This window comes from Pagrus major, chromosome 18 (assembly GCF_040436345.1).
Source record: "Pagrus major chromosome 18, Pma_NU_1.0".
Classification (NCBI taxonomy): Eukaryota; Metazoa; Chordata; class Actinopteri; order Spariformes; family Sparidae; genus Pagrus; species Pagrus major.
This window is the reverse complement of record NC_133232.1, coordinates 21974474-22118652: the sequence shown is the minus strand read 5'-3', so window position 1 is coordinate 22118652 and position 144179 is coordinate 21974474. Positions and strand designations below refer to the sequence as shown.

The 144179-nt window shown below is 41.3% G+C and overlaps 6 protein-coding genes across 6 annotated transcripts in view; 1 reads left to right on the top strand and 5 right to left on the bottom strand.

The window, feature by feature from the left end:
- Positions 1–646: 646 nt before the first annotated feature.
- Positions 647–13414, bottom strand: mtnr1c (melatonin receptor 1C). Its single transcript, XM_073487104.1, is given in 2 exon segments — positions 647–1512; positions 13156–13414. Coding segments are annotated over 2 exon segments (1125 nt in total).
- Positions 13415–21529: 8115 nt separating this feature from the next.
- neurl1b (neuralized E3 ubiquitin protein ligase 1B) lies at positions 21530–33072 on the bottom strand. The gene is made up of 6 exons (XM_073487015.1): positions 32897–33072; positions 28068–28312; positions 27660–27993; positions 24441–25181; positions 23465–23590; positions 21530–22423 (listed from the first exon to the last, which is right to left on the bottom strand). Exons 1-6 carry the CDS (start codon positions 32925–32927, stop codon positions 22176–22178), a joined length of 1725 nt encoding a protein of 574 aa, XP_073343116.1. The 5' UTR covers positions 32928–33072; the 3' UTR covers positions 21530–22175.
- A 30134-nt stretch (positions 33073–63206) lies between these two features.
- Positions 63207–66116, bottom strand: dusp1 (dual specificity phosphatase 1). Its single transcript, XM_073487089.1, has 4 exons — positions 65441–66116; positions 65055–65200; positions 64715–64934; positions 63207–64021 (listed from the first exon to the last, which is right to left on the bottom strand). Exons 1-4 carry the CDS (start codon positions 65847–65849, stop codon positions 63666–63668), a joined length of 1131 nt encoding a protein of 376 aa, XP_073343190.1. The 5' UTR covers positions 65850–66116; the 3' UTR covers positions 63207–63665.
- Positions 66117–69741: 3625 nt separating this feature from the next.
- ergic1 (endoplasmic reticulum-golgi intermediate compartment 1) lies at positions 69742–88318 on the top strand. Its single transcript, XM_073487325.1, has 10 exons — positions 69742–69870; positions 76959–77020; positions 79677–79749; positions 80174–80268; positions 82395–82519; positions 83546–83650; positions 83754–83814; positions 84037–84137; positions 84850–84972; positions 86225–88318. Exons 1-10 carry the CDS (start codon positions 69851–69853, stop codon positions 86330–86332), a joined length of 873 nt encoding a protein of 290 aa, XP_073343426.1. The 5' UTR covers positions 69742–69850; the 3' UTR covers positions 86333–88318.
- Positions 88319–89665: 1347 nt separating this feature from the next.
- On the bottom strand, positions 89666–136478 carry flt4 (fms related receptor tyrosine kinase 4). Its single transcript, XM_073487324.1, has 30 exons — positions 136288–136478; positions 119378–119474; positions 116426–116703; positions 114251–114375; positions 113986–114151; positions 111341–111480; positions 111090–111261; positions 109582–109699; positions 109241–109425; positions 108372–108537; positions 105108–105243; positions 104428–104536; positions 102434–102793; positions 101795–101941; positions 100935–101066; positions 100301–100407; positions 98890–99025; positions 98320–98424; positions 97896–98009; positions 97138–97226; positions 96647–96806; positions 96438–96532; positions 94720–94842; positions 94431–94542; positions 94097–94196; positions 93759–93864; positions 93547–93671; positions 92583–92703; positions 92306–92391; positions 89666–90247 (listed from the first exon to the last, which is right to left on the bottom strand). Exons 1-30 carry the CDS (start codon positions 136343–136345, stop codon positions 90028–90030), a joined length of 4188 nt encoding a protein of 1395 aa, XP_073343425.1. The 5' UTR covers positions 136346–136478; the 3' UTR covers positions 89666–90027.
- A 6169-nt stretch (positions 136479–142647) lies between these two features.
- The window catches only part of trim105 (tripartite motif containing 105), a 4354-nt gene continuing 2822 nt past the window's right edge, over positions 142648–144179 (bottom strand). The window contains 4 exon segments of the mRNA XM_073486465.1: positions 142648–142762; positions 142764–142911; positions 143171–143286; positions 143449–143462. Coding sequence (XP_073342566.1) covers positions 142648–142762; positions 142764–142911; positions 143171–143286; positions 143449–143462 — 393 coding nt within the window.

Below are 144179 nucleotides of genomic sequence, written 5' to 3'. Positions count from 1 at the left end.
AAAGCATGTAAAGCTATTCTAGTAGTAACCCAAAATAAAATTATGAACCTGAAAATGAGCAGAATATGTCTCCTAATGCTGCATTTAAGAGCCAAGAGACACAGCCGGAATAGAAAATACATTTATTTAGTTTCCACTATGTTGCAGACATACTCATAATAGATCTGCGCCAATAGGCAGTGAGTCATTCTCGTGCACATGAACTCATGCTGGGATGTGGCTTGAAAAGTGTAGTCTCCCATCCAGACAATAGGCTATACGGTATGTACTGACTCACTGTATTAAAGAATTTAGGAAAGTAATTCTCAATGCCGTCTACGATTCGTGGTCACAATGCTTTTTGGTGAATACTGACGAGTTGTCTGGATGTTTTTTCCCCCTACCTTGTTAACCTGACATAAATAGAGTGTGCCTTGAGGTCGACACAAAACGAGCACAATGTACCTGTCATACAATTGATCATTTTCAGTGTCTGACATGGCTGAATGGACTGTGATGGCGACAGCGTCCTCTCCAAACATGATTACACCTTTACAAGTGGACAATGATACACGTCATGTGAAAAGGCACAGGGTAAATTAAGTCACACACCCGCAATGAGGCTCCAGAGAAAATTCATCTTAAGTTTCCCAGAGACAACATTGGTTTATACATGAATCTCTGCTACATTATTGTTTGTCACAGCCGGCGAAGGCTTACTCTTCAGCCCCTCCGTGGCGCACCTGGACGTCTCCATGAGGAGCAAACGTGGGATGCAAAGAGCAAGAAGGATCGTCTTGTATTCTTTGCGGAAGTTTTGGTTTAGTAGTCCGTATATGATGGCGTTGAGGCAGCTGTTGAAGTACGCCATAAAGTAGCTTGTGACAAATAGCCACTCAGGTATGTTGGGCGCAACTTTCACAGGATTTATAGCTACAGCCAGGCCTATGAGGTTCAGTGGAGCCCAGCATACTGCAAACAACACAAACACCATGAACATAGTCAGGAAGTTCCTCACGTCACTGGGTTTCAGCTTGGTCCCTTGCTCTGGTTTAACCCGATGTTTCACTTGAATCACCAGCACCCATATCCTCATGTAGCAGAAGGACACCACCAGCAGCGGGATCAGAAAGTGAATAACCACCACTGAGATGGTGTAGTAAGAGCTGACCGTCTGAGCAAAGGTGCAGGAGTAGATGCGTGGATCATACTGCAGCGACCCCACGAAGAAGTTGGGCACTGTGGCAATGGCGGTGAGCAGCCAGGTGAGGCCCAGGTAGCAGCAGGTGTTCCTCAGGCTGTACAGGCGGTCGTAGTGGAGGCTGTGGCAGATGTAGCAGTAGCGGTTGATGGCGATGGCTGTGATGTTGAAGATGGAGCCGATGACGCTGAGGCCCATGATGAAGCCGCTGGCCTGGCAGTGCAGGTCCCCCATGATCCAGTCATTGTGAAAGATGGCTGTCAGGACTAGCGGGTACGGGTACAATGCCACCACCAGGTCTGCTACAGACAAGCTCACCACGAAGATGTTCCCTGGGGACACATGGGAGGTTTAGATGACAGACAAAACATGACCCACACTGGTGTATAATTAAAGAATACAGCACTCCTTTTTCACTCGCTCCTCCGGGTTAAATTCCTTAAAATAAACTGGGTCACTGGAGGTAAGACTTCATAAAAGAGCAGCTTCTTTGTGCCCTCTGTGGCTCACTTTGATGAGGCTTTTACCATGTAGCCTACTCTCCACTGCACTGATGTGGTTCCAGGCACATGCTTTTTGATACAGCACTCCCTGTTGTAAAATGATAACATTTTAGCCATGCTAGTGGCGTAGGTCTGTGACACATGGTGTGACAGATCACAACTTGGTTCTGAATATCTCAACGATTGGACGGATAAAGATTTGGTACAGATGTCTCAAATCTTGTGGAAGGGTTAATAGTCTGAGTGCCAAACCAGGTGAATAGGGCAGGTGTTGGACGATAGAGACAAATATGCATTCCTGGATGGAAGCCATTGCCACTGTGGGCACAAAAATAACTAACTTCAAACTTTCTGCATAATCACTGAAAGAGTTGCTGTTTAACTCATCTTCTTGTAGCTTTGTCCATGAACTTATCAGTCACTGGTCGTATGTCGTAACACAGCAAAATTATACTGATCTTCCCATCAGCCTCAGCTATAGAATGTGTTAAGTGCTAATGAGCAAAAGTTAGCATGCTAACATGATATACTAAAATGGTGAGAATTGTAAGTATTAAACCTCAACATGTAACATGTTAGTATTGTCATAGTGAGCATGTCATAGTGAGCATGCTGAAGTTAGCAGTTAGTGAAAAGTTCCACCGTCCTAAAACCGGAAATGGGTTGGCATTTTTGGACTTCTGGTTCCCTTGTCTTGGATTTATGAATTGGTTTTTGGTTAGATGCCTGAAATAAAGTCCGTGGTTAACACAAGCTTAAGATATTTTCACATTTTGTTCTACGAGAAGTCAGTAGATACCACAGAACACAGACACTTATCTACTCACCAGCCGTCTTTAAAGGTGGACTTTAGTTGCAAACTATTGTAACTTTAACTTTACAACTTGTAGGTTGATCAACTTATAGTAAGGTGTGTATAGTAGTCATACGACTATAGTTGAAGTCATACGACCGCAATTTAGTTTGTAGTAGCCTAGCGTTAGCTATTTACATCGGGCGGTTGCATTTACCTTAGCCACAGAGCTTGTTTTTTGCAATCATCCAAAATCCAAAGAAAACTTTCCATAGGCTTTTGCAACGAAACAGTCATTCAATTCTGAATTTCAAGTTGGAATCTTGGACAAGATCCAGCCCGAGTTTGCCGACATAAATACACCTGACATCTCAGCAATATGGAGCTGCACACAGTGATTACCTTTTCATCCCTTCAGTTTGTAGTTGCCATGTTCATTCATTTAATTTTTGCTTTGTGCCGACTACTTCGGGAGTACCAGAGTACTCAGAACTCCCAACTTGCAATGAATCGCAGCACAACTGTAGCCTGGCAGAGCCGTTAGCTGTCTCTTTATTTATTGCAATGTTTTATTTGGCAAGTACATCCCACAAAAGGCTCAAATCAGTCTGTCTGTTTTTGTTTTAAAGCTTCTTTGCCTCCGGGAACAGACATTCAAACACTTAGTTTAAGTGCATAAAAACCAGGATATGGGCGATTTTAATGTCAGATTACATCCAAACAAGTTCCTGTCCTCCTGAGGTCTGAGCTGATGGTAGTGTGACACTGGATCTCCTCAGAAGACATGAATCATAGAAGATGACGTCTGATATTGTTACAGTGCAGCTGTTCTGGGTGGGGGAGAATAAAGCAATAAATCAAACTGTAATGTTGGGTTAGATAAGAAGAGCGATAACAAGAACATAGAGTGGAGTCACTATGCGAGTGAGGCGGTGTTTCGCAAAAGAAGCATTTGCTTCCCATAAGTTTTGAGTAGATGTTGTGCAATGAAGGGTCTATTGTGTGTGTGAGCTACACATTGTAGTAGACAAGATCTGTGTTGAAGTGGAGATTTTGCCCAAATAAACCCAGTGTTTGCTGCCATTAAAGACAGTTTACCCAGCTTTTAGAGAAAAACTCATTATCACAAAATTAGTAGCGAGTGAACTATGCCGTAAAAAAAACGACACAGCAAAACCAAACCAGTCCGAAGGTGTAACCACATACTGCTTGTCATGACCAACATTTAGCCAGACATTACATCACTGGTTGGAATATAAACATTTATGTTTTCTGTAAATAATCTGTGAAGGATTATATATAATGTGCCTCATTTTAACAACCCTTTGTGTCAGACGTTGGGGTGATTCCAGGGTTGATATAACATAAACCACCTTCTGAAGTTCTCGCTCCCTCAGTCAACAGCTGAAACAACAGCGCTGATTGGCAGATGTGATGGGAGTGGATTTAAAACACATGTTGGCCATCAATCCTCCGCGTTCAAAGCTTGTTATAATCCCTGCACCCCGGGGATAACGCGGTTGCACTGTGTTGTTTAGCAACCAGTCTAATTTTAATGTATTCTTCTGAACTTGAATCACTGGATGTGGTAATAAAAGACAATAACAGAAAACATGCAATGTTATAAAACATTGCAAAACTATGTAAATTTGTTCCCAACTTGGGGACTTTCTGATATTTTTCTGATGTTGGTTTCACATTTTTCCATAGGTATACTCATACGGCACGAGTGCTCTCTCCAGCCTGCTGAGATAAAAATAAAATCATTTGTTCCTCATCCTCGAGTCAGCTCAGTGGGCAAATCTGTCAGATTGTATTTGTGACGCTCACAGTCCTCGCTGTACGCATTTGTCATTGTGCAGAGGTTTGATTCCTCGCTGACATCATGCGGCTCAGTGTTATCATGTGCACCGGCTGGACGGGGCACGCTGCAGCCTTATAGCTCTCTCTGGCTGAACCCTCTTTCCCCCTTTTATTGTCAAGAGGATGAGGTAAGTGCTAAAACACAGCTGAGAGGTTTGCTGTGAAGCGGCCAGATGATTGTCTTTTGTTTTGTTGGCATCCACTATTAAAACACTGGATGAGCCATTACCTCTCACTGTTTAATTAACCGACTTGGCCGGCCTGATGCTCATCACACCCAAACTCAAAACACTCAACATGATTTGTTGTTTTAGTGTACAACAAAGACATTCTCACTCCTGGATACCATAATTGTCGTGCCCGCTGACATCTTTGGGAGCTATTATTAACAACGAGTGTGAGTTGGATAGAGCTTAACCTGAATGCTGATTGGTTGCAGGCCATCTGGGAGCGCTGACTTGAGGCCTTTGAGTTCTCCGACACCGCTGGCTCCGTAATTATCTGATCGTACCGAATACTCTCACAGAACTGTCAACTGTCAAGTGAGAAGTTGCTTCAAATTAACTCGTTCTTGCTTTAAAGTAACTCCCGAGAGCTCGGCGACCACCCCACGAGCTCCCCTCTCTCTTTGTCTGTCACACACAGCTGTTTTTTGGCGAATGAAACATAAATCAAAACAATACAGCAGAGACCTCTCCAGCCATGCATGAGTGAAACAAGATATTTGTCATCAGAATCACCCAGCACACACCAGGCTGCAGCATATCAAAAATATATTAGACAGAAACTGCCTCACACCCGCCCCTCCCGGGATATAAACCCACATATGTATTAAAATAGGCTCTGTGTACAATGTGGGCATATTTATGGCAGATTGCTTTATTCCAGCTGAATAGTTGTGAATGTAGGAAATAAAAAAAGGAGTTATGCCGGAGAAAGAGTGGGTACATAATGAAGATGAAAGTACAGGAGGTGAACAAACTAAAAGACAAAACAAAAGGCTGCCAGCTGATTTTCAATCTGACGACTTGCATGGCTGTGTACAAGTGTGACTCTCGAGGGCTTATGTTCTCCTGTCAAACCCACCGTCTGTATCGCATCACTCTCACTGCTCATACAGGAAACGTGATCCACTACGCTTTGATTCACCCGGCTATATTTATACACCTTTGAAGGAAAGAGACAAATTCATTAAAAAAAATGTGTAGGAGGGCTGGCTGTGCTTGAATCGGGCTGAATGTCAGCAGGGCTTAATACTACAAGTGCATATCCAAAATGAGATTACTTTTGATTTACTCAGCATGTTATCATAAATAAGCAAGAATAACCTTTCGGCAAGGGCATTAAAGCGCTGATGAATTAGTGGTGACTACTTCATGAACAAGGGGCCAGAGAATTTTTTCGAAGAAGTTCAACATTAAGCTGACACAAGCTGCCTTTCGGTGATGCAGCCCGCTACGAGGCCCCCCGCCAAAAACATCATCGTCATCATCAAAGGCCATCCACCAATCAGACTGCCTATGTCTGAAGAAATAAGACTCACAGGCCCTGAGAGAAATCAGACGGTCGGGACACAAGCAGCGGCTGGTGTTTCACTCATTAGGCGCAATCCTGGAAACTGCTACAGTAGAAGGCGTGCTTGGATGTAACGTTAACAATCGCCTTATCTAGGTTTGACTTGGTCTGATATTCCCAATCTGATAAACCTCTGCGCTAGTTAGAAAAGCAAATGTCATCTACAAAGTTGTTGTCGGGAAAAGAAGATATGTTTAATGTAGTGTGCTAAGTGATATTCCCCGTGGATCTGTGCTGTCAATTTAAATCGGCTTCTGCTTTGACTCACTTAGTCCTCTGACTCAATTAACCGCCCCTCTGGACACTCCGGTTTTTAGGTTTTATTCATGACTGTGCAGTGACTGAGGGGATGCCGTGCATGATTTAGCAAGATTTCCGAGTCCATTCTCAACCTGAGAGGTGCAAGCTGCGAACACACGCGCGTGCACACACACACACACGCAGAATCAAGCTCATCCTTTCGTTATTTCCCCCATCTGCTCCCCTTCATCGTTTCTGTGTCCCTCTCTCTCTCTATCACGGGTGCTTTTTTTCAGTTTATTTTTAGTATGGTTAACCCCAGTGGGAAACTCTAGTGTTAACACCCCATTGGCAGTCCTATAGTGCCATGCTCCAGCTCCAGCCTCTGAGGAGTCACTGGATAGATCCTAATACTTCTGTACACTTGAGAGAACCTGCGAAAATGGAACACACGCCACCTATTCCCCTCAAATACCTGAAGATATACATCGCTCAAAGGGTGTACCAGCGTCTACCAAATGTGTGCACGTACATGTGTTGTTAGCGGAGGGATATATGGAGGCAGCGTGTGAGGCGAGTGTGTTGAAGTGAAGCAGAGCGGAAAGTCCTGCTGGCTGCTGTGTGTGAGGAGGCAAACCAGCAGTCTAAATAGTGTGTAACAGGGAGAGGGGATGTGAGTCCACATAAATATATGCCTGAGTGCAGTCTTTACCCACTGTTAATCATAAATCCTCAGTATATCACTCACAAGTCCGTTTGGGAAGCCAGAGGATGTTATTGTATTATACCGCACCTATCAGCCCTTCACAAAACAGCCATCTATCAGATTTTTATGGTATACAGATCATCTACAGCTGTTTGCCATTCTTCAGCTGTGTCTGTGCTTCCCTTCCCGAAAACTCTGTCCAATTAAACATTCATACAAAGTGAGCGAAAACTATAAATAGCTTGTTAGGAGCAGAGAGGAGATTGATGGTAGGCTAACAGCAGTAACAATTTCAGTCACTTAAGGACACACCAACCAAAAAAAAACAACCAAACAGAAAAAGACAGCGGAGATGGAGGCCCAAGGCTTCAAGTGGAGTTTCAGGTTCCTACTCTCACACACTGAGCTGCAGTGATCAGATTATTACTCAGTCCAGTCGCCAGAATAAATATTGGTTGAGTACGTTTCTGCAAAACCACAGATTAGTTAAATCTTCAAGTTTCTTTATGTTGGAACTTCACCTTTTCTTAGGTTGAATTTTGTATTTCTGTCTTGCCACAACACTTTGCTTATGCTCTGACTAAGTTTAGGCACAAATTCCACTTGGTTATGTGTAGGAAGACATCATGGTTTTGCATAAAAGTACTGTTTTGTTGCCACAAACATGGCTGGAGATGGCCTGACTTCCCGTCAAAAATGTAAGCCACAAAAACAGCTGAAAATTCTCCAAGGTCTCCTTAAAAATATCCAGTCGTGTCACCTTTACAAATTCCGAAACGCGGACCAAACTGCGGTCCCCAACTTGGCAGCCTTGTCGTTTGTAACTCCACCACCATCCCTTGGTATGAAAGCCAGGCAATAAACATGTAATTTAAACGTGATATGACACGTCCATGCAGAGACCTTTAGAGGGGCAGGTGCTCAAAGTGAAAAAGGGCCATGGAACTAGAGCTGCAACAAAGAAAATTAAATTGCAACTATTTTGATAATTGATTGTTCGCTTGAGTCTTCTTTCAAACAAAAAATGTGAAACATTTGACTGAAATATGATAAATAAGATACACACAAAACTGTGTTAAATGCAAAGGGAACAAATAATGACACAATAATCTGGCAGCTTCAAATCTGACTTCTAGATTTAGCAAAAGCTGTTTGATATTGCATGCTTTTAGAGTATTGAAAATTGTTCGCCCTTTTTTCTCAAATATAATGCTTTCCTCTATTAAAAGACCAATGAGAAGGGTACAGATAGAACAACGCCTTGGAACACAAAAGTTACTTACCAGCCATTTTAATTTTTGATTAATTGTTGAAGTAATTTTTCAAGCAAATCTGTCAAACATTTGCTTGTTCCAGCTTCTTAAATGGGAGGATTAATTGCTTTTTATGACATCTGTGACAGTAAATAAAGAGTCTCTGGGTTTTGGATTGTTGGCTGAACAAAAGAAGCAACTTGATGACATCACTTTGGGTTCTGAGAAATTGCAATGAGCAGTTTTTCACACATTTTTTTTGACAATTTAAGCCTGAATGATTCATTAATGATGACGGATTGGCACATCTGATGCGAGTGGATTAAAAACAGCACATGTTGGCCATCAATCCTCCGTGTTCAAAGCTTGTTATATAATCCCTGCACCCCAGTGATACATGTTGTTTCACAACTAGTCTAAATTTAAATCTATTCCTTTGAACTTCATTTATTGAATGTGGTCATAAATAAAGCAATAAAAACACACAACATGATAAAACATTACAAAAACTTTGTAAATGTGTTTCTAATGTGGGGACTTTTCTGATATTATTTGAATCTTAAATCAGGCTTGGCACAGATATTCAGAGACAGTTGATTAAACAATAACTAACTAATGAACTAACTACGAACAACTAAAGGTAATCATTAGTTGCAGCCCTAACGCAGACCAACACTGGTGAGGCCTCTTGTGTGACTGGACCAGTCAGTCAGTCCAATTAAGTCTGTAATCAGTGCAGTGTCCGTGGTTGACCAGCATGGTGAGGACTTTTGAACAGGCCATTTACTCCTGCACTCTTGTTTGAGACCAGTCGACTGCGACATTTTTGCAAACTGGATAATCAAATTGTTCTTCGGGCTCCTAAACTTCTTGCCAAACTGCATTTGGCTGTTGCACACGGGAACATGTTGGAAGTGTTATGTAATGTATTTGAAATTGTAATTAAAAGCTCATTATTCCAACCGCTCACTGACCTAATCCCGCTGCCCTATTCAAATGTTCTCATTAGCATCATGTTGTGATTACTGAGTTTAGTCTTTTGCCTCGGCAGAAGGCTTTCCTGACTTTACTTTTATGCACGGCCCTGCTGGGTATAATGATGCTTGATCTTCAGGACTTTTAAGTTCAAAGTAGTTCAACATCAAAAATAGTTTTTGTTCGGTTTTTAGCCTCTGGATAGATTTCTGATAACATGTCTCACTGTTCAGATTTGTTTCCGAAAGACCAAACCACGAGTTTGATCCTACAATTAAAACAATATATGATTTATCATTCGTACGACTGGAGATGAAATATGCATTGTTTTCCGAGACTGCATCTTAAGTGGTATACCCTGTAGGGCGTCGTTACATGTCTATTGCTGAGCCTGTCCTGTGACTGGTCTCTTGATTTATTTTAATGTTTTTTTGTCACTTCCGCAGTTTTCCCATGCCAGACAACAAACAGGCTCTTAGTATCAGGATGTTATAAGTTTTTTATTGAAGGAAATGGAAACCAAGATGCGCAATTTGCAACCCAAGATAAGAATGATAATCGCATTTGTTCAGGGAATGTAAGAAAGATGACTAGGATGGGAGGGGGGAGGTGAACCTTAGGTTTTACTATTTAAAAGAGCGAGACCCTCCCTGGAATTATCGATAATTTCTTTCGGGAAAAAAGTGCAACGTTCCCCCAGCTCATATCTCAAAAATAATATAACTGTTAGATTGGTACAAGAGACATTTATGATATTTTAAAGGAGCACTATGTAGTTTTGGAAAATAAATTTGGAAACTCAGAAAGGTGATATTTACAATATCAATGAGGTAATAAGACAAACTCAGAAATATTTATTTTTTCCATAACTGAATAAACAAGCTGTTCTCAGATGAAAATACTGACACTGTTTGAAGCTAGAAAGGTGGCAGGGTCCGCCACATATAAACAAAGTAAAACAGTTTGTTTATTCAGTCACAAAAACGAAGAAAGTTTGTTTATTTAGTTTGTTTACTCATAAAAATCAATCAATTAACTTTTTATTTTTCTTCCCAAAACCTTCATAGTGCACCTTTAAGACTTGTTTTACATTTGCTAAAATCGTTGAAAGGTTTATCTGTCACAACGCAAGAAGAGTGATACTGCACTGACTCAGTACTCGCTGACCCGCCCCGTCTGTCTCCTGTTGGGGCTTCCCGTTGGGTTGTGATGCTGGGGGTTGATTGCTCACCTCTGAGTCTGTCCTCACAGCTCATTGCTTTATAAATGTGTACAAATTATTATAATGGTTAATGTTATATTCTTATATTCTACTGCGTAAGTTGGTTATCATACTATTATTATATTATCTCCATATTACCTTACTATGTTGGTATTATAATGATATTGCTGTTACATCATATAATTATGATCACCAACATGATGTCTCCTTCTTTCTCTCTGACTCCACACACCAACATGTCTAGGGTCACTAAACACAGACACATATCACTGCCTCTCATACACACATCCAAACACACACACACACACGCACACACACACACACACACACACACACACACACACACACACACACACACACACACCCTGCTTGGCCTGGTCTAATCTCTATGTCCGGACTCTAATCGTATCATCACATGTATGGTTGCAGCTGCTTTGTGTTGCTGTCTGTACATTATGTCTGTCTTATTTGTCTTCTGTGTCACTCTGGTTCTGTCAGACTCTTTCACCAATCATAAAAACATTTTCTGACAATAGCCAGCAAAGAGCTTCTGATCATACTGCAACAAATAAACCGAATGAAAGTGGACTTTTTAAAAACAACACGCTACTGGGAAGAATATCTTCAATCAATCAGAACTAAAGTGTCTTCTGTGCCTCCTAAGTCTGATATACACAGGGAGTTTGCTGCTTACATAGGTGTCATTTACACCGGGGACACTTCCTGAAATGACCAATTTTGTCCCCATGACTTTTTAAAAGCATAATTAGATAATAGAAATGTGCTTAAACATAGTTTTCACTAAGAAATGTTGACTAACAAATAAGATTTCATTCATTTTGATGCATCGTAATGCAATTTCATTCTCGCCGTAATTATCAGGGGTGTAACGATACATCGAATTAACGATTATTGATTCAATATCATCGATGCAGAGTGAAAACATCGATCCGTATCATAATCTTTAGTTATTATAGAGCCTCACACACAAGTCTTCACTCTTAAGTCGTGTTTTTATGTGGGTTAGTGGAGTCAATTTAAAGTAACTATTTTCTTTTATTGCCAAAAGCAGAAAAGAAAGGGGTGACTGCTTCTTCTGTAACTTATTGTGTTAAATGGGCAGATAATGTCAGCTCTCTGGATGAAACCAGCTGTAATTCACAGCAGGAAAAAGATGTTTGTTACAGATATTACTCCCAAAGAAAGCAAGTACAATAAGACGGCTTGAAAAGGAAATCCCTCGATATAGTAATGTATTGTGTTGAAACTAGTGGTTTACACTCCTAGTAATTACACTGACCTCGTACTATTGCCTGAAACTGCATATATTAAAGATTGTTTTTTCATCCAAGCCCTTGTGTCTCCACCGCTTTTCAACACAAAGTGACGCCCTTGGCTACTCAACAGTAGCTACTAGTTAATTATGAGGGGGAAAATAAAACCCTGATGGACGAGGCAGGATCATGCCGGGGGCCTTAAAGTCACGAGGTGGCAGAGACAGAGAAGAAAAGAACTGCCTACTTTACATAATGTTTAACATACATTTCAAAATATTCCTTAATATAAAAATCTAAAAGAAGCTCAGGTCAAAAAATGTATTTCAATGTTTATATAGTCAACGTTTGTTTACTTTTCTTTAAAGTATATGACTAACCCATATCGTATGAATACCAAAATATAAACAGTTAAGCTAAAATATTTACTTCACTAAATTAATGAGTTTAAAAGTTAAAAGTATAGAGGTATTTAAATATCAAAATGTGCGTTTCGCGGGGACCAAAAAATACAGTCCGCCCAGAGAAGTCTGTCCATATAATCCGGCCCTGCTGACAGACGCAGGACTGTTGTCCTCTGTGCACATGAAACTTTGAAACAAATTTTTTTGATGTAATCAAAGCAAGCAAGGAAATATAAAATATAAATCCAGGGTGAGAAAAATAAAGACCCAACGGATCAGACTTCCTTCATCCAAAAGAAAACCAGCAACGCAGTCACACATCCCTGCCCCTGTAATGATTCTCCTACAGTCCCTTAGTTCACAAAAATAATTAAGCGAACAATTTACAGACTCATTTTATTTTGCAGTGTGCTGAATAATGTCATGTACGGCCTCAGTGGCCATCTGAGACGACTCCGGGCTACAGAGAGCGAAGAGGAGGGTTGAATGATGATGGCATATTTGCCAGGAAAAAAAAACTGGCATCAGAGTGACCATTATAAATATCTTATTCACCTTCACACCGCCGCCAGGACGCTTGAAATGTAAGACAACAAAATATGAGGTTGTGTTCAACATAAAACCTGACCAAAAGGACACAGGAGCTATACAATAGCGTGTCTCACCTTGGCTGCTCGTGGGACACTAGAGGGGTCCTGCTATAAGGAAGGGATGTGATTTATCTGAGCTGGAGAATCAAGGATAAAGCCAGATGGGGGGAAGAGAGTGTTATTATTTATGAAGAGATATGAAGGCAGACAGGCAAGGCTGTGGTAGCTCCATCATCACACTGTGGCTTGAGGCTCACATGAAATAGCAGGCTGATTGTCAAACACAGAGGTCACACGCTGCATGTTATATTACATAATTTTAGTCATGAATGAAGAGAGCGGGGCGATGTTTCCTTTTGGCTTTGACCTTCTGTGAATAATCAAAGAATATGATTTCTGAAATAATTCAATTATTTTCATGATTTTTTTTTTTTATCGAATTAAAATAAAACTTTCCCCTGCTTTTATTTGAGTGACTGCTTGTCCCTAATCTAGCCACAATTCACATGTTTTTGATCACCACATTTCTATCATCTATTGACATCTACCGACACTTTGTCGCCTGTTTATCTCTCACCTGGATTCCTCAGCTTTTTGTTCCTGTACACGGACAGGATGACGAGGACATTGCCCAGGATGTCTACCACGATGGTGAAGATCAGCACGCTGGCCAGCGCAGTGGACACTCCAGAGGAAGAAGAAGAAGTAGTAGAAGAAGAAGAAGAAGTGGAAGAAGATGCGCTCAGTCCTCCGTCGCTCTCATTCCGGGACAAACAGTTCGACCCGTTCACATCCCTCACCTCTAAATCCATCTCCCCTCAGGGCGCAGTGGCCATGGTGCCACTACTTCAGTGTTCAGAGAGGAAAAATAATGATTACAGACCGGAAAAATTCAAAATGCACCGACTAGAGGGAGTGTTGAACTTTTTGATAGTCCCTCTCCTCCGCCCGTGGAGCAGCAGGAGCAAGGCGCGAACCACGACATGACCACCGGAGCACTAATAGATGTTTGGCGCGCAGGGAAATACAAGAAGTTAATTTTCAAGGTGATGAAGATGCCAGCAGCTCCTGTTTCAGCGCCGTCCTTATGAGTCACCGCGGCTCTTCGTGCGCGCTGCTCCATTCTGCCAAGAGGGCTCGCTCAGGAAGGCATGTGAGCGCTCTCCTGTGCGTAATGGAAATGCGAGGATGCGAAGCTCACTCACACACGAGGCAACCCAGAGAGACCCGCATTGGCTTTTGAGAGGAACTAATAATAAAGGGACTATATTTATGGTCGAGACTCTCTGCGGACATATCAGAGGAGTGTTTAGCTAAGATTATGAGTGGTTTCGAAACTATAAATCTGTCATATTTGCGTCACGACCCTCTTCTCTTCGTACTTGTCTAATTAAACACCAAGCTGAATGTGGAATCACACCAAGAATGTCGGATCTTAATGAAATGATGAGATTTACAACAGAAGCCGTAAACGACTTGCCATGTTTCTTACTGATCTTCATTAAGACTGAGAGCCTCTCTATTCATTGACATGGAAATGGCGCCTTCACGTGTCCAACAGAGACTTTTACAAACAGTGATGTTTGAGAATTATATTTGAAGAAATGGATTGTGAATTGTGCATCACTGCTGTTACATAAAGCACTTCTGAAATAATACACCAATACTGTGTAAAACATGTTGAACTAAAGATTGGCACTCAGTAGAGAGCATACCTCCACCAATCAAGCCTAATCCAGTATAAAAACAATAAATTAAGTTGAAATCTGCTTTTTTTTTGTTTTTTGGATTCACATCAAATTGTGCTCGCTCATAGATACCCGCCACCTACATATGCCAGATTTTTCATCGAGATCCAGCATTATTCCCTGAAAAAGTAACGAAAATGTTGAAAAACGCCCCATCTTGCGATGTTAAAGAAGGTGAGGCAAATTTTCATGGATCTCCACCAAAAGTTGATGGGGTCTATTCTGGGCTGGGACACATCCTCCATCCAAGCTTCGTGGAAATCCTTTCAGTAGTTTTTGTGTATTCCTGCCGACAAACCAACAAACAAACGGACATGGCGACAACATAATGTCCTTGGCGGAGGTAGTAAGTTAAAAGAAAAAAAGTCCTTCATTCTAAATCCTGCCCTTCAGTTTCTGATCATATTCCTGGAATTATCTGTGCACAAAATGATTCTTGATATGATTGATTAATTTAAAGCAACATTATGTAGAAAAATCACTGTCGTTCATAACAATGTTATGTGTTAAAAACTTGTCGGTTGAAGTAAACATGTATGTGACGCTGTGATCCTACCCTCTCACTGAAGTTACATAGTGCAGAAACAAGTGGTAGAGACACCATTTACCCAATTAAAAGGCACTGTACCATCAACATGATTTTGAAGCGGTTATTTTAAGGTTTTAAAAAAGTTACATAATGTTGCTTTTGAGAAAATGAGAAAGAATTCCTGGATCTGTCCCTTTGTCCGCATCCCCACCAAAAGTTAATAGGGTCGATTCTGGGCTGAGGCACATCCTCCATCCAAGTTTCGTGGAAATCTGTTCAGTAGTTTTTGTGTATTCCTGCTGACAAACCAACAAACAAACAAACGGACACGTGTGAAAACATAACCTCCTTGGCGGATGTAATAAGCGAAAAGAATAAAGTCCTTCGTTCTTAAAAAAGGGTGCTTATCAATTGATTGAGCTGTTGCTGAACGTTATGTTGTCAGGGGAGATTGATAGCCTCACTTTGAAGTCATGTTACTGGAATTATGTCTGAAATAGATTGGTTAATCTGCCGTTTTATTTTCACAATTAATCGTTAGTCTGTGAGGAAGCTGGGCTTTCTGGCACGACTTCACTTCCAAGAAGCATAAAGAAGATTAAAAGTCTAAATCAGAATCAGAATCAGAAATACTTTATTATCCCCGAGGCGAAATTGTTTAAAGAGGTCAAAACTCCAGCAACACTTGTAGTATACAGTATGTAATAACTTTATTGTTGTACTAATGCAATATCAAACATGATAGTCCTGTATCAGTCTAAACTTTAAACCACCCATAACTGCTGAACCATAATTTAAACTATAGCCAACCGTTCAGACAACAAAACAGTGCAGATGGAGTCATGATCGCCACTGTGAAAGAATAACAGGTTAATAAAAAGAAAAACAACGTAAAAGTCGAGCAGAAATGAGAAATGGGTTTAGGCGCTGAGCGAGTGGCTCAGAGCGAAGATTTAGTGTGTTTTGGAGGAACAGGCCTCACTGTTAACTGTACAAACACAGATTTATAACTTGATTCACTGATTTGGTTGAAACTGGATCATATTTTATGGAGACAATATTTTCTGTTTTTCCCTCTAAAGTCTTCTGGCGGAGTCTATAAAATGCCAGAAGATGAAGAAACGTCTTCAAATTCTTTCCAAGCCATAGACTCTATCCAATGAGACTGAGCGGTTGCCCAGGTTACCAACTAATACCAAGTATTAGCTGCTCTTTGGTAATTTAATTTGTTACAGATTTGTGCACCGCAGTATAATATCAATGTGTTCTTTATTATTACATAATCTGGTTTCATTATTTTGGTTTATGTTGTGCTCACAGGTACATTTTCCTAAATATAATTATGTTTTTATTTAATTAAATTACAACAAATTAACTGAACAAACAGAAATTCTGATGCAGAGCAAAGTTGGTCACTGTGCAGACTTTAAGTAAGATGACATCTGTGATCTTTGTGATTTGGACCACAAACAGTACAAAACACAAATTAATTCAGTCTACAATTATAGAAGGCCGGAAAATATTACACTTGAGTTGACAGTGGAGGTGACCTGGGAAATGCATTTTACTAAATGAACATAACGTAGCAGAGAGGAGAGGGGGAAAAGAAGACAGAGAACCAGTCTGAGGGCTGATTTTAGTCAGACGTTGACCCGAATTCAAACACACTCACACCCTTTGTTGCATGCTGATGCTCACTACCTTGCGGCTAATGTACTGTAAAGTAATCTGGCTGCTGGGGGCGAAGAAAGACAAACAATCCTGCACTCAAACTCGCGCAAGTAAATGTTTAGGCATGAGGTAATGTTTTAGTTTGTTCACGTTATATTTAGTCTCATTTGCCAGCTTCCTTCCTCACTCTCATGTTGTAGTGACAGGCAACTAAATGAAATTGGATTTGGGTTAGAACAATGTTGGAAACACTGAGGATAATTAATGCACGCAGCTCAACAAAATATATGACTAAGGTCTGGTCGTTCTGGGACAATTTAATGCTGAATTCTTGCGTATTATATCTTCATGTCATCACACAGCTCAGAAAATAAAAGTGTCATTACAGTGACTGTCTGCCGCATGTCTGCATGAAGCCTGCCTGGGATGGGGTTGCTATGGTGATTAATTGGCTTGTTAATCAGCACCCTGCCTGAGCCTCTTGCATGTTGTTTTCACACATAAACAAGATTTCAGACAGAACTGTCAGGAGCCAGTGTGCTGTCATTTTATGCGTTTTATGTTTTCTGTGTTATGTGCTGTCTTCGGCCCTGTTCCCAGTGTTCCCAGTGCTCCCAGTGTTCTTCCCAGCCGATCAGCTCCAACTCTGCTCTGCTGCTTCCCCTACTCATTACCCTCACTTCCTCTGCCTCACTCCATCTGCACCGGATCCCGTCATTAGTTCAGTTTGCATTTAAGTCCAGTTTTGAGTTCAGTCTTTGTTGTGTGTGTTGTGTTTGCCTGGAGCTGCTGTTCTGTTATCCTGTTCCAGTGGTTTATTTTGAAACAAACATTCAACTGATCTGATCAAATAGCACAAAAACATTCATTGTCGTGTGAAATGCTCTTTATTGTTGATACCACAGCTTACAGGGTTTTATGGGTTTTTTTTTTACTTGCCAGTTTACTGTTTGGTTGAGCCTGAGCTGCTCTCTTTAACTTAGCACAAGCAAAAAGACAAAAAACAAAAACATCCTGAATGCTATTTACCCAGCAGCAAACAGATTACAGAAAGCAAACATTATCAAGCATTGAGGACTGAAGACTTGATAGGAGTTACCATAACAGCAGAGTGGATATTGGACTTGTGCATTTAAATGGCAATGAATTTGCAAAAACTGAGTGAACTGCACAGTCAGCGCCTACAAATCTTTATAGTTTTGGGGAGCGAGATCTGACTCTTCCTCTGACGATGAGGTAAAGCATATGTTTTCACATGTGGACTTTAAATAAGCCCAATGACTTTAGCACACATATGAAATCTGTCAGTACATAAAGACATCTGCAGCGGTTCTTTTAGTCGTAAATCTCCGCACATATTGTGATATATTGGAATCTCATTCATGCTACAGAAAGGGCTGAAACTCTAGCAGGATGAAACGGGGGAATTAGACTACTGATGCCTCCTTATTGCAAAATCAAGAACGTGTCTCTTTGAGGCAGAAAAGCTCCAGTAAAGGCTAAATAACATGTGATCGTGATGGACTTTGTGATGTGTCTGGCCTGCAGGAGTTGTTTATTGGATCATAAAATGCTTAAACTGAAGGTCATTTAAAGAGTGAGTAGCAGTTAGCTCGTTTTAGCCTTGACGGATTTTTCATTTTAAACTTTATTTAGTCTAAAACAAGTTTGATTCCTGCTGTTTACAAGAACAGGGAGTGTGTTGATGATGCTGAGCCTTTTCCAAAAAACAGACTGGCATGTCACCTCATTAATTATACATGACTATTTACAAGGAATTATAAAGCGGTGACTTCCTCAAATGATGGAATCTAAATTACACTCTTGACACAACATGTTGTTTAATCAACTTTGTTACGATGAACGTGTTCCTACCTGTCAGTCAGTGAGAGTGAGTCTCGAGTAAACTGATAAAAAGCTGCACAATCACATACGCTGAGAGCTGCAGGGGTACATTTTGCATAACTCAACAAAAAGTTACAAACAAAAGAGCAATGCAGACATAGACAGGCTCGTGATTATAGCAGAGTCCAGTCCAGTCACACTACCAGTGAATGTTACACCCTCGTCGTAAGAGTTGCTAAGTGTAATCTACTTTTTGTGAGTGGTGCCATGTTGTCCCTCAGGGCGTCACACAAACATGAAGCCTTGGCACTCTGCACACTCTGCGACTCGGTCAAACAGGATCTAAGAGCAAAACCCTGTGGGGCAAATATAAACGTTTCTTCTTTTTTTTTTTTACCTGTTCTCTGGCAGCGTTTTGCATCTTCCAAGGCTTACACAGGTGTTTACTGTCTGCACAGGATGAGAACATCTTTGCTCGAGGCAAAACCAACAAATCCAGTGTTTCCACTAACAGTGCCCAGCTTTTACAGAGTGTGATGATAAGCTGATCATTTGAATCAGGTGTGTTAGAGCAGGGAAACATCTGAAACATGCAGGACGATGGGCCCCCAGGAGCAGAGGTGAAAAACACTGGTTTGGGACTATTATTCCCAAATTCACAACATTTAAAAGACAGAAGTTTTCCTCAGTGTGACACATTAGCAAGCATTGAAGATATCAGTGAAACAAAGTTTTACCCATCCACCAACCTGACAACCATGGCCATGCACTGGAAGATCATGGTGCTGTTTCTGGATACTACAGGCACCAATGATTTATGGTTTTGCTGATCTTTTCTCAGAACTTGACTACTTGGGGGCAGCAGATACTGTGCCTGCAGAGGTGCGGGTCAAAAAATAAAAACAATTCTTTCAATATGCACCGTCTGCACCGGAGTCTACTGTCTCCAGGAAATATCCATGCGCTTGCACTCTAGAGTCTTGAGAAAAAGGATCTCACCTTTTCCCATCTACTCTGCTTTCAAAGTGCCAGTAATATGAATGGAAGTGTTACAACCTTTTCCCTCAGGGTTGTCATAGCTGTGTGAGTCCGCTGCTGAGACCGTTCAGTTCTAAAAACCCACATACTCGACCTGACTCGACCCGGCCTCTGCTGATACCAGCTTTTTGTATGCACGCACCCTTGACACTTATGCCGAACTGCAACCTGGTTTCCATAAAACGCTGAGGAGACTCCTCAGAGAGTTTCAGGGCTCGCCAGATTTGTTCACGTGGCGGAGTCAGACCGTTAACTCTGTGCCTGTTCAGATTCCAGGTTAAAAAAAACACACAATATTTTTCTCTGTTGTGATGGTCGCTGTGTCAGCTCAGGCAATTATAGAGCTATAAATTCTTGCCCTGATTTGGTAACTGCACGTTGTTCCGTGACCAATCATAGCGTGCCGTCTTTTACAACATCTGTAATGTCCCCAGGAGGTGCTGGGGTCAATTTCCAGGAACAAGAATGTTGTCAATGGCTGTCTTGTGTTTTTAAAAGCCTCAGGAATTATTATCATTACTTTTTTTGTTTTTTTACCTTATTTTTATATTATTCTATTTTTATCTATCATTCAGTCAGTTTTCTCTCTGCGTGTGACTCTTGAGATGCTGTAACAAGTCAGTCTTATCTTAGACAGTGAGCTTTCACCTTTCCCTTTGTTCCTGCCGCCCTACGTCTGTCTTTACGTACATAACCAAACAATGAAATCTTTTGTTTCATCAATTCAGAGGGTTTGGGTATAGATTCAGACACCTAGTATTACATGTTCTCAGACATGGTATGTGCTGTCTTTCACGATTTCGTTGGATGCTATTTATTATTTTTTGTCACAAGAGCTAACAGTTCAACTTAGTGTCCTATGAAGAATGGCTAAAAGTTAGTTAGTTTAAACAGCAAACAGGCAGCATTAGCATCATGTTTTCTGGTCACCAAAAGTGTTTAAATGCAGCTCCGTTGGGTCTCCACCAACTTCTGAGGAAAACATCTGTCTCTTTATAAATGATAATTAGGGACGTTTCAGCCAAAAGGTGGTGGGAACAAACATTCAAAACAAACTTAAGCCCTGACATACGGACTAACAAGTTCGCAAAAAACAACAAGAAACAAAATCCTTCTCAGTGGAGGCGAAGACACATTAACATCCCATTGAGGTCATCCACCTGATAAATGTTAGCACGTACTTACCTTTCACCCTCTGCAGCCTCATTACAACCGCTGTGTCATATCAGGAAAATGGTAAGTGTAATCAATTACATTAAAAACAGCTGTGTATCATTGAGGTGAGCTTGTTCCAGCGTCCTCATATTGTAAACAGCGGCTCATTGTCATGGCTTTGTGGGACACTAAGGAAAATTGTATTTATATGTATAAAATATAAAACAAATGGATATTAGGTCCATTAAGTAGATGTTCTGTAGCTTTTATCATATCACATGATCTTCATCAGATGAGCTAAATTAATCCAAAACAAAAAAATTATGAAAATATTGCAGACTAACACAAACTACAGCACCTTTTATGCGAAGATTATTGTGTCACTAACAGATTTTTTTTTAAAAATGTCATAAATAAAAACAGCTGAATCATATTTTATGAGGTGGTAGAGCGCTCGAGGAATGTCTTTATATTATCAAACTCAATAAAAACGCAGGGGCTGTCCAAGAACAAGGGTTTATAAAATGTTTGCTTGATCTTTGTCCACCATTTTGCACCCTGTTTTAATCTAATCACGTACTTTTGTTCCTGCTCCACACATGAGTGCCTGAAATTTGTTTTCTCCTCTCAAAGAATTTAAGTGTGATCAGCACTGCTTAATTATTTCACTAAAAAGATTGTCTCTACACTCAAAGGAGGTGTTACATTTACTGATTACAGTGACACATACAACTGATATCAGCCTTTTTTTCTTAAAATCCTGATTTAAAAAACAATAAATTTAACATTGGTGCATATTTTTAGATACACAACGTAAACCTGATTACTTGTTATTAGAAGATCAGGAGTGTGAGTGTGAGGAGGAAAACTTTTTTTATTTTGATTTCATAAAGTGAACCTTCAGAGTTGAAAGCTGAATCAGTCTTATTATGAGACCACACACATTTTAATCACACTTAGTCCACTTTTATTAATCTCTCAATGTGCAAAAACAGAATCTTCATCTCTTTCTTTCCGAACATACAAAAAAAACACTTTTCATTAAGCACGCCACCAAACACACTTACCGTACTTACATTTACTTCTTTCCACTTATCACTACACCTTTGTGTGTGTGCCTTTTCACCACAAGCCTTCAGTACTGTACAGTGAAAATATGGCTAGGATTGTTAGCATAATTACTTGGACACACAATGTGACGAATCTAAGGCACTAGAAGTCATAGACTACGGTCCGCATATTCTGCTGAAGCACACTTAAATCTAGGACGACGAGGGTAAAGACAAAATATTCACAACAGGCTTTTCTGCTCAGCAAATACATGTGACATAAGAGACATCACATGGAAATACAAAACGGGAGCACATGATTAATCTCTTGTCTTAGCCAAAATATAGGAGCACATGTATGCAGTCTTTGTATTAAGATCATCACAGTTCTGCGTATAAAGAGCCTTGTCTTGATTTACCCATATAAAATGTAAATATAGGCACAATTATGTCCGGTTTTGGCTAATCTCCAGTCAAGATCCGTGTCCAACCAAGCCTGAGAAGGGGACACAGGTGGCATCCAGCAGTGGAAGTCACAGCACCTGTTTAAACATCTGGACCATCACGGCCGATATGTTTTGATAACATCTTTGATGGGCCTCCTGCATATCGGACAGCACGCGTTGATCTGTCTCTTCAGCTTCAGGCCGCAGTCGTTGCACAGACACATGTGTCCGCAGGTGTAGATGACAGTGTCCACCTCCTGGTCGAAGCAAATGGTGCATTCTCCGTTTTTTCCAGCAGGGGGCAGCTCCGAGGCGGTGAGAGTGGGAGAGACGGGAGGACTGAGGGGGGAGCTGGGAGCCGTCACTGGAGGAAAGAGGAGAAGACGTGTGAGGGTTCGGGGCATGGATGCACACACATGGATTACTAACCCTCTCAGATCCTCAATACTGATGTTTTATTTTTCTATATTTATTCGTTGTTTGTGATTAGAAGTGTAATATAATCAGGCTGCATTAGTTATTTTCACAACATCTAAAACATCCGAAAACCATCAAAAATGCACAAAACTATTTCTAAGAGCCCAAAGTGATGTCATTAAATGTCTTGTTTTGTTCAACCCACAGTCCCAAATCTAAAAATATTTAATTTGCTAAAATTTAAAAGTGAATAAACATTAAAAAATGTTGGGGTCGGGCTGTAGCTAATCAATTCAGCCGATTAATAAGATCATTATATTCTTGATTGATCTGTCAATTAGTTTTTTAATTGATCGATTTGTTGTTTGCTCTAGAACGTCAGGGTCAGAAAATGGGGGGAAATGTCAATTAGAGTGTCCCAAAGCCCAATATATTGTCCTGTCATATATTACCGTCATAGAGGAGAAAAGAAACCATAAAATATTCAAATTTAATTTCCAAAATAAGACAATTTTGACTTTTTTAAAATCAAATTATTATCAAAAAAATCCCTCAAAGCGATCAAATGATTATCAGAATTTAAATGAATAATAAATTATTTGAAAGGTCCAATTTGTAAGAAACGTTGATTTTGAGTCTCATTCCAAGTTCGTCAAAAACTGACGGTGTGGGATGGAGGTTGACCTGACTACAGTCCCTAAGCGTCAGTATTTGACAAGTTGGGAATGAGACTCAAAGATACTTTCTTAAAAATAGGACCTTTAATAGTTGACAGCTAATTGATTAGTTGCTGCTGCTTTTCATGGAGGTCTTTAACAATGTATAAATGTCATGTAAGAAAAGGAAACAACATTTTTTTCCCATGACTACAGCGCTGTGCGGCAGCATTGCCACACCTCTTAACCATACAAGTCTTCCTGCTGTGACCTTGTGAGGGTTTCTACATGCACTGTAGCATCAGACATGCTGTCAACATGCGGTAACCTACCCAGAGATGATTCAGATGCAGAGGAGGATCTGTTGACACTGAAGGCCAGGTCTGAGTCACTGTCATCTGGACTGCTGCTCTGAGAAGTGCTGGGGGATGTGGAGGGAGGACTGGACTGCAGTGTTCCTGTCACACAGAGATAAATACACATGCACAAACCCAGATAATTAGACTTCATGTAGAGCCTTTTCAGGTGGCATTCAGAGAACAAGTATAACTTAGTTGGTATCTTTTCCATACAATATCCTTGAACTGTTTGAGTGTACACTGAACGGCCCTACGCAGTCAGATTAGATGTGCATATTTGTATCACTTGATTTTCTTTGAGTTTTTTCTCTTTGAGCATAATATTGTTGGATCAGAAACAGTTGCATAAGGGGTCTGAGCTGATGGGAGTTTATGTGGGAGTAGTGGGACCAGGACAGATAGGTCACAGCTCTAAACTGAACAGACACATGCAGACATAAACTACTCAGCAGCATTCCTGTAGTCTGGGAAAAAAAATACATTGCAATGGCTGCCTAGACTCAATAACAAACTGATGGTAATTGAAGAGTACGTGATTTTGGGGCATGTATCAGTTTGATGGTTTGGGAAATACGCTTGTTTACATTCTTGCAGAGAGCTAAATGAGAAGCTTGTTATCACTCCCTTCTCTTCCATTAAATATGAAGCCAGTTAGCTTAGCTTAGCACAAGACTGGAAACAGCCATGTGACAAAATGGATATTTTAAGCCAAAACTTGATGTTCTGCTAAACATTGCCATGTGGTTAGCTGAGCTAACTAGCTATCAGCAGCTATTGTTAGCAGCAGTTAACGGTTAACTTTGATATACCGCCTTGAATTCGAATTCGAAAGGTGGCCATTTCTTACATATTGCACCTTTAACCAACCATCCCTTGAGAATATCATTGACTTCATAAGACTTCATAATAATGTTTTGGTGATATCGCCTCTGTGTCACACTTAGCTTACCCAGTATCCTGAGTCTGTTGACAGCTCCATGCAGGGTGAAAAAGGCCCACAGGACCTGAGAGGAATCCACACAGAGCAGCCGACCACGTCCCACTCCGTTCACCCCGTGGTGCACCTCTCCGCTGGGCAGCAGACTGAAGCTGAGCACGTCTCCAGAGCAAGGCATGGGGAAGCCCCGGTGGACCACCCAATACTCTTTCCGGTCCAGGAGAACCTCTGGGTCAGCCGGCAAGTCCCCGGCTTGTAGACTAGCTGGATCACAGGATGTTAAACCAAACAGCAGCGCCCCAAAGTAGGGCAGGCCCAGGTGGCCGACCTCCACGTACAAAGTCTCACCCACATGCAACGGCCGGTCACTGAACACCAGAGTCCGACTACTGTCCAGAAAGTGGATGCAGGCGGCTGAGCGGTCTGCGGAGAGACTTACATCAGAGCCACGGATCGGGTGAAAGTGCAAGTCATTGTCCAGTGGGGAAGGAAGGCCCCGGACCACCCTGGGGACGCTGAATCCAGTGGAGGCAGATGAGGATGGAGTGGAGGAGGAAGAGGTGGAGGAGCAGCAGGGGATGAGCTGTGTGTAGTTATTGAGCTGGAGGTTGGCCATCTTGGCAGCAGCGGCCTGGTTGTTCTCCAGTTGATTGTTGCTGTAATTGGCCGAGTCGTGGCTACTCTGGGGCAGATAGGCACTCAGACGGGCCGCACTCAGGCAGCTGGATCCCACGCTCTCAGCAAATGTGCTTTCTGTGGCGGAGAATATAGACAAACAATTACATGATTTGGACATAGTATCATATGATCTGTCTCAAGTCAGCTCAGGTCAAATCCTTTGTTCATGCTCATTTTTTTCTTTTTCTGGAGTCTTTTTCTTCTATGATGATGCTCAGCACTGAGGGCTGAAATGCTATCCGCATGAGTTACTGCAGCCTCTGCGTGCTTTTGTTCATATGGGCCCATTATGAGGCTGCGATTCATTTTATTATTGATTAATCTGCTGATTATTTTCTCAGTTTATTGATGTTCAGCTCAATAACCTAAAGCTTAAAGTGATGTCTTTAAAGGGGCTCTTTGTAACAATTTGTAGCAATTTACGTGTATTAATCTTTTTTATCGGCCGTACTGTAAAGTGAGCGTAACAAAATGAGACCTTCCCGTCTTGTCCCAGTTGCCTATACAAGCTTGTGGACGAGTTGTTGTTTAATGCAGCTGGACTGTGGATTTCTCTGTGAAGGACTTGGGTCGGACTTTCAGTGATGTCCAAAGGATGTGAATTTATGCACGTTCCGCTCCGCTAACAGAGAGCAACAGTATCTAGCGTTAGTTTAGAAATGGAGTCCACTAACATAAACTAATGACCGGATTCCAGCACAACACAGAAGATCCACCGAGCCCCTTTAAATGTTTTGTCTTATCCAACAAACAGTCCCAACCCCAAAGACATTCAGTTTACTGTCATGGATGACTAACAGAACTCACAAATATTTGGCATTTTCGCTTGAAAAAGTTTTAAACAATTGATGATTAATCATAGTGGTCGCCACTTAATTTTCTTTTGATCAATGAATTGATTAATTGACTAAGTGTTGCAGCTCTGGCACGTTGGAATCTGTAATAAATTATTTCAATTTTGCACGCAAGACAATAATAAGAAAAATGTTGTCTCTTGAAATGGCATGACATTTCTAGAGATTGTTGCACATATTTTGATTAAATACATATTTACTGTTTATCCACTATTATTGTGATATTAATACTTTTTTTCCTCTTGTGACTGACAGCAAGCTGATTATTAATACAAGATAAAACATGTCTTTCACACAGTAAGCCACTTTTCGCTGTCAAGGTAGAGGATAATACATGACACTCTTTGTAACCACAAGGAGAGTTAGAATAACTGTGCGTTCATGTGGTGTTGAAATAATCGTGAAAAACACCCCGGTGAAGTCGGAAAAGCATGTGACGCTGACATATGGCGGACGAAAGTAAACATTGGGTTGATGGTTGATGAAGTCATGTTTTGCATATCAAGTTTTGGCTCACATGTAATCTGTAATATGCTATTTTAAGTTTTTACCGTTAAACGCTCTAAGCGATAAAATGCAACTTTCTTTTGGCGTCCATGGTGCTCCCACATTCCAACTTCACATACATGACAACATCCCGAATTCAGAAGAACGACTGCCCTACTAGGGACATGGGACCATCTGAGGAGCATCGTGAATGCAGCATAGCCATATATGCTGAGATCCCTTTGTATGCTTCTCTTGCTCTGATGTTTGTTGTGGAGTGAAGTAAACCTTTGAGTGCAAATAAGCAGTTTATTTACCCGCAGTTTATTTAACAGTCACCAGTATATTTACCCCCTATTTCGCTTCCATTCCTCATGAACGTGAGCTCTCTGAACTGCCACGCTTCGTGCACAGTGTTCGTAGTAGAGTTGAATTGCTCGATGTATGAGGGGCTGATATAAACAAGTCTGGCGTTCGTGGCCCCCCTTTGACTTATGATACATTCCTTTATTACTATTTCTAGTGATGCTGGAGCAGTTGAGTGCACTGGCCCCTCACCAAAGCTCCTGGGATCTGCCGCATTGACCAAACATGGCCATAGCTCCTGTCAGACTGAAGATAAACACACCCAGTGAGTACGAGAGGGAACCACTGGGGAGAGCGTGATGGAGGAGGGAGAAAGTGACAAAGCGCGAGAAAGTGACAGTAACAGAGCCTTAAAGGAGAGGCAGGGAGAGCGGTTAGGGATGAATTGAGACCTGTGCTCCAGATCCTGTTTATCTCGGTATGTTATGGTTCTGGTTTTCTAGACACTGGCAGATAGTGGATCATTGAGTCATTGAGCCGGCCCAGACACTTCTACCTACTCCTCCCACTACACTGGCCTCCGCTGCTGTAGAGCTTCATTGCACAGCTGCTCTCTGAACTCTCAGGAAGCTGCTTAAATTAGCTGTGAATGTGTTGACATTATAAAAATAAGTTGGTGAGGTTTCGGGGATGTCAAAGCCATGGTCAAAATTCACGGTCTCCAGTCAGGAAATAGCCATTACTTTATACTTTATTGGATGTATATGTATTCTGGACTGTGTGCAGACTCGTGACCAGCCAGTTGTGAAATGTGTTCCTCTCACTTCCCTTTTGAATATGAGTCAGCTTCTGCTTGCCTCTCTTGGCTGTAATCATAAAAAAAAAAACAATGTAATAAAATGCTTACCAAGCATTGTGACCTCCTGAGTGATGCCATAGATATCTATGATGGCCCAGAGTGGACAGCCGATGCTGAGCCCACAGTGGAAGAGGATTGGCTCTCCATCATTGATGCTGTAGAAAACTCTTCCATGGCGGTCGGCCCAGAATGACAACACGTTGTCCTTCAGGGCCAGCCTCTCGGGTAGAGCTTTGGCCCAGTAGCCAGGCCGTGTCACCAGGTCTGGGCAGGCGTACTTGGGGATGTCTGTGGTGAGCAGTTCGCTGGGGTCCAAACTGGTGAAACCGAAGCGTAGAGCTCCACTCCAGCCAGTGTGCACACCACTCAGGCGTAGGCGCACCTGAAGAAAAGGCATGAATTAAATCTTTGTATCTTTTAGATGTCTAGCTGTTAAAAAGAGAGTTGAAAACAAACCTTCTCGTAGAGGTGGACAGGCCTGTGGCTGAACGTGATGCCGTTACAGAAGCTGTTCTTGCGTGTGGCGCGGCGAAGCTGCCCATCCAGTCTGATGTTCTTGCCTTTGGCGTGGGGGTGAAAGCGGGGTGACTCCACGTTGATGCTGACCGGTGGGGCGGACGTTCTTCTCTCCACACCTGCCCCATTGTTAGGTAGGGTGTAGTACTGCCTGTTGGCCACAGGGCGTGGTTGCAGAGTCGCATCTGTGGACAGAAGAATATCAGACGGACTTCGGTGATTTAGCCTGATCGAACAGTGTGGTATGAGAACAGCAGGGATGCCTTTGTGTGAGGTCAAAACAGTAATGTTAGTGACACCAGCTGTTGGAAAAAGAGGCGTACATATCAGCACACAATAACTTGTCTGCAAGCGGTCCGTGGCAGTTGGTTTAGAGGGCAGAGGCCAGTTATGTAAAGGAGCCCACAGTCTCACACACTTCCTTTCCCACACTGACACTCTGAAGCCTCTCTGCTCCTCTCAACAAGTACATTAAATATACTCTTTTAGCATGTAACCCACATTTACAGTATAAAAAGGCAAACTGTCCCAAATCAGTCTCCCTGCCACATCCGTATGGGACGTTTATATCACAGAAATAAAACGAGGTATATTTAGACAACACCCCTGTGCATATATCACTGAGAAACATAAAAAGGACATCTGGCTAATGTAAAATCAACACATTTGAGCAGTGCTAATATTAGTTGCATCACGGGGAGAGAGAAAACACAACAAAAACGATATAAAAAAAATCCACAGAAAGCCGACAACAGACGCGATAAGTCTTCCTCTTATTTATGGGCTACACACCCTTGGCCTACAGCATAAACAAACCCTGAATAGCCCCTTTCATTCCTCCACAGTTATCTTCAGAAGTGGAGAATGAATCACACAGTGCCGCCTAGTCAGTAAAGAAGTATCCAAATAAAAGGATTAATTTTTGATCTCATCTCCACAGGAGTCAATGTCCTACTTGGGAATGTATTCATGATTATCAAACAACAAATTAGCAAGGATAAGAAACTGAAATTGTTTGGGTTTAATGGTGAATAAAATGAAAGCTGCTGTATAAAAGTGTTTATGGTATAGACTGGCTGAGATCCAATATTCAAAGGGAGGTGGTGTGTCTACTCTCCTCCAGGGCCACAGAGTGATTATATTTCTGTTTAATTCACTGTGAGCTGGTGTAAAGACAATAACTCAGTGAAATGTTCCACAGTACATTTCCTAAATGAGACATTATCACTGATTATATTCTAAACTGTGAAGCAGCAGCAAGAACATCTGTAACATCTCAAATGATGTGCGGGTGCCCCCTTTTCAATTCAGGAATTTAGCTTATGAGGTATTAAAATATACTTTGGTCGGAGTTTATTTAGAAAAACATGTTGAGGGTTAGCCTATAGGTCTGAGGCTCAACCGCCTCGCTGACAGAGCGATGCTCCGGGACTCTACAATGAAGACTGATATAGACACTAGCCATTATTAGATGAAAGGCATAGCACAACAGGTCATACGGAGACAGCGTACTGTCAGTGTTAGCCCCAGTTCGTGCCTCTCGTGTATTAACATTACATTCGAGCCACAGAGCGAAGCATTTGGTTTCATGAAAAGTAAATGCCCAGCAATCACTGAAAATCCCAGAGAGTCATTTATTAATACTTACCTCCTTGAAAAATCTCATAACCATCTGGATCAAAAACATTTGAACCTGCAGCACGAAGAAGAAAGATTTTCAAACTGTTTCCCAACTTTCAGCTTGGGAAACCGTTTTCTAATCCTGATAAGGATGGTAAATTTTGCTTATGTATACAATGTGAACCAAACTTAAATATACCCTGTGCAGATTTTCGCTTCTAGCGGCACTATGGGGGCAGTTTTTATATGAGTGGGTCATCAGTTTTTAATTTGTCTTGCAAACACACATAAAAGAAGTGGATGTAGCCAGCATGACATCACCAATTGGTTTGTAGATTACCGTTATGAAACCTCTGATTCAACATTTTTGCCTTCAGCATCTTGGTTTTTTGGAACAAGACGTGACCATATTTGGACGAGAGGGTTGAGCTCGGGAGGAGTGAGAGGTGGATACCGCTGCTGTGACTGGACCTCACTCCTGGCTTTGCCATGGTAGCAACTTGTCAGTCACTAGCCACGCTCTAAAGCACACCCTGCTTCATCGTCTATCTCACTCTAAATGTGATCATAATTTACAAAATGAACATCATGCTGTATTGAAGAAGACTTGAAACTAGCCATTGAGACCATAAACTCATTAAGAAATTGTTTCCTGAGGTAATCAATCAAGTGAGAAGTAGGGTCATTTTCTCATAGACCTCTATGCAGTCTGACTTCTTTTTGAAACCGGTGGAGTAGCCCCCTGCTGGCCATTAAAACCTATTCAGGTTAAAGGCACTCCTGTGTTGGTTTCACAAACAAGGCAGGTGACAAAAATGAACTCTGCGAGTGTTTTATAAGGAAGAAAATACATTCTACAAGTTTGTTAGACCTCAAGGAAGCAACTTTAAAGACACTTTCTATCTCTATCTTTGTCTATATTGATTGCTTTCTCTTCAAATAAAAAACAACCCTTTAATATTCTCCCTCAGTTGCACAAAAGAACGAGAACTTACGTCATTTCCAGTTTCCTGGATAGGAAAATTACTCATAGCTTTATAAACTGGTTAAACATCTTTTTTATGGTGCAGCGGCGGAAATACCAGATGCTTAAAAGAGTGTTGGGAGATTTTTGGAAATATCTCCAGAACAGTGGTAAGTGTTGTTTAATGACCTTTTAGGGTTCTTCAGAGATTAGCGGGTGTTTAGTTAATGCTAAATTGTACGCCTAACTTGACTCAAAGGTAACTTTAATGCATGCCTGACACGGGCTTTTCGGTCCATGTCATGACTGTATTTTCCTCATCATGAGGCACGGGGGTTGATGCAACTATTTAAACCCTGTATGTGTGTGTTTCTTAAAAGCATCATGTATCATCAAGCAATTATGTGATCTTGTGTTGTCAGTTTTAGCTTGATGCAACCCTAAATCACGAGACCAGCGAAAGGCAGGAGAGAGCTCGAAATGCATGTTCGGATTTAGGACTGTAAAGGGATGAGACAGACTGAAAATACAGTGGGAGAGGTCATGTAAAGAAACAGGCATCACCACATAACCATCTCTGGTCATCTGCCTGAACCAGGATGATCAGAGATGGTTATCATGCACAGCTCAGTCACAGTACGTCTCTGCTCCCACTGAGAAACCATCAGCTAATGGGTATGGTGTCTTTCTCCTAGTGAAAGAGAAAAGCACAAATAAATAAAAATCATAAGACTCCACAAGACGCGCTGACGTGCCAAGAGAAGCTTTTTAAAATGTAAAACTGATTATGCGCATTCGTCAGAGTTATCTTTGGCCACAAGATGATCAGGCTCTTTATTCTCTCATATCTCAAGGCTGTGTGTGTTCATCATAACTCATTCACCGAGCAAAACATGATTCTCTGCGGATTTTGAAGGAATTTCAGCCCCTGCTTCCGAAGCTGAACACCTCACTTGATCCTACAGACCTTGACAACACAGATATCCTATTAATTCTAATGGAAATCATACAGTGCAAGCAATAGGACCCGAGCTGCTCCTGCTCGTCTGTGACTAACTGTTCTCAGTCCAAACCCTGCGTCAGCTGGCTCCGGTGGCAGCAACCACATCATTTAGCCACTGAGTGGGTCTGTTGGGGGCGTGGGAGTGTGACAGACATTAAATCAAAGTGATATGGGGAACTGATTATCAAGTAATGTGCTCGAGGTGTCATGACAAAGTGGTTCGGAAAGTGATCGTCTGAGAGCTTGTGATGACAGCTTTATGCAAAAACATTAAGTGTCTTACAGGAATAATTCACTGGCAATCACTTGAGATTGAAATTTATATAAGACAGCGTTGATACCTCTGATAACTACAGAGTATTACCAGGCCATATAGTTGTATATTTGGGACAGTGTGGTCCTATTTTTTTAGTGTTTGTCCGGCTTCTACTAGATATTAAGACAGTTATTAATGTTTTTCTTATTCTAGTTTATTATTACGCTCTTATTTGATGTTTTATTGTTACTCTATCTATCTATCTATCTATCTATCTATCTATCTATCTATCTATCTATCTATCTATCTCTCTCTCATTCCTGTCTGAAATATATACCAAGTGAGACAAAAGGGGAAACCAGGAGGCAGTAAATGAAGAGAAAACAACGTGCACCACAGTATGGTGGCACTCAAAAAGCAGATACTGATTAAGCCATTTCATGCACAATGCGGTCATTTGGAGTAATTTGGAAATTGGGATGCAATGGAAGAGTAGGGGTTTTATTGCTGAAACAATAATAACTCTCAGACTAAACTCGTGTGATTATTAGGATGATGGGATCTTTGGGAATAGTTGAGCCTTTCTGAAAATATTAATAACTTCAGTTTATGATATGATGATCATCCACTCGTCGTACTGTCGCCCTTCATTCCTCCCCCCACCCTTTGCGTTGAATATAAGGCTACATCACTGATTATAATACTGGGTATAGACAGACAGTGCATTTACAGAGAGGAGCGCTCGTTCGCTCCTCGCTCCCTGGGAATCACGCTCAGCTCCCCCGTGATGAGAAGGAGCGCGTCTCTACGCAAGTGGAGGAATCAGGACTAGCCATGTGTATCTGTGGCTATTGCTGTTTCCACACGCACACACGCACACATACATTACGTTACCTCGTGAATGACACATGAACGGCAAGCCTCACCTATTAAAGGTTTAGGTGTGGTATTCCCCATTATATCCAGAAATTCCTCGCACCGGCGGCTCACAAGTTAATTCCGATTGCAGTGTTTCTCTGTCCATCCGTGTGTCCTCGGTCTGATGGGTATCTGCCTGGAACCAGTTCAATCTGAGGATCGGTGTCTTGAAATCTCCACACTGAAGCATGGACACACGCTCCTCTCCTCTAATGTCAACCCCGAGCCGCTGCGACAGGCAGACACCTCCAACTGGCGCACAGCAGCCCCCTCCTTTCTCTAGTACGGGCTCCCCTCTGCACGACTTTAAAGACACAGTAAGCGAGAGATCCCCCTCCACCCCCCCTCAAGAGCATCACAGAGCCTCTGAATAATTCATTTAATTATTCACTCAAAGCCTCTGATGAAGCCTAATGACTGTGTAGCCTATAGGGCGAGCATGGCGCTTGCAGCTGGGTGTGTGATCCTCAGGAAGGCATGTTTGCCATTTGCACACAGAGGAGGTCAGGGAAGACAAAACTTGTGATTACATTAAAAATGATTGCAAGATCTCTTGAAGGGGTTAAACTGATCTGATCACAGGGGAAAGAGATTCACAAGATTCTTGATCCCCCTCATCACAAGGAGGATGTCAACCCTTCATCAACCACGTATTCCTCTGTTGGACAAACAGATAAGTACTGGACACTTCTGATGAAAGTCCAAGCGCCATATGAGGAAATCCCCTTTTCTCCCACCCTATCCTCTGCCCTCCCACAGCCTTGACTGCTGGGCTTCTCTCAAGCTGTTTCCTGTCTTCTGGACCACAGCGCTCTCTGAGGAGTCATGGCCTGCAGGGTTTGCAGGACCGAGATCATGAGTGAAGGGAGTGCCGGAACAGAGAATCTCCCATAGTGGCGAATTAGACAGGCCTGGAGCTACAACAGCTGTGTGTCATCTATTCTGGACAAAGCCGGCTGCTTAAGAAATTAAAATGTAGATGTCGATGTAACGTTCGAGTTAATTGGAAAACACACGGCAGAACTGAGGGTTTACATTCTTCTTTGTGTACGCTGGTTGACCGTACTGACATGATCCATATTCTGGGTTTTTCGCAGCTGCCAACATGGTCAAACATGAGCTTCAGTTTGAGGAAACAAGTCTCATGGCGTTTGGGTGAAGGCATGCTGCAACTAAATATAACTCAAAGACAAAAGCATTTGTTTCTACCGCCTCAATGCTGTTTGTTTTAGCAGGATATGGTGGCTCCTTATACGAGCCTTGGGTGAATGGTGTTTGGGGTGAAGCGAAGCAGAAGTAAAATCCCCCTCCTCCACAGCCTTAGAAAGAAAGATCTGCTACGGCAAAGGGGATTAACACAGGAAGTGAATATGAGGCTGCGATGGAGTCTGCAATCAAGCTCTCCCTGTAAACACAGCAGAGCTGCAGTAACAAGTGCTGCTTCCCCTGATGCTTGCTCTGCTGCCTGAGTGCAAACTATGGGATGTTAATCAAAGCATAATGATTGCTGGGCTGAATTTATTCCAAAGGAAAGGAACTGTACTTTTCAGCACGATCACTTAAGACTTTGTTGGATGTCTGCAGAAATATTAAACAGCTCACAGAAACGTTAAATGAACGGTTGAACATTTTGGGAAACAAGCTTATTCGACACTAGCCCGCCAAGAACGACGGCATGTATTGTCTCAGTGATCGCCCTGACTTGTTTATGTTCGTGTGACGAAGCCCTCTAGTGGCTGGAAGGAAGTCAGGTGACGGTATTGCAGTGAGACAAAGTCCTAATAAAGAGGAGGTCAGGGTGGATGAGCAAAACATCGGAAAGTAATAACCCTAACCCTAGATTTACATTTAAAGCGTTTCTCTGTGGTATTACAGGTGGTGCTGCTGTCGCAAAGAATGCGTTAGCAACATGGCTACCGTTAGCAACCTGGCTACAGATCAAAGCAAAAAAACAGCCGTAAGAACCACAATTTGACCAAAAAACCCTGATCTTAGTGTTATGAAAAGGCAGAGTAAACTCTTGGTTGTATTAAAGGGGGCAGGTTTTGTTTTCTCACTGATCCCACAGAAAGAAATCAGTTTCGAACCATCCTGAGTCCCGGTGGTTAGGGGAAACTTGCCCATCCATTCACCCTTGTTTAACCTTGGCTTCTATCACTCTCCCACTTCACCTTCTTTGCCTCCTCCATCAGCGAGATTAGTTATTCCAGTTGTTCCACCGTTACCTGGGGATTGTGACCGGGGAAAACAACGCCGCTTCCTGTTTTTGTTGAGCAATGGCAGACATGCTTCCTTTATGCCGTGCTTTGACCTTAATTTTCTTCTATTTTGTGAAAAAAAGAAGGGATTGATGTCGACAGATGATGAAATTGCCAATTGCCTGACTGACATCACACAGGCGATACTGCTCAGATCTCTGGGAACTGAGGTCCAGAAACACACCTGCAATAACAGCTGTTCGCTATAGGTGCCACCAAAGAGAGCAAAATGAAGATTGTTACTTTAACACAACTGCTTTTCGTTTCCGGTTTCCAACCAACAGTCAATGATGTCTTTTTCCTAAAGCGTGACCACGATCGTAATCTTATCTGACGGTAAATCTCTTACTTTAACTTAGTACAGAATAGATTATCATTTCAACCCAAACTATGATCCTCCCTTAATCATGTTGCCTAATGACTTTCAAAGGTGTATGGGATTAAATCAACAAGATATTACATGTTAATTGGTGATCTTGAGAGTCCGTGGTAGCCTTATTTTGTTAGCTTTGGACAGAGCCAAGCTAGCTCTTTCCCCATTTCCAGTCATTGTGCTAAGCTAAGCTAACTGGCTGCTGGCTCTAGCTTCATATACCGAACACACATGAGAGTGGTATTGACCTTCTCTCGGCAAAAAAGTAGCTGAGCCTATCCACAAACGTCAACCTATCCCTTTAGGATTGCTGTTTTTGTTTCTGTCTGCGTTTTTGCTTGCTTGTTATACTGCAGCACGCAGAGATTATCTGATGAAGCTTTCACCCTTGATCGTCTGTATACGTCTCTGAGATGCAGTGACAACTCACTCAATGCTTCCAGATAGTGTGTGGACACTGGAATGTCAAACAAAACACATTAGTTTAGAGTGCGTGTTGGTGGTCCCCTTCATACTCAGCCAAAGCCTAAATTACAACCCGGCATCTCCCTCAGCCCTGACCTCTGGACACTGTTAACACAGATATGTCAGTCTGATTGCTCTGACAGTATGACAGAAGCAAAGACGCCTCTGGAGGTTTGTGAGGGGACTGACAGAAAAAGAGCCAAAATTGTTGGTTTGACCACCCATGTACAAACAGATTTAAGACACAACTTTATTTCAAATCTGGGCTTTACACTTTCCCACTGTAGCGGAGAGCCGTAAATCCAAGCAAGCTTTGGAGATTTCAGTGTGATTAGTTGGTTTGATATGTGAAAATGATCCAGAGTCGTGATTTACACCAACAAATCTGGGTGAAGGACGCAGTCCAGCACACTGTACTGTAAGAAAGCTGCATCTATTTTTATGTGATTGGATGCAAACGGTAATGCTTTGCTCTAAAATGAACCATAATGCATACTGTCCCCCTTTTGGGTATCAAGCATCTGTGATGCGGCGATCTCACGAGGGCCCCTACAGAGAATAGAGTTATTTCCAGAGAAGGAGGGCAGACATGCCTCGTTTGCTCAAGGAAACTTGGCCCACAGCAGTGTGACTGCTGCCATGCAGAGCAGCGCAGTGACTGGTCCTTGGACAGCAAAGTGTTACATTTGCAGTATTTTAATTCTTAAGACTCAAAAGCAGTGTAGAAATGCTGAGCAGATGGCTGTTTGGGAAGGTTTGTATGCGGTGGTCTCAGTATCAGGGGAGGGCTGCTGTCCAAACCCCAGCCACTGATCTAATGGATGAAGTGAGTCATACCCACCTTCAATGCGAACACAACCATCTCCATCAAACACACATGGGCAAGCACAATGAGCCACATTCATACAACAATGTTTTTTCTGGTCACCTCTTGTTCGTGCGCTGTTTTCTACTACAGCGCATTCACATCTGTTCTCAATCTGCGCTCCTGTCTTTTCATTAGGTCAACTCTTAACAGGCCATCAGAGTGAAGCACCTGCTTTTCAAAAACGCAGTAAGAGTTCAACTATTACCGTAGACATTGTATCAGTAAAAAAAATTCCCTCACGATGTAACGTACTGGAGTTTCAAACGTTTTTTTTGTTTTTTTTATTAATCAAAGCAGCAGTGCAGCATTTGCCTTTAATTGGAGCCATTTTAGGGGGAGTTCTTGCCATGTGCTCGGTACCCTCACAGATTGTTCTAATTTCCCAAATCCTCAGATCATGGGACTGAATGCTGTGGCGGTCTTGAGCAGACAAAGTGCATTCATGCTCGGTTTCACTTCTGCAATTTCAGATTTCAGTAAATTAAAAACACCACTGTGAAGTGAATCACTGGCAAGTGGGAAAACAAAGCACTGCCGCTGGTATGAACACTGCACAGTAATGCAGTAAATTGACAATTTGTGTGTAACTTTTTACTCATGTTCACTCTAACATTAATTTTCGTTCTTTCAGTACTTTGGGGGTTTTTTTTGTCAATGTTGCATGTCCCTCTCCTTCTTCTTCGTGTTGTTATGGATCCCACCAGACTATTAACTCACCCAGTAGCTCTGGTTGTTTTGCTCTTGGGGTTCTGATATAATGGTTTATGAGCTGTAGTTTCCCAGGTAAATTCACCGACCTCTTCACCCTCTCTCTCAATCTTCTGCTCCCCTTCTCGGAGTCACTCATACTTCGGAGCCGATCTTCGCTGAAAGTGTGTCCAGGCTTTTTAGGTAGAGCGGACCACAAAAATCTCTGTCAGATTTATTTAGTTCTTTTCGACGGGAAGAAACGTGCCTGGTGGTAACAGTCCGCTTTTCTTGCCTTGTCCCGTCAAAACACTGAATGGATTTAATTAATATAGATCACCTGGTCCATCAAGCTGTCAAGGCTTTCGTCAAACAAAAACGATGGATGCAAGCCAATCAAAAGACAAGTAGGGCGGGTCTTACAAGATGTCCGGTTGGATCCATAATGATGCCTCTTCTACTTCTGTTTTAAACATGACAGCCTTGAAAAGAGGTTCTCATATTAGAGCTAAATGGTACACTAAAATATGGTTCTGAAGACATTTTAAGCAAGAAATAAGATATTAGTGAACAGAAGATTGAATCATATTTGATCAGCATTGCATTGCCAACAGCATTTTACAGTTTGATAAGAGTTTCGTGAGCAGTGGTTGTTCAAATGCCATAATCTTTTTGTTTCCAACTTTATCAAGTGAACGAGCGCATATTTGTTCCGGTCTGAAATGCTGGTGCTCTGGTGCGATATCTAGTGCCAGTACGTCATATATTTAACCTTTAACTCAAGGTCCACTTACTTTTTCTTCAGCTTTCAACCGCATCACATAGTTTTCCTCAGTGGAAAGACTTTACTTGGTTGCCATTTCGGGTTGCTCGGTACCACAGAGCAAACTTCCATCCACTGTCCAAGTGTAACTTGTGAGTGAAAATATTGTCAGTAATAAACTTTATTGCTTTCTGTAACTTTTTATTTTACTTACACCTAAAAAGCTCAAGTGAAGTGAAGATCACAGAAATTGTCTCTCTGCTCATCCTAGTTTGAATGGTTTAACAAAATATTTTTTTATCTTAGAGAAGTCAGTATTCATCTGAAAGCCATACATGACTGGTTGCACCACCATTTGCAATGGACTACCACTTAAAGTAGTGGTAGTCCATTGCAAATGGTGGTGCAACCACTTAATTTTAGGTCTTGTGCTTTGTGAGTTATTGTCCAGATTGTGAGGCTACACAAAATAGGGTCACTAACTCTTCTACTTTTACTAGAGTTTGATTCCCAGGTCATGCAGCTGTCTAATTAGTTTCATTCCTGTTTTATTTGTCTTTTAATTATAAAACCCTAAAGCATGAGCTTTGCAGCATATTGTAGCCATACCATGCTTTTAAAGTGCCAGGAAACTTGTATGTGGTCAACGCACGACAAAAATCCCCAGCAGGAATGGAAGAGTGGCAGATGAGTCCACGTGGCACACGTCCATGTGCCGTGGTGTTAATAGTGGTAATGATAATGGACAGAGATATAGACTGTGATATGAGGAACTTCCTGCTGCTTTTTCCATTAAAGGAGTCTAAATCATGACATTACATAACATGTCATCCCCTGACATTTAATGACCCCCACCACTCTAACACAATGGAAACAGTCAGGCGATGGCATTGAAAAATGTTTTATCCGAGCGCCTTTACTGCGGTTATTGAGCATTTAAAATACAGTAAACTGTCAGTAAATCAATGTTGCACTTTGCTACAAAGAACTAGAATTTTAGTTTGGAACATGAAACAGTGGCACGGCTCCACTAAAATGTTGTTTTAGGCCCCTCTGTCAGTGGGAGACGTGCTAAAAATGGCCTTTCAATGCATTTAACCAGATGCACGGACAGTGTTCTTCCTCCATCTGTTCTATTGTCTTGGTGTTCTCTGGGATGAGGAGCGGATGCACCACCGAAGGAGATGCAGGAAATGCTCTTGGCCCAGAACAACACCGCCAACTTCTTCTAGCCTTTTGCATAGTGCCTCCAAATTCAAGTGCAGCTTAAGACTATGGCAAACTGCAGGAATTTCCTGATGCATAAGCCATCATTTTTCTGTTGTTTTATGACACAGCGCAATAAGTCTTCCTATTTTGCGATCCAGGACGACAAACATTGTTCCACACAAGAAGTCAGTCTCCATTTGGTCGTTTATCTTTCATCTTTTTCAACCGTGACTAAACAGTAGCATGCTTGATGCAGGCTAGTGGAACATTCATGGAGTTATAGTTGTCAGAGGGCTAATCAGGAACAGGAAGGTGTCCATGTCAAGGTCTTTGTCATCTTTAACATGACTCCACACAAACAGTGGCCGGCTCGCTCAAGACGGACTGTCAGACACACTCCAGAAATAGACTCTCTGGTTGAGCATTAAAATTTACAAGGTAAAGCCATATATTTTTAATCACTCTTCGAAAACGGATAAAAATAAAAGTGAGTCTTGTAAAGACGAGAGGTATATAATGCTAAATAGAGAGATGTGTTTAAATATGGAGGGAGTTAAAAGTTGGTGTGTGTTTAACAGTATAAATGTGTGTTTTGTGGGATAATATTATAAAAAGGGATGGATGTTGTTGACCCACAGCGTTTATCCTGCTGCACCGCAGTTGTAAAGCAGTCTTGTGCCATATTCACATTAATCCTGTCACGGGGAGAAAAGCAGTGAATTCTTGTGGTATATGTATTAAAAACAAACCTATAGTTAAGAAGATCCCAATTAAACCTGTTAACATCATTAGAATTTATGGCACAGTTCAAAAGGAAATCGCTTCCCAAGCAATTTAAGGCTTGTCGGGATTTGCCTTCAGGCTCCCAAATTCTAACCTCTAAATTGCTTCACTCTCAAATATTCGGCAGAAAAGAATCCAAGATCTCATTAGAGAAACGCAAGTGGTTATGGGGAACTGCTGAGCAGCCCAGTTTGGGGCTTTTCAGCTACAACTGTTTTAACATTTTAATCAATTTCTTTATGTTGCTCCCCTTTCATGTGTTGATCGTGTAATATAATTTCTCACTCGAGCAGTTTCTTAAAGTTAACGTTCCTGAGAAGTGGGAATGAGCTTTCTGTCCTTACCGTACTGTGAACTGCACTGTAAGGTTGAGAAGTGCCATTTAAATACACACACTGCTAGACACACAGAAGCAATTAAGAAGCAGTAAACACTCAACCAACATACACAATCATTTTTTTTTTTTTTTAGAAAGTATTTCCTCTGTAAAGCTCAAATTACATCTCAAACAATAAAAATAGATGAAATATAAACAAGATGTAAAGCCTCATTTGGTACTTTACCAAAGTCAAATATTAACAGATTTGAATATGTTGCTAGAGGTAACAATGTTTACACACGGCTGGCGCCCGTGGTGATGTAAACCTTGACCACAAAGGGGCTCAGCCACCCAGTGAAGGCCCTGGGGTTATGACACAAAATACTTCTGCTATTATTACCCCGTGCAGTCACTCAGTAAGCTAAAAAAGACATCTAAGCCCACTTTCGACAACAAGCTTGGACAAACTGAGCTCCAGAATAGATTCCAGTGTTTCCACGTAGTGAAAGAACTTCAAGAACAACGGCGAGCAGCTGTCAGATTATATACTGACCATTAGCGCGTGCTCGTTTTGTCTCACAGTCCCAAAGGAAGGGCATATAGGGATAGCAGAGAGCTCCAGGTACTATGTTACATAATAGCATATTTCCTTCCAAACCTCTTTCCATTCCTCTGCAGTTGGTAGCCGGAGACAGTAAGACGGACCTGAACTGCATGTAGGCTGCTACTCCAGCTTTCCTGTCAAATGTTTTTCTACCAGTTGTCCCTTTTTTCTGCAGACACACACAAAAATCAAGCAGCACAGGTCTCCACACGTCAAAGGTCGTGGAAGTTACTTTGTTGTTCTTGTCGATGCAGAATTTATTGGCGTCTAAGCACTCTTCTGACAAAAACAAAGTGTACCTCCCTTTGGTTTCCCTTTATGGCTGATGATAGATGGTTATTATTTTCATTGTATCATCACAGTCTCTGTACTGTAACCATGGCGTACCTCCAAAAACAGATCCCCAGATCAAAAACAAATGAACTTGTGAGCAAACTTAAACAGAGGCAGGAACACAAGGCAGTTTTTGTACTCCACTGGACTGTGCATCACATGAAGGACATATAATTGACACACCGGGGGATAAAAGTCAAGCCTCTCCCACCAGAGCTCCGGGTGCATGAGTCACTCATGTCGACTGTCATAAAAGATTTTCAGGCCAATAGCAGCTCTCTACTTGTAGTGTGATGTTCTTTTGGTGTCAAGGACGATTTCAAGGCCTGCAACTCTCTTTGCTTTAATGACGACGTTGTCTGACTTCATGCGTGTCAACAATCATGCCTTTTAACTTGAACAGGGACGCCACGCTGGGGTTTAATTAGCTGACATGATGTCATTCGTGTTTGTGTTGCTCATCCAAGATCTATTCTCAGGGAAGAGGACTCTCCTCCTACAACGTGTCTTCAGCAAAAGAGAAATTTCAGCACTTCTTTTAAACATTTTTTTAATTTACCTGTTAGCTTAGCCCTACAGTCATGCCAGCACTGCATCCAGGGTGCCTGTGTTGTTTCTTTCCCAGCCGTCATGTCCTTAGCTGCTGTTCTTTTGCCTTTTAGTATCTTTCTTGCACAACTCTTTCAGAACAAAGTGGCAACATGAAGTCAAAGAGAAATTAGTTGTTTCTGCGCTAAGGGTGTTGAACTGAGGCAGGCACCCTGCCTCGCTGCTGACTCAGGTGGGCGTTGGTAATTAGAGAGCAGGTCCTGTTAGTCTTGGTCTCCAGGGAAACAGCTGCCATCCATCCCTGGTTCCCATGGAGCGGCTTGAAGCTGAGGTGTGCGCCGACTTCTAACCACCACTCTGTTCTGGACGGATGCCCTTCACTGAGCACATCAAGACATCTTTCTCTCCTGCTACCTGAGATATCACTTCAGGATCACTGATTACCGTCCCACATTCTGACAGTATGAGAGTGAGACGGAAAGGATGTGTCATTCATTTTCAAATGACACAATGACATATGCATTTCTTTTCTCTAGTCCAAGGATTCAGGTCACATAAAAACGGTCCGTAAAAAGGCTTCTCTTCTTTATTCCCTGATCTTATTAGTGTCACTGATATAAAGATTGATGTTCAAATAGAGGACATTTTCAGAAAAATGAGAGGACAGACGGAGAAAATTAGATGTGTTCCCATCTTATCATTAGATTTCCAGACCATGAATCAGGGAAATGAATGAGGTACATGGAGAATAAGCTCTTCTTCATGACAGGCTTGCCGGCCCCAAGGCTGCAACTGAACCGGGAAGGAGAAACAGATCAGCAGCAAAGGACCAGGCTCCCTCTGTTTTCCCATGATCCAGATCAGCTTGTTTTGGCTGACCCAGTTCAGTTGGAGCCCAACACCAAAATAAACATAATTGTATAGTTTATTAAATAGAAGTTAAGAAACAAATACAATTTTTAAGAATGACTAAATTATTGTTTTCCTTCTACTACCAAGATGAGCCAGAGGAGGCTGATGAGCTTGAGTGATCACACGGCGTCATCTGTTCATTTAAAGTAAAGTCATGTGTTTGACTAAAAACATGCAGAGCTAGAAGGGCACTGTAAGAGCACAGACCTCCACCGAAGCCAATAGTAGACTCCTTTATGAAACTGGTATGTAAATCTGCCAGGATAACCATTATTTATGTCTGGAAATACTGTAAGTCTGGATATATTTACAATTGTTTGGATGTTACTGTTGTACCATTCCTCCCATGAAACCACTGTCCTTGAGAACTCCATAACAAATGTCTTCTGTATAAAGTCTGAGCAACTACATGTGTCGGCTACCCCACAGGATTATTTGAACCGTAGTCGTAGTTGAGCCAATCAGTGTCCTATGAGGAACTAATGGCAGCTAACAGCCTGGTTCAGGTGTGATGACCAGTGAGAGAAGAAAACAACAATGTTGGCTACTGAAGAGGTTAGCATAGCTGCTACAGCATCAGTTACATCAGAACTGGAGAGTTTGTTTGACTGAAGGAAGACCAAAGAACGGCACTGAAGGCTTTTCTCAGTTGAAAAGTTGTTCTCTCAACCGGCCTCAGTGAGAGTTTGATTTATCAACTGGCTCTGCTGGTATTAGCACTGTCCTACTGTTGATCTGATTGGTTGAAGTTAGCCCAACAGATGGTTCATCCAATAACCTGCCAAGTATTTTCTGTTTCTGTTTCTGTGTAACAAATGATCTGGCGCATCAGCTGGACCATCTGCTAGGTTTTAAGATGTATGGCATTTATTCCACCCAGGCCAAATAAATGAAATACTGATATATCCAACACGACAAAAAGGCAAGTTTTCCTTGACTTGAAGTTTGAAATGTGACAACACCAGTGGGCATATCGTATTCTACAGGTTAGAGAGAGGACGGAGAAATAGTCTTCAATGTTTTCTTATCAATAATAGTCGATCCATGCTTGTCCTGTGTTTCAGGAATCCTAAACAGAACCAGTGGTGGAAAAGGGGTATAAGAGAATCCCTGTAGACATGTTTTAATACATTATCTTAAAAAAATTCTGCCTGAAATATTAATTGCTACCTTGCTAGAAATTGTTAAGATTACAAGGGCTTCTTCTCCATCCAGTCTATGACTATGCAAGTTCAATACTGGACCGGGATTGGCTTCCAAACTAACAAAATCATGATCGTACATGTACACGTCATAAATTCAGAGAAATTTTCCCTTCGCTCAGCAGATGAATGTCAAAAAACAGTCCTCAAGATCTGCTCATGCATTATTCGGCGCAGTGAAGCTCAAACACCAAAGCGTTTTACTGAGCAAAACACATTTTTGAGTTGATGCAGACTTTAATCTAAGGCCTTAGATGAGGGCTCTGCTAGTAAGTGACATCAAATATAACTGATAATTCCTGTGCTGCCAGAATCTAGCAAACTTGGAATGTGTTGGATTGGACACTACCCGCTATCTGGAGGCTCACTCCACAGACGGACTGCATACCAGACATCAAAGACAACTGTCGTGGAAGGGCATGAGCCAAAGGGAACTCTGTAAGCTGATCTCATGGCCAGGACACTTTGAGATGTTACAATGTACAGTATGCAGCCAATATGTTCAAACAGGTAAACAACTAGGGACCAGCAACAGGTAGGGATTACAGCTCTGAAATCCTTCATCAATGAGATGAAAGACAAAGCTGTGGGTGCCATAAACACCCTGTTACGTAACCATCGCGTTTGACTTGAAGGGGGGGGAAACATCGGGGTCAATTTCACAGACACTCGGTTCACCTTTAGCACTTTTACACCGCTGAGTGCTTCCGCCCATCTGTGCCCCTTTTCCCGTCCTGCACGTCCCTCCGCTGCCATTGAGTCAAGCACCATCCAAGCCCTTTGTCTTAACCCCTGTCTCTTTCGAACATGAGTCCGTAAGCCTCCATTTATCTTACTCATTATTTTCTTTCCCTCTCCTTACAGCTAATCTCGCCTCCTTCCCATTCCCTGGCCCTCGTCCTCCCTCTCCCTCGCCCTCTTGTCATGACATTGGCCTGTGACACGTGTGGGAAACTTCTGCGGGGCCCCAGCTTCGAACAGGACACTGATATACTGAGAGTGCTGCGTGACGGGGCTATTTCGGGAACTTGTAAATATGAGAACTTCCTTTCCTAAAGTGTAAGTATATCTCAGAAGGATTATTATCAACAAGAAGTAATACAGAGGGAAAAAATGCAGCGCCTCAAGCAGCTACTCTTTCTCTTTGTGTTTCAATCAAGGGTATACGATAAGACCGAGACCACAGCCTTGTTTTTTACCAACTCTTTCAGAAACATGCATCTATGTGATCAAGACAAAAGTGAATGTTGCTCTCACTTTCAAGCAGCCTTCTTCAGCAATTGTTTTTCTCTCTCTTTAATAGCATTTTCAGGTGCTTCCACACATTAGGCCAAGTTTTATGGGGAGCATCCGGCTCACAGTTCTAGGGACGCCCAAACCCTCTGCCCTGTTTGGAAGTGGGGAGACAAGACGTGGAGCAAAACAGGGAAGAAATGTCACTGAACTGGAACTCCAGAGGAGGAAACTGAGATTACAATAAGGGAGATTTGAGGTCCGCCGCCAGCCTTTAAGCCCCAAACAGATCAGGTTAGATCGGATGAGTGACTCTGAGCTGCTATTCTCCACAGTTAATGGAAAATGGAGAGTGATTTCTTGCACTGCCATACCAAATAAAAGACTTGGTTTATAGCCCAGAATACAAAAAAGTTGGAGCAATGTGTCAAACATAAATAAGCAGAATGTGATCATTTGCAAATCGTTTTCTCAAAAGTTGAATCACATTGAATCGTGGTTGGACATTAGGCTAATGTTACTTATGTTGGGAGACACGTCGGAAGGAGGCAGCGAGTGATAAAAATACACTCAGTCATGTTTGTGATGTTTGCCACATTTAATTAGTGATATGTGAAAATAATATTTTTGTTTATTACAAATGCACTGCAGAAGGATTCATGTCTTGTTTTTGTTATGTTTATGTACTGAGGTGGGTCACACAGATACCGGTTTAAAAAGATGCAGCTTTTTATATAATATTATATTTCATACTATAGACTGTTGTTGTCTGATTTTTGTAGGACTTTCAAAATATAAAGAGAGTTTATCGTGAATCGTAAGGCCAGTGAAGATTCACAGCTCTAATGAGGGAATTCGTAGTCAGATAATTCATTTGCACCAATTTTCATAATTGACTAATCAGTCAAAGGCTAAACATTCGCTGATTCCAGCTTCTCAAGTAAGAATGTTCTCCTTTTCTCTGTTTTATATCATTGTAACCTCATTTAAAGGGGTCACCATATCAATATATTAATATATTTAATACTATTATTGTCTTAAATTGGGTGTGACCCAGTGTGTGACTCTGACCAGGGGAACTTACTGGTTGTAGCGTAAAATTTCTGGCACAATAATTTCCTTCAGGATTAATAAAGTTCTATCTCATCTCATCTCATTTTATCTCATCTAATCTTAATAATAATCCCCACATCACTAAGAATGAAACTGCTTTATAGTGAAAATGATCCTCGGCCACAATAGGAAGAAGCCGCCCTGACCTGGTCATAAAATTTACATCATCATTAAAAATGTATGGCAACTGCTTCAACGCTTACAGACAGACAGAGTCTCCATCAGTAAAGATAATTAACAGACGATATATCAGTCCAGTAATTATTACTGATAGAAATAATGATGGGTCTCATTTTCTTTCTCTTTTGTCTCTCTCTCCCTCTCTTTAACAGACATCTGAATAACACACTCTCTCTCTCTCTCTCTCACACACACACACACACACACACACACATGCACACAGTGAAGCAGTCTTGAATAATTAAGACGGTGCTGAATGTTTAACTGCCTCCCCTTGTGCCACCCAAGAGCTTCATCACATGTGAGAGAGATTGCCAAGGTCGTACACACACACATGAAACAGACTGACTTTACTTTACATGCAACTTTAGCAAAGATGTAATCTGAAAACAGCAGATGAAGCAGTCATGATGATGGATCATGTCTGACCTGAAACCCTATACTCTGCTCTCTCTCTCTCTCTCTCTCTCATCCTCCTTGGAAACACTCATTCTGTCTGATGGTATCAGGTCGTCTGCCGACATCATGGCTGAGAAAGTGAGTGCCAAACAACACGAATACAGAGCTCTGAGTCTTCAAAGACTGACCCTGCTGTCTCTTAGCAGACATTACACAACCACACCTGTTGCTTGAGGGAACAAGACATCAGCGCCCAACAGAGTAAACACGTCTTAATCACATTACTGCTTCACAGAATGTGAATTTACATCTGGACAATGGATTCTTAAATGGAAACAGTATTTACTGCTTTATGCAAGTGATCTAATTGAGGGGGAACAATGATGAGATGTATCTTAGCTTGGCTACAATGATCCGGTGAACTCATCCTTTGACTTGCCAAAGTCAGATCATGAGGTCCTGAGCTCTAGCATGGCCCTCCCCCACTTGTGACAGCAATGTAATAAAGTGGCGCCAGCTAGTGGTGCATATTGGTATGTACGAACAGAATGACTTCATTCATACATTTAAAACAGAGCGAGTGAGAGAAAAAAAAATCACTAGAGCTATCAGTACAGATTATGTTAAACTCTTAAATATGTGTTGCTGAAGTGCCCTCGAGCAATAGACCCACTGTGTTACATTGAATATGTTGTTTTGTTGCATGTTGTTGCTGTTATCATACACTGAGAACATGGCATTCAAGAAATAGAAGCGCCGCCTTTTAACCTCCACTCCACTCCTTCTATTGATTTCTAAGTTTGTAATGCCAGAAAAGGAATAGCATAACCTATTTATGAACACAGACAACAATCTGGATGAGCAGATGCATATAAATGGAGCAAAAAGGAAGAAACAGATGGTCCAAAGGTATGAAAACAAATGGAAATTGTTTGCTTTCTTGTCCTCTGGATTACATTGGTATAGTGACTTCCTTTTCTATTCTCACAACCATTTTTGTCTTTTTCCCATCACCCCGCAGGGGTCTGGGAAAGCTATGACATCACCGGTGGCCTCTGTGACCCTCTCCCAGTCGCACAGGGCTTAATACAGCAATGAATGAGCGACAGGCATTTCCTGTCTGCCTAAAACAACAAATAACGAAGTTTAATTAATATCAGATGTGGTGTGACAGCTCAAATACTAGTTCTGGGTCAGAAATTTGAGCAATAAAGTTGGTCTCAACAACTGTACCTGTGGTGGTAGTAATGAGATACCATAAATGAAAAAAAAGGATAATTGTCCTGCCTTTTGCAAAGGGAGGAAGCTGACCACTAGACGTACAATAAAGATTAAAGGTTAAATCTGCATCAACTGCCAGCCTATTAGCCTGTTCATTTTCTCCTAAGTTTAAAGAAAAATGTTAGGAATGTCATTTATTATATGTGAGGTTAAGTGAGGTTAGAACAGGCTTGCCCAAACTTTTTCCCATAGAGGGCAAAAACTGAAACTAAATGGTGGGCCATGCGGCAAAAAAACAAACCTGTTATATTGTATTGTCTTATTAAGGTGCATAATGGCGGGCCTACTAGAATCCCAAATTTCCTTAATTGTCCGACTTCCTGGGCAAAGTAAGTTAAAGTCTTACTCTGCTTGCTGTGATCAGATCATGACAACTATTTATACTCAGGAATCCTACATATTTAAAGAGCATTTTTTACCTCTAAAACATTTAAAAAACATATACATTTGTTTGTCTTTAACAGATTTTTAAATTTTGGATGTTAGAAACATCTGGCGGGCCAAATTTGGCCTCAGAGCCCCACGGTTACTAGAGTAACCATAGAGAAATATTAATGTTACATGCATCTCACTTAAAGCTACAAAATAAGTTTTACTGTGATGTTTCAAGTATCCCTCTGATAGCTACTGTAGCTAGTCTAGTAGATGAGAGCAGGTAGAGTTGTAACATGCGACGGTTGTAACACCTTGAGTTCCTCCAATCAGAAGCAAGCCACAGTGATTTCACTCACTCTGCATTTAGTTTGATGTCTTGCTGACAAAGAAGCCACATTTGAAACTTTGAGAGTAAGTTAGTCTTGTCTACATAAACTAGATTAGCTAGCAAATCTCATTTATGTAGGCCTTTACATATTTCATAAAACCAGGTAAATATATTGTTACAGTAGGTGACACAATAAAGTTTATAATATAGCAAAATGTTTACTTCAGTGTAAACGTTTATTTAATTATTGGTAAAATTGCAAAAACTATTTCTGTTATGTTTCTGATCATATTTAACAGGCTTAAGTAACATGATAGACAGTCACACAAAGAAAACAGTGAAATAAGAGTGTGTCTTACCCTCTGTGCTGCTCTTAAGTTTCTTGTCTTTGTTGGATAGAGGCAGATTGCACAAACCAACAGGGAAACACAGGTTTGACTGGTTATTCCCCATGTTGTTCCCCTTACAAAACTTCTCTATTTGAATAATAAGAAATGAACCTACTTGATAATGTTCAGGCTACTAAAACAAGGTTTACTCTTGTGGTGTAGTCTCTTCTTGATGGTGGTCTGTCGTAGTGTGTGTGAGTTTTCTGAAATTCAGTTATTTTAGTAACAAGAGAAATCCCGCCAGAAATCTGAAGACGTGTAAACATGAGCACATGTCTTTTGTTATCTGTTTATTCTGACCAATAAAATCCAACCTGAGAGGAGCAGGGCGTTGGCACGTGGGGAAGTCGGTGTGTGTGTGTGTGTGTGTGTGTGTGTGTGTGCGTGTGTGTGTGTGTGTGTGTGTGTGTGTGTGTGTGTGTGTGTGTGTGTGTGTGTGTGTTTGTGTGTGTGTGTGTGTGTGCGTGTGGACCGTTAAGTATACACATGCCACTGCAGGAGCAGACTGGTGGCTGTTGTTTCAGCCCACACCGCAGCAGCTTCTATAAAAGGTTAAGTGGGCGTGCATGGTAATCTTCCTGTCCTTGAGAGGTGAGCGCCAACCGGCAGCACTGATGTTTGGTGTCATATTACTTTGATTTACTCAGGATACACTCAGCTCAGCCCATGGTCTTGTACTAACAGACAGGGCTGTAGCCAGGATTTTAGAAATACTGAGGTCATGCCCCCCACTTCCATCCATCCATCTATATATCTATACATCTCTGCACTTCTCTGCATTTAGACAGGACCAATAATCACTTAGGAAATAATATCAGTGCCAGTAAATAGATGAAAACTGGACTCAAAATGTCACCAGAAGAAGGAGATAAGTAACAAATATGGCCAATTTTAACTTAAATGTATTAAACTTATTTAAACGTATCACTTTGCTCAAAGTAACTTACTAACATGGGTAACACTTTATAATAACTGTCACTAATGAATGGTAAATGTATAGTTTATTAGATTGTGTTAAGTAATTTCACTGTTAAGAGACAATGAAATGGTTCATAAAACATTTATTAAGCAGTTGTAAAGGTTCAAAACTAACTGCCATCCAAATAATGTTTATAAATGAACTATACAGTATTTATTAACCATTTAAAGTAAGTAAGTATCAGTAAGTATCATCAACATCAATTGCGACTTTTCAATGAACACTTGCTAATAGTTTATAAAGTATTTCATGGCTTGTAAACACTGATATACTATTAACTAAAGTTTCATTTACTATAAATGTGCCATTTTTTTAGTATACATATAATTGTTGACCTCAGTGTCCTACGGCCCCTGCTAACAGATATAACATGTTACAAAGAGCATATTTGCCTGATTTTTCGAAGGAGTAATAATTTTTTTTTTTTAGATCTAAGCTTGAAAGCAAACTGGAGAAGGGCTTGGCTTTTACCTTACAGATACTGTATTTCAAACAATGCTAAGGAAGTACATGAAATATACCGTGTTAACGGTCTTGTTGCTAAGTTTACAGATGTTGGTAAGTCGTGTCCCTTTTGTAAACAAAGTATAGAAACAATCTCTCACCTTTTTTTGGACTGTGAAATACCCCAAACATTCTGGAGAGCCCTAGAATCTCATTTTTTTGAGCCTACTACTTTTGTCTGCTCTCTTAACCTTAAAGATATTGTTTGTCACTATTATAATCCAGATGATAGCACTCTTGAATATGTGACCAACTTCATCACACTATATGCAAAACATTTTATTCACAAACAGAAATTCTCCAGATCGCTTCCCAAATTTTCACTTTTTCTTTGAGAACTACACTACCTCTGTCCAGTGGTGTCAAAATGTATCTATATATGTACCCATCTGTCTGTCTACTTACTTAATTTTTCTCTATTTAATTTTCATTTGATGTTTTGTCCATATATTTATTTGTATTGCCCTTGTTTGATGTCCTTATTACGGAAGCCCTAAAGGGCCATGCATTCATACATTTTATTTCCTCCGTTTTCCCGTGATAACGAGTTAATTTCATATGTGTTGCGAGATCTGGAGTTATTATCTCGAAATAACAACTGCCGTTTTCCCAAGATAACGGGATAATTTTCTCGAGATCTCGAGATAATGAAACTTTGTTTTCCCGAGATAACGATATAATTAATTCAAGATCTCGTCATTAACTACATAGCTGGTCAGCTATGTAGTTAATGACGACATTAGGCTCACTTAGATTGCGCCGCCGATATAGCTGAAGCCTTGCTAACTGTCTTTTTAGATTATGCACACTAATGTGTATATTATCTGTAATAGCAAGGCATAATGCTATTTCAGCCTGTGTCAGGCCTTGATTGAAAAGATATGTGACGTGGTGATCGATATGCTCCTGCTCCCCTGACATTGCTACACTGAATGATGTTTCCTGCAATGATTTAATATACTACACTATCGTTTTGTTTTCTCAAGATCTCGAGAAAATTATCCTGTTATCTTGGGAAAACGGCAGTTGTTATTTCGAGATAATAACTCCAGATCTCTTGAAAACAAATGAAATTAACTCGTTATCACGGGAAAACAGAGGAAATAAAATGTATGAATGCATGGCCCTTTAGGGCTTCCGTACCTTATGTAGCTTCATTTTTGCATATACTTGTTTCGTATGTGCTACTGTACTGTTCTTTGTAAACTGTTCTCTTTTCAATAAAAAGGTTGTTTTTTTTAAATACAGCTCAGCCCAAATGAAGTAAAATAAAAAAGATTTTAAATATGTTCAAAATTTAAGCTTAAGCTTATTTGAACCCCATTATGTTTCTTTTATTAACTAACCACAATATTACTGATGGAATGTAACTACATTTACTCACGCACTGTACAATTCTGAGGTACTTGTACTATACTTGAGAGGCCTATTTCTATTTTCTGCTACTATATACTTCCACTATACTACATTTTGGAGGCAAATATTGTACTTCTTTACTCCACTACATTTATTTGATTACTTTAGTTACTAGATACTTGGCAGATTACATGCGTCAGAGCCAAACTAGTGCATTATCATATTAATTGATTTTACATTTACAAGTACATTTATTACCAGAAAAATACTTTTTTTTTACAACGTTGCATGATAGACTGTAATTAACAGGTGCCTTTATACAGAAGACATGTTAATGTGTCAGTATGAAAGCACTGTTAAGTATTAAAATGCTTAACAAGTACATAGTATTATCAACAGCATGTGCGTAAGGTATCCAGATTAAACGTATGCTTCCCATTTTGAAGAATAGACACATCAGTAGTTGCCTAAACAATATATATATATATAATTTATTTATTGTGGTGTCTGGTGGTTTAATCAATGGCAATGCATATTTCTTGAGGAATGATTTCATGTTTTGCATTTAAAAGTAACAGGTAACTATAGGACTATATCATTATAAGAGTATATAAATTCCCCAGGAATGTAATGTAGTGGAAGTGAAAGTAAATCTAGATGTTCAAGTGGGGTAAAGTACAATCCTCAGTTAAATTTCCCCTCCTGTTGCATGCTGACTCACTGACACTGTCACAGTTTACTGAGTTATGGTAAATGTTATTAGTAACACTGCCGTTATGTGTCTGCTGTGACAAAGGCGTGAATTGTGAATTTCCCCTTATATAAAGATGTGAACCGATGAAGAAAAGCTTTAAGTGAAAATGAAAAAGAGCAAGAAAAGAGTTACTAATTAACTTATTACTTATTAACTCTTTTCCAGTGTCCCTGTAATCCATGATCCACAACAGCAGAGCCCTCCAACTAATATACCAACAAGCTAGCAGCCATCAGTGTTAATAATAACACATGTGCTTTTTCTGCTCTAACATGTCAAAATGTCAGAGAAAATCGTCTTTTTTCCTCTTTACACTACAATTTAATCTACATAGAATATAACATAATCGGCATTTGAAGCTGGGTTTTTGTCTATTTATTTCCTCCAAACTCAATACATCAGTGTTTCAGTTAAAAAAGTTGATCATTTACTTTCCATATGTCAATGAAAATGGGTTTCTCAAGCTGCCACATTTCCCTAACATCTGAGGTGCAGCCTCTTCATCTGCAGTGTTACTCATTAACAATACCGGTCAACAGTCAACTGTTTGACCAATAGCAGTCTGTCGACTTGTCCAGCTGAGCTCAGCAGTTTTCATCTGTTGCACCCTGGGTATTTGTTGGACTTTAGTTTGAATTTGAATAGCTGATGTATTATTAACTATTAGCTAGTGGTGGAATATAACTAAGTTCATTTACTCAAGTACCATACTTAAAATCCAAGGTGCTTGTATGTTAGCATTTCCATTTTATTCAGCTTTATTCCACCATATCTCAGAGAGAAACATTGTACTTTTTTTATTTTACTATATTTGTCTTGTCTTTAGTTTCTTCTTATATTTCTTATGTTTCATACTCTTTCTGTACAATGAAACCCATGTGTCATTCAAAATTTGGTGATTTTGAGTGTGAATGTTTCTGAAAACTAAAGCTAAAAAAATGTATATAAATCTGGTTTTGAATGTAGGCTTTTTACCTGTACTGTAGTCGAGTATTTTCACACTAACTGTGACATCAGTACTTTAACGTAAGTAAAGGATCTGAGTACTTCTTTCACCGCTGCTATTAGCAGAGGTAGGACGAGGTCAGGTTAATCTGACATCCTCTTGTCCCACTCATGTCTGTGTTTGTCTGTGGGCTGTTGACTTTTCTGCACCCACGCTGATCATTTCACAACCTCTTCCATGTCAACAGAGACTTTGACAATTGGACGACCCCAACTTTATGATCACGTTGGGTGATAAAAATCAATACGAAGCATTGATTGTGTCCTTCAAACTGCACTGCTGTGTTGCTGCCTGAATGAATTGTTTTTTAAATGCTAAAATAAAACTGTTTTATCTGGAGGCTCTACACTCTATTTGTTCCCATTGGAGGTTATATATTTCTTAAAGGTAATGCACAATATGTTCCATAAGATGGCGCTGATACCCAATGAAGTCGGAGGAAGACTTAGTATCAGGGATCCTCTGTAGAGGCTCATCCATATGTGTGATGAGCTCTGCTGAACACAATAATAGTTAACATTTGATCCATTCATCTGAGAGCACTGTCAGGGAATCACTGATACTTCTCTGCACAGCTAAATCATAGAATTACTCGGCTCAGTACTCGGAGTTACATTTCATAAATCATAGATCATTTTCAAAGATCTTCTTTTCTTGTTTTTCGTACAGTTCACTACAGAAAAACCTTCAGCAGCTGTTCAATATGATCATAAAATGAGCAGGCTAACTAGTCAGATGACTGAAGTAAAAATACAAGATGTAGTGCGATTACAAAACATGCACTTTAGAGGATGATTTATACTTCAAAATTTCAAAAAGAAAAACGAGAGGCATCAGTCCACAGGAACATGTGACATACAGATGTGTTGATTTAAAGGAAATATGCAGTGCTGACAATACACACATGTCACACACATTGGGACATCTGTCACATGTGGCTGAACCTGGAGTTTGGTCATCGCTGCTACAACAGGAAGATCATCATCAAGATGGACACATTTCCTCTTAGTAAATGAATCATGCAGGCCCTCTTCTCTTCTTTAGTCAGAAATGTTCTTCTTTTGCTTCACCTGACTCAAATTTTGAAACTTTCTGTCCAACGATCTGCATCAAACATTAAATAAATCTAATAAATAATAAACTTCTGGCAGCTTTTTACATCAGAAGAAACAGCCGCGGTGACATCATCTGACTGGTGATCATTTGTCAGTCATGTGGGATCTGCTGCAGCTTGTAAGGAAGCCTTTGTATCCATGTGGACTGAAAAAGAGTCAGGGCTTGGGGTCAGGATGTCCCATGCTTGCTTTTGCCCATGGCCCTCAGATCTCTGTACTTCTTGTATAACTGCATTACTTAAGCACCTAAAAGGAGAAGACTCCTGTTTTCAACTTGTTTGTCATCATCACTGTCGACAATCTCTACCTGCATCAGAAACATGCAGTTTACGCCTTTGACCAGAGCAGGTTGGAGCAGCTTATAGGTCACAGTTCACTGATAAAACTCTGACAAAGTGACCTTGCTTAATGAGTGCCAGTTCTCTAAATAAAAATCATATTTATGTTCGATGTATGATGGGTGAGCCTCATTTCCAGTGACATAATTGTCAAAACAAAACCAAAAAAGGAAGAAAAACAAACAGCAACGAGGAGACACACTGACAAAGAAGAGGCTGTCCCATGATTGGCCCTTAAACATTGCAATTAATAATAATGATAATTCAAAAAGATAAAATAAAATAAAATAAACACAATTTTGTCCCAGGAGTCGGGTGCACATAAATCAAAAGCAGACTATCCAAGCTCAGACCTAACTCATGAAACATAAAGCAAGAGAGCGAGTCTGATAAAGCCCATCTGACAGATGAAGTCATTCCGACAGATAACCAAAGAACGCTGATGTACAGCCAACATATGACTCTATTTTAATAGTTTTTTGCTGCACATCTGCCCCTGGCCTCTTGTGATTTATGTCTGCTCATATGTATGTTCTTTAGGGTGTGACATCATCTACCCAGAGTGCAGTCAGCGTAGAAGACAGGATGCCAGACATTCCTCGAATACTCCACAGAGGATCTCACTCCAGCTTGTGAACACAACCCTGTACCTCCAGTGAGTGGAAAAATACAGGCTCTGTTCAGACGCAGCATGGTGGATGAGGCTCTGGGGGGATTGATGGGTGTCTTACTCCTGGCTTTCATTCAAATATCTGATGACTTTTCATGTTAGGAGCAATTAAAAGTCTTAACTTCTGCACAACTTGGTTTTTTGATTTAAATTTGAGGTTAGATTTTTTGAGAATTAGTATCCCTGAGGCATAACCTGTAAAAACTCTTAAATCTTACCAAGTAGATTTGTCTAATTTCTAGTCACAATGTCTCATTGCACTTCAAGATATAATATGTAAGATTTCTGCGCTGAAATGTCTGAAAAACGACGAGACCTTTGTTACATATTCAGTTGAGAGTTGTGTGCTTACATTATCTCAAATGTTTCGGACAATGTTCAAACTCAGAGATAACCACGAGTCCACTCACGGTGACAGTTGGTCACCTAAAACTTCAGAGAATCAGAGAGTGAGGAAGACAGAACTAAAACATTACCTCGTCTGTGAACATTTGTGCCTGAGTCACGTCAGATAGATTTTCATCAGCAGTGATGGTTGTTTAATAGTGTATTCACCACCAGCAAAGGATCATTTATTTGTGTTCACCTTACCCAAACAGCCAGATTACTTTACTATACGTTAGCCGTAAGCAACCGAGTAACTGCATGGTGAGGGCATGTGTGTCTGAATTCAGGTCAATCACTGAACTAAGCACTCACTTGAGACTCCATGTGTCCATGTATTGTCCCTGTCAAATAAACAAATAAATTAAGCAAATTTAAGTATAGTTTAAAAGGAATAGCTGAGCCCTCCCCACACAACATTCGACTGTTTTGATACAGACATCCCTCGCTGCGGAAATGACATATTGTGCATTTGATATAAAGCACAATCGCCTAGAAAGTAGCATTTCAGTGGGATATACGTATGTTTTCACTTTACAAGTAGGAAATACCCTGTTTTCCTTTTTTCTAAAATTCGTTTCTGAAGTGGCATTTCTTCCAGTGTAGCGTATCTGGACAGGTGAAACAAACACGATGGCAGTTTATCCATCTTCTGCAGAGATGCCCTGAATGATACAGCGGTGCAACCACTTCAGAGTCGACACAGTTTCTCTTCCACCATCATCTGACATTCCAGACAGGGTTGTGAAACGAAGGGGAGCTGGCGAGGAAAAGCCACTTCACTGCAGCCATACGTAATGTCCTGACATTCCTTCGGCTATACAAGTCTTTGGTTATCATGTCACAGATCTGGCCTTATCTGAGCTCCTGTCACGCAACTGCAGCTCGTCTGGCTTCTTTTTGCAGGGTATCTGGTGGAGCTTTGCTCTGGAATGTCATGAACACAGAAGGTTTGGTTGACGTGTGTCTTTTTTTATCGGCGGTGGCGGAAAAAAGGTTGAAAAATGCATCCCAGTTTATCACGCGAGCCCTTTTCTCTTTCTCTTTACTCCTTTTTATACATGGTACCTGCAGTGACACTGGGTTAATTCATCCATTAGAAGTTTTTGAAGCAGGTTTTGGCTTTAACACATTGGCCTCTTTTACAGGAAAGTTCCACGTTGACTCTGTTAACGACAATGCTCACATGAGATTTGGCATCTGGCACAACAGACTGTGTGCCTGTGTCTGCACTCTGTGTTGATGTAAAGGTTAGAACAAGCCAGTACAACCCTTCAGCCACAGGATGTTACAGAGACCTGTCCGTCACAAACATAATCCTCTTGCAGATTTACTGCAGGTGAGTCGTGACATCAATGTGTGGACTAAATCTTCTCACTCAGGATATTGTGTGTGCTTGTGAGAAGAGGATGTGTGTGTGAGAGAGGCTTAATCCACTTTCAAGGTACGATGAAGTGTGAGAGGTGTAATTACCCAGCATCCTCCTCTAATCATTCACACTTCAGCCTCTATCACGCAGGAATTCAGGTTAAAATCAGTATGGTCTTTGTTGTTTAGTCTCATGTCAGTGTGTTATGTGAAGCGTTAAACGGAGACAATTTGATTTGAAACGTCAGCTGGTGCATTCCTGAACTATGTAATCGATTAGATTACGTAGTCCCACACAGAGGGGGAAAAACAACTTCTGTACTTTCGATTAAAAACAACTTCCCTCCTCAGACATTTGATTAAAGTTTCATTACGCAATTGAATGCAGACGGTTGAAAGTAGACTTTATAAAATCCGTACAATTTTGAGGTACTTTACTTGAGTGTTTTGACGCTACTTTCTATTTCTATTCCACTACATTTCAGAGGGAAATTTTGTACTTTGTACTCCACTATATCTATTTCATGACTTTAGTTACTAGTTACTTTACAGATGAAGATTTTAAAGACCCATAATGAGATCGATATTAATATACAGTGCTTTGATATGCAGAAAGTTTAACCATGCATCAGTATAAAAATGAATAAAATTAGCTCTGCTGCAGCTAGCTACAGCATTAAAATGCACCTTATAAGTATTGATTATATTTTTACTCCAGTAAGATTTTAAATGCAGTACCTATACTTGTAATATAGTGTTTTAAATTGTGGTGTTTGTGTTTTAAGGTGTTTTACAGCAGACCTTTTGTTGTAGCACTTGATGTAACAGGGAGAGCACAGGTGTTAATAACATTCCAATAGTCAGTATGTACCAAAACCCTGAAAGTGAAACATCTAAGAGGAATTCAGCCATGATTCATTTTTTTATACATACATCTCTGATTTGTGCCTCCCTCAGGTCATCTGGGACAGGTTTCCTCAGTGTTTTCCTGGATCAAAACCAAGCAAGGTGATGCAACTATTAGTTTTTATGCTCCCCACCTGTGGAACAAACCTCCTGGATACCTGAGGCGAAACTGTCAGATCATTAGAACCAGAACTAAACACAGCACTTTCAAGTGTGGCTTTCATATCTTCTTTTTAATTTGTGACTATTTATTTGCTTATTCTTTCTTGTTTTTTTTCTTGTCCTTTAAACGCAATTTGGATGGAATAGCAGGTTTATGTGTACTTTAAAGACAAATGTTTACATTTGTAATTGTAAACATTTAAACAAAACTGGCTTGTAATTTAGACGGTGACGATTTTGGTGATTTTTATGGTGATGAAAAGAGACTGAGGGCTGGTTTCCTTGTTCTTGATTTCGTCATCAAGGTGTTGCTGGACCTGTGTGTGCATGTGCTGTGGCTTATCCGTTGGCCTCACCTTCTCAAAACTGTAACGTCATGTCAGGGCTACATATTTCAAAGAGAAGATGATCTGACGTGTGTTGAACCTGCCTTGAAAAAGCCCAAAATTGGTCAAAAATAGAGCTAATAGTGTCGTCATCCTCTCTTCAGACATGTCACTGCCACGACCTAATACTTGATATAGATTTAACAGATAACTGGGCTCCATGGAAACTACACAACCTGGTGTTGGTTTGCTTGAATTCCTTTGTTATCTTATGTTTCTATTACACATTTTTGTTTGATGATAATCAAACAGTGAAGGACAGGCTGTTGTCTTCCTTTTCAGTGATGATAGACAAACGCGTGATTCAAACTGTAAACCTTGTGGCCACAATTATTAACAGTTTCTATAAGAAAGTAAATGAGACAAAATCTCATGATGCAGCACACATGAACACACTGACATAGTGTCGTGACATTGCTATGACAGTTACCATGCAATATTCTACTATATATATAAATCTGTTCCTACGATAAGCATCTACACCGCTATCATCTTTACTGTGACGTAGGGCTGAACCTTGAAATGTGCGTAATCATGTTGTTTTATAATCATATTGTTTTATAATAATGCCAATGATCTTTTATTCTTTTATGTCGCGGTTCTTAGCAGGCTTATACCACCTTTCAAATTACAGAGTGTATGTCAAAGGTTTTAATTAAACGTTTCAGATACGTGTGACAGAAGTCTATTCACGTATTTTAATTTTTTAGAGAAGTGAGAATGTGTCACATATCTGATGTGGAATAGTGCTGAAACTCACACCGTCATCTCCCACATATCTGATCCAAACTGGATGATGTAAAAAGAGAAGGGTGGGATCATGTCTCTTCCTGTCATGGCAGCTGTGTCTGCCACATTATATAACCATTGTTTCCACAGGACTGTGTTAATTAAAATGACTTTGAAGTTGAGTCAGAGCTCAGTTGCTAAATGAAGCGATCCAATTGGCAACATAGTGAAACTGGCAAATGACGTTATGGTCAAGTCTGTCTGCTGATACTGACAAAAAAAAATGATAATAAAGACACAGGAGTAATATCAGTATATCAGAAGCATGATTTTGCTTTGCTTTTTTAACATGAATCAGTAAAAATGACCAGTCTTTTTTCAGGATTGCACCTTGACATTGTCTCACATGCACACTTTAAAAATCACAATGCTTTAATGCTCCTGACCTGGCAATTGACTGAGGGTTGCTTCCCCCTCCAAAGCACCCTCATCAGATCATAAAAGACGCCTAACGACTTTCACACCATAAACACACACACTCCTGCCAGCCTCCCTCCTGACAACAGGGAATCTGAAGACACAAAGGGGGGTGTGCTGGTTGAAGGAGGGGGGAGTCGCACATATGTCACCAAAACTGCAGCTTGTCTGAGGGAGCTGGTGAGGTAATGAATGAGCCTTTCATCACAGAGGCATCGTCACTGGTGAGGTTTTCTTCCAGAGACAAACGTTTGTTTTGCTGTCAGATAAGGAGTGGACGTCAGTTTTACAGAGTGAATTTTGTCATTTGTCAGAATTCACGTATTTAAAGCAAAGCAAAGTTTTCTCCCTCTAAACCTTCAATAAAGGCAGACGGTAGTTTTGTGGTGAAATCCTTGGGGTATCATCATCATCATCACCTCTGGAGGAAGTTTTTTCTCCGTTTTCTCACACCCCACCGAGGGTCATAGCCAATGTTTTGGCTAATTTGCAACCCAAACATATTCTTTTCCCTTTCACGGCCGTCTCAGTCTTCACCTCCCATTGGTGTGTGAGCCGGGGGGACACAAGGCCGGTGCTTGACTGAGCCCTGAATGCTCTTTAGTTGTCACACTTTTCCCAAACGCCTTGCAGCTGCTCCTATTGTGGCCGCAGAGGGAGGGCTCCTTAGCTGATTCTTTGGGCCTCCTGCTGTTGCCCTGGTCTCACATGGGTTCACTGAGAGGGAGTGTGGCCCGAACAATGGCCGACGCCATGACATCATGCCTCTTATGTGGGCAAGATATAAGATTCCGTTGCATGGGACAAAACAAGGAGAGATGTGCACAAAGATGTTTCTGACATGCCGGTAGGTCAGGGTCACCTCAGTTTCATTGAGGAGGACTGTGAATGTTTTTCAGCTTGAGCTCTTTTTAGTCTTCAGAAGCATCAGAATGAACTTTAATTTGTTAAATACATGAGCATATACATGTTTTAGAGCATAATGGGGACGCTTTTTGATAGTATATTAATATTTTCTTTATTTTACACCTTAAATTTAAACTGAATACTTATTGGTTTTATTAGTCTTCTATAATATTTGGTGAAATATATATATTTAGACTGTTAATTGGACAAAACTAGCAATTTGAATGTCAGCTTTGGGTTTTGGGAAATTGTGATGATGACATTTTTCCAATGATAAATCAAAATAATCCACAAATGAATTGATAATGAAAATAATGTTTAGTTGCAGTCCTAGGCTTTTTGTGTTGCTGGGCATGTGCACAGATTGGGTCTAAAAGGAAAGGCAGTGTTGTAAAAGGCACACAATAAAAGTGAATAACAGTAAAGATATTGTGTTAAAATATTAAAAAGTGAAAGTCACCCATACGAATAGTAGTCGAATAAAAGTCTTAAAAATTAAAAGTATTTTGTCAGCAATAAATACTAATAAATAAGTACTTAAGTATGTACTGTATGTACATACTGTATACTAAGGGTCAACCAATTACTGGCGTGGCCGATTATGAGATCTGATAACCAGCATTGTTCTGGATATCGGTACCAGTTTTTTTTTAACTAATGTCAGTTAAACAAAATACATTTAAAATGCTTAAAATATACATTTATTTTAAACTATAGTTGTAAAATAAATGTAGTCGAGTATATTTAACTCCAAAATGTAGTGGAATGAAAGTGTAAAGTAGGAAAAAAGTACTTAAGTACAGTACTTGAGTAAGTACTTAGTTACATTCCATCACTGAGGATAAGATCGGGAGACAGTAAGTTTATGAATTTGCTTTGTGTTTTACACTCAATTAGTACTTTCATAGCCTGAAGATGTTGCTTTAAATGGAAAGACAAATATGTTCCATGTATTAGTCAACTCAAGTTAATGGTCATTATTGATTTAGGAGTGAATAACTAAACATCGACACTAAAGATGTGACAATTATTACCAAACTCAATCTTTGTGGTCTAAAACTAAGTCACCATGCACTAATAGATAAATCTGTCTTATAATCAGATGAAAATAAAAAGAGAAAAACAGCACAAAAGTAAGTACAAAAGTCAAATGAGGTTTATTCAACAGTATAAAAAACAACATTTAAACAAACATATGCAAAAATAGATATGATAAAGAAATATATTACTTTAGTTCAATAAATATGTCAGAACGCAGCAACTGACGACTACGTGTCCCCATTTTTAGCAGTTTTGGGGTTCTGTGGGTCTCAGTGCTGCAGTACACAGTACAGAAACATGAGGTATTTAATGGTCCATTTCCCCAATGTGTCAGGATCGTCAAAGTTTCATGATGTCTTTAAAGGCAGGCATTTAAATTGGCAACCTGGCATTACTGCCACATCTACATCGACAAGAGGGGGATACATTCATTGTTCATCAAATGATGGCGCAAATCCCATGCCATGTCAGGCAATGGTTATATATATATATATATATATATATATATATATATATATATATATATATATATATATATATATATATATATATATATATATATATATATTTATATATTTATACACACATACATATATACACATACATATATACACATACATATTTATATATTGCTTTCTTTAAGCAGTACAGAAAGCAAAATGGGCATTTGGAGAGGATAAGACAACATTCCTGAGCCCTCTCTACTTTGTTTGCTTACAAATGATTGTGATTATCAAAAGCAGTTGCCTTCATGAAAAAAACAAAAAAAAACAAACTCAAAGACTTCCAACTTCCTTTTTCAGCCATTCCCAAATCATCCAGGATTAAAACTGTGGATGACTTTCACATTTAGGAAGTTCAACATGAATACTGCCTGATGGTAGTTATCAAATCTCCCTTTAAAATGATGATCACAGAGTCAAATGAAGTGACTCTAAACATTAGCTCCCATTCTGTCCAGTGATACCAGTATCACCATTAAAATGAATTATAATCGTGTTTTGTGCAGCGCTCTTTGCAGAGGCACTTGTGAGTTCAAGTCCAAACAAAGTCTATGCTCCCCAACACCTTTCTCAGCAGCTGGGAGAGGTGGTGATGGGACTGTGGAGGAATGAGAGCTGACCGGCCGAAGCGTGTACAGGGATGGACACTGGGAAATTGAAGACTGTGCTGCTATTGCCGATGGCCGGACTGCCCGCCTCTGAGGAGCAGGTAGACGTGGCCAGGACCTGTGACTCGAACTGGAGGAGCTGTCCCATGAAGCTGAAGTTAGGGGAGATGATGCTGCGGCGCTGCTTGACAAACTCGAAGGCCTCGTCCAGCTTCACGCGGTTGGTCCGCATGAGGTAGGCAAGGCAAATGGTTGCGGAGCGGGAGATGCCAGCTTGACAGTGCACAAACACACGGCCTCCTTTATTCCTTACTGAGTCTGGGGGGAAAAGAGATGAGAAAGCAACATTAGCACACAGTGGAAGATCAGAAAAGTGTAAGCAAAGAATGGAGGTTAAAAATCTGCCTGTCACAGGAAGGCAAAAACAAAAGTCTTTGTAACACTTTCAACTGCTATTTAAATTCAACAGTGCTCATTAAGACACAGGAACACAGTTAATGGGGGTGCAGGGTGTGAGCTTGTGGGGGTTATTCCCAAAGGAGGCAGCCTGAATGGACAAAGAAGGGGAACAGACCCCTGCTGGGGGTATTGATCTGGGAGGAAGGCCGACAGTGAGCGAGGAGAAATTGCCTTTTGTTCAGCCGGAACAAAGAGTGGCGTGGAGGGAGCTATTCAAGCACAGCCAGCCTACCCCACAGCAAAACTAGTTTGGGGCCGCTGCCTCGCAATTCATTAAAAGGGGGCATCCCTTTTTCTATGCCTGAGAGGTGGCGATGATGTCACCACCATTGTGGTGGAGTGGGGAGCCTGTGTTGAGCCAGCTGGTCTGTTTTGGAGGGAACTTTTTTTAAATTTTAAATCCAGGAGTCAAAGAGTGAAGTGAAGGAAGAGGGGGGTTGGGTGTTTGTGTTGCCTGCCACCAACGGGCTCAGGAGCTAACAGCTGTGACAGGCGCTCACATTTGGCAGTTGAGAGAGCGCCAAGACAGTAAGAAATGGTGGATGTACTCACCGATAAACTCGATCGCCTCGTTGAACCAGGAGCTGATATCGGCTTTGTGGTTGTCCTCGACGGGGATGCTCTTGTAGACGAAGGAATCCTCGAAGTGGTTTGGGCAGTTGGCCGAGACGTTGATTAGAGCGGTGATCCCCAGCATGTCCAGCATGTCTTTTCTTGAAGCATGGTAAGCACTGCCGAGGTACAGGAAGGGAAGGATCTCTACAGGACCGCCCTGAGGAGAAGAAAGTAAACAAAAACAACCACATTCAGTCAACTCCAAAAACAGGAAGTGTGAAACCAACACAACGAGTGGTGTATTCAATCTGATTTCATACAATATAAACACACAAACCTGGTCATATAGAGGGGTGTTGCATGGACTACAGCTTGGGTCTGCACTCTCCGGATGGCTGGAGCTCAGGGGCAAACTGAGCCCTTGTGGAGGGGAGGGTTTGGTACACGTGTCGGGATACTCTGAGGAAAATGCCTCAAAACCGCCTGAAAAAGGAGAAAAAGACAGCTAGGTCAGATCACAGGACAGCACAGAGACACATCCATGTTTAAATATGGTTCTCCAAAAGGGTGACAACTGCTTATGGGGCTATTTTGGATCATTGTTTACACCACCAGCAGCTGGTGTGGTGACAGCTGTAATCCACATTTGTTGTCCCGTTGTTAGGATACAGTGAAACAATCGTGTGCGGCTCTTTTAAACAGTAAATCTCTCTTGGATCTTACCTTTGAGAATGAAAACTCGGACTCCACAGGGGTCGCGACACAGGGCCGTGACAGCAAGCGTCAGGGTCCCGTCTTTCTTCGCCTGGCTTAAGTCCAGACTGCGGTCATCAAGCAACACCACGGACTGGTAGTCCCCGGAGAGGAGCCGGTTCCTGGTGTCCTCGTTGGGGACGATGTGCTCAAGCCCCAGCCCACCCCTGGCTCTCCTGCGCACTATGGTGCTGAAGCGGACGTTGGTGGAGCCCGATATGTGGGACGAGTTGAAGGACAGGAAGGAGCGGCAGTCCAGCACCAGGCAGCCCGGCACGTCGTCCTCCATCATACCGCGGAGGGACGAGCAGTCGATGGTGGGAACCTCCATTATGACCATAGTAGGACGGCGGGAAAGAAATAATAAATCCAAATACATAAAGCGTGTACGGTTGGAAAGCAGAAGTTTAGCTTGTTGTGAAAAAGCTTTCTCCCAAAGTTAGCTACTAAATACTCTTCGAAGCGGCGAGTCCTTTGTTCCGGTTAGCTTGTTTAGAGAAAGAAAAAAAAAACAAGCACACAAACACGGGAAAAAAAAAGTTTTAAGACTATCTAAGTTGGTCCTTTCTTCTTCTCGAGTGTATCCGGTAGTTGCGGTTCTTCTTTAAAAAGTTTAATATATTCAAGTTTACAGTGAGTGGCTTCTGCCTCCGAGCGGTCTGAAGGGTGCTTTTATACGGCTCGTGCTTGTGAATGAGAGGCCGCTGACGTCAGGCGGCCGCCCTCTTGGCTTCCTGCCAACACTGCAGACGTCATCGTTCCCCCTCCCCCCTTCTCCCCCTCCCCCCGCTGACAGGGGCACGCGCACAAGCGGGGACATTTCTGTACGAGCGTACAACACGTACGCGGCCACGCGGCGTCAGGCAGTTTCTCAGTGGGAAGGCTGCTCTTGTTTTTCTTTCGTGATCTACCACGCGTCTGTAACTCACCTGGTGTTTACCAACTTAAAGTGTAAAATGTCTTGTTTTTGTTTACTCGTGGGTTTGTTTACATCCATGCACTTTGTACTTTGCTGCTCGTGAGCCCACAAACTCTTACAACATCAACACATCAAGACAGAGCAGGCATCACGTATCAGTCGAACAGCAGTAAATCCAAAGTGAGGGATCTTGTCAAATGTCAGCAAATAAGGAATTTGCCAAATTTTCCATGATGTTAGTGTTTAATTAGATTTCTATTTTGCCTCTTCAACCTGAGAGTTGACAAATAACAAGATAATAAGTAAATATCTGCCGTGGGGGCCATAAAAGTTTATTCTTTGTTTTTATTAGTCAGAGGTACATAGTGTTCAATGCCCCGAGAGCAAAGGCCAACCATAAAAGTTAATCACTATATAGAAATCTGAAGTCCAGTAAATTTCCACACGGTGAGAAACAAAAACACAGGTTTGCCAGGAAGACGACAGCAGATGGAGATCTCTTGACCTGACAGTTCTGTTTCATTTGTGACCTAATTGAAACAGATGGATGAGGTGTTTTTTTCCCCCCTCCCTGACAGATTAGAGTAGATTTTAAAAAGCAAACATGATTAAAAACACTCTGGGAAACCCTTCCGATTCATTGGTGTAGTTTGCTGACTCAGAGTGGACAACACTTGTGTCTCATAATAAGGAAACAGGATGAGCATTATTGACAGACAACAAGCGTCGCTACACTCATGAGAGGGTGTGTTATAACTGCACGGCAGCAGAGACACGCCAGGGTTGTTTTGTTGTGAAACAACAGTCTTAGCAGACTAAGAAACCGGTTAGAAACCCTAACCCCAACCCTGCGACAATCCCATTTTACTAGTTTCATTTCCAAAGGACAGATTTTGTATCCCACTGCCATAAACATCTTATTTATTTGCAATAGAGTCTGTATTATCTACAATATCATGCTATGTGCTAAGAGTTTTACACTGTATATTGCTTCAAAAGATAAGACTCACATACACTAAGTAGGCCATGACATAATTTTCACTTTACTGTCACCTGAACAAGTGAGGACGTTCAGCCCGGTGAATTCACATCCATTCTGTTTTATTTCAAGCAAAGGGAAAATGGATGTGTTAGCCTATGTGAGAAAAGGAAGAGGGGGAAGGGAGGGGAAGCTTAAAGGACAGAAACTTAACCAATCACTACAGGGTGCAAAAACTGGGAACCTCACACTCCTGTGAGATGAGTCAACTGTGAAGCCCATGCAACAAAGCAGGAATGTTACACACTACGAGTGGAGGAGGGTCAAGCAGACTGTGAAAACAGTCTGTACCCAAACAATTTGTCCTCACTGTAAATGCGTCTTGCTTTCAGTCATGCTGGAAGTGATGGCCTTATGTGCTAGAGGTTAGGAATTAATTAGACACCCCTTTGTTGAGGGGATGAACAAATACTACTTGTACAGATGAAGCAATTGAGTATTTCCAGTAAAAAAAAGTCAGCTTTCCCCCCCTTTTCATTTATTCACAGCAGCTGCCACTGTTTCCTGGTACTGTAGCTGTCCAAAATATTCAACAAACATATTACAAAAAGTTTGTTAGGGCATGACAACCAAATGTGAAAGCAAAACGTGCATGTCTGTAACAAAAAACGTGTGTGTGACAGAATACTGAAATCTGAAAATAGGGACCGCAAGAGTTGTCACTCTGTTTTGGATTCCCATAATTATGGCCCGTGTCCAACCGTAGCTCTCATCCAGAAAGGGAAGTGAAACAGAGGATGTCACAGAGGCATTTCCTGTGGTCTAACCTCGCTGTCACTTGCTGTCATCCCTGCCTGTTTACTGTCATTGTCACTACGGGCAACAGCTGAGCCATCGGTGGGAAAACACAGGGCCTATCCTGACTTGTAGCATCTGAGTTACAGACATGTTATGTGGGTCAAAAATGTTTCATTTCATGCATACATGAGTTTGGTGAGACAAGAAAAGAGAGAAAAAAAACCCACTTGTGTTGCCATGGGAAAAACCTTTAGTGATGGAGTTTGTGGATTTACTTGCATCGAACATGACATATCGCTCCCCTTATAATCCAAAATACATTATGGGAACATTCAGCTTTACTGGAAGAAAAAAAAAAGCCTTTTGTTTATGAGCATTGAGTCTGATGAAAATGTACTTGCCTACCGATCCACTTTTCTGATCTTGTACACTTAACAAAGTACTACAAGCTGTTTCATGGTCACCTTTTTGCATGTAACAAAAAAATCCACATTAATAAATCATATTCAGGCTTTTTATAACAAATTGTGAAGATGTCAGCCCAACAGTGTGTTTGATGTGTTTTGCGCCAACAGCGTCATGAGATGTCACCAGAGGAATTTTAATCAAAACTGGCTTCAAGACAGTTTTTTTTCTCCTAAAGGCAACATGGGTTATTTTGCAAGCCTGATAAAACAAACTATTTTAAATATTTCATCCAACCACAATCATGTAATTTCCTATTTATATTGTTTATTCCTCCAATTTAATTTCCCTGTTTACTCTTACTTTAAGCAGTATAGACACTTAATAAATTATTCATAATACATAGATTAAGGGTATCAACAATATTTCACATGATCACACTTGAAAATGCACACATATTTGCTTTCAACTACATTATGTTGTTGACGTATTAATTAATGACACAATTTTATAGTATAGATATGAGTCGGTGTGACTTTACATTCAGCAGTTTAGCCAATATAATTAAAATGTATATCAACAATATTTAATTTAAGATACAAGATATTTCTCTACACTTTATACTATTTTTAGGATGCTTTTTTTTGACACCAAATGTATTTCCTTTATGTAGGTCTAGATAAAGTTTAAATACATGTAAAACCTTTTTTATTACCATGTTAATCTGCATTACAGACTACCATTACATACCCTATATATAGTAACCGGCAATATCTGGCACAAAGCATCTCTTTTCTTTTTATGACATCAATGTTTTGTTTACATGGCCCCTGAGAAATGAATTTAATACCACTTGAAAATAATACTTCTCATGATTGTTCATAAGTCACACTTTATTTGCAAAAAAAACAACAATTTTATGTAATTCAAATAATTTACTATATAAAATGTTGGATAAACAGTGGATGAGATATATATTTTAGTGAATAAAATAATATAAAACTATTAAAAAAAACAAAAATCATTCCCTTGCTCCTATCATTATTTATCTTTTATCTTATTATGTTTTAAAAGCCATAAAAAAACGACGCTACGCTCTCGGCGGAAGCAGAATCAGAGCAAACCGGAAGTAGCTCTCAGCCAATCGGCTTTTGCAAAGCGTCCTAAGCTGACGTCAGCCCGGTACCGATGAACAACCGGTAGCAGTGAAGAGAGCTGTATGGTTTCCCGTTGTTTGTGGCTTTGTTAGCTTAATAAATCCGTGAAACGTGCAAACATCATGCCTTTCGATGTGAGGAGGTGAGTACGGGGCTTCGTTTCACTTCGGGTCGGATACAGAGGGTCTGTTCGGGGGGAGGGGGAGGGTTCAGTGTGTGAGCTCTGGATGAATTAACGCTGGCAGAGCATCGCATACTAATGAGCGAGGCACAGTTGTAACAGTTTGTTTCACGTCCGGTATGAATGGACCACATTGTGAGGAGGGGAGTAGTGTTAGTTGAGTAGGTGGAGTGAGGGAGTGATGCGCAGGTATGCTCACAAGAGTTTTTGTCCGGGCTGCTGCCTGCGCATGTGCAGGTTTCCACATCCATCCCAGTATTTGCAAAACTCGAACCTCAGACAGGGACACAGTTTACAGTCAACACTGTTTTGTCATACCTGCATGGTTCACTAAACAGATGTGATATCCGGGGCAAGTCTCATTTAGAAATCAAAGCTTTATTATCCTCAGAATAGACAAAAAAGTGTCAAAACATTCAGAATTATTATCCACCAGTACACAGTGTGAAGCAGGTAATGAATATTAAGGAACACACCTGACTACAGGCACTGCAGAGATAGTCAACTAATCTATTGAAACTTGAGCAACAGGCACACAGCTAATAGTCACACCTGCAGAGCTGTGGAAACTGTCAACAGGGCACACCTTAGACAAAATAAAGGACAGGATGTTTGCAGTCAGCTATAGTGGTCACTGCCAGATACTGACAGGTATACAGCCAAACTGCTACTGTTACAATCACATACTCAATCCCTAAATTTGAGCGGAAAGTATTAACTTTCACAAAATTAGAAGAAAATTAAGTAGTATGCAACGTATGATCATTTTAATGACCAATTTGATCAATCGCTACTGATTTTTTTTTTTCCCATCCAAGCAATAATACTCAGAACCGAAGGGGACGTATTCACATATAAGATATTCAGCTTGCAATATCTCAAAGAAAAGCAGCAAACCCTCTCTTTTGAGAAGTTATCTACACTGTTGAATTCTAGTGTATTAGTGTTATTAAAGGAATATAGGACATACTGTTTTCATAAAACTATGATAAAGCGTTTGTTACATTCCTTTAAGTAGGGATCCAGTCCCAGGCAATGATCGGGGGTTGATATTCAGATTGGCGATAAAATAAACTGATTTAAAAATGTGCTATTATCTCCGATGCAGCATCCTGTCACACAGTGTCCCACCCACAGCACTATCTGTTTGGTAACACGTGTTAAATAATAGCCTATAAACAATCAAATAATATGAATCTGCAAAGTAACTGGTAACTAAAGTTATCAAATAAATGTAGTGGAGAGGAAGTATAAAGTAGCAGAAAAAAGGAAATACTCAAGCATCTCAAAATTGTCTTTAAGAACGGTACTAGAGTAAATTGTACCATTCCATCACTGGTTGTACTAAGATTTTCTTTTTTACTGCAAATGAATATCGGTTCCAAATATCAGTTATCGGTCTCCTTGATTTCAAATAACCATAATCAGCATTTAAAAAGCCAGATCGGGCAACCCCTACCTTTAAGGATCATTGTACCTGATGATAATGATAATGATAATAATAATAATAATAACAATAATAATAATAATAATACTGTAATACTGTGGTACTATGGGACCTGGATATCTTTTAAGATCTCACAGTGAAGATCTCATACCATTGCAACCCTAACCTGGTCTAATAATTTAAAATTACAAAGTGTAATCAACAGTTGATTAATTACTTGATAATCAGTTTATAATTTCAGTCATTTATAAAGCGAAGGTTTCAAACATTCTCATGTTCCAGCTTCTCATCTGTGAGGATCTGCAGTTTTATCTGTTTCGTATAATTATAATAAGTACAAATGTAAAACTTTTTGAGTTTTGGGGTGTTGTTTAGACAAAAAAAAGCGAATTGTAGATGTCACCTACGTAACTGATGAAGCTGATCGTCAGTTAAAGCCCAGGATAACACACATGAGTCTTTCCTACAGACCACAGCTGTGTTGAAATGAGAGAATGAATTTACTGACACACAGGATCTGGTGCAACTCTCGTTTGCACTACTACACCTTATGACCTATGTTTGAGGGTTATGTGAGAGCGGCTGTGTCATGCCCTGTTCAGACGCTTCACTGGTGTCCTAATCTTACAAAACCTGCGTTACAACAGATGGAATTAGCTGGATTGACTAACTAACTAGTTGTTTTGAGGTTTCGCTGATTCACACTCAGTAATTATTGGGGGGTTAGTCAGCGGTGTGAGTAACAACACAGGTTACGTAGATTACACCATGCCCTGGTGTTACATGTATTACCAGAATGCCACCTGCAAACCACGTCAGTAATAAGCGTATTTAATATTAAAGGATCTTATTCTTTTACTGATCGTCATCAAATCCTGTGAGAAGACCAAAACCAACATTGTCTTAGTACAGTTCACATTACTTCCTGTCTGTGGCTGAGCAGTGGTTCCCACTAGAAACGTAAAACCATTAACAATCCTCTCGCACGTGTGGAGTTTCATTGTTAAAGGAGGGTTAGTCATTTACTCAAAAAGCTGGGTATTATAGCGGAGTAACACACATTTGGTGTTCTAGGGAATATAAAATCAGGAGAATCGCGTACATATATTGGATACTTGTTGCAATACTTGTAATTGAATCATTTGATTGTTGGTTTTGGACTTTTCATGGGATTTGTTGACAAAAAATAGAAACAGAATATGAGGAAAAGATCATATTATGTATCTGTGTTGGCTTGGCTTCATCAAGACATCATCACGTTCATACAAACGATGAGTGTGGAAAGATTTTGCCTGTTTGGTTCAGTTATATTAAAGGAAGTCAAGTAAAGAAGAACTACTAACTTATTTAATACGATGAATCTATGGATTTGTTCAAGTTACGGTGTGTGTATATATATATGTTTTGATATACATTACCTTAATGGCAAATAAACTGGAATAAGTGTACACAGAATGTACTGGCTTTCTTTGTGGCTTTTCAACAGTCATATAGTTTATAGGTTCTTTCTAATAATAACGGTAACGTCATCCAGAATGACTGAGCAGCAGCTCTTCTGAATTAATGAACAAACAAATAACAGAAAGGCTGTTAAGTTTAACCGGCCACATTATGTCATTTATTGACACACGTAGGCTTGGTTCAGGTTAGGCTGATGATGCAGTGTGTTTGACTTGATCACTTCTGTAAGGAGGCTCAGTGTCAGTAGATGTCAGCTCTCTTAATCTCGACAGTGATGGGTGACTACTGTTTGAGACTTGACGTACAGGCAGATGACTGAACAGAAACCTAAATAAAGAAAGATGTAGGCTGCGGTATATAGTTCGTGATGTGAGGTGACCATGTGTGAAAAGAAGAACCTTGACTGTCCGTAATGTGGGTTTACTTAGCAATACAAGAAAGGGATGAACTAGTGACTCACGGTGACTCATGTGCGAGATACAGTTTTTTTTAGTAAGGGCCCTTTGTTGAAAAGCATCCTTGTGGGATCAACAGAGAGACGGTGGTACAACGTGTACTCTCTAATCACAAAACATCTGAGCCCAGTTCACAGAAGACTGAGCAGTGGGAAGTGACGAGTGAAAATGTATTGACCGTAATTCAGGAAATTACAAACATCACCGAGAGATGAACTCTCAGGCATCAGCGTTAATATTCATGAAGACAAAATGTTCTGAGTGGAGGAAATTAAGCAAGACTGAGATCTCAGTCAACCTGATATTAAATACACTTGAGTGCATCAAAGGTGTGGTAAAAAAATAACAAAATTATATAGAATTAAACAGGCACATTTTATATTATGTACTGAAACTGAACAAAAATCTTTTTGTTTTGTCATGGTAAGGTTTAATTAAAGCGGATTTCAACTTGTGCTCATTTTAAATGATGGGTTCTAATATATTTGAAATGCTGCCTTGCCATCAATTGAGCAAAAGTATGTGGAGCCTGTTGGTCATATATTAAAAACTTATTTTCAAATGGTTTAATTGAAATTACATTTTCATTTTGTCAACATTAACATTAATAAACCTCAATCCTGCCTTTCATTCACCCTAACGTATCTGGTTGCTAACATGTGACAAGATGCAGTTTTACCATGTGAATTTGAATACGTAAGCAAATATTGTATCATATAAATATCAGGGTAGTGCTATGATGCCATAATATTAAATTTGTCCATACCTCCAACCCTTAAGCTCTAGTGTAAGTAAGACCATGTGTCTTGTGTCCAGATATATCCAGAATGTCTACTGTACATCCATCTGAGACTATTTATAGTTCACATGTAGCATCAGATACTGTCTCACGTGAGATTTTGTTCCATCACTCATATTTAAATTTAGCCGCGACAAGCTGCGATGGCTCAAAATACGGATTTGTGATCCTACCGCGAGAAGTGAGGATTTCTGTAACTATTTATACCCTGGTTTCAGACGTAGACTTGACGTAGACTAAACTGTTACACTGTAAAGCTAATAGGGTGGAGTAAGTGATGTTATGTTCTTGTAATGTAGCTTGAGCATTTAAGCATATACTTAAAATGAATATGGTATGACTTTAAATGTACAAATACGTATATTAGGATGTCTTGTTTTTGTGTAATAGAGCAGAACAAGAACTATTAATAAAAGCAATATTCACACATAATGAAAAGTAGAACTCAAAAATAGCTTATGTACTTAAAGCATGTGTACCAGAAACCCAATGTAAATGTGTAACATTTCTAAATGCATTAAAAGATGTGTATATACAAGAATCAGAATTTGAAATAAAATTTCGTTAATTTTTTTGTTGATTCTGAGGGCCCTTACAGACAAAAGAGAAAAAAAAGTGAACTTGGTTTAAGTAAAAAATGTATGAGTTATCCCACTCCTATAAGTCAGCATCTGACCCAGTGACAGGCATTAAGAATAAAGGGCCATCCACACAGAGAGCAGTAACTTTTACAATAATTATAAATAAATCCTTTTTAAGAATAACTCAAGTAGATGGCAGGGCCCACAGCACAACTCCAGACAACAACACTGGCAAAGGATATTGTTGGGATCACTTTTGATGAATGTTAATACGCTGATTAAAAGCCATCTCAATTCACAAGGCGTCAGGTTAATGCTTGTGTAACGTGAAATTAGGCTGCAACAAAAAAACATTATTTTACCTGAGTCATACTGCCAAATGGTGCTAATGGGGTCACTCAAGTTAGTTTCGTCTTTTCTGATGTCTCTTCACCTGGATATTGATGTTGACTCATACAAATGTATGACTAATATTTGTCTTCAAAAGACAACAACTCTCATAGCAGAGTGTTGGATTCTCCCAACTCCTCTCATGTTTGAAGAGTTTCATAACCCAGCCATCCTTTTGGTTTTCTTTTTGTTTCTCGGTTCAACGCACAGTAATGAGCCGTCATTGATATTCATGTTCCTGAGCTGCTGACACAGCTTGAACACGCAGCCTGTGCTTAGGGCTACTGTCGTGTGGGAAAGCTCACATTGTTATTATTATAGATATCCTTATAGCGATCGTTGATGGTGTGGGTGGCCTGTAACTATTTTAATAATGCAGAAACAGCCAATCTTCTCGCTGATGGTCCTCTTTGTTTATGTAGCTCATATTAAGGGATCAGTATTGAATTGAGACAGTTTCATAACCAGTTTAAAGAACCTTGTCGTATTATCACATTTTAGCTTACACATTTGTCGATATATACACATTGTATAGACACATTCTTGTAAACCAGCTCAGTGGTCATAGATCATATTTTTTCTCCACAGGGGAGCATGTAGTGCTTGAACTGAAAGCAACAAACTAGACTTTCAAGATTTTCTCATGGCAGCGGTGTAAATCACTGTGCTCAACCCGTCTGGTGGTCTGAGGAGGTCAGGGCTGTGGCTGGTTGGAGAGGATGTTGAGGAAAGAGACTCTGCACTTTAAAGCTTCACATTCAGGAAGTATGTCACTCTGGAAGTTATTCTGATCCTGATACAGAAACGACCCCACCCTGAGATCCCCGCCCAGCACCTCTCTATGTCGCCTGCCCTACATATCCCGCCAGGCTAGCTATTAGCACACAGTGATCTAATACTAATGGGACATGGGTGCAGGAAGTTAGAGATGGATGTGGATCATAAAGACAGAGATGAGGGAAGCTGGCTGAGGTGTTTAGGATCATCCAGGGATGAAAACAAAGTGAAAGCAGGAGCTGAGGCAAAACAAGGGAAGCAGCAGGGTCCGGGCTGGACAGGAAGCCCTCCCTCCTACTTCCTCACCCGCCCTGCATTGCATCAGCTGTGATCGTTTCACTGGCAGCTCTCGGTGGAAGAAAATGTGAACAGATGTGAGTGTTTTTTGGAAGGAGAGCGAGAGCGAGTGTGAGAGGGAGTGGGTGGGATTTGCGCATTCGCCGATGGAGTTTGGGGTCGAAAACGTTTCACTGCCCAAAAAGGACATGCGCAAGAACCCGTGAACTTAAATAGTCAGCTCCCCAAATAGGCAACAACAGTGTTTCACAAGAGGAGAGTTGATTTTGTCAGGTGGTAATGATCCTCCTCCGCTTCTGATTCACCGATTTACGCACAATCCGTTTGTTATTTCTGAAATTATCCGAGTTGATAAGAAAATGTTAGACGACAATACATCTGCAGTCTGATTCTTTCACACTGAATCCTTCGCTGCTGGTATCATCGTATGTAATCCTACTGTAACTTCCATTTAAACCGCCAAAAAAAAAAATCAAACCATATAATTTGGAGGTGTTCTTGCAGTGTGTCTTGTTTCATTGGTGTGTGTTTTTCTGTTGGCTTTGGGTTTTCTTGTGTACATGTCGTGTGTCAAGAGACCTTTGTTGAGGTCAGGTCAGAATTACAGAGCACACACTCAGAGGAAGAGGTGTAACTCTGTAAAAAGTGTGTGTGTGTGTGTGTTGCGGCTGGCTGTCTGGACCTGTTGTGTGTTATGGCGGTGGTCCAGAGCTAACATTCCACCACTCTTCTGTAATATCGCACAGCCTTATGGGTACAGAATGTGCTTCTTTTCTCAGCACGTAGTGTTTACATTTTCTTTTTTTTTTTTTCTCACTTGCCTTTCTTTTCTCTCTCCTCAGATTCGATATCTACAGGAAAGTGCCAAAAGATCTCACCCAGCCCACATACACAGGAGCTTTCAGTGAGTAGTGCTTCAGCGAGCCAAAACTATGAGCTTTTATTGGTCGGTCTTTGGATTTGAGTATTTTTATTTCAGTTTATGAGTTATTTAGTTAGAGTTTAGAATAGTTTGCAACTAAAGTCAGCCTGTAAAGATGGACTAGTAAGTAGATCAGTCTCCATGTTCGGTGTAATGACTTTCAGTGTCCTGGAAAACCTCTGAAGTTTCATTTAGTTACTTGTTAGCAATCACTGTTTTTTTTTAATTCAACTGCTGGGTATTGTAGAACAAAGCCTGAAAATATGTTAAGCTTGTGTTAACCACAGACTGTATTTAAGGCATTTAACTGAAACCCATTCAAAACCTCACTGACTTCAAGATGAGGGAATTGGAAGTACAAAATGCCAACTTATTTCTGGGATTTAGGTCTCTTACTTACTCTTACGTACTTAGTATTACATCAGCATACATTACATTAGAAGGTAAATGGAAAGTGGTACCAGGCACTGTTTAGGGAGGTGGATGTATTGACGAACAGTTTAGGAAGGGGCGTAATTGACAGCTGTAAATCAAGTAGCTGCCTGTCCCAGCGCAGAGCTGCGTCCTGACCGAGTCATCCAGACGCGAGGCAGTTACATGTTTTAACGCAACTAGTATGGTAAGAATGTTAATGATCATGTTCTTTCATGGCCACAGGCACCTGAGAAGTCATCAGCGGAAATCTGAATGCTTGTCCTGTTAGGTCATGCTGTTTTCCTGCTTGTCATCAGTATGTCATCGGGTAATCAGGGATTGTATTGATTATTCACTGTTTAATGGTGAACAAAAGACCTGATGACACATTTTCGGCTCCTCAGTCATTTTCTGGTGCCGGATTGTCATTTGTCAGCTGATGACACAGGGCAGAGTGAAATGTCATCCCCCGAATCAAACTGATGGCAGATTGGATAAGCAGTGATATCACTGAATAGAGAACAGTTTTAAACAGATTATAAAACACCTTCCTGAATTACAGGGAAGAGAATGAACTTGCTAAACATATACGCACAGTTTCCACCCATGAGGAAATGGATGGAGGTTCTTCCTGTACACAATCAACACCCTTCCTGTCTCCATCCACTGTCTAGGGGTTGAGGGCGTTGGGTTGCTTTGGATGTTAGACGACTGTTATTGCTTCACCCACGGTGGGTCAACTCACATTTTGGCCTGTGTGGTTCAGAGGGAACCAGAAACAGACTCCCCCCTCTTCACAAAAGGCCAAATATTTGACCCTGTCTGCTTTTGTTATTCTGTTTTAGGGCCACATTCCTCTGAGTTCAATTTTTACGGTATTTACTGTGAACCTCTGTTTTAGCCACAGTGGTCTGGGGAGCTGTTCTAGCTCTGGTCGTAATGTTTAAACCTTCTGTTTGACTGTTTTTCTGTCATATTTGTTTGTCCAGCTTGTACTGATAGAAAGTTCTCATTTGTCAGCGCTGTGTGGGGGGAAATGAGCCAAAAATAAATAGCACATCTGATTACCAAAAAGAGAGACCAGTTTCAGATGTCACTGACTGATTCATGGTGTTACTGTATGTACTGTCTTACTGTGGCTTATTTGTGTCACAACTGTGAGGGAAAAAAAAGCTTCCTCTCTGTTAGAATGAAGCAACTTTCGATCCCATTTCATCCCAGTGTGGTCACTAGGAAAGATGAGCTAAAGTTCAAATTGAAATCCACTCATGTGAAGTCTTTGTAAATCATTTGGTTCGTCAGTATTTCCATTGCGGAGTTGTTGAAGTTTAAATCATGGGTTCTTTAATAATTTCCAGTATTGTGACCTTTGAAGCCTGGGAAGAATTACTGTACAAGCCTTTTGATGAACCTGAATTGGTGACCTATGTGTCATAGCGACACTCCCTATTGTGTGTTGGTTAAACATTACCTTATGTAAGTCTCCACTAACCACAGGTTTGATGGCCTGCCAACCACGAGGTCATGTGACTGTGTGATCCTAGGAGACAGTTGCCACGTAAACATGCCTCACCTGCTGAGCGAGAGCTTTCTGACCGCAGCACTCGCCATACTGGATAGACCACAGTTGCGCAGACACAGATCAGTTCCTTCCATTTTTATCTCAGAAGACACCTGACAGTGTTTTATGTGAGCCTCTGGTTGATTAGTTTGACACATGAAATGAAATAGACAAGCTTGGCCTCTTCCCATTTTAGGCTCAGACTTTATTTTGGCTCAAACTGAACAGAAACACTTATTCCTAAAGGTTAATACTCCTAATTTGGTTTCTGTCTCTTTTACTGTAGGCGCCATTTTTGGTCTGGGTGATTGTCAGTGTGCTAGTTTGTCTCAGAAAACCTAAAGTGAGCTGTTTGTAGGACCCACGTAGCATGAGCTCACCTCTCTCAGAGTAATGGCAGCCTGTTCACTGGTATTTAATATGTAATTAGTGTAGGAGGCTCTTTAAAATCCTGTGTAATGGCAGGCTTAACACCATCAGTAAAACAGCTATTTAGAAATCTTTTATGGCGGCTTTGATTTTATTAATGTCAATATCTTAGGTCAGCCATTCCTCAAGGCTGGAAAAGCCATTTGGTTTTCATCATCCCTTGAAATCCTGCTGTAATTTGAGATCAATGTGCTGTACGTAAGATTAATTTGAACTCTTCCTCTCTGCCCACAGTTTCCATTCTCTGCTGTGTCTTCATACTCTTCCTCTTCCTGTCGGAGCTGACGGGATTCATAGCCACTGAAATGTAGGTATCGCAGAATAAACCTGTAATATCCTGTAACACACTAATCAAGAGATCATTCCCTTGTTGCCACACAGGCCGAGGACCTGCTGTCTTAAATATACAAGACTTAATCATGGGTGTCAAAGCACCCGTTATGATGTAGTCGGCTCTGCCCATGTTGTAACCAATGAATGCAGTCAGTTTTCTCACAGGAAATTAGCTTTTTGCATGCGTCAGCCTGTTGGCGATGTGTAATAAGGGATGACTTGGGGAGGACATGACAGGAAGGAAATTACACTGTCAGAGATACACAAATGCTCTTTTCTCGCCATTTGGCAGAAGATGAACCCTCAGCTGTTAAAGGACAAGATGTGTCTTTTTCTTAACTCAAAATAACCCCCCCCCCCCCACCCTTCTCTAACCATTTTTTTCCCTTTTTTCACAGTGTTAATGAACTGTATGTGGATGATCCTGATAAAGACAGTGGTGGGAAGATAGAAGTGAGTTTAAACATCAGTTTGCCAAACTTACACTGTGATTGTGAGTATATACATAATATATACATATACACAACTCTCACTCACTTTCTTTGCATTACACTTCCTGTTTGTATGTTTCACATTGTTTGTGGCCTCCCTTTTATAGCTGCCTTTTTCCCCTTATCAGACAGTATCATACTTTGCCCTATCATTCAGCACGGCTTATTGGTAGAAGATAACAATGCCCTAGATTAAGACTCAACTAGATAATGGTTTGTTTACGCGGATGTGTTGTGGCATGCTCCTAGATATCACCAGATTTTAGCCCAGCCTCTGGCCCGCGTTTGATCTGCCACACGGCCGCGATCCGAGTTTGACACAGAGTTGCCTCTGCTGGCTCGTCGATTGCACTTCAGCGTCAGAGAAAGTGGGCTGGCCCGGCTGAAGCTTGCCAAGACTGAGAGCAGTCACCAGCTATTTGCTCCTCATGACTCTCGGCAGAAGCTATGCCCAGTGACAAATCACACACATGCACACACACCAACCACAGTGGTGAGGCCCGGGCAGCACAGAAAACACACATTCGTTGGGATATCCAAAAATGGCAAAGCTAATAAATGCTTGTGTGAAAAATGAAGCCCAGATTTGTGCGAGAGAGGTTCTGGCATGCGGGCGCGCAGCTGTCGGCCATGTGTTTAGACGAGCTCGCTCATGGCATGCCTAAACAAAGGCCGTTTCCAATTAAAGCTCTTGATGATTGTATGTATGGTGGTTTTGTTTATTTGCAGATTTTTTTTTTTTTTTCTGAGACATGGGGCCCTCTTAAATACCAGCTCAAACACGTTGGTCTAACCACACTGCAGCTGCATGTAATGAGCAGAAATGTTCCTCAGCCGTTCTCCCAGCGAGTTAATATTATACACTGGTGTATTTTTCCAGACCTCCAAACAGGTTGTCATCCATTACAGATTTACTCATTTCATCATGGAAAAGCTGGCATTTCCACCTCTTTTTAAGATTTATCTGCTCTGCCGTGCCGTTCGTCTCCCTCCTCCAACCTTTACGGGTTGCCAGGTCTTGATTTGTGACTTCATGGAAAAGCAGATCCGCGTGTAATAACCTTATAATAATTTTACCCCCGCCCCCACCACCCCTCATCCACTTTACATGAACACACTTCCAGGTCTAAATGTCTTAAAAAGGAGAAATGAGCAGCTCAGACATAACTTATATTTGTGCACTATATTTTGAGATCTGGACAGACGGGAGGAACTTGTCTTGAATGTCAAAGGTCAGACAGTCGGCATTGCGGAGGTTTTTAGCACAGATCCGGCAGACGTTCCTCTCTGCACTGCCGGCCAACACACATCACCTGAAAATAGGCCACTGCCAGTGTGCCAACACACTGCGGCCTGCAGGAGGGGGGTCGGTGAGGCCTAGATGGAAAAACACAGGCAGAGAGAGGGCGACGGGCAGGATAGGTGGTCTGTTTGGACTTGATGTGTGTTTACCCTGTGGGTCACACTCAGACTTCATCTATCAATCATTTCTTGGATCAACTCATTTATTGTTTAGTCTTTCCAAAGTCCAAACAATTTGGAAAAATGCCCGTCGCAAGGTGGTGATGTCTTTATATAACTTGTTTTTTCTAAACAAGTTATGAAACAGTCTTATTCATAATTTTGTGGCTGTGTGAGAACGTTAAGACAAAGATAAAGATCAAGATCGTCCTACATAATAGAGAAAAGCAGCAAATGTTTGGTGTAGAACAATTTTGATCATTAATAAAGAAAAAAAGGGAAAATTCTATGCTTTCTGTTTCTTAAATTTCCGGATTTGCTATCTTTCTGTGTCTTATACCATTGTAAATTGAATGTGTGAACTTTGAATTGTTTATTGCTGTTAATTTACTGTTTTGTGACTTTTTTGGACTAATTGATGAATTAAAAAAGATGAACTGAGAATGTAAAAAATGTCATTTACAGCCCTAGTTTGATATTTTTGCATTAAAATATGATTTAAAAGACGTATTAACCATCAAAATGGTTTCCTTTGTTTGACTAATCGATGAATCATTGAGTCTCATCACTAAGAATAGTTTGGAGAAGTTGAGGAAACTGTACAATACTTTGCATTTTGTTCACTATGTGTCTAAACTCTCTCTCATGTGTCCTTGTTGTCTTTCAGTGGTGGGTTTGGACATCCAGGATGAGATGGGCCGCCATGAGGTCGGTCACATAGACAACTCCATGAAGATTCCCCTCAACCAGGGGGATGGTTGTCGCTTTGAGGGAGAGTTCACCATCAACAAAGTAAGGCCTCACCACACGGCAGAGTGGAGGAGAAAAACAACCCATACAAGCACACACACTGTATGAATGACCTATTTCATGTGGCCTCTTGGAGAGAAGTCCAGTAATTACATCATGATGGATCGGATAGCCTGATAGTTTGTGGGACTAGATGTTGTTTATTTTTCTTGGGCTTCAGTTAAACATAGAGGGTGAACCCCTGCCTGAGACAACCCGCTTCCTTCTCCAGTCTAAATTGAGTTACGTTAAATTGATCGGCTTCGGTTACATCTGACAGCGTACAGGGTTTGTGCAAAGTCTTGAAAGTTTGGAAAATGCTTGATTTTAACTGTTTTCAAGGCTAAGAATATGCTTAACTCAATGCACATTCCTTGAAAAATGCATAATTATCAACATAAGCAGATGTTTCATCGACACAATTACTCATTTAAACCAAAAATCAAACAATCCTGTCATCATATTTATTTGTTGTCTCCTGACATCATGATCAAACATACAATCAATTTAGATGTGATAATGCAAGTTTTAAGAGTCTTCAAATTCTTGGTTTTGGTACCTTGAAAAGTGCTTGAATTTGACTCTTAAACAACTGTACAAACTGTGAGTACAGGCTGGGCCCTGTGGAGCCCTCTTTGTCCCACGACCAACATCCCGTGCGTCAGTCTTTCCAGTTCATTTCAAATGATTAACCCAGCAGTTGTATATTTAACGCTCTTGCTTGTGGAATAATTGGAAATATGTGAAAAGTGTTAAAGGGGTAGATTTCTCTTCCGGAGGCATGGAATATTTAGTTTCCAACCAATTGTGTGCGTATGCAGACTTGGTCATTGGTTAACTAAATGTGCTGCGGGTGCTTGTTATGCTACTGACACAAACTTACCTAGCTCTATCTATGTGTGTGTGTGTGTGTGTGTGTGTGTGTGTGTGTGTGTGTGTGTGTGTGTGTGTGTGTGTGTGTGTGTGTGTGTGTGTGTGTGTGTGTGTGTGTGTGTGTGTGTGTGTGTGTGTGTGTGTGTGTGTGTTCAGGTACCAGGAAACTTCCACGTGTCGACGCACAGCGCTACGGCGCAGCCCCAAAGCCCTGACATGACCCACACCATCCACAAGCTGGTGTTTGGAGAAAAGCTCCAGGTCAGGACACACACTAAAACGCACCCAGACAAAAAATGGACACAGATAAGATCTGAAGTTTCAAAGCGTGAAGCTGATCTCTTGTTTTTGTTTTGTCACGCAGGTACAAAAAGTACAAGGAGCCTTTAACGCGTTAGGAGGGGCTGACCGAATGGCATCTAATCGTACGTATGCACGCTGCGCATGTGTTCACCGTAACCACTGTTTGACGTTTATGTAAGGCAAAGAAATGAGACACCTCTTGGATGGCTAACTGAGTGGAAACATGATTCACACAGCTGACACTGCACCTCAGAGGGAAAGAGTCCAGCCAGTTGCGTCATTAACAAACCTAAATCCATGGTTGGACACTTTTTTATATTGAAATAACTTTGTTTCTCCTGCAGCTCTGGCGTCACATGACTACATACTGAAGATTGTTCCAACAGTGTACGAAGACCTTTCAGGCAAACAGAGGTTCTCCTACCAGTACACGGTAGCCAACAAGGTGCTTCTTCTTTTCCTTTCCTGTGAGATTGTACCTATGTGTCATGTGTTGTTTTTTTGCACTTGTCATGGAAGCAGTGTGACCATCCCGACATATGGCCAGTGTACATGTGTCGCCCTGTTAACTTGTGCGCTCACCTGGAAGTGAAAGCTCACCCCTAGTGACGGGAAACGTTCACCAGATGTCAACAAACCATAAACACGCTTCTTAGAACCGTGTTGACGGACAGTGACTGAGTTTGGAGTAATAACAGTGCCAGCTGATGGTGCAAAGTATTTCATAATCTCCTACCCAAAGCATAAATAAAGGCCTTGCAGAGGCATGCATCAGTGCTTGGAGCTTTATCTCATGTTAAATTAATACTTTTGGTGAATTTAGCCAGATCTTTGCAGAAATGTGAGTTACATAAAGGCACTAACATTGATGTCGTCATATAATAACTAACAACACATTGGAGCCTCCCCTCCTTTCGTCAGTTTTATTCAGCCAAGATTCATTTTCAATGGCTTTTGAGTGACTTATCCGAAACCAATTCAGTAATGACTCATAAACTCCTCGAGAGATAATAATGAATTGTGTGGATTGCTCTAAATTGATTTCTAAACATGATGGGATTAACCGTCTCGGTGTTGATTGAATCGATTTCTCTCACCAGGCGCAGCTCCAAGAAAATTTGTAACGCATTCGTTCTTTCCTTCTCCATCCCACACAGGAATACGTTGCTTACAGCCACACGGGCAGGATCATCCCCGCCATCTGGTTCAGATACGACCTCAGTCCAATCACAGTCAAGTACACAGAGAGGAGACAGCCCTTCTACCGCTTCGTCACAACAGTGAGTGCTTATCATCTGGACTTCAACAGAACAATGAAATCTTAAAATTGTGAAGTGAATGTATTTTAAAGAGACAGATACTTCCCTAAAGTTGAGACCAACACCAAAGCTAAAATGAGAATGAACGCATGCATGACGTAACATCACTTTTGCGCATGTCACATTTTTTTTCTGATTAAATTTGTTGTAAACACCAGACCCTATTAATCCCATCCCATGTAAACAGTTGACCCAAAATGTTCAATCAGAATAAAGAAATATTGTCCATGTAAACATAGCTTGTGTAGTGTTTACAGCTTGTTGTGCTGCTCCCACGTTGCTAGAAAGGTTGATTGTAAAACCTTTCCTTTTCTTTTTGAGTATTATTATTGTGTCATGGTCACACTATGAGCGACAAAGTTACAAAAAAGGCCGAGCGTGAACAGCTAAGTTGTCACTGAGTCACTGCTGAAAGTTGAGTACGCATCAGCTGATTGTATTGTCACGCCCGTCACACAATGACATGTTTGGGTAGTCTGAATACACTGTAAGAAATTGAGCACAATATGTCTGACAAAACTATGGTGGGACATCTACTGTTGATCTTCACTTTTCACCTTTACTTGGATGATTTTAGATGATTTTCTTTTTCTTTATTGGTTCAACAGAATGGGAAATCCGCTTATTTGCGTTCTTTAGAACATTCAAACCTGTTTTTAAATATAAAGCTACAGCCAGCAGTCAGTCTAACTTAGCATAGAGGCTGAAAACGGGGGGAAACCGGTGCCTACCAGCACCTCTAAAGCTATTTAAAATGTTATATTTTGTTTGTTTAATCTTTACAAAAACTATTCCTTTTCCTTCCTGAAATTTCTTTCTCCTTCTCTGCCTCTACTCCCACCTGACCTGAGGAATTTTTGGCTAATCCTGAACCACCTCATCAGGAAAGTTTCCTGCTGACTGATAATGCGGTCAGGATTAAAGTGGCTGCTTGGCTGATGAGCTACACCATTATTTGTCTTCCGTGTTGTTTAGGTTCATTGTGACTTAAGGCACGGGTAGGATATGACTGTGCTTATAGTGTGATTATGAGTCATGGCTTAAGATTGTGAGTCAAGCTGCAGCAGGACACTCTGCTGGATTCCAGCACATTCTGAGGTGTCAGTGTAACGTATTGTTATGATTAAAAGCAGCTGATATTTAGCCGTTTAGAAAAGGAGAAAATACCAAAGCTTTTAAATGTTGACAGTTGACAGTGATTTGTTTTCTGCAGATCTGTGCCATCGTTGGCGGGACGTTCACGGTCGCTGGGATCATCGACTCCTGTATATTCACCGCTTCAGAGGCCTGGAAGAAGATCCAGATAGGAAAAATGTCATGAGGACTGCTCCCCTCCACCCCTCCTCCCAGCTTATTTATAAGTGCAAAACTGCTAGCCTGTTAGCTAAATCCAATCCTCGCTCGAACCAGCTTCCCTTTGGAGATTGTATCACCGTGACCAATGAAGCGGCTCTGGCACTCGATCTAACTACCAGGCTACACGGCTGCGTCTCAGTTACTGAAGGTCCTCTCTGGCTCCGACTGCCCTGCTGACGCGTGGTCGCTGACTATCACATGTCCGCTTCCTGCGTCTTCAGTGACAGGAGAGGAGATGTTACCGTGGAGATAAAGTCTATAAAGTACTTTGTGTCAGGGTTCAAACTATAATGGGTATTTGAAGGCTGCTTCTGACTTTTAAAAAAAAAATGAAGTTTAAAAAAAAAAAAAAGCTGATATTTGTGCTAATATTCAATTTTTTAATTTTTTTTTTTGGTGCTAGCACCACGTCACTTGAATCTCTACATTTATTCAATCATAGGGAAATGTCAAATTACAGAGATAAAGACAACAAGACATAAATCATTAATTTAAAAATGGAGAATTTCAGTCAGGTCTATTGATCCACCAGTGCCAAATAGGGTTGCGACTATAGCTAATATTTTGATCACTTTCTCGATTAATAGATCAGTTGTTTTGTCCATAAAATGTCAGAAAAATGTTGATCCTTGTGTCCCAAAGCCCATAATGATGTCCTCAAATGTCTCATCAGTCCGCAAATCCAAAGATAATCAGTTTACTGTCATAGATGAGTAAAGAAACCAGAAAATATTCACATTTAAGAAGCTAAAGTCAGAGAATTCAGAGATTATTTCTAAAAAAAAAAAAAAAAAATCAATTAAGCGATTATCAAATAGTTGGTGGTTGATTAAATAGCTGACAACAAAGCGATTAATCGACTAATCGTTGTAGCTCTAGTGCCAAAGGGAATGATCATTTGAAGGAACTGTTCTGGTTTATGAAAGCCTGTTCAATGTTGCGTAAACAGAACTGAAATATTTGCACACTGTCCATGAAACTATGACTGCGACTAACAAAGAACCTGCCGATCATTTTTCTGATTAATCGATTAGTTTTGTGGTCCGTGAAATATCAGAAAATGGTCAAAAATATCGGTCAGCGTTTCCTACAGCCCAAGATAACGTCCCTAAATGTCTTGTTTTGTCCGCAACTGACAGATATTTAGTTAACTGTCATCGAGGAGTAAAAAAAAAAGAGGAAATATCCGCATTAAAGAAGCTGAAATAAGAGAATCATAAAAAAGTTACTCAAAATTGATGAATCGGTTATAGGAATAGTTGATAGGTGATTGATTAAATACTTGACAACCGATGGTTAATCGACTAATCGTTGCAGCTCTAGTGCCAAAGGGAATGATTATTTGAAGGAACTGTTCTGGTTTAGACTGGATGTATTTTCACACTGTCCATGAAACTATGTTTTCTATCATGTGACATTATTTTCTCAGCTCTTCCTTTTTTTATCTCCACTATTCAAACTGTGTGCCTTTAGGTTTACTGTCCCACCATACAGGATTAGTTATTCGTTTGTCCATCTGTTTCAGTGACTGCCACTGAATCCATTGTTTTCACATGTTCTCTCATGCATGTTAGAGCTTAAGATGTCTGTGTAGACTCACTTTTTTAGTTCAATACAGCGATCATTGTTTTCCTTTTAGTCCATTTATACCAAAGTCTTCATCAACACTGCTAATTAAAGGTCCTAGCTTTGAGGTTTTTTTCCATTCCGATAGACATCGCAATGAATAGAGTGACTGTTTTTCTAAGAGATAACTTGATTTAGTTTTATTTTTTACATGGTACGTGGCTCTGTTTACTCACTGTGTTTCCATGAAGTTGTAAACTGTAAAGAACATTTTGTTTTGTAAGGAGAAAACTTGTAGGCCAAGATGTTTTTCCTCTTTGGTCATTTTTCTTTTCTTTTCTACTGTTGTATAAAAGACGTCTCTGATCAAGACCAGTGATAATCACCAGCCCTCAGAACTGGTCTTTCTGCTGTTAAGGTCATCTATTTCCTGTTCCGTCTCAAATTACTTTGTAATGCTATGTGCTCCTCGAGTAATGGTACCATAGAAATCACCATTGTACGCTCCATGTGTTCAGGTTGCAGTTCTTTCAACCTGACTTTTATTTTGGATTTAATTCCTCATTTTTAATCTGTTTTTGGATTGCATTGGTTTGCAGATCTCAAAGGGAGGACTCACCTACTACACTTTGGTTTAAACAGTGAAGATTTTATTATATCTTTTGGCCTAAAAAGATGCAAAACATTGATCCATTTCATAAGAAACCCTAATATAGTGAAAGGAGACATATTATGCTTTTTCTTTTTGTTTGGTGTTTTACACAGAAGCTCCTCTCTCCTACAGAAAACACGGCTCCTGAAACACCTCGTTAGTAGTCTTGCCTTTAATTCTGTGACTTTGTGACATCACACTACGTCATCATGTCACACATTTGCCTAATTTACTAAGAGACAGGAGCTAAAACAGAGTGTTTCAAACAGAGGGGGGATACAGTGCTGCAGCACTGGACAGAAAGCTGATCGGTTTTTGAGCACTAAAGCATGTAAACCTATTCTAGTAGTAACCTTAAATACAATTCAGAACCTGAAAATGAGCAGAATATGTCTCCTTTAAGTTATGGAGTCAAAACGGAAGTATAAAAGAAAAGTGCTGCAGGTTTCAAAGCCAAGTATTTCAGTTCAAATGTGTCGACTTAAACCTGTTTTTTAATACCTGAAACTGTCAGTTACCTGCATTTATCCAGGTACCCTCATCAACGCTTTTTCACAGAAACCGAAAATGGATCCTTTGCGCGTCTGACTACATCACATAAAACCAGCTCTAGTGGCTGTAATTGTGTGTGTGTGGACTTTGCACCTACAACGCTGCTCATTTCCCTCAGCTGGCAGCCAGAGTCAACACCCTGCAGGTTGTCATTTGTGATGTGAGCATGTATAGGAGGGTGTTAAGCTGTCACAGCTGTCATCATGCTTACGTCCAGCTCTGATAAGAGGTGCTTAGTGTGACTCACTCTTTTATTCGCCCTACATCCCTCTGTTTACCTCCGTGACTTATTCCTTCTTCACGGTGGTGGTGGTGTATCCAAGCTTCTCTCCGCCTCCACCAAATGACACAGATCCACAAATATCTGCTCATTTCCTTGATTGACCCATTACATGGACCATCAAAGAGTTTGTTTCTTTGTGGACCTGTAATTTATCACAGTATGACAAATGCTAATTTGCTCTTAAGATGTGCTCTGGAATAATGACAGCTCCAGTCTCATATTAATCACAGAGAAAAGAACCAGAAGAAGATAAATTTCTTTATTTCTTCCCGTATGAGTCATAATTTGTACAAATAAAGGAAGAATACTCTGTATATATAAAAGATAAAATTATAAATGTGTGAATAGAAAATACTTAGGGCTTGTTTTTGTCATAATGCTGCCACCCAGTGGCTCATTAGAGGAACTAACAGTTCAGTCCGTGTGTTGAGGCAGCAGCCCGAGAGAGAGGATTTTGAGATGAAGTTGATCTATAACCTGATCTTTAGTAATAAATGAGTAGTAATATGTCAATACTGGGATGTTACTAAAGCCTATACACCTCCCTCCACCTGCGCTGTCCACTTTTTTTTGTTTTCCCTTCTCTCGGGCTGCATCTTTGGCAAGATTACACATTGGAGGAGGCCAGGCAGGGGGAGTCCGGCGAGGAGAAGAAGTCGCAGAAGCCCTCCTCAGACAGGTGTCCGTACTCGTTGTTGTAGAAGGTCTGTCCTGACAGCTGGCTGAAGAAGGTGGGACGGTGCCGGGAGCTGCAGGCGCCACTGCTTCGACCCAGGGAACCATGAGAGGCTGTCAGAGGCTCTGTGCTGCTGCTGCTGCCTATACGACTGGGTACAGAACATACAAATACAGCTGTCAGCATTACTGTCAAGTACTCAGGCCAAAACAAACAATGAAGCGATTCTACTAATAAGTAAGCCTGATGTAGCTTATTCCTCTGACACAGAGCTCCATTGTTCTCCAAGAACTATAAGAACACATCAGTGAGCCGTACTATTGTGGTGGCTGACATGTTCCTTCGTTACAATAATCATGGGCTCTGTAGTTTATTTTGAGTCCATCCCACACACACCACTGCTGTGAATACGAGAGCAGTGGTTTTCAAACGGGGGTCCAGGGACGATGAGGGGCCCTTTAATGGTTTGTTGGGGGTCCCCAGCTAAAGGAGGAATAAAATACTTTATCGCAATATTTTTTGGAAGTTGGAACAACAAGGAAAAATTGGGGTTGGTTGTTTTAAGTGATTGTAAGTTATAGTAATCCTAATCTTTAAACTGCAAATAAGAAATAATCACAAGACAAAATCCTCTCAGATGTGCATCTGCTGTGGAGTCCTTGACATGGACATATTGGGAACTTTAGTACAAGAGCATCAAATCCACCGCTTACAAATCAAACAGTCCCGAACACCAGGACCATTTCCTCCTGTTTGAGCAACTCTGTCAGACACTACAGTTCCCAGCTGTTCCAGGATATGTTTAGCCCAGTGGGCCCAAGACACACCATAGGACAAGCCAAAATCACTCTGCACTCATTTATTTTTGGTTCTCTGGAAGGTTTTTGAAGGATTTGCCTCTGCATTGGAAAATAAATGCTAACAATGTACCGATATAGTAAATTAAAAAGGTGTTCATTACTTATATAAATGTATATAGCAATAATAATTTATGGTTGTGACGGCACACCTCGACTTTATATTTGTAACTCATTTTTGCAGGTTACGTCTTCAGTAGGAACCAATGGGCTTAAGACTGAGTGCCACAGAAGGCAAAAAGTAGAGGACGGACGGTTTCATGAGATTTTTTTATAATACCAAAAACATCAAACATAGCCTTGTCCTTGAAGTGAAAGAATAAAAACCTTCACCTTCACTCAACAAAAGCTCCACAGGCGTCATAAAGCAGCCAGCAGTAGCCAGAGGTGAGTACAAACCTTCTCAGACATATTTTCGACATCAGTGGTCACGACAAATAAAACATGATCTACATAAATGTGACAATTCGGAGCAGCTGTCATTTGCAGGTTGCCAGTTTCAAATGCTTTTGTCTTGTAAGCTGTTGACAGGTTGTTTACACCACTTTTTTGCGTTCCCCATGATAGAAAACAACAAGCGTACAGCTGGTTTTCTTTTGTTTGCACTCTCTTTCGCTTGTTCATTATTACATAGTTTATGATGGACATCCATGTTTAAGTTTGGGTTTGTTTCCATTTCAGCCCATTTTCTGTTATAACATCTCAGTTCATATGGTTGTTGGTTACTTGTTAGTTTCCCACCTTTGTTGCTACTGGAGATATTTATTTTTTTAACTCCTTTAAAATCATTCAGGATTTTCTACAACACCATATGGCTGTGTAAAATGTAAGATCGAGCAATGCTGCAGATGTTTCACTTAGTCTGACCAGCTTTGATTATTGATGTGAACACTTGGGAGCTGCTCTCACAGGAAAGCTTCCTCCTCCACTCTGCTCTCAGTAGTGTGTGAGTGAGTTGTTAGATAAATAAGTCTCATTCTTTACTTTTAGCGATGACCTTTTTGGCTAAGTTGGCTGTTCAGAGCTTTGCTAAGTAAAATTCTGAAAACTTTGATAAATATGGGCCTTAGGTTCAGATGACTCACACTGTTGCTTACTCCTACTTAGCCATGCATTACACAAGACTCTGCTGATGCTTACTTCCTTTGCAGTTGTACTGTAGTTTCACTGCATACGTGATGTGAAAGAACGACTGTTTTCTCACACTGACTCTGAAACATCTAGAAAAGTAGCCTTTACTAATACATCTGCATGGTGTTGTTTCACAGTGAGACTAAATAGCTGGCTGCTCTCTCTTCTCATCTTTCAGTTTCAGACAGTTGTATTGATCATCAGCTTTTGGTATGATTAACCTTTTTGAGACGGCACCCCTGTGCTGATGTTCGATTCTTTCAAATTCTTCGGAGGCCAGAACCATCCCGCTGTCCGTCTGGTTGTCCTGGGAAGAGACACAGTGGGACATCATGTGAATTAAGTGCCTTTGGCTGACCCTGCTGCTGCTACGTCTGAGTGCAGCGACTATTTTTGGTAATTATCTGAGGGGAAGATTTCCAAAGTCAAATGGCATTCGCAAAATGTCAGCAGCCGATTCACATTTTTCAACGATCAACAGGGAGATGAAGGGCTTACTTGAGGGGCTTTCTGTGGGTGCATCTCCAGGGGCAACTCCTCAAATGTCTTCACTCTGGGCTGGCACATTTTGGAGGGTCCCACGAACACACAGCCGGTGAAGGGCACGCAGTTATAATACCTGGTCAAAAATATAGAAAGGGTTTGTCAGATTAAAACATGATAGTCGACGTACAAATAACAGGAGATAGGAAACGGAGGAGGATCCAGAGCAGGTGGGAATATGGGAACCAGAAGCAGCTTATGTTTGAATTTTTTAAATACTTTTAGTCTTGAAAAAGGTCGACTTCAGGCTGTGGTCTGTGGTTTGAAAGTGATGATAAATGGAGTTATTATCAGCAGAATCATTTTCCCTTTTTATAAAAAAAATGGATTCTCATTAATCAGTTGAAAAAATATTTGAAAATACAGACGTGCCAACACATCTGGGTGATAAAACATGATTCATTCAGAGAGAGCCTGTCTCTCTCAGCCCTCAGCTCTTTGGTTCACACTACGGATATACTTTTTACTGTCAGTTTCAAAACAGGCAAAAAAGAAAATAGCACAGCTGGCAGTGGGCACTCTGTATGCAATCGTCTCAAAACAGACAGAATGGTACATTTGCTGGTGACTATTTTCAGCTGTGGATTTAGTGGTAAATACTAGTGAGTATTTACGGCAGCAGAGCAGCGTGTGTGTGTGTGATCGTCTCAAAATAAACTTCAGTGTGTGCATTCATAGTAATTAAGGAACATGTCACCCAGGGCAAGGGTGTAGTTTACTGATGTATTTTCATGGTAGTGAGGAAAAAAATATATCAAGCCATGGCTACACTGCAATGCAATTCATTGTCGGTGCATGAGATTGCTTACAATAAGAAAAATATCACCAGATAAAATGATTTAAACATGACAGTCTTCCAGGTCCAAGTTTCTTTTCCTTTCACGGGGTCTTGAAGGACGACAGGAGTACTCATAAGTACCTGGCGGGCAGAGTGTTGCAGGCCAGTCTCAGCTCCTCTTCAGATGGAGGCCGTGATGACGCCTGTGAGAAACCATCATCCTCAGAGCTCTGCGAGTGGTTCAGAGGGACGTAGTCCTTCCCGTCCTGAGGGAAATACGACTTAAAATTAAACCCTTTACAAACTAAAATTTGAGAATTTGAGAATTCATGGCTCTCCAGCAGTGAACTCACGGGCAGGCTGTTGTCCTGCAGCAGGTCTCCCAGGATCTGCACCAGGGCCGGGAACGTCGGCCTCCCTTTGGGCTCACCCTGCCAGCAGGCCAGCATGATGCCATATCTACCAGCAGAGGGCAGCACCATCACAACAAAGAAGACATTGTGGTGTTCAGCTACAAGTTTGCTCTTGTATCTTAAATTTAAAAGTCTCTCTAATTTTTGATATTTAAGTGCAGATTAATATTGGCTCTTGCGATTGGCTTGATCAAACAAACACATTCTCAGCTTGTAAATCTTATTTGACTGAAAGATTGTTTATTTAAGAGGCAGATTAGTAAGAAAAAGCCCATTACATTTCAGGGGAGGCTGTCTCTGGCGATCTCATCCTGACGCCGTCTTTCAATCGTTTGCAGAAGTCTTCGTCGATCTGTACTCCTGGGTACGGAGACGCACCTGAGGGTGTACAAACGGAGGATGAGACATTAATAAACATCTCAGGTTAAGTCATTGTTTGGATAACAGTCATGGAGACTTCCTCTGCTTCCAATGGAATACATTTCCAAACTGCTTTTGGCAGGAACAGAGACACTTTTATAAACAGCCGGTCCAACTGTTCCTTTCTTTCGATTTCTATACAAATGCGGCTTCACAAAAGATGAATTGAGTGTGCTGTGATTTTGTCTTTACCCAGTGAAAAGATTTCCCAGAGGAGAACTCCAAAGGACCACACGTCACTCTGGCTGGTGTACACTTTGTCAAAGATGCTCTCCGGAGCCATCCACTTCAAAGGCAGACGAGCCTGCGAGAACCAGACGCGTATTACACCACGGTCACATAAACAGACGTGATACCTATGCCTTTATATGTAATCATTATGTGGGTGATTCCAAAAACCAAACCGAAAAGGGACTTCAGTGTTTCCCCACAGTGAATGGAGATGGATAATAAACGTAAAGCGAGTGTGAGAAAGCCGTACGTTGCCTTTCCTGACGTAGTCGGGGTCTTTGTATATGTCTCTGGCCAGGCCGAAGTCACAGATCTTCACGATGTTGTTCTCCGACAGGAGAATGTTCCGCGCTGCCAGGTCTCTGTGGATACACTGTGGATACACACACGGCCACACATACATCATAACTCAGCCGACAGGTGTGTGTGCATGTGTGTGTTTGTGGACTGTACATGCGGTGCTTTCACCTTGTTTTTTTCTGATGAGTGAATAGCAGAGATGATTTGCAGTAAGTAAAAAGCAAGTTGGCAATTTGAGTTATCTGTTGACTTAAAATCTCTCTCTCTCTCTGTGTGTGTGTGTGTGTGTGTGTGTGTGTGTGTGTGTGTGTGTGTGTGTGTGTGTGTGTGTGTGTGTGTGTGTGTGTGTGTGTGTGTGTGTGTGTGTGTCTGTGCCAGTTTGTAACTGGGACTGGACTTTGTCTTGGCCCGGCTGAGCTCTGTGGAATCGTTGTAGGAGATCCACCATCCTTCACAAAGCTGTCAAGTAAACAAGCCTACAGGATAACGACGGTTTGAGGGAGTCGTTTAAAGCCAAGCCATTGTCACCATTTAAATTTCATTATTCATCCGATTACCAGCGGATTCATACGTGAGATAGACTGTGGCAGTAAGTCGACAATAATGGAAATGTGAAAGCATGTTTTGATGGCAGGTGAGTTGTTCTGCAGTGCTGAAGAACGTGCTCTTCAGATCCACATTTGATTTGACAGTTTATTAAGTGAAAGTTAAATAATCACCAAATGAAATGACTAAATAAAGCAGATTACCCATAGGACATGTGCTGAATGTCATTTTAATTTAAATCTAATTATTATTTTATTATAACTTTGTTATTAAATTTAGTTTTACATTTTAATTTAACCTTTTTTTTAATTTTAAATCTGATATTTCAAATGTTTTATTCTATTTGTAATTTCATGTATTAAATCAAAATTAAATACATTTTAAGCGAACATGTATTCTAATACCTTAATTAATTGCCAATATAATTAAATTTTTAATTTTAACACACTTATTTTTATTTTATTAATCCAGTCCGATCTAATCTAGTTTCTTTTCACACTCCTTTGTATTGTTGACGATTTTACTTCACTGATGCATATTGATCACCTGACACTGGGGACATAGTAAGTAAATAAGTTCAGGAACATCATATCACTCATAGCTACCCTACCTCTTCTCTTAGCACTTCTTTTATTTAAGCAAATGATCTGAATACTTATTTTAACAACTGTAAACATTTATTTGTGTTATTAATTCATTGTTTTTTAATATATACAAAATTATCATTATTTTGATTTCCACCATTTTGGAAAGCAATAAAGCATCTAATGTGGAAAAGGACACCAACGTTGACGCTTGTATGCCATTTTTTTTTCTCCAAAGCTCTTCATCAACTATCCACAGTTTGTTTTGCAGCTGTGAGTGGTGCCGTTTTGGGAATATATTTAATTTTCTCACTTCTCCTGAATAAACACACCACACAGTCAGAACCTGAATAAGATTAGTATGCAGTATGGCATCGTGGCACAGCTCTAGTTTATTGTCACACGATTAATTAATGAGCTCAAAGGCCTGAAAAGCTGAATGATCCAGGCTACAACCTGCTGCCCCTGAGACCGACTTCTGCTGACAATTCAACGCAGCTCAGTCACTAATTGACTGTGTAAAATGTTGACAATTAACCTTTCTGGAGGCCAGGAACTCCATCCCACGAGCCACCTGGAAACTGTAGCAAATGAGGTCTTCTATCGTCAGAGGAGTTTTCCACAGGTCCTCCACTGGAGACAGAAGATGAGGGAAAGGGCAGGCGTGGGAAGAAAAAGAAAAAATGAAACAATTGTAACAAGACAAATAGTTAAATAATTTACTCCTGTGAATTAAATCAGACTCACTTTTCTCCACAACAGGAGTCTGAGCGGGCGTGTTGGATGACGGACTCTGAGGAGTGGTGAGCGTGGAGGAGGACGGAGAAGGTGGGTGACGAGCCCTTTGGTCCATCTGGCCAGCCTCGATCATCCTTCTCACCTGGCTCTGAGTTTTAGGAGAGCGATCCTGCGTGAGGGAAAAAAATTCAGGTCAATATCAAAAAAGAGTTACAAAATACACCGATGTTAAAAAATTGTTTGGAATCGCCTGCCGTCCAAGCTTGATTGAGTACGCTCAGGTGGCTGAGAGGACTACTCAGTATCTTAGAATGGTCTTTCATGCTTTTAGGTTGTAGACAGTTACAACAGTATTCCCCCCTGTGGTGCATCATTGAACTATTGCTCTTACCTACGAATATGATTCTTTCTGTGGGTTGAGCCGCAGACACATTATCACAGCAGGACACACAAATATAAAAGGGTAGAGACTAGTTCAGTGTCTGTAGTGTTTTGGATACCCTGTATGGGAGGAAGAACTCTCTCTTGGCTCGGAGGAAGTTGGACAGATTCCCGTATTTGCAGTATTCCACTACCACCATCAGCGGACCTGATGACACAGACAATTGATTTATCTTGTTATCATAGCAGTACAGTTATAAAACGGCTACAAATCTTTCAGCACACTTCACAATGTTTTGTCTCTCATTGAAATGATTTCTGCCTCTTGTTCAGGAGCCAGTGAGAGCTGCTTTTCCTTTTCTGAAAGCATTTCCTGCCCGAGGTTAGCTCCGAGGCAAATTGCTGCTTTTGTTTAGGGTAAACATTTTCAGATGTTCGCCCCTCAGAAATGTGCTCTGTAGGTCAAATTGATATATGGACATAAAATTAGGGGTGTCACAGAAAAACAGAGGCAGCTGTTTGCTCAAGATGTTGTGTTGAAGCTGCGGGGGGTAGACAAAATAATGTTAACAGCTCCTAGAAAAGGAATTCCACTCAACAGCAGAACTAAAAGAGATCATCTGTGCCCAAACTGCAGGTGTTTGTTTCTGCAAACACTAATGGTCTGCACACATTTATATATCAAATGCCACAGGAAACAGTCTCTAAAATCACGACAACATATTTTTGTTAAGACGAACAATGATCAGATATTGAAACCGATTAACAATTTTTATGGCATGTTACAGTCGGTTAACCAGAACTCATTATGATATGAAAATAAAACATTTTTGAACACACACATATGAAATGTAATACAGTATAAACCCGTCCTCACCGTTTGGTTTAGTGCAGGCTCCTAACAGGTTCACCACATTCAGATGGTGACCGATGTGAATCAGTATCTTCAGCTCCGACATCAAGGCCTTATGCTCACTGGCTGTGGCTCCATCTGAAACAAACACCCATAGAGTGAACATCATGCATGACACACTTCCTATTGTTTACTTTTTGTAAACACATTTCACATTTCACATACATAAAACAAAACCGGTTAGCTTAGTGTAGGGGTGCAAGGGATCACGAAACTCATGGTTCAGATTATATCGCTTTAAAAAAAATAAAAAGATCCATTGTGTGTGTGTGTGTGTGTGTGTGTGCGCTAAAACAACTTCAGATGTGTACATCATGGGCATCTTAGAAAGTTTCCAACAATACTCATATGCAGTACACATACAGAGCGCATACACAACAGTTCTCACCCTTCAGCATCTTGACAGCCACTGTGTCCAAACTGTTGCTCTTGTTGATGCCGTAGATTGAAGCCTCAATTACTTTCCCAAAGGCACCGTGGCCTAAAACCTTCCCTGTGTCAGGAGAAAGCACAGAAACACAACTGAATATCCATGCCCATTGATCTCTGCAGACTTGCTTTTAGTCTCACTGGAATACACAAACAGCTGTGGTTGGGAGCGGTTGCAAGATGTAAATTCATCTGGCATCTATATAGACGAAGGGGAGGAAATAGAATAGAATCTCAATTGCAGGATTTGGAAACATGTCGCCACGAGTCCCTCTCACGGAGCAGATGCTTTTCCTCCGGGCGTTTATCAAAAGCTGTGCTGGGAATGAGCACATATTTAACATTAGCACTTTACTTGGCAGCACTTTGCCCGGCTGGCTGCCGTCCAAACTCATGCCATTAAGGATTCTGGAAATGGAAAACTAATTCAGTTTCATCCATCTATTCACTCTCATCCCCTGCCTATATATTCCTCCCTCCCATTCACTCATTTATTCCACCATCCACCCTTCCTATCCCAATGGCTCACCCAATCGGAGTCTGTCTCTGGAGATCTCCCACTGCGAGGAGTCGTAAGGCAGGTATTCACACTGCTCATCCAGAGGCACCTCCCCCGGGTCCATGATGATTGATAGATAGCCCGTCTTTATGTCTGCCGGGTTAACCTGAAGTTCAGAGAGAGGAAGGGTTGATGTAAGGTGAAGAGGTGCTGAGGTGGATATGGCAAATGAAGTGCTGGAGATGTGGCACAAAAATAAAAGACCAAGCCGAGAAAGAAATGAAATGTGTACTAAACATCTAATCCAGGCTGTGGGGTTCTCCTTTTTCTATTATTACCACACTTAGGAAGAAAAAAGCTGATTTATCACAATAGATGAGTCTAACATGGTTTGCGATCAAGCTGTATGCAAGAGCTTCTTGTCAAAGCTCCTGAAAACTGAAAACTTTCTGTACAAAATTTCTATCCTTTGGCTATTGAAAAGCACATTACAGTTAAAATGACCCTTTTACTGTGGGATGGCTTTCAGGGCCAGCTGCAAACAGCAAAAATGCTAGTGTTGCCTGGGTACTGATGGAGAGACCTCGAATCTCGAAATTGATAAGCCTATAATAATGGCACTGCCAGAATGTATGCATTATAAGAATATGTTCATAACATCTGCAGGCTCTGGTTGTGAATGTACATTTATGGACAGCAGGTACCTTTATTACCTTCACACACAACGGGATCTAATGGTTCTTGACTATTTGTGCCTTTTCTACCCAATTGAAGGAGAAGTTCACGTAAAAATGAAAATCCAGTCATGATATACTCACCCCCATGCCAGCCGCTGTATATTCATATGTAAAAAAATAGTAACATAGGTATTACGGACCTGCTGGTATAAAGTCGGCTAGCTCCTGTAATCTTTGGGGTTTTGTCTATTTTCACCTCTCAGCTCATTAAACTGTCTGCTGCTTTTAAAAGGTTAAAGATGTTGAGAGGAGCTCGCCTGATGTGATTGGCTCATACTGGAGGGCAGCCCAGAGGCCACAAGTGAACAAGGGAGCAAGAGACAAAAAGACAGAGGTACTGTTAAGAGAGAGAAGAGATAAAGATCCATCTCTGCAAATCGAGCCATCTCGAAATTAATTCCAACTCGAACTATGAAACGCTGCTGTGCGGCTGTGTGAGGAGATCTAACATGTGACCAAATGAGGAAAAATAAAAAGCAATTTGAGCCTCATTATACAGATGCTCGTTGTTAGGGGCTAACAGACTAATTGGACTATCAGTTACACTCTCAGCTGGTAAATCACAGGCTCTTTTAAAGATCAAGCATGTTGAGCTCAAACGCCGGCAGCCATGTTGTGAGACAGAGGTCAAAGCGTCTCCGTCACAGTCTGCCAGTTTCTCGCACAAACACGCAGACACACAGAGAAGAGTGACGGCCTCTGACCCGCTTCACGTTGCAGAAGATGAGGATGAGCAAGGCCCAGAAGAACACAGCGATGACTCCGGTCCCGATGAGGATTACAATTTCCACGTTGGCCTTATCACTTGAACCTTAACAGAGAGGAAGAAGAAGAATGAGACACACACACACACACTTTCCTCTCACATTTCATTATTCAATCTTTGATGACATTGCTCCTTACTGCCTGTAGGGGGTGCTGTATCACAAACTATCTTTGTTGCGAGCTCCTTACATTAAATCTGTAAGATACCTCAATGTGCTATAAAGGCCATTTACTCAATCGAGCCATTCATCTTGAGACCACCTCCTGCAACACTCCCATTCAATCATTCATTCTGAACACATGCACCATGCCCCGACAGTCATTGACTTTGATTTGATTGTGGTGAGTTGCACAAAACAGAAGCCCAAAACCTCGAGCTGCAGTGAAAAGCACAAGAGGTGAATGACTAAAATCCAGACCTTCACATTTTGTGTGACAGGCTGAGAGCTCGAGGGCAGCTGTGATTTCAGCCCTGAGTGCACTCGAAAAAAAGCACGTCGGCAGCGGTGGATTCAGGTGTCACTGTGTGTGTGTGTCTGCGCGCATGTGTGTGCATGTGTGTGGCTGTCTCACCGATGACCTGGACGGCGGCTGAGGAGTGGACACACCCGCGCTGGTTGCAGGCGGTGCAGGTGTAAAGCCCGGCGTCCTCCTCTCTGACCCTCTGGATACTCAGCGTGCGGTTTGAATCCTGCAGCTGGACCCCTGCGAGGAGAATAATAAGTGACAAACACACACACGCACACACACACAATTCAACAACATTTCTCAAAATCTCCTCACACCTCTGGAATTCAAACTAAACTAGTCATTTATAATCCTGTCACCCGTGCGGCGACCCGCATGTCCCCGCAGCCTCTCCGACTGAACCCAGAGCATCAGCTGTCACTCAGGCCCATATTGACTGCCCCTCTTCCCACCTCCCGCCCCCTCATCTCCTTCAGATGTTAAGAAGAGAAACGCGCTGAGAGAGCTAATGAGCCATGTCCATCGGCCTGCAGGGTTTTATGTGTGTGTGTGAGTGTGTGTGTGGGTGTATTCTTGTCACTGGTTCTGTTTGATACGTTTTGCTCAATAGTTTGAGTGCGTGGGTGGGCTGGTGGGTGGTTCTGTATCTGTGTCTGTTGGCTTCTAATAGCCGGATTGCCGTTTGTCATGATGGAAAGAGCAACAAAGAAAAACATCAACAAGTGCCTGAAGTTGTCTGAGTAAATATTACCAGAGCTTCCTGTTTCTGCTCTTTTATCTAATGTGAAGTCCTCATAATCTTACTGGAAGACACGAGTCCTGCTAAATTAAGGCCCCGAGGTGAAAACTTCATGAGTAACTGTTGTGCTGTGTGTGAGAGGGTTCAGGTGGCTGCCGGGTCGGCAGGTGGGCGGCTGCGCTGTTGTGTAAACGCATGCATCACCTGTGTAGGTGTATCCACGCACCTGACATTTGGTGGAGAGGCTGGCTGTCTTTGAACCAGTAGAGGCGGGGCAGCGGCCTGCCCTCCACGTCGCACTCCATCCGCAGGGACTCGGTCACATTCACCGTCTGGTTGGTGAGGCTGCGTTTGTAGCGAGGCGCCTCCAGGGCTACACAAAGAGGACAAAAGACGGAGAAGAGGGCAAGAGAAGGAAAGTGGGAAATAGGCATTATGACGCCAGATCATCTCAAGACCTGTAAATGTACATGATATTTACCGAAGGCTCTCGAAGGATTGGAAAAAAAGGACAAAAGTCAAAGAAAACCCATTAAAATGTACATGCATCCTCCAGGCACTGATGCCAGGTTCCAGCGCACAACATGAATGAAGCATGAGTTTGTTTGTGCGTTTCAGCCCTGCAGCGTCTCAGCTCTGTTCTGTTGTTATATATTAAAGCAGCACAAACACCAGGTTCTCTTCTCCATCATGTGTATATCAGTCTGCGTAGGCACTTCCATGAGAGTGTGTGTATTTTTAAGCCTGCAGCATCTCAGCGACCCGTGTATGTTTCCGCTGCCAGGGGTGGAGCTTTTCTCTATAATTAACTCTCTGCGCCGAGCAACGTTTGTATGTCTGTGTCTGGATCTCTTTTAGCCCTCACCTTTGACAGAGATGTATCTGAACAGACACTGTTTCTCCCCGCTGCGCCTGCTTTGAGCCTCACACACATAATGACCCTCATCCTGCAGCCTGATGGAGCCGATGGTGAAGTCCAGGACCCAGCTGTTGGAGGGCTCCTGGAAAGAGAGCTGGCCGTCGAGGGTGTCCGCGTACAGGCGCACGCTCCTGCAGTCCAGCTCCTGGGGCTTGCTGTGCTCGTCTTGCAGGGCCCGAGGGTCGAGGCGGTACCACTGCAGCTGCTCGTAAGTGTAATTGTCAGCGCTGCAGCAGAGGGACACTCTCTCCTGCTCCAGGGGGTTTTCTGAGGGCTGGACGTCCACACTGAACCCCTCAGGGATGGCTTTGAAGACACAGAGACACTGAATAAACAAACTGACCTTAAACAGGACAACACTGCTTCGTACTGTTTTACTTTGTTCATATGTGGCGGACCCTGCCACCTTTCTAGATTCAAACAGTTTTCTGGGGACCTTATTTTCCTCTGAGAACAGCTTGTTTATTAAGTTATGGATAAAATAAATGTTTCTCGGTTTGTTTTATTACCTCATTAATATTGTAAACATTAAAATTCTGAGTTTTAATTTCTTCTCCAAAACTACATAGTGCCCCTTTAAGTTTATAAAAAACTTAAACTGTAAATAGTTATCTTACTGATGTGATTCATTGTTCTGAAGTTCAGTTCTGAGGCTGTTCTGTAAACAGTTTTTTAATAAATAATACCAACCGCAACTTCTAATCAACTCGAATCAGTTTCAGGCTTAAAGGTGCAATATGTAAGAATTGGCTACCTGTCGAATTTATACTCTAAACAAATAGGGGGCAGCATATCACCAGCATAACCCCTAACTGCTGCTGTAGCTACCATATGCTAGTTAGTTCGGTTAGCCGTGCAGCTGGCGTTCCAAACTGGGAGCTCGGGGCAGCGTGAGATTGTTTTCACTGCTAGCACCGGAGGTTTGAGCCGTGACGGGCCAGGGCTAGCTGGTCAGCATACTAAACATGCTTTGCAACACAACATAGACGTCACAACATCGAAACTTTTATTTCTTCACATTATGTTGATAATCGCACTTAATTTTTGAATGTTTTTGACACAAAACTCTATTGCACCTTTATGTTTGCAAATTCATTTAAATTAACTTTTACCATGCAGAGAGTTTTGGTTTTATATTCCCAGCTTGAGATTTCTACTTGCATGCCAATAAAAGAGAAGAGTGGAATTTCTGTGGTGCTCGCTGTTTGGAAAGTGACATTTCAAAAATCTAAAATGACTACTCATTACGCCGGCTAATCCACAGACCAACCAAACTCTTTTCATTAGGATTATTTCTTCAGAGCATTATGAGACGACGTGGCCTTGGGCACAGACATGTAAAAGTATTAGCTTATTATTTGCAATTATTTTGGTCACAAAGAGAGACTGTCTAAATTCTCTCCAAACCCTCCTGACCAGCAGATCCACACTGAAATTCCTTTATATCGACACAAAGTACAATATAAATCAATGAAAATCAGTAAAAACAACTGTGATTCAGGTTCATTTGCAGTCAAACGTGTTTAAATTGTATTTAATCTTAATGTGCACTGTGCAACTACATGAGAGAAAAATGGACAAAAACATTCAAAATCAGATCAGTTTCAAGTTTACAATATGAAAGGATTAAACAAACAAGATCAGGACTAATTCTAACTGAGCCCTGTGGCTTTTCAGTGAAAGCAGCCACTTCAAACAGAAGTTTCTAGTCAGGGCCCCGAAACTTATTCTGCCCCTGCGTGTAATGTGATGTTATTGTAATGGGGTGAAGCTAGAAACTACAGAGACTGTTATCTCTAAACTTTGACAAATTAAACAAAAATGATCTGCATGGCTAAACACTACTGCAGGGGATTTTGGGAAATAAGCTCTTTTAATCACTCTGTGTTTTGTGCTTTTTGTTATTGAATTCAGGGTGCATCCCAGCCCGACATACTTACTGGTTACATAGAAGTAGATCAGCCGCTCATCTTTGCCAGCTTTGTTCTCAGCAGAGCACTTGTACATGACGGAAACACTGGCGTTGCGAATCTGAAGCCTGCTCACTATCTGTGAGGTGAGAAAAGGTTGGCGAGACTTGAATTCATCAGGGGGAGACACACATTTCTTAAAAGGAAGTGCAGTCTGCAATCATGTAATTCTTTTGTGAGCTGACACAAACCAGAGTTTGGGCTGACGGGCCGACAAGAGGCAAAAGTCACTCAGGTGCGAGCGGAAAAACATCAGAGTGCATGTTTCTGCGTTGTTTTACTCTTATGGTAAATGTGCAGACATGTGTATGTGCACATGTGCCCCTCGCATGTGTGTCTGGATGTGTTTATAAGCAGTTCTCACAGGAAGTCTGCAGAGGAAGGCTGATCTAAATATTTCTACTGTGGAAATGGTGCTTGATTGACAAATTTTGTTATGGAGCTCAGAATTTGGGACGCTTACATAAAAACATCACAGATAAGTCCACTTACATAAATGTCTTATTTTTATCAAATTCTGTCATTTTTCTTACAGGAATTGTCATCGCAGATCATATAATCATGTCACAACATTATTCTTTGTTTTCCTCCATGAGAAGGTGTGTTTCTAAATAGAATGAAGGTAACAATCAAAAACGAATGAAATGAACCTTTTCTCGGCCATCCACCACCTCGACTGACGTTTCGATAGCCTCGATTTCATTCACAGCGTCTTCCGAGTTAATGTCCTGCCAGTTCTGACAGTCGGCGATCCTGTCACTCCGGCCCTTCCTGTCTCGTCGGACCCTGGAGTGAAAACACAGACACAGTCATGACATGTCCCCTCATTGACATGCACAGCAGAGAGTGGGCAGTGGGGGAGAACTCAGAAGCTCATCGAACCAGACATCCTGAGGTTTTATGAATGTTTTACCCCCCGTGCTCTGGATTGCATTTCAGATCCAAACATCAGCTCACATCCCAAAGCTTAGGCAATTATGCTAAGTGTCCTGGCAACTAATGGAAAAAATATGGTGTCAATTTCTGTTATGACGATCCATAGTGTGAACATCACAGCAGAACTAATGAAACATGAAATGGGATCTTGTTTTGCATTTTCTCCTGAAGGAGCGCTGCAGTATTCTACCTTAACAGCAGGTAATCAGGGTCAATTCCATTTTACTCTCTTCATGGTGTACATACATACTGTATTTCATAAATAAGTCACACTTACTGTATTCATTTACATATTGTAAATCAGTCATTTGAGAAATTAAATGTCACATTAGACATAAGCCGAACTGGGGAGCTGGAGTCGAGGTTGAGCCCGCAGTCGTGTGTTTCAGAGTGTACTGCCCATAAGATCAGGTTGGTCCATATACACATATTATTACTCAGTTAATTGAGAATTAAATTGTGTGGGTGAAAGAACCTGTTTTGATAACCTCAGAATAATTTATTGTCAGCTAAATTCTGGTCATGACTATTAGTATAAGATGCAACTGCCCTGGTTTTATTGACAAAAAGCCGATAGGATTTTTCAAATTGGATTTCGTATTATTGCAGAAAAAAAGCTCTGTGGCAAACACAAGTTTATCATACTTACACGTCACGCTCAGCAAGATGATCTTCACAAATGAACAGCACTTCTGTGATTTCTAAAGATAAAGTTAGGCTATAAATGAGAGAACACCTTTCATCCCTGCAGGACTCTATTAAATTCTTAGATAAATATAGCATTCAGCCTGATGGATGATGTAACAGAAATAACTCAACACGTGTTTGTGAAGAATTCATTTAGTTTTTTCTGAAGTTAGCTTATTGGTTGTTGTCGGTGTATTGTTAGATTAGACAAGCAGATGTATTTAGCTAATTTATTTGAGTTGAGTTGCAGGATAATGTGACAGATATAATGGTAACACATTAATCAACCTTCGGACACGCTAACGCTACCGTAACGCTACCCATTTCCAATTCATAGTGTCCTCTTCTCATTAACGCTTCATGTTTCAAGATTGGATAGACTCATCATTGTGAACACGTTAGCATTCTGACATTAGCATTAAGCTAAAGCACTGCTGTGCAAATAAGCAGCCTCACAGAGCAGTTAGCATGGCTGTAGAGTCTCAGTCTTTTTATATTCATTTTTCTATTTCATTTAGTTAAATACATAATAAACAAAAATAAAGGGGATAGTATTCTCTACGAGAATTATAGACCTGTGAGGGAGGGTTAAGACCTCATTCTGTAGTAAGATCAAATTTACAGAAAATCTTATTGAACAGTTATTTTAAATAAATCAATGTAATTAAATAATCAGAAACCTTTACAGATTTAGTTAGTGGCAGGTCTTAGGTGGGTTGGGTTCTGCCGATGACCCCAGTATTTCTAAAATTCTGGCTGTACTGCCCTGATCAATAACATGCCTGAGTCAAAGCTTTGCCCTCATAATACAGTTAACTGTTGAGGGACAGTTCAATATTTTGGAAAATACACTGATGCTCTTTCTTGCCCTACATTTACACTTTGCTTTTTGTATGTAATAAAGGCACTGGAAGGATGATTTTTTACTTTTGGACAGAGGTCAGTGATATTTATTCATGCAGTGTGACTAATACAGACACTGTCCTCATTATGTGAGACCATCCACTTTTATAAATAGTAAAAGTCAAGAGAACCTTTTCCAATCCAAATGAGATGAATACAGTGCCATCTTCAGTGACACTTCACTTTTCAATGTATTTGTACAAATGAAGAAAAATAAAGACACTTTTCTTTACCTTCCATATGTCCTTTATTGTTAATTCAATAACATGAGCTGGTTTTTTTTGTGTGTCTATGCGGCTGCATATGACTGATGGTGGAATGGACCCCAAGAAGAATAGCCAAAGCGCTGCCACACTTCACAGGCTGCTGTGACCCAGACAGATTTATTTGTCCTGCACTATACGTATGTTTGACCATCAGATTAAAAAAAGGCAATTCAATTCTTATATATCAGAGAAGGTCAACACAGCCATGCTTCAGTCAGCACCCATGAAATGTCACATTCGACAGAACCTGAACTGGAGAGCTGGAGCTTAAGTTGAGCCTAACCTGCCACTGTTGTGTATTTTTCTGAGTGTGCAGCTTATGAGAACAGGTTGGACAACACGTTCGTACTCGTGTTGCATGTCCACATGGAAAGGTCAAGAAGACAGCAATAACTTTAAAAATTAAGCCTTGGAGGAAGATGAATATCAGAGAGATATTCAGCAGAAGGAAAAGGAAATAACGGAAATGTACTGTAAATGGCTGTCCAGAGGATCCATTACGTTGTGATGTGGGAGTCGGCAGAGATGGAGAGCACAGGGTGATGCCTGGTAATAAGTGTGTGTGTCAGAGTTTATCTGTGCATCTGTGTGTGTATAATATATAGCACCCTGATGGACTCAAACACACTTAGGTGGTTTATGTGCATTTCAGACACATGAATGAGCTGTGTGTGTGCATTACGTGTTTGCCTATGTATGTCAGGCAGTGAGGCTGCTGTGTGCGAGATGAACCATGGCGGACCAGCCGCAGAGTAACAGGCACATTATTACTGCATGGGGGAGGAACAGGTTGGACACTGAACAGACACACTTTTCCTTTCGTCTTCTCTTTCCTCTATTTACGTCTCCTCCACCTTCCCCCTAATCTCCGCTCCTTTCATCCACCTCCATATCTCTTTCTTCATCATCTCCTACCTCTCCTCTTCCCTCAGAGCCAGTGGATAATTTCACACTGACCTCTTCTTCATATTTGGTCCTCACATAACGCTTCACGCTCTGCATCCCACTCCTCTCCTCTGTCCTGTTAGATCAAACCTTATCTTCTCCCACACTGGTTACACAGTTTGGAGGGAAAAAGTCCTGTGTGTGAGTGTGTGTAACTGGGAGAGAAGTTTTTCTTACAGTCTGCTCTGAGTGCTGTTGAGGACACAAGGACCCCAGGCCCTCCACTGCCAGCTGATGTTGGGAGCTGGGAGACCATAGGCGGTGCATGTTAGAGTCTGGCTGCTGCCGCTAGGGTAAGGACTGGACGGATCTGCCACTTCTTTCTCGTGGATCTGTGGGGGAACTGGGGAAAAGAAGCGCCAATAAATGATATTCATAGGTTACGAACCAATCCCAGTATATATACAATGGGCAGAGCAAGGAAACCCTGGGCTATATGCCAGTCAGTAATAGGGCAAATGCAAACAGAGAAAAAATCCCAAACAGCTATGAGAAATGTAAGGTCCTGGAGGTCTAATTTAATTGTCTTTGGACTAAAAGAGTGAATTAAAACCTGACTGAAACACAACTAGACCACTAGAAAACAGAGAGGAAAAGCGTGCTAACACCATCCAAAGGCTGTTACAAAGCTGCAACAATAGTGGCCTTATCATTTTCCTTCTCTAACAGTGTGGTGAAGTTTTTTGTCGAGAAGCGCTTCTTGTGATGATATTGGTGGGGGAAGCTAAAAACACCAGCAGAGCCGACTGGAAACACAATGAGGTGCTGGCTCAGGCCTGTGTGCGCTGACCAATCAGAGCAGACTGGGCTTTTCAGGATGGTAGCCTCAACGAGGACTAAGATAAACTGAAGCAGCAAAATAATGTGTTTTGAGTATGTAAAACTATTCTAGTAGACACCTAAAAATAATACTCTATGTCCCTCCTGGAAACCTAAACCTCTCGAGGTTTGTAGCAGGAATGTTAACTGTTGCACATCCACTGTTTTATACACAAAACATCTGGCTTGATTTCCACTGGGGATAAACAAACCAACAGACTAGTTACCGTTGACGACGAGCGTGATGTTGAGCCTCCTCTCCAGCAAAGCGGCACTATTCTTCAGCAGCACCGTGTAGAGCCCAGAATCCTCCTGACAAACATCTTTTATCTCTAAAGCATGGTTAAGGTGCATCCTCATCCTTTTCATCTTGAACTCGGGGCGCTGATTTATCAGTTTTCCATCTTTATACCTGGACACAACACAAACATTAAAGCACAGCTGCTTCAGCACAGATGCCCTCCAGGTGAGGTGCGCTGCCCCTAAACTAATCTGATGTATGAAGCTAATTATGTTTGTGGAAATCAACCATTATGTTTAATGAATGCACCAGGGAGTCTCATCTTACCATTGGGTTTCAGGTGTGGGGAAGGCAGACACATTTACTTGTAATTTGAAAGACTTCTGGCCAGCAGTTACCTCCACCACTGGTCCATTTCTGTGGTTGAGGCTGATAAATGGCTTTTCTGGAAAGAGAGAGATTCACTCGTTTACATAAAGAAGTTATGTCTTCAAGGCTAGAGATTTCTCAAAGCTTATCAAAATCTGCAAAGAAATTCTTCTGAGTATCAAACACTCGCTCACTGTAGGCTTGAAAGGTGACGCTGACAAGTTTGTGAAAGATGGCTCCTTTCAAAGTCAGCTTAGATTCACAACAGTTGCTGTGGATTCAAACGGTGACCCAGAGTCTTGTCAAAACTTCAATCGAAATATCCACAGAAACTTCTAAAATCACTCCTCTGATGTTTATTCATGCAGCACAATATCTTCGGTTTATTGTTTTGCCAATAATTTGCTAAGTATGCGAGGAGTGCTTTGTGAAGTTCCTGTGGTTTCTTTGCTGCGACTTCTTGGTCACCACTGGAATAACAAACACTGTTCAAGCCTACAGCCCTAAATATTTTATAGATTTATGGTAGAGTATTCCCTTAAAGCAAGGCTATATCATTTTTCAAAAAAGAAATGATTTATCCCTCTTAAGTTTAATTTATAAGCAATAAAATGATCCCCGGCTCAGCTCAGTACCTTCAGGGGTTTCTCCAGTAAAGCCTCTCTTGGTCTGATACGACCAGCAGGACTGGGTTACAGTGGCTAATGTGAGCCACTGGCAGCAAAGTAAAGTTACATTGATATTGCTCGATAATGGACATTACTGAGTTGGCCGGTCACTGTTGCACTGTGCTATTGTTAAACAACAGATTAAGGTTTACCAGTATCCCATAGTTCCCAATGATACAGCCATGCTTTGTATCTAGCTGTGCTAGCTGCATGACTCTAGGGAAATGTCAGTCTATCCGTCAAGGGTCCATCACTGTGGTCCAGACTGTAACATCCCAACAACTACTGGATAGATTGTACATGTATTCAGGGTCCCCTGAGGATAAACTGAGGGGTCTCACGACATGAGGGAAGAAGCTGCTCTGTAGTCTGAAAAAAATGTGGTAGTTTTAAGTGAAAGGTCTCACAAACTCTTGCATGGATTGCCATAAAAGATGTTTGTGTCTCTTATTGTTCATCATGTGGCATCATCATTTTAATTTGTCCAATATCTCTATAGTTAAGATCAATTATCAACACAACTTTTGACATTTCCATCATCCTCAGCTATACTGTGCGTTTATTGCTAATTAGCAAATTCATGCTAGCACGCTAAACTTACACGGTTACCTTGATAAATATCATAGCTGCTTAATATCTTTATGTTAGAATTGTTGTTGTGAGCATGTTAGCATGTTGATGTGAGAGCCGCTAACATGGATGTAGACTCTTGTTATTTGTACAGATAGCTGACACACTCATCTATTCAAGGTGAGGGTGAAGTAGTTAGTGTTTACTGTTTACTGAGCTGGTGCTTACCATAAACTATGACCTGAGTTTGTTGGGTTTGTGTCGTGTCAATGCTGGTGACGTTGCAGCTGTATGGGCCCGTGTCTGTGACGTTGACACTGTGGATGGTCAGGATGCTAACAGCCTCTGTGGCGTGAGACAGAGCTTCACGATAGGGCTTGGTGTCCACCCAGCTGTTCGTCTGGTGAGAAGAAGAGTCTTAAATTCATGTTTTATTCGCTGATGTTGACAACAGTCGACCAACTGGTGCTGCTCCATACCAGTTTGCCAGGGTAGGACCACTGAATGTCCACTCCAGCGTTGAACTCTACCAACGCCGTGCAGTTCAGGGTGAGGGCCTCCCCCACTATCAGCTCGACTGGGTCCTCAGGAAACAGCTTGACATCGTAAACCTGACTTCCTGTCCGGGAAAAAGAAAAGGGGGGGGGTAACAGAGGGAAGGAGACAACGAGAGAGGTCACGGTGACATCGTCAGCAGTTTTTCCTTCCTCACAGGACCAGAGGAAATGACTTTCCTTTTGGACCAGAGGAGCCATCCCACTATAAAGAAGCTGTCTGTCACAGGCCTGCACTATTCCCATTCATGTGTCAAGCTATGAATCAGTGAAGGAAATTAAAGTGGAATACAGTGAAACTTCAATTAAAGATAAGAGCAAGAAAGCTTTGTGTACTGGCCAGCGTCTCTGATAGTGCAATCACTGGAAACGACATGGAGTTTTAAAAAAGTATGCTGGTGATGTCTGTGCAGCAGACAGTGATTGTTTAAACGCTCCATTAGTGCTCAGAGTGAAGGCTCACTCTCAGTTTCTCCTCTGACTGTTGCTGCTGTTACTTTTGGCCCGGCAGCGGTGGGTATGAGTTTCCTTTTGCCCTCTGAAGTGAGAGGTGAGTGATCTCACACAACACAGCCAAGAGCCTCTGGGTCCCTCACAGTTCACTTGCAAAGAGAAGGATCCTCGGCCCGAAATCTCCCCTCTTCGTCTTAGTGTCCTAAAATTCAATTATGCCTTCCCTTCTCTTCCTTTTCTTCCTTTTCTTTTAATTATGATGGCATAATGGCCCATGTGCCTGCATAAATTAGGGAGTTGTTCTCAAGGAAATTGTCACCATTAAGGCATAATTGTCTCAATGATTGCCACGCAGAATTATGGTGACAATGCAGTCTTGCACCACCTTTGATTTTATTGCTGATTTCTCTTTCAACAAGAACAAGAGCTTCAGATATGATTTAATTATTTTCACTTATGTTTTTGTGGCAGCTGAAGTAAAGGTTTGTATGATCCTTTGTGTGAACTGGAACACCAGAGGAGACTGGACCTTTTAGACTAGATGGCACTCCAGAAATCATGACCCGGTTACTCATCCACAGGCCTTGTTGTTACTATTTTCTTTCTGTATCACAGCGCAGGGGAAAGTGTGCAATTACTCACGGACGACATGCAAGCTTACAAAACTACACGCTCAGCCAAGAAAGATGCCATTAAATGTAGTTTTTGGCATTTTGAGCACCACACGCTGAGTGCCATCTAGTTCTATTATATTGGAGAAAGGGCAGACATCTCTATGGCTGTTATCTCCAAAACTCTGCAAAATACCAAAACAATCTCAGGCAAGAGGAAAAATATGTATTTTGATTTGAGGGCAAAAATGTTATGTTTAATCTGAATAGTTTTCAGAGCATATTTTTGTCTGCTGAAAAGCTTTTTGCGCAGACAATTATGTTCCCCATCTGTCTTTCTGCATTACAAACAGGCAGGTGCTGACTACACTCAAAAAAATAGAGGAAATCGATTTCCTCAAAATTATCAAGTAGAGTGCACTAATAATCTTAAACATAAATAGTTGACTTGGTAATTCTGAGGTAATCAGTTTCCTGACTTTTTAAAGTAAAGTCAACTTTTAAAAGATCAAGGGATCAACAGATATTCATCAATAATATTCTAAAAAATATATAATTTCCTCAATCTTGATAACTTCTTATTACACTCAGATGCACGCCGCAGAGTTGGAAGAAGTAGAGCATCAACTCGGGGCGACGGGGTACTACAGTACGGCACTCAGGAAGTGTTTAAAACCAGGCTCAAGTTTTGGCTAAAATTGGCAAAAAAAAGTGTCATCACCAATGATTGCCTTGCATATATTGTCTATACTACTTAGGTGATACTGATGGACTTGTATGTATTGTGTTGCTTTAGGTAGCGTTCTTGTTGTTCCTTTTCTTTCTTTTACCTGCCCAGGGACAACAGATGCAAATAAGCTGCTAGCTAATTGCGGCCATTTTCCTCCAACTCAGCTCAGGACGGGAAACTTGAATGTTGGGATAATGTAGTGCTGCTGCGTTCCAGGTTGCAAGTCATATCGCCTAAATACAGGTACTGTTATCATTAAACAGCTCCCCAATTGATTAGCAACTGAAAAGATGACAAAAATACATATTCGATAAATCGTTAGCTCACGTTAGCATTCAACAACATCCTAGCTAACGTTACTGGCTGATAACATCCAGCGTGTTTCACTTCCTGGTTTAGACAAATGTCTCCAAGATGTGTGTTGACATTTCTGGGTTAATTAACGCCTTTCCTAATCGTATCACATCAAAACAGTATTGTTAGCTAGAATGTGGTTGAGTGCTAACGCTAGCTGTTGTCTAATGGAAGCTAATCTGTTATCAAACCTGTTGTCTGACCTTGAAATGTGGTCCGACGTCCCTCTGGATTAAACTGCCCGTCGTCTTAAAGTTGCTAATCAATCATGAAGCAGTGAAATTTGAGTGTGATGTCAGAGGAAAATGGCCGCCATGTGAATATGGTCTATTGCTTTTAATTGTGTGCTGTCCCTGTGAAATAAACCATGCATTAAAACAATAAAAACTGTCCCTTTAACACAGATATAATGTGTTTATTACCTGTAGTGTGGATCAAGTAGTTGGCAGACTGATACTCTTTTCCCCCCAGCGTGGCGACACACATCACCCCGATGATCATTGGCACGCTGTCTATGATTTGTCTGGGAATGGACCAGCCTCGCTTGTTGTCCCACGTCATCCCGCTCTTCTCCAGAGGCGAGGGATACTGAGACGACAGACATTACAAAAAATAATTACTCGAGCTCAATTCATCAATTAAAGCATGACTTGATGGAGGACTGAGAAATGTGCGGTGAGTACAAACCGTGTGGAGGGTGACGTTCAGATCCGGCACTGTGACCAGACATGGCACTATGACGCTCGTGGAGAAGCGTGTGATTAAAATGGTCTTCAGGTCGTTTCTGTTGGTGAGGAAGGGCTGCTCGGGGTCTGGGGGAAGAGAGAGAGAGAGACTGGATGCTGTTAAAGGATAACCCTGATATCAGCCGGGGTAATAGCAGCCATTACTGTGGTAACTGGGCGAACGGACAGCTAGATACCTCACAGGCCGATAATGACCCCCAAAGACACCCCGTATGTGGAGTTTATCATGATTACATGTAATTCAACAGCTCAGTCTGCCCCCCACAGTAAATAGCATTAATAACTGCTATTACATGTCAGCTGAGAGACAGAAAAAGGGTTTAATCCTCTTCTGAACAGCTGCTACAATTTCACCCCGAGCTTAGTGGAAAATATCTCTACAGTGTTTCTTCCTCAACACCTTGATGTTTCTCTTTTTATTGTGTGTCGCTCACAGCTTCTGTTGCGGGGCGACTTTGGGAGACATCACAGCAGTCGGCCACCAATTTACATTACAGCTGTTATCACTACAAAACCTCATATTCCCGCAGCATGAGCGCACACTATTATAAAAACGCTTATCTCTCAGGCTTTCTTGTCAATACCGGTGACTTTTGTAAGTCCGCCGAAGACGTTGTGCGACTACAACCGGCTTCTTTTCATATTTCTCTTTTTTTTTTTTCCAACAATAAGCCTTCTGTCATTATCATACTTTTATTTCCACAGCACTCCAAAGCTGCGACTTCGAGCTGCTGCAAGGCCAAACAACAGCTCCTGTCAGGAGGCTTATCTGTCTGCCTCGTGGCTGTCTGAATTCACACAGGTGACAGAAATAATATACAATGCCTCACAGTTTAACTTTCTTCACAATAAATCGCTGCAGGTATCACACTGCAATCGCTTTTGGAAGAGGATATGTCCCGCCCGGGGCGAGAAGACGCGGATATGATCCTGGGTATGAGTGTTTATGTATTTTACATGAGCCCCTAGCGTGCAAGCCATCACGTATACATTCATGCATTCGGGTCATACTTCACAGAGTACGTTTGACTGAAATGGTGTTGTGCAGCAGAGACGTCTGTCTGTCTAACTCAATCCACATGCGTCCTGTCTCATCCCCGCCACACGCTGGCTCTAATTCATGGCTTCGATATTCATCTGCTTCTGATCAGCCTCCTGGTTAGATCTGTGGAAACTGTTTTGGCACCTTGTCAGAGGCGATAAACAGGCGTTTCACATGAGTGGACTGGTCAGCAGGATTCCCCTACATGACAATCATCTGTCTCCTCCACTCTCCCTATCCACTCCTCTTTCTACCTCGCACGTGGAGCGAGAGGAGAAGGAGTGAAGAGGCAACCCTGAAGGCCTTGCTCCAAAGGAAGTAGGAGGGATGGCTCTGAATCTTAATGTGGGAGGGAAAACAATTGGTATCAAAAACCCATTTTGTTGTGCAGGTCTTATCAAGATTTGGACAGTCTCATTAGAAGGTGAATTAAAAGAGAGTTGCTGCGATATTTGAAATGACAAATGAAAAACATTTCCTTTCTCTAAATAGATAAGTGAACGGGCTGCCCATTCCTGCCTTTATCAAACACTTTGCATCTCTAATTTCCGAAACATTAATCCTGCCAGCTAGCAGGGTGTTACTGAGGCAAAGTCAACAACTCCCAGTTCTGAAATTGCAGGGGCTGCTTTGATACTAAAGACGTATTCAAACAACGGCTCTGTTTCAGTAGGATGTCTCGTAGGTTTTCTTGTGCACCTCCCAAGGAAAAGAAACTGAAGACTGAAGGCTTCGTGCAGCCAAGTTAAAGAAAGCAGGTCAGGCAGGCAGGAGATGAAACATGCTCTCTCTTTAACAAGTTCAGACAGCAAGAAAAACAAAAAACTGCAAACCCACCTATACATGAAAATAGATATCTAAACAGGAAAGAAAACTAAAGCGTCATAAATACTGCATGACAGCTCAATTTTCTTATATGCGCCACACGCTGACATTAAATGAAACAAGTGAAACACTTTGAATATTTTGTGCTGAGTCAGTGAGGTGAGCGAGTCATTGAGTATTTTCATTTTCAAGTGAGTTTACGTCAGCAGAGTGTGTGTGTGTGGGAAGGTTTGTGGGTTTGTGACTCACCTCTGACGAAGACATAAACGCTGACGGCAGTGGTCCCGACAATGATGGCCTTTACATCCTTGTAATAGCAGCGATAGTAGCCGGTATCCTTGTCACCCTGCGCCGCTTTCAGGACCAGCCTCTTGCAGTACGGCCTGCCAGGCTCACCAGGACACTCGCTGACCAGGGCGACCCTCTGCCCGGGGGCCCCGGTGGCTGGCAGCTGGGCCTGACGGTCGGTTAGCTCCTGTCCCAGCAGAGTCTGATCAGGCCAGGCCCACGCCAGAGTGCGCTGTCCCCTGAGAAGACGTCAGGTCAGAGGATGTGGCACAAAAATGTAGATATGGTTCACATTTTCAAGTCTGTCAGGTGTTTATGACAGCAAACAAAAACTGTTTCAGTGTACATAAAGGCACCTGATTGTTTTAAAGGTGCAATATGTAAGAATTGGCCACTTTCATACTCCAAAGAAACTGGGAGCAACATATCACCACAGAAACTGCTAACTGTTGCCAACTGTAGATGCCCTCTGGTTAGCTAGGTTAGCCGTGCAGTTAGCAGTCCAGACTGGGAGCTCGGAGAGTTTAATGACAGAGGATGGGCCTGGGCTAGCTGGTTAGCAGGCTAACTTCAGCAGGTAGGATGATTTAGGTAATGTTTGTATTTTAAGACGGACTTTCTTTACATTACATTATTTTAAAAAAAATGAATTTAAAGCATTTAGCTATGCACGGTGATCATTAACTGTGAGTTGAGAAGTGTTTGTGTGCATTTGTGTGTGTGTGTGTGTGTGTGTGTGTGTGTGTGTGTGTGTGTGTGTGTGTGTGTGTGTGTGTGTGTGTGTGTGTGTGTGTGAGTGATGCCATGATTTCCTCTGTGCATCCACACATCTCTGTTGGCTTTGTGCTTTGTCACATAAATTCAGTTATGGGTGGACATGTTAACCCGCAGGCATTATGAGCGAGATTGAGTGGAATCATAATGGCTGTCTGTAAACTGATAGCTACGCTTTCACCACCTGCCTCACCACAACAACAAATGCGCACATTTGCAGACAGTGCCAAAAAGTGATGACGGGAAAATAACTGCAGAAATCATAAAGGGCAATGAAAGCACTCTGCTGGTTATTTTCCAACCTCTCTGAATGGCGTCTACCTATCTACAATTGAGAAAATTGCACATTGTGACGACTGAATTGAATGGAATGAAACCGACTTCCTCTGCCAGGGGACTCTCAGCGGTGCGGGCCACGTGAGGTTTGCGTGCAAACAACTAAAACCGCCGTTGGAAAAAGTCCAAAAGTATCACCAGCTTTCCAAAGACAGCATTTTTTTTGCTCCTCACAAACAAATTGGTTGATGGAGCGACATCGGCAGCTGGCAGCACAGCAGAGATTTCACGAGGATAAAGGACGGCAATTATGAGGGAATTCATATCTCACTTTGACTCAGTTAAATCAGGTGTTGGCTGCGTTTTAGAACAAATAAATCTCTGTGTGTCTTACAGGACATGACCTTTTTATGTATTTACATTTTACATTAGAGAGGTGGAGTGATATCTAAGGATAGAGGGTGTTGTCACAGTTGTTTAATAGTAGCGTATCAGTGGTGAAGGAGGTATTCAGCTCTTTTAGATAACCCATTATGACCTAGGGGGCGTTTTAAAAATGCATTTTAAACCTAAGGCGTTGTTTGAAAACACCTCGTACAACCTGAGGGGTTTCTGAAAAACCTAACAGAATTGTGGATGTTCACTAAAACCCTTTGGAGCAGAATTAAAAACCATTTAAGAGCTTCAGACTACGGCTTTAATTGGAAATTATTGCCTTTGCTCTTCAGTTCTTCAGTCACATGGCTTGAAGGTGAAAACATCACCCAAAACACGCTCACGTCGCGACAGGCTCTAAATGGAGGAACACACACACGTTGCATCCAGTCTTAATTGGTTAAAGAATAATTCCAGTTATTTTTTAACCTGGATCCAAATGAACGTATTAAAACACCACAGTCAAACTATAACACAAACAAACTAACCGACTGAGGCAACTCGCATGTTTCTGCGAGGTAAAATGACAAAGGAGTCTGGTGGCTTTAAACAGAGCAATATAATGACTGTTTCTAGTTGAACAAAAGGGATCTTACTCTTTGACTCTTTGACAAGGTCTATCTCTGTAGGAATAGTTTTGTCAGACACTAAGAATAAAAATCCTAGCCAGTTGAGGTGATCTACTGGACCAATAGCAATACTTTTTAATACTTCTACTATCAGTAATAATATGTAAAAATAGGGCCCAGTTTTAAAAAGAACCAGAATGACCCTTTAAATAAAATAGTAATACCACCCCTGTGAAAATACTCTGGAAGGCCCTTTTATTACTGATACATTAAGCAGCATTTTAATGTTTTAGGTGCTTGAGGTGGAGCTAACTGTAATTGGGCTACAACTAATGATTATTTTCATTATCGATTAATCTGATGCTTATTTTCTCTATTCAGTGATTAAATGTTTGGTCTGTAATAAGTCAAGTCAAGCAGGAAAAGACAATTTATAGTAAATGTATAATCTCATATCATGCTAACAATGATAGTATTGATATACTGTATATTGTATCTTTAACAATACACCATATTTTATAAGCTCATCATAGTAGTTTGGATATGAATACACACACGTTGGAGGAAAAAGTTTAATATTCCTCTCAGAACTGCAGTGAAGCATGAAGTTACATGAAATTTGTCAAGTATACAAGTAAACGTGTTCTTTGTACACTTTACTAGAGTACATATACACTCTGCAATGTATTGTGTTGCATAGTGGGATTCCCTGATGGCAGCCTTGGGTCATTATTCCAAAATAATTGATTTCTGGTTTTGCTTTCAGCCGGTATCAAGATTTTACTCACTGAAATAAAAAACAGCAAGTCATGCATAAGTGCACACACGCACACACATGCAAACACACACACACACATACCTGCATGTAATAGTGAGTGTTTCGTGGGCTGGAATCACTAGGTCGTCTTTGGAGCTGTTGAGGATGGGTGGAGTCATAGAAAAGCCAATCACCAGACCTGAGGGAGCGAACAAGGCAACTGCATTAGATTCATGTTACACAGGTCGGTCAGGACCAAGTGGTTTTGACAGAGCCGCGAGTATGCTGTCGAATCTCCGCAACACGTTGGGAATATGAAATCAGACACGACAGCGGCTCAGACAGCACGTTGTTCATTTCTTTCACAAGCTGTAAGGCAGTGTACAGCACTGAGAAACAGCCAGACAGAGAAATCACAGCCTTCTCATCATGAGTCTCGGAGCTCACTGTTTCCTCCCATGAATAGCCACAAAGACCATTTAGCCTTTGATTCATTACTAATGCATTCACTTCACTGGCTGGGGCTTGGTTAATATGGCCGGTCTAGAATGTCATTACCGTCTCAGAGTCCCCTCGGGGTGCTATTAGCGCTTAGTCAGACTCCACACCTACAGTCTATCATGTATAAAAGTGTCACCGTGACTTATGCCCCACCTGGATATCATTAGAGATGAAAACACAGAGAGCGATAACACAGGCAGAGAGGGTGTGTGTGAAGGTGGCAAGGTTTTCTTTGCATTTATGAAAGCAAATGATGTCCATTTTTCACATCAGACTTGGTGTTTGTTTGTATATGATTGTGATACGTGTGCAGTATTTCATGCACTGCATTTTGGCACTTTCCCAGTTGAGCGAACTAACCAGAGAAAATTATTCAAGGACAAACAGAGCAGCAACTTAAACACCTAAAAGCATACCCTGTAATCAATATTCTCTCCTCAGCAGACAAAAGAAAGTATTCGGGGTCAGACAGTGTGAACGTCAGAGAGCAGATACACATCTTTACATCACTGACTAATACAGACCTAGGCACCGGCAGCATTAAAGCCACAAGAGCGATTTCACAATAGTCAGTCATGACCTGCTGCCAATCAAAACCCAGAGCTGTGGACAGCTGCGATTCGTGTACACAAACCTCATTCCTCCAACACATCCTGCTGCCCAGGGAGCACAATAGAGCGAGGTTATTCTTACATAAATATTTTGTTAATCGTGTTTACAGTAAAGGCTGATCCCGATGGAAGGAGACTGATCAGTCTGGCTTCCTTCTAACTCTGAAAACAGCCAGAAACTCAAAAATACCCTTAACCTTGAAGAGAAAATATGCAGTTATTAGAAACTTCTACACTGCAAGATAGAAAGACTTATATCTTATTTTACAGTTTGGCATTTTGGCTGTCACCATCTTGTTTTTTGGAGCCAGAAGTGACCATATGTGGACGAGTGGGTGGAGCTGTGGCAGATATCCTGATTTGATCTGGCTGACAACCCGGCGACACAAGACGGGAGCGACTTGTCAACCACAACGTAGCAACGGCCTGAAGCGTATTCTGCTTCATCGGTTATTTTACTCTAAATGGTAACATCATTTATGAAATGAACATCATGCTGTATTGAAGAAGACTTAAAACTAGCGATTGAGACCATGACCTCATTTGGAAAATGTTTACTGAGGTAATAGATCAAGTGAGAATCAGGATCATTTTCTCATAAGCTTACATAAATTGGACGTCTTTTTGCAACCGGTGGAGTTGCCCCGACTTGTTTAATACACTCTGATCTTATTTGATGTTTTCCAGAAAGACTTTAAGGTCCAGTTTGTAAGATAGTTGAGTCTCATTCCCAACTCATTTGGATTTTGTTTTAGGTTTCCCAACTTGTCATTATTGATCGACACATAAGACTGTACTTTAATCAAAGTAACACAGGCAGATAAATTGCTCAGGTAGATTAAACAAACAGTTGCACATACGTATAATGACCACAGCTCTCCCGAGGCACTAACCCATCAAACGGCCTGTCAAGATCATTGTTTCTCATCTCGTCATATTTTCATGTTTTCATTTAGCTTTTCGAATATTGAAACATGGAAACGCTGACCGTCATGATTCATGATGATCATTCATACTGTATAGTGTGCCTGTGGCTGAAACATGTTTTCCCAGGACAACAATAATTGCATACATGGCGGTTCTTGTCTTCCGTACAATAGAAATGAGATGCCAACCATTTTTTTACACTGTGGCATGACAATACTCAGGGACACTTTTCTCCTGCATATATGAAAAAATGCACAATATTTTCCCAGAAACTTTCAGACATTTGTGAAGTTTGTACAATTAAATGTATATTTTACTATGTTAAGTCAATCTTCTTTAGTTTTATTCAGTTTTCTTAGACATTTTGGGAAATAAACTTATTTACTTTCTTGCCAAGAGTCAGAGGACCAATATCACCAGCAACTAGTTGACTGTATGTATACATATTTAGTATTAATATTCAAATATACAACTTTGCATTTAATGAGATGAACAATCAGTTGGTGGCGAGTCAGCCCACTCCTCACCTTTGCTTGAGGCTACATTTATCCCTGACTGAGCTTCCAGCAGACAAGTTGCATTGTGGGTAATGCACCAGGTTTGGAGAAGGAAGAAGAATGCATGGAATAAAAATGACATTTCTTCCTCTGCTGCATCGATTGTGACACTTTTTTTGTCCGTTGAGTCTGACAGCGTTACAGGACAGCAATGCTAAATTGGTGGAGTGCTCTTTTCACCAGCCGCTGGCACTCGAATATACAGCCGTATTTATCTTTTCATCTATTTCTTGGAAAGAAAGCGAATCAGCCTATTTCCCAAAATATTGAATTATTCCCATGTGCTTTATTATTGCTGGTGTTGACCCTCTCACTTTCTTTTATACTAATAATATATCGATTCACAATTCAAATATCCGTGTTCATCTCTGCTGGGGATCACAGCTGAGACAACGCAGCCACCGAGCACCATCTGTTTTTGTCTTTGCTCGGATATTAAAAGTGATATCATGCTTATTTAAAACCACAATACAACACTTGCACGAATGTGAACAAGGACAGCTGACATCGCCATGCTGACAGAAAACAAACATGTTTAGGGGATGACGTGAGAAGTGGTGGCAGTTCATGAATCACTCCCAGCTTGGCTCCCAGCAGGGTATTCCTTCCCTACTCTTTCAGAGATGTTTAACTCTGCCCCCGAGGACACACAAAGTTTTCCTAACATATTGTCTCAGCTCAGATGTGACCCTGCCACCAGCTTCAGTCCCATCACCACCCCTCTGCAGCACAACACAGCTTTGTCCACTCTTCCTCACACCTGAACTGCTGTAAATCCAAACAGCGGGCGGTGTCTGTGAAACATACACAGGGGCCAACAGGGGCCCACCTCAAGGCCTGCGGACAAGGGGAAAGTGTGAAAGGAAATTCCTGTCAGGACAGGTCACATCTTCACTATTTTCGGAACAGCAAATTTCCTTCACACACACTCCGGGAGGGAAACAAGAGAGATGAACCTTGAAGGATAGCAGAAAGAAGAGTGCTGGACCTCCCACATCTTTCCAGATTTCAGTCCCTGCTGTGTGCACTATAGACAGCAGATCTTTATGTTTTCATCCAGCTATAGATGAAGTAAACAAATCAAAGCCTGACAGCCTGTATCAGACAGTATTTGAAAGACTTAAAAGAAAAGTGTGAGATATTCATTATTTTATGTTGACAACATTAAAAGCTGCATTGGATTAAAGCTCTTTAGTTCTTCACAGCGACACAGAGCTTTTTAAGCTTCTTTCAGCGCATTGTTTTGTTTTTTCTTGCACAGCTTCACTGTTTTGGTTCAATCTCACAGCTCTCAATAGTTTTCAGTGATAGAGGTTCTGGTAAACGAGACAGTTAGCGACTAGCTGGTGACCACAGTGGAGCATTTTGCCTCAAAATGAAGCCAAAAAGACAGCAAATTTCTAGAGTTGAAAAATCTGGATTCAGACAAAAACGTGTCAAAGGGTTAGATTTTTTGAGTTTTTGGAGATATTTTCTCGTTTAGACTACTCTGCTCGTGTTCAGGGATACTCTTTGAATCTTTGGTGTTGAGGAGCTAGATTCAACATCGCTCCCGGTGTTGCTTCATCTTTAGCTAACGGTACAGCTTTGTCGTAGAGCCCAGCAGTCTTCATTTGGACTTCATTGTGACCTTTGAGGCAGGTGAAAGTGTTATTTTACTTTTTAAAATACACGTTAGCTAAGCTGCGAGGGATTATTTTAGTCAGTGGAATGTATTTGTGTTAACCCTAACCCTTGTCAGCTAGCTGCTTAAGTTAACGTTCGCCCCAAACCTGTTGAGCGTGCTGGACGTAAACTCCAGGAATTTAATGTAAGCAGGACTCTTCATTACTTATGTTCCTGTGTGTGTATGTACGGTAGTTAATGTTAAAGAGTTCAGTTTTATTTCCTGAATCCTGTCTTGAATCCTTGTTAAAGCATCATAAAGTTGATTTGAACTGAATAACCAATACTTGAACCAATACTTAAGAATGCTCGATGTATTTTTGTTGCATGAATGGACATGCATCTGTAAATAAATGCTAATGGTGCTCGGTATTTTCTGGATGTATAAAGGCGATAGTTTGCTTACAACTTTACAAGGTGACGGTAGGTCAATGTCATGTTTACAGCTTGTTGTTCCCCCGAGTGAGAACAGAAATAAGACGAAAGGAGGACAGACAAATGAATGCCTCAGGCTCACCAGAAAAGCAATAGCACTAGTCATTTGTTGAAACTCTTACAATAACTATCATTTCTTCTGACCTCAACCTATCGAGGCTATGTGTGAATAATGAGTGTTGCTCTGACGGGTCAAGGTAGAAGGGTGGGCATACAAATTCTGAGACGAGTCACCGTGCAATCGTTACCGAACCTTCACTACGTGATTTGAATTGCCTGAACTTAAAGTAAACAATTTAACAATTTGTATCAGTTTACATGCATTAATCACTTTTTTAATGGCCACATATGAGCGGATTGTATCGTCACGTCAAAAATGAGACCTCCCCCGTCCCACTCGGTTGTCTATACAAGCCTGTGGATGATCTGTTTAAGTTAGAACGGTATCCAGTTTAACGTGTAGTGACGTGGGTGAAATGATTTTCCTTCCTGAGTGACTGATGAGCCAAATCCCAGCTGAGTCTGAATGATGGATGCTTCCCTCACAATCAGCTGAGCGATCACACACTGACAGACAGGATGCAAATTGTAAATCTTTTGGAAATGTCATGACTGACTGGCATGCCCCAAGAGACGAGACATCAAGATGCTGGAGGTGTATTTGGGAAAGAAACCTGAAGAGGATGTGTTTACTAGAAGGGAAGGATTTCAGTACAGCAGGAGCGTCTCACACCGGAGGGCAAAGAAGACATCACACCCACAAGGAGTGGAGCTCAAAGCTTTTTAAAGTAAAGCAAAACATTTAACAGATCATTCAAGCTGATACGATTCATGACAAACAAGCTGTTGTGCTGCGAGCTCAGCACTTCTGACACAATCTATTTCTAGGAAGAGTTTGAGCCACAAGTCTTTGGATCTCTTATATATCACTTTCATCCTAAGTGGCTCCCTCATAACTGCTGAAGGAGGTGGTGCAAAGTCATAACTTAACGTGTGCTCGGTAACACGTGGCTGCGGGCCAAAACAGCCACCGACTTCTCTGCTGTTTTGACACTTCAGATTGATGGGAGGCAGGCAGGAGGCATTTCTGCACCTCGCTGTAGGTAACTGCTGCAGGACCTGCTAGCTCTGTCCGCCTATGATGAAAATGTATTCACAATGTTTCCAAACTGTGAGGCAGCAGATACAGAAAGCCTGTGTGCCTATCAGCTACGTTTAGGGATTGAAAAAACATAAATCCCATTAGTATTTGTTTGCATTCTGTCAAATATAATTAAAAACACACATTGCTCCAATGTACAGCTATGTGGGGCGAACGCCAAAGAAAACCAAACACATCAATTCATACAAGTTCACGGCTGATAGCATATCTTGTCGTGATAATAAATGCATTTCCCTAGCGCGACCTTTCCTGCCGCGTTTCGTGACAGATGTTATGACTCTTATCACTCCGTCGGCTCATTCATCTTACTATGCATTAAACAGTGAAGTTAAAATAATATTGTACAAGCCTTGTTCCTCAACAGCATTTTCAGCTGGAGGACAGTCAGCAGTCAACAGTTGTGTAGGTGGACAGTGAGTAAGTGGAGCTGCAGCTGTGAACTCTGGTTTAAGGAGACTGTGTTATCCTTCAGTACACGAGGTTGCAGCTTCAATAAGAAAACGACAGACTCAACAGTGTCTGAGGCAAATTAAACAAAACGTCTCGACAGTTTCTATTAACTTGACATGATTGCTGAACCTTTTTGAGTGAATACTTTTATGTTTTTATTTTTTCAACCTTCCACAAAGTTTCCATTAATTTCTGCGAGATATGAAAATAAATCAGCAAGTAAACTTTTGAATCATGCTTGAATTGTAACGAGCTATCAGTGAAGATTGATTTGAAAAGTGCACTGTATTAATTCATAACAACGTAATGTGAATATCAATGCAGAGTTGATCTATTGTCGTAGATTTCATATCGCCTGCGAGTTAAATGTGCAATGCGTGAGAATTATCCACCCGTCAGAGGTCTTTGGCTGTAGCTGCTGTTAGCTAGTTAGCGCAGTTAGCCGTGCAGCTAAGCGGCCCTACTAGCTGACTGGCTCGAGAGAAACAGCTGGATTGGAACCAGACAGCCAACGCACGTTTGGCAAGACGTTTTTAGTGAATTTTATTTTGTTTCTATTTGAATTGAGTGTGTTTTACGATGAGTAAATGAGGCAGTTTAGCTTGTTTTTGTTTGGTAAACATGAATTCAGACGGTGTATGGTTGTGTTGTTCTGTTTGGTAGTGTGTAAGAATATTACCTTTCCTGACATTTTGTGACTTTATTTAGTTTATTTATAAGAGTTTGCGAAATGTTGCTAACTCTAGCTCGCATACATCTCCCAGCTGAAACTACAGCGGGAATCAGACTGTCCGAAGAGGTATTACTGGACAGGACAGGCCAGAGCTAGCTGGTTAGCATGCTAACTTCAGCAGACAAAAATAGTCTTTGACACGTCAAAAACTGTACAAAAAAACTATATTTGAAAAATATTAAAATTGTACATTTATAGAGTGAGATAATCATTCTTTTTTTTAAATGAACAATTTTTTGTTTTTAAAATTAAAACACAAAAGTATGATATGCAAAATGTTTAGCAGTAACGTAAATTAAAAGCTATTATTTGAAAAATCAGATAAATCACTCTCATGGCCCAGAAATTAAATCAATTTTGCTCAATTTTCTGAAGCAAACAACATCTAACAAATCAACAGTCATCTATTCAGAGTGATTGCTTGGCCTGAAAACACAAATGGACGGTGATTGGCTGGCTGTCAACCACCTTACAAAACAAGGGGTAGTGAGCCAAAAAAATATTTGAGCTCGGTTCCCCTCTTTTCCCATGCATTCCAGCTGGTGGTGCAAAGATAAGCAGCAGCTCTGGGTGATTAGCTTCAACTAACAAAAAGCAAGCATCACATTTTAAGCTACAAAGATAAAACTCAGTGTTTCCAAAGTTGATTTACTCCTTCTCTTATCATAGGATTACACAGGGCATAAACACACACGTTTAGATGTATAAAATCCTCCAGACAGATAAAACACCCCATTAACAGTCCTTGACAGAAAAGCAATAATTGTTGCCAGTTCTCCAGGTTTCCAACACTTTAAGGGACTCCATTGACTTTATAAATTGTGTGATTCGGCTAATTGGGGTCTCAATATTTCTGATCACTGGGGATTTTCAAAATTATTTACCATTATTTACTGACCATTTAAAAAATTACTGACCATTTAAAAAAAAAAAAGGAGCTTTTCATTGGCAGTCATCTTGTGTTAGACAAACAGCTCATTTAACAAGTCCTTGTAAAAACTTGACACAGCTCTTGCGAAATGTGATTTCTCTGAAAGTCCATTCTAACTGTGGGAGTAATGTGTACACCCTGCACCAGCTCCAGCTGAGTCTGCTGGGCAAACATGAAGGTCTGAGTGACGTTTGTTTAAATTAGCAATGAAAGAGGAGAAATGACAAGTGCAAATGTAATGCATAAAAGGATGAAAACCGTTTGGTCCGTCTTGCGCTCAGACATGCCAACCATGTGACAGCAATCATATAGAGATGGCTTTACTACACATGGATTCACACAGCTGGTGTTTCTGTCTCCTCTGCTGCATGCCTCTGTCATGATGGAAGTGCCAGATGTCCTTATATGTGAGCTGAGTGCCAGAAGTCAGAATATTTCAAGGACAATTGTGCCTGTTCGCTCACGATGTGCATTAGGCTTCACTTTGATGCGTCAGCCTCACATACCTGGTTGACAGGGAGGAAAGATGTGCCACTGGCTACTTGTCAATTGAAATGTTCAAAGAGCACACCAGAGGAAGATTAAAAGTAGCTCTTTATGTAGGTCTGACGGTGCAGAGAGCTGCTGCATCTAAGATTTTGCCAACCATGTGAAGCAGGCCAAGTGTTTGAACATGTATACCACAATGTCTCCCTTTTGTCCCAGCCAGGGGACAGGCACCACAGTTAAAGGAACAATTTTGAATTTTGATGTGCTTATTTTTACCATGCAGACGTAAAAGTGATATCAGTCTTCTTGTCTAACTCTTGGAGAGAAAACTGGTTAGTGTATTTCCCAATGAAATTAACAATTTCTTCAAGGAACCGCAGCCTTCTCTTTCAAAAATGCAGTAGATTCACACAAATCAAACCCTTTTTACACAGAGATCGACCCTGACTGAGCCAAACAATGGTGGCATAATGCAGCCACAGTGTGTGATGTTAGATAGCATGTCGGCGTTCCAGGGGTGTAAATACAGACAGTGCAGGCAGTGCAGTTACACTGGGGCCCTTGGGGGCGAGGGGGTGGGCCCTCCGACAATGTGTCTGGCAGAGAACAAGGCCTGGTGAGTGATTCAGATCGGCACCTGGGAAATACACCTGTCCTCAAGGAGACACCCACGATATATATTATCAACAGTGCCATTTGCTATATACGCCCTCGAAAAGGCAAAGCCATCTCAGTCATTAATGTTTGTTTGTTTTTTTGTGAAATAGTTCACAGAAATCCCCAACAGAAGCACACCTTTATTCCATAAAACATAGAAATCTATGTATAAACTCTAAAAACTACTCAATCAAATAAATCATTTCTTATTAATGCACTAGTACCCATCACAAGAGCTTGCACTGGGGCCCGTCGTAACTACCTTACACAACTTCACCCTCACATCAGCCCTGTTCCCACTGTCTCTACACCTCAGCCCCTCGTTAGTTTACTTTGTATCTAAGCCTGTGTTGTTCCCTCACTCTTTGGTGGTTCGTCTGTTCTCGTCCTCACATCAGTCCTTTGTCTCCTGTGTGCCCTGTGCCTTTTACCCCGCTCCTCGTGTCTTCTCGATTTGTACCTGTTACATGTCGGTTGTCATCATCCTCTGTTTGGAGGGTGAGGAGTTCCCGGACCTCCTTGTCACCTCATTTCGCAGACATCTTTGGTTGCTGTTTGCGAACTGCTGCTTGCGGATTGCCCATATAATATGTCGTCAAAATGTCACACTGTCCCATCCTGAAGGCTCACTCTTTCTACACAGACGTCAATTCATTGCTGTTACTACCTTTGCTGGCTGTTCAGAGGTGAAGCAACAATGCCTAAATACAGAACGGCAAGGTGGAATAAACAAATAAACAAAGCCACTTCTCAGATGACTTGCTTTCTGCCCCCACTGATGACTTTGAGTGTGTGTGCGCAGTGTATGAATTTTTTAAATGATGCTACTCCAGCGTGCCTTTATCTTTCTCTGTAAACGATAATCATGATGTAATTAACATTTTCTACTAAAAGTAGCTGTGCAGAGTTATAGACCCAACGACTGTCTCTATTCAAACATACGATGTGCTTGTTTTGTGAAGAGTTATGGCAAAATTAACTGTAGAACTGCTCAAGAGGGAGTACTGCAGTATACACAGTAGATCTTTGGCGGATTGAAATGTCTCTGCATGTGGTGCCTCTATCTTATCCTCTGCTGAGCTTTCTTCATGGCTCAGACTGGTGGTTTTGTCACAGTCAGGGAATACTGAAACTGGACTGCCCGGCCTATAGAGGACACCTGCTGACTAAAGATAAATCATACACACAGACACACTCACACAGAGAAAGACGCCTAGCTGCCATAAGACACTAAGCCAGTTAAAAATGTAAAGCTTCTTTGACAAGCAGACAGATACAAGGCAGGCAGGAGTCAAGCGCATCAAAGGTACACATGGAGACGAGAGCCTCTCTCTCCAAGGGTACGACACAGGGCACATTAAAGCTTGTGTGAAAGGCGGCACAATGTTCATTGCGAGCAAATTTCCTGTTTTCTTTATCATGTTCACGCTTCTCCCACTTCCCTTTTTCATGGACGGTGGAAGAGATGTTGCCTTTAGTCTTTCCTCGCTCCTCTGTAGTTTTGTCTCTGATCAGTCACATGACAGGAACGGGAAAAAAAGGAACCTTGTGTAAACAAATAAAGCTTTTCTCAGAGTCTCGGTTTGGAGCAAAGGATGCGACGTGGGAGTCCTTCATAAAGACAGACCGGTTTTCACAGATATAGTCATTCTAATTAGGTGCATTTGCTGTTGCTTTGTGGTTATAAATGCTAGGGAAGATTTTTTCCATATTTCCCTCAATTCACTAGAAAGGGTTTAAAGAGACTTGAATGAGACAGCAAATGTATTAACTGGAACGGAATTGCCATGTTTTTCTACAGGTCTTTGGGGGGTAAAGACAAACATGTAGGTGACAGCACAGCCACAGTTATTTCAGTGACACAGTATCTGGCAAAGGGCCAAGGCTAAGGCACTCTGAAATAGCGTTGTATGTCCGGCGAGGAACGGGAGGCCATGCAGGCCATGGAGCAGACCTGCTCTCTGGATGTGGAGTCAGCCAGCCTCAGGCTACAACATACCCCCTCTCTCTCTCTGTCTCTCTCTCTTCTCCCTGAAAGAAATAAAGTCCACTTCCTCTGTCATCTGGACACAAGGCCGGGCCAAAGCCAGGCGACAGTCTGACTGGCAGCCCTGCTTTGATTTCATTGTTACTACGGAGGAGGATGACATCCACTACGTCCCTGTCCTCTCCACTAGTCGGGGGGAGTTAGGCCTTTCCAACATCCTGCCAGAGGAGGGGTGTGAAATTAAGGATGCGGCGACAAGCCATCTGGGCCAGCTTCCTATGTTTCAAACCTCTGTCCCTGACTAAATCTTCCTGTACCTGCCTCACAGGCACACCGGACAACTCAAGCGCTTCCTCTGTGGTGATCCACTTTTTGCATGTCATCGTTTTTATCACTGAGAAATGGCTTCCCCTGCTGAGAAGGGAACCATGCACATTCTGGCAAATGCTTTGTCCCGGCTCCTGGCGCTGACATTACTGTTGGGAAACATCGTAGCCTGCTGTGACGGCGTGCACGCTCCTAAAACTCGTGCTGCGACTGTTCAGACGCCAAACTTTGAGGAGCCCCATTACTGTGCTTGTTACCTAATTCCAGGAGATTCAGGCCATAAACAAGTCTCTGCTGCCGTGTCAGATGTCCCAGTGAGCTAAATCACTGGGGCAGCTTAACATGCCGTAGAAAACAAGGGCAAAGTAGGGAGTACCGGGTCAACAATTATGGTGCTGAATGCCTAAAGGGAGGGAAGCCGGCAATTTCCTCAGGCTTTGCCAATGGACTCTTTCCCATGAACCTCAAGCGACCTCTAATGACAAAGCAAGAGGTACGAGTGACCAATGAATCGCTGCACGGACTCCCAAGTCACAACAGCTGCCGGTGACTGAGTAGCAATTTGAACGTAATAGCGTCGGTGGCTCTTGTATAACTGATAAGAGGTCTAAATGATGCTTGTTTCTAAGCGACGCTAGCACTTTGGAGGGATATAATATCCGTCTGACAGCCACTGAACACCAGGATCCAGTTTCTGCCTTCAGAACATGTGTGAAGTGACCGACCAATAAAGGCAATAGAGGCCACAAAGAAACGTGTGCCAATACAGCTTACAATAAATGTTTTTTCATTGGTCGTTACAGGTGCTGAATTTCATGTAATTAGCCTCCTCTAGCATGTCAAGAGGATTTGTGAAGTCAACACCGCGGGAGGTATTTGTAGCTGTGAATTCAAAAGCTCTAATTATTTAACGGAACAGACAAATGTGCAGCAGCACTCAATAAATAACAGCTGTGTCACAATTTATTTCATCTTCCTGGTTAAAGCACTCGCCACATGATTGTACACACTCTCACCTCTTCATGGGTGAGTTAATTCACTCATCGGGCTATAGCTCAAGAGCTCATTGAGCGTTACATCACTAAAATGAATCCCTGACTGTCTTTGTGCTGTACCGTCAGCATTATGAAACTCAGGCCTGTGTGAGCATGATGGAAAGGACAGAGAAATCAATAGGTCAGCCTTCCTCTGCATGGAGATTATTCCAAGTGTGGGAGAGCGTTTTTAAGTGCGCTAAGAAAAATTTGAATTGCTGGAGCAAAACGGGAGCCTGCTGTGGCTGACATTTCATTTGCACAGTGGGGACCCAGAGAATGACCGTAAGGCAGGTCAGACTTCGACAATGCCACTATTGATTCGGAAAGTTATTAAGAACCTAATGAGTGGGCAGTAATTGTACAAACACCTAATTGTTCTTTTTCTGTGGAAGGTCAAGCAGTAAGAAGACCTTTTAGAGACCAACAACAGGACTAAAGCTACCGCTAAGTTTATATTCTATATTACATTTATATATTACATATGTTGCGCTGTGCAGTGCAGTAATTAAGCGTGAAGGGTTTGAACTTCTCTCTTTGGCTCTCGCTTGTCATTCATCTCACAAGTTCTTCTATCATTCGTCTTCCTTCGTCTTTGCCACGGAGGTAATATTTTAACTTGTGTCCGTGTGTTTGTTAGTTGGTTGTTTGGTTTGTTTAGACTACACAAAAACTACTTAACAGATTTTCACAAAATTTGGATGGATGATGGGTCTCAGCTCAGAATAGACCCGTTAACTTTTGGTGTGGATCCAGATAAATACAGGGATTTTTTTTCACTTTCTCCAACATTATGAAATAGGGTGTTTTTGTCGATGTCTCAGGGAATATTGCATGAATCTTTATGAAAAAAATAAATGTGTTGAAGGTTGTGAAGGCGATTCTGGACAAAGATAGTTGGTTGTTGAGTCATAGTTCGAGGTCGTTAAATACCAACACATTGGGTTAGATTTACGGGCCGAATACCAACTTCAACATCAGTATTTGATGACCTGGGAATGAGACTCAGCAATCAAATATGTTTTTCTCCAGAATCGCCTTCCCTACCTTTAAGGTGGCTGATATCTATGAATTTGTACAATTTTACATGGATCTTTGATCTGGTGAGCTTAAATTATGGTGAGGCAGTTAATTTAGAGTGATACAGCTATTGAGTTTAAGGCTTCATTGAATTAAAGGGGACTGCTGGGCTGAGTGCCATTCTTGTTATGATAGTTGATCGTCGAGTCACATTCGAGTCACTGGGAATGAGACTAAACAATCAACTATCGTCCTCCAGAACAGCTCATTGCACCTTTAAAGTTTTGCAGGTAATTAGTCTCAAACCAAATTATTGGAGAGATTTTGACCTGGATTTAGTGCTAGATTAAAAGTTAAGGTATCACCAAAATTATTACAATTGATGCTGAGAGGAACATGAATGTCTCTATTAAATTTAATGACAAGCTGTCCAATAGTTATTGAGATATTTCAGTGTTGACTAAAGTAGCAGCCAACAACATTGCCATCCCGAGCTTCATGCAGTCAGCATTGCTAAAGACTGGGCACAGAAAACAAGGATGAAAACAAAATTGCCACAGATGGTTTTCATCAACTATCTTGCACCAACTTAGACACATATTTGGCTCTTGCTGCAGATTCCTGGTGTTGAAAGAGCTTATCTCTCAGCCCTAGTCATATTTGGGGTGTTGGTGCCTCAGCATGATGAGAAAGTGAGTGACGAGACGTACAAATGCCCGAGGGGCCCTGCTACGCCATGCCAGTGATGAGTGAAGCACCGGACTCCCTATTTATTTGGACTTTACTGCAGATCTTCCCACATGGAGCAGCAGCAGCATTCCTCTCTCATCCGAGCTGCCTTCCAGCTGATAGTACAAGATATTCAAAGACAGACACCGAGGGTCCACTCCTCGGGGTCCTGAGGTTGAATCCTGAGATCAGCCGCTGAGCATAAGGGGATATTGTTGGCTAAAACAACTCGACCTCTATAAGTGGACGACTAGAATAATACCCAGAGTTGAGAGTCAGATTTCTGGGATGATCTGATCATGCGGAGGTATGCGTACAGAAAACACTCAGCTAAAAGCAATATCAACACTATGCACCCAAGACACAGAGCAAGCCAAAGATCATTCGGCTCAGCTCAGTTTTGGAGAAGAAAAATGATTCACTGCCTTCAAATGTGGCTTCTACTGGGGAGGTTTTCAATAGGCAATTATGCTTACACAAAAAAAAAAAAGGAAATGTATCAATCACTGATTCTTAATTCATTTCATTTGCATCCTATTCCAGGAAAGTTGCACCACAAATATTTTTAAATGCAACAGAATTTCTGTCAGAAATGTTTTAGATCTAACATAATTCAAGCCAGAGACGGAGCGCGACAGGAAGATGGTAGGAAATGGCTCAGGGTGGAAAACTTGGAGCTCCATAAATGCAGCTGCTGTGTAAATTGTACCCTCTCCCCCTAAATGACATTGACTTCTGGGCTGGCAGGTCTACAATCCACTCTCCCTCAATCTTCCCCCGCGATCATAATAATGCGAAGAAGCCAGCGGTCTCGTCATGCTTGCGTCAGACTCCGACTCAGAAGTGTCTTTTTAATGTCAGACATTTGTTTGACCCTTGAGAAACCCCTTCAGACAGATCTGAGCTATTCACGATAAAGAATTTAAAATATGAGCTGTGAGCTGTCAGAACAAGACTTTTTAAAAGTGCCTAATTTATTCAATGAGAGATTTTTAAAGTTAGAACACGGACAAAGGGCAAATTGCTGCGTTCAAGGTCCATCATTTCTATCTCAGAGTTGTGACGTGCTCTGCAAAAAGTAGACTGAAAATATGCGTCAAAACTATGTTCAACCCTCCTTATTATTATTAAAAGAAAAACATTTAATGATAATACATTTTTAAAGCTCATTACAATCTGAACTGGTGGGCGAAAGGCTGCAAAACTGAGCTAGAACATGGGCCTCGTTCCCTCACATGTCCACCTTAATGTGGCACTCAGTCTCCCAGGAACATACTGCGAGGCTGTAATTGAAAAATGTGCATCTCTGGTTCCTTCTGCCTCCAGGAGATACTGAGATATTGTGCCTCTACTGAGAAAGATGGGCTCCCTGTTTTGCCGAACTAACAGGGCTGCAAATAAGTCTTTTAACAGATAACACCAGACATGTTTTTCTAATAGGCACACCAGGTATGTGCGATGACAGAAATGTCAGGCTGAGCGTCACAATGCCAAGATACACATTGTGAATTTAATTGGGAAGTGTTATTTGAGTTTTTCTCTTTGTTTCGAGCACTGTAAAAGTTTGGACAGAGCCTTTAGAGAACACACAGCCAGGTGAAAAGAGCACGCATTTGTCGCACATTAGAAAATCAGTGCAGTGATTCCCCTGAAAATGGATTCTGTGGTGCCATTGATCCTCATTCCTCTCTGAAAAATCACTCTGTATCTGTTCCTGCAGATGTATGTGACCCACCCAGCACAGCTCAGTGATATTTATGAAAGGAGCGAGAGTCATCCCACCACCGCGGAGTCATGATTCGGATAAACCATATGGCGGCTGCCCCTCGCAAAAGTATTCCCTGTTCTTTATGAACAGCTGTTCAACAGCAATCAGCGATGAACAAGCCAAATGTACACATTCAGTGAGAAAAACTGCAAACAGATAACACGGACAATCAGAAGGCCCTGTTCAAGTGTCTGGTATGAAACTGTGCAGTGAAAACAACATGCTTTAGATTTATTAGTCTCACTTCTACAAGTCGATTTAGACTGGACGCGAGCGACATTCTGTCACCTTTTGCTCGCCTTACAAAAATAAGATTACATAAATTAGATGATTTGAAGGGATCTCACCCCCCCCCCCCCCATCCCCTCCTCCTCCTCCCTCCCTCCCTCCACATGTCAGTCCAGTCCAGATCAGTCAGCTCTCCTCCCACTATGTGACCTACATACATACATACATGCAAGGTGATGTGCCACTCAAACTTAACAGAAAACGACTCTTTTTACTGTAGCATCACCAATTAACAGCTGCATCTTCATCAAACACAACAACAGCATGCCTCCCCCTAGTGCCTATCTGCATGTAGACTTGGAGACTCCCACTGGGTTCCTTATTAATCCAGTCCCACATTTGGAGGCAAAAAGAGAAACTTTCAATCATGTTTAGTGATGAAAGGTGCGCTTATAGCTCTACTCATGAATACTGAGGTGATTCAAAGTGACGCAAAGCAGGTTAACGAGTGAGTATTTCATGTTTTTGACTGGATATGATGCGTCAGCTTTGGAATAAAGTAAAATCCAGCTCCATGTGCAATTAAAAGAACAGAAAGTATACAGAAAACTACAGGATACACTCCGGATCGACCTGGCTTCAGTTCAACGTGAATAAAACTGTCTAGACATATAACCCAAATCAACATCGGATCAATTATTTACTGGACGTCAGTGCAAACACTCCGCTCGACCTTTCCCTTCACCCAAAAAGTTGTGCGCTCCAAACTTTCACGCTCACTGCAGAAGTCTCCTCACTCACCTGAGGCATACGCTATTCCAATCCAAGTCCGACAGAAAAACGTGAAATCTGTCTTCATCTCCAGATCTCCGGTCCAGAAAGTGCAGAAGCCTGATCGGTGTTCCCTTTCAAAAATAAAAAAGTGAGTTTTAACGCGCGTGGAGACAGTGGAGAGGCGCTTTGGATGAATGTCCGATGGGGGAAGAAAAAAAAAAAAAAAAACTCAGGTGAACCTCGACCAATCGATGATGTTGATGATCTGCACCCAGCACACAGAGGACACAGAGACGGAAAGCTGAGGGGAGAGCAGAGAGACAAAACACGTCTTTTTTGTCTAAAGGACGCACAAGGCACTGAATGGGATTTACAATGATTTCCTTTTTCCTTTGCTCGTGACTGGAGCGCATGCACACCCATCCATCCATCCAGTTCATAAAACAAGCTGAATTGGAGGGGTGTGTGTCGGTGGGTGTGGGGTGAATGTGTGTGTGTGTGAGAGAGAGAGTGAGTGAGGGGGGTCTGCTAACATCCATGACAAATTTCCTTCCTGCAAGACCCCATGCGTTTCATCCTCTGCGCTAAACACCCAGTAATGACATTATAGAGGATAATAAAGTAGTGCCATCTCATTCTATATCATTATGGGACACCATAAAGTACAATAAGAAAACTTTAAAGGATAAATTCACCCAAAAAGTGAACATTTTAGTCATTCTCTGCTCACCCTCATGCTGATGGAAAGCCAGGCAAAGTTTGTTTAGTCAATAAAACATTTCTGGAGCTTCACGGCAAAACAATGTTGCCGCATTCTCCCAAACAACTGAAGTAGATGAGGACTAAAAAAACAACCAAAAACAAACATAGAATTGTTCCATTCAGCTCATTCGGCATAAGAAGAGTCTCCAGCTGCCCAGAGATCCCGGATTGATTTGAAGAGAAGTCATTTACACCTTCAATGGGAAGTTGAGTTTTCAGACGGGTTGCATGCTAACGTTTTTAGCTTAGCAGCTGCAGCGAAGATTTCTGCCTTAAAAAAGGGTATAAATAATGTCTTTTCAAGTCAATCTGGGATTTTTGGATTGTATAATGCCGGACGATCTGTCTCTACTTCATTTACACCCTTTTTAAAGCTGAAATCTTCACTGTGGCTGCTAAGCTAAAAGCATTAGCATGCACACCATCTGAGGTGAATGCATGAACTCAGCCACTCGTTGAGGGTGTAAATAAAGTCTGTTCGATTCAATTTGGGATCTCGGGCTTCTGGTGATGCCGGACAAGCTGTATGGAGATGTTTTATGTTTTTTTCCCAGTGTTTTTTACACCTAAAAAACAAGTCCCCATGTACTTCAGTTGTTTATGAGAATGCTGCAAAGCTGTTTTGCTGTGAAGCTCCAGAAATGTTTTGTGGACTACAAAATTTAACTCGACTTTACATTGGCATGGAGGTGAATCGACAATGACATAATTATTTTTTTTTGGGTGAACTTACCCTTTAAACCAGGGCTGCCCAAAGAGGTGCCCTTGGGCCACAGTTGGCGCGACATAAGGTTAAATTTTCCCAGTTGTTTCAAGCTAAGCACAATTTTAAAATAGATTTAAAATAAATATAATAATGTTTATGCTGTTTTCTTTTGTGAGGTAAAATGCCCTTTAATCATGTAGGAGGACTGACTATTTATTATCTTTACATAATCTGACCACAGCGGGCAGAGTGACACTTTGCAAAGGAAGTCAGTCAATTAAGGGAAATTGGAATCCTTTTAAATTTTTTACAATACAATACAATAGGTGTTTGCTTTTGGACCGTGTCCCACCATTAAGTTTCAGTTTTGGTCCCTGAGTGAAAAAGTTTAGGCACCCCTGCTTCAAACTCTGTGAGGAGAGATTTCATGCTGTGGTGTAGCTGCTGCGGATTTCCATTTGTTTCTTGAGTACCAAACTGTTTGATATTGATTTGAATTTCATGGATTGTTTTCAAGGCATTTAAATCCCCTCATGACATCCAAAAAGCACAGCAGGTAATCCTAATGCCATCAGAAAGCCATCAGAAAGCCACCACGGGAATACAGCAGAGTTACAAAACAAGTGAAGTGAACACATACCACAGTGAGGTAGACACAGCCTCAGGAGGAATATTAGAAGAGAACTACTTGATATTTCCCTCTTTGGTCAGCTGTGTTTAATCCACCAAACAATATATCTGGTCTCTCAATGCAATTTTATCTGCTCAGGTCAAAAGTCTTCCATTCATTTGAGGTAGAAAGAGTTATCTTCTGTGCTTATGAACACAAATCCTTGCAGATGTTCAACAAACCAAAGCTGAGCAGAGGTGCCCTGGGAGAAGCTCACTATTAAAAGTCTGCAATAACTCTTCCATGGGGTCAGATGTAGCGATGCCTCCAGTGAAACTAAAGTGCACAGATTTCTTCCAGCCTGGTCCAAGTCCTGTTAACCCCGTCCGCCCACGCAATCCATCCACCAGGAGTCCACCGAGGTGGGAATGAAAATCATGTACTAAGAGCACAACACGCCCGTAGTGAGCCGTTATCTGCCCGGTTTTATTTTACAGGGAGGGATTTTGAAAATTGAAAACCCATGTACCATACACACTCTGATATAAAAAGTCAGAGGGTACAAGAGATGTGCACTTGGATGATTGAGCACACAAACACACGCACAGATTGTCTGATTCAGAGGAATAGAAGAAGCAGCCTGGCCATTCAAAGCCAGAATAATCAATCCCAGGCAGGTCTGCTTTACAGCACCATGCAATGTTCTGTAAAATCAATAGCATGCCATATATGTACTTGGAAACCCATTATTACAATAATAATACTAGCTGACTCAAGACTACTTCCTAGCAGTTGAGCAGCAGTCCAACAATCAGCCAACAGCAGCTGTAGATTAAATATATATGAGGGAAAATTCTCAATCTGATTATGTTATTTTCAATTATTCCTGAGCCAGAGAGAGCCCGACATCAGGAGTGTGTGGAATAACAGAGTCAAAGGAGCACTGAGTGTTATTGTGGGCATGTGTTCCACCCCAGATCCCTTACGGCGAGCCACCTCTCTGACCTTAAAACACAATGTTGTGATTGAATGGTTGTAATTAAAATGTTCTCCTGGTTTCAGCCCCACAGCGCCGTGGGCTTCAGAGGAAAATAAACACACTAAATCGTGTCGATGGTCTAACAAAGCCACGTCCAGGGAGTTACCAAATCTCATTACGAATACAAAACAGATAATGTCGTAAACCCATGAAAACACTTGAGTGGCCAATAAAATAATAAACTTGTACACATAAGTGTTAAGATGAACCATTCAGACAACAGCGATAACAAACAACGAGCCCTCATGCAGGACAGCATGATCGCCTCTGCTGCGTCAGATGAAAAGGTTTTGGTTCATAATCCTGCTGGCTCCTGAGAGACAGCTGAGGATTCAAGGACCCGTCCTTGAAGTGCCAGCACTCCGTCCGGCCCATCCTCAGGTCAGGAAACACATTACTGATCCGCAGCTACTATCATAGGAAGGATGTGGAGCACGCATGCGACCCTGCTCACTCCCTCACTGAAGCTCGTGCCCATGGGCCTGTGCACAACGCTGCGCTCTGCCAAGCTACTTTGAAGTAGCTGTCACTGTTTTTTTTTTGTGTTTTTTTTGGGGGGGGGGATTGTGTGTTTTTGTTGGTTTGTTTTGATTGAGGTTGCCAAAATCTCTTTTTGGTTCTAGGTCAAGTTCACTATCAGTCATCAGTTATGGCAAGCTAAAAGATCCACTATATTAACCAGCTAACTGCCAACTTTGTCCGCTCTTTGTGGCTGGGCAGGCGGTTTATTAGAGCTTTATTTGCTGGAAACAGTTCATCAGAGCGGTAAAGGTGAACCAAAGCATTAAAGTTACACAACATTAAACAAAAACAATAAGCTAAAAGACACTGAAATGCACTATGAAGCTCAGGGGAACTGCAGAGTCAGGAGATAATTCTCTGCAGGTCCATTGAGTCATTCGCCATGACTACTACATTATAATGAGTCAGACCAAACTTGACCTTCATTTTGATCTCAACAACACACCTGTAAAGTTTCACGACTGCATCTTGCATGGTTTTGATTGTATTTTTTGTAATTCATGTTTTTATTGTTATTGTCTCTGGTGTATGACAGTAAAACAATTCACTTTATGAGACAAACCTTGTTACTTACCACGTACATAGCATCAGTAGTTAATCTCACCCATCTTTGAACACAGCTGTCATTTTTTTTTCTCATATACACACAAAAAAAAGGTGTTGTTGGGAACACATTTTGCCATGATGACACACACAGACTCACAAACTGAAAACATTATCAGCCGATGCTGCCGTAGCTGGTAATTACAGCATATGTAATTGTGTATCACTTTTCAACCAAGGGGCAGAATAGTTTTACAGAGACGACAAGAGTCCATAAAGCCACATAAAGGCTCTCCCAGAATACAGTAGACGCTCTTCAATTCAGGAAATTTAGTTGATTCTAATTTGCATTTATAGGCCAAAATCAGTGACTAGTGTGTCGTAACTGTATCGTAAACACACTCATTCCATGTAGTCACTGTGCAGGAAAAACATGTCTCCCCCCCGGTGCAGTTCATTGTGCCACCTTTCCAATGTGCAGAGGAGGCAGCAGCATCCTGCTTCAGCATGCCCCCGAGGCCCGCCAAGCGGCCCAGAGGCATCCCCACTGTCACTCTGTTTATCTGACCTTTCACCTGGCGAGAGGAAACAGGACGTCAGTGCTCTTGTGTGTTTGTAAAGATAACCCGAGAGCCCGCCCGTTCTCGCTCTCTTTAAGTGTCAGAGATGGCTCGTGCATTCATAACTGTTCATAGCTGTGCGTTCTGCTTTGATGATGCTTAATAACATCCTTGATTATTTCAAGTGAGGTCATGGGAGAGCGCACAGTCACAGCTGCAGAAAAGGATCAAAGAAGTTTTGTGTAAGAGAAAAAGTGATTTGGTGTTTTATTTGCAGCAGCAGGTTTAACAATAACTGCTCCTCATCAGGAAAAGATCGAACATGTAAATGACATGCAATGACAGACTATACTGCAAAGAACCAAATCTTGAATGATAAAAAAAAACATAATGAGTGTAAATTATATGACATAAGTGTTTAAATTGAGGCACATGTAATGTATATAAATGAATGTTTCACTTGAAAAAACATGAAGAACCTTTTAGTCGAATATAAAATCTCACAGTAAAGTGCACAGTTCCTACATATTGAACCCAATGGTGATTTAAAAAAAAAAAACCTTTAACAAGTGAGCCTAAGGACAGTCTGACTTGATCAGAGATAATAATTCAGATTATCATGTGAAATATTAATTATCTCATCTACAGTATCTAAGAAGAACCAGCATCTTTAAATGTAATTCATTGCATCTTAGCTTCACTTTATTCAACCCAAAATGGTTGAATATTTGTTTTTAATGGGATTTCTCCAGCAAAATGATTCAGTCTCTTCGGGACAATTACAGCACAATGGGATTTTCAAATGGCGCATAGGGCAATTTTCAAGGCATTTCAACATTTCAAGGCTTTTGATGCTCATTTCAGAAAATAGAAGCATCTGGTAATACCCGATCATTAGAGCATGGGAAATGAGACGAGTCTGAAATGTTCAACTCGTGATCGACTGATAACAGTCATTGGTCAATAAGTTAATGGACAGCTGTTACATACTGAAAAGCTTTTATAGATTGATTCCGCATTAGCCCGACAGGCCCACAGCAGGGTAGTGGAGGAGTTTGATGGGCTGAGGGGTCCGTGTACTTTGTGGCCATTCGATTTCCGTTTTGAAGTCGAAAAACAGAAAAGTTGACTGCCTCAAGCTAGCGGTTGGAGTAGCAATACTCAGTGCTAGCCAAAGATCTAGGGAGAGGAGCGATACTCCCAACAGGCTAGGTAGCAATACCCAAGTCTTTTAAGCATTAGCCCACGGAGTAGCAATACTCCCAAAGGCTAACGTTGACACAAACTACACGGAGCAACATGACTGTTTCCCCGTAGTTAAGAGAGAAAAGTAGAAATATTTTTCCCAAACTTGCACCTGATGGTTTGAGTGTGCGACTTCATCCTAACCCAGCTTTTATTACTAAAGTGGTGGGTCCCTGCATTCCTATAGAGCTGAAAGCTTTCAACTCTACGCCATTTACTTCTGCAGAGCAAGAACGGCTACACACCTTGTGTCCGGTCCGGGCGATATATGTGGACAGGACAACACATTTCAGAAGATCTGATAAGATGATTGTGTCCTGGGCTAAACCTCATAAGGGAAGACCAATCTCAAAACAGAGACTGTCCCAATGGATAGTGGGGGCCATTGCACTTGCTTACACTAGTGGAGGCTCACAACCTCCAGCAGGTCCGCGTGCACCCAGGTCCCACTTGCGACGCCCAGGTCCCACTTGGGTTTGGAGCCCATTTCTACCTCCCAGTAGTGTCGGCCAGGGGGCAGCCAGGATGTTGACGCACTGCAGGAAACGCTTGTTGTGGTCCGTATATGGGACCAGAGCGTCACATTCAACTGCCACAGTTTTGTCCCCGGAGACGTGGACGCTCGGGTGAGCTGTGTCAGTATCGAACGTTAATGGGGAAGGACCTTTGGGGTGAAACAATTTAATGAATCATATCAGTGATAATGTTTTTTTGGAATAAGATTCAACTGAGCGTCACATTTTGAATAGAAAATATATCCTATCAGTGGGACAATGGTGTCATTACTGTCACTCTCTCACCACTTCAATAGCTTATTAAAATAATTAGATAATTTTGCTGTAATTGCTCTCATTGTTGTGGCAGAACCAGTTTCCAGCTCAAGTCTTATTGTGTCCAGTGAAGCACATTAGAGGAACAATTACCTGGCTTCAAGGACTTGAACATCTTTCTCCATGTGCTGTACTGTAATGGGGCCAAGAATTTGTTGCTGAAGGTGTTTGTATCAAACTCTGGGGCAGTATCCACCAGCACGCACGGTTGGTCGAAACAAAGCAAACATAGACTTTAGGATCATTTAATCTCAGCACAAATAACCTAAATGGAAATGTAAATGGAGAAACTAAATTACCACCTGACATATGAGGTGCCAAAATGCCAAAAGCAATCAATCATTCATAACACTGAAATGAACTGAATTTACCTCAGCTGTGGGAGCTAGAGAAGGAAATGAAAGAAAAAATCACATTAACAACTGCTCGTTTCAAACTTCACAAGTCAAATAAGATGAAGCTCTTAGTTTTATTTAAAATTCAGATGTGATCCACAAATACAAAGCTTGACAGCCTCCTTGTATGGAGGACTAAACCTGCCAAAATCATAAAGAAAGTAAATGGCTCAATAAATAAATATGCCATTAAATGCACAAAAATAATATTGCAGACATTAATTAATCTATATAATGTGACATAAAGGATTTTAATTGAATTTTAATTTGACTTTAATTTCCCTCTGTATTTATTTATCTTTGTTTTAACTTTAGACTTAATTTTACAATTTATTTATTAATGTATTCATTTTTAAAAGTCTTTGATTTTTTTTTTGCATTTTTATTTCTGTGTTTACTTCTGTAGTATTTTCCATTTGCAATTCCGCCCTATCCATTTCCACAAACATATTTACTTCTGTATTTCTTTTAACGTTTCTCTATTTCATAATTTTTCGTCATGTTTTGTCATTCAGAGCCAATCAAAGCACTGTAGGGTGGGACTGGGCGAAAACAAAACCATGAGAGGGATCACTGAGGGCATATTTTATGGGGGAAATAAATGACCCATGATACACTTTGATTAAGAGCCTCCGCATTTTCATAAGAAAGCAGAAATTGATAAAGAAATGTAGGAATAAATACGTTTGTGGTAAAATGCAAAGAAC

Excerpts from the sequence above, each read along its gene's own strand:
- neurl1b (XM_073487015.1), bottom strand. The coding sequence starts at position 32,927 with ATGGGGAATACCACACCTAAACCTTTAATAG. Across the intron at positions 28,313-32,896 it reads CACACCTAAACCTTTAATAG|ATGCGACTCTGCAACCACGC; the intron begins GTGAGGCTTGCC and ends TTCTGTCCACAG. Across the intron at positions 25,182-27,659 it reads TCAGGAGGTCACAATGCTTG|AAAGCACATTTGCTGAGAGC; the intron begins GTAAGCATTTTA and ends TCTCCGCCACAG.
- dusp1 (XM_073487089.1), bottom strand. The coding sequence starts at position 65,849 with ATGTATTTGGATTTATTATTTCTTTCCCGCCGTCCTACTATGGTCATA. Across the intron at positions 65,201-65,440 it reads CCGAGTTTTCATTCTCAAAG|GCGGTTTTGAGGCATTTTCC; the intron begins GTAAGATCCAAG and ends CTCCTTTTTCAG. Across the intron at positions 64,935-65,054 it reads ACACCCCTCTATATGACCAG|GGCGGTCCTGTAGAGATCCT; the intron begins GTTTGTGTGTTT and ends TCTTCTCCTCAG.
- ergic1 (XM_073487325.1), top strand. The coding sequence starts at position 69,851 with ATGCCTTTCGATGTGAGGAG. Across the intron at positions 82,520-83,545 it reads GAGAGTTCACCATCAACAAA|GTACCAGGAAACTTCCACGT; the intron begins GTAAGGCCTCAC and ends GTGTGTGTTCAG. Across the intron at positions 83,815-84,036 it reads TGACCGAATGGCATCTAATC|CTCTGGCGTCACATGACTAC; the intron begins GTACGTATGCAC and ends TTTCTCCTGCAG.
- flt4 (XM_073487324.1), bottom strand. The coding sequence starts at position 136,345 with ATGAAGACAGATTTCACGTTTTTCTGTCGGACTTGGATTGGAATAGCG. Across the intron at positions 94,197-94,430 it reads CTGGGAAATCTTTTCACTGG|GTGCGTCTCCGTACCCAGGA; the intron begins GTAAAGACAAAA and ends GTACACCCTCAG. Across the intron at positions 93,865-94,096 it reads GAGACAGCCTCCCCTGAAAT|ATATGGCATCATGCTGGCCT; the intron begins GTAATGGGCTTT and ends CTCTGCTGGTAG.